This window comes from Macrosteles quadrilineatus, unplaced genomic scaffold (assembly GCF_028750875.1).
Source record: "Macrosteles quadrilineatus isolate MER2022 unplaced genomic scaffold, UCM_ALF_1.0 Scaffold_6__1_contigs__length_79288215, whole genome shotgun sequence".
In the NCBI taxonomy this organism is placed as follows: Eukaryota; Metazoa; Arthropoda; class Insecta; order Hemiptera; family Cicadellidae; genus Macrosteles; species Macrosteles quadrilineatus.
The window spans coordinates 34,800,427-34,944,605 of record NW_026542599.1 but is presented as its reverse complement, the minus strand read 5'-3'; the positions used below and the strand labels follow the sequence as shown (position 1 = coordinate 34,944,605).

Here is a 144,179-nt window from a genome sequence, read left to right as displayed (position 1 = left end):
GTGGACAGTTATTTATTTAACAGTAGAGAGTAGGTAACATGTTTAAAAGAATATAAGTTCAGACTAAGTGCCCCCATAAAAAATGAGTTAAGTATTTTTACTATTTAATTACGCGTAATGAACCCCCTCCGATATTGATTATTACGACGGAAGTACGAGTTGTGCATTATTTTAAAGCTTTTGTCTGCAAAATGTAAACATAACCAAATTGGTTTTGTTTACAAGAAGAAACTTGGTTTATAATGACAGTCGTAAAGAAGAGAACGGACAGTTCTACCCTTTAACTTAATTAAAATACGGTTAATGAATTATTATTATTTTTTTATATAAAAGTTGTTTGTGATCGAATTGTGTACCAAACAAGATGTATGATACCTTATATTAACTTACATGATTAATTACGTTTAGGTTATTTGAATCATACAGTTGTTTTAGGTTCATTCCGACTTTAACTAACTAATATCTTACCATACCATTGTCCATATAGTACTGTTAAGGTGTAATTACCTATAATTAGCATAAAATCAAACTCCGAGATTTAGGTTAGCAAAAACTGATAAGTGTTTGAAAAGCTTTTACTTACGTGTTATCCCCGTCGGCAGCCATCTTGGAATAAACACATCAGCCACTGCAGTCAGCTGACGCACCACCGAGCTCAAGATAAAATCTGTCTACAGTACTTTGGAATTCACCATCCTCCACCAATGGTTTGAATAAAAAAATGCTGTACGATTCTCAAAATAGCACTTTGCTTGTTATTGAAAATGCATGTATTTTTAGACAATATGAAAATCTACTAAGTTCATGAACCACTTGAGTAATGTAAGTTATATTTGCAAAAATAATTTAATGCTATAAATAACTTATCCCAATGAGTGCATTGCAGAGCAATAGATTATAAAGTTGGATTCTTTTTTTAAATAATCTCTTGAAATTTAGTCTGAATAAAATCCCTACCTGAGGCAGTTTCTAACTCATATTGTGTGAAAATAGAAATCCTAATTCAATACCCTGGTAGAGTTACAAAAACCTCTTCCAAAACCAAATGAGCTTTGAGTTTTAAGTTATCTTACAGTCTATAAAACAACTTAGAAATAAGTTAAGAGTTAAGGGGAAATAAAAATTCTTATATCATCTGAAATGCCATTTTATTTTTTTAACTTAGTAAAAACTTAAACAATTATACTAAATGCATTAAAACATGCACAAGTTTAAATACTTAGAAATCAGAACATGAAATTTTTCATATTTTACTCTGAAATTGTCAGTTTTGTAACAAATTACATTGTGTTTGTAAATTAATCATACTACATTTTCTTAAATAATATAAAATGCAAAAAACTGTTGCAATTAAGTTCAACACATGCGAGGTATACCTATATTATAATCTAAATCAAATGCAACAATCTAAAAGTTTGTAAAAATATGACTTGAATAGGCTACAAAGAAAAAAATGTATGTTGATATTAATTCAAGTAATTTCTGATAAAACCGCTTTTCCATAGGTAAGTTATTTAGCTATAGCCTATTTTTAACTTGTGTTGTTACAAACATAGTCAACAAACTGTTGTTAAATAAGTAAGTTACTGTTGTTTTGACCTTTACTTGTAATTAAGTTACTTCTCCAACCATTGACTAACCAACAACTTAACTTGTATTCCAATTTACATTTAGGCTACTTAAGTTATTTAAATGATGGAAAATCCAGATAATTCATTTGCAATAAGTTACGGTAAGTTTATAATAGGTAATAGGTAGGTACCACCTAACAGTAACTTATGCAGATAAAACACACAATTTTGAAAAACATTCTAAAAGCCAAATAAGTAGGTACCTACACTGACCTGATGGGTCAAGGGAATATGTTAAGTTCGCCAATAAGTTAACTTATAATTGGAGCAAAAGATACCAAGGAAATCAACTTATGAAAACACGATAGGCCTACTCTAAAACACAAGAAACCCTAATTCAATACACTGGTACAGTTACAAAAATGTCTTCCAAAACCAAAATGAGCTTTGAGTTTATTTAATACAGTCTATAAAAACAACTTAGGTTATCATCCACAGTAAGGACCCTATACAAATGCTAGGATGAAAACAATTCCCCATGAAAAACTAAGATTAATTTGTGACTAAAACTTATTTACAATGATGAAACATAAGTTTAATATGTTTATACACAATTATTAGGCTACCATGCCAAATATTAAAGGTTTCACTTCAGGAATAGAATGGACTTTTAGGACATCGTGAAATGTAATTTGATTTAAAAGTTAAGCTTACATAGGTAATGTACAAGTAAGGCCTCCTAAGGACCAATTGAGTAATTGTAGCTGATGTGCTCTGGTATTGTATGAACTGCTCAAAAAATAAATATACAAGTTACACAATGAAAATGAGACTACTGACTAGCCAAACTTTGGTTTAATTACCGTACTAAATTCATTTAAAATACAATTCAGCTAAATCCACAACTAAAAAAACATAGTGCAAGGCTTTACTGAATTTAATAACATTTTATTTGGGAAATAGCTGGTCGAATTGTTTTAATAAGTTTAAGTCCTATTAATTTTGAGAGTTTATTGATTTGAAGATTTGAGTCTAAGTTGAGGAATTAAGTTAAGATAGCCTAAATTGCAAGTTTGGTCTAAAATTCCACTTGCTTTAAGTTATGTAAGCTAATAATATTGAAACTAAAAACAGTTTGTAAGTTATGTATGTACCGGTAGGCTATAGGTTAAGTCATAACTTATTATCCTAAGTTATCTGAGATTTGTAAAAACTTATAATATTAAGCCTAACTTCAAAAGAATTAAACAAAAGGTTATTTATTAATCAAAAACATTGTTTGTAATGAACTAAAATACAGCAATATAAATCACTGAATGATTTGTAATCCACCAAACAGATGAAATATAAGTTACATATTCTGACAAATATTTAATGAGACGTGAAGGACATTAATTTATTAAGCGTAAAATTGCACTGGGTCTACACTGACTACCCTAGGGTCGATGATAAGTTACCCTCATATCCTGGCACAGCTCCACCCAGCTCCTTTGGCGACAGCAAACTCACTTGACTTCACCAAACTCGTATCACAATAACAACAACGAACAGCAAAACACTGGACTAAATTCGGTTGTTGCGTGTAGCAGGAATTCCAGCTGAGACTCCGTAGAGCAGACAGATCTGGAAATGTTGAGGAACTTCGGTTATCCGTCCTACGCCGTATCATTGTTGACACAGCTTCATAGGGCTCCTAGACGAATCGTCGTCAGAATCGTACATATACCTCTGTTTGGGCCAAAATCCGTGCTGAAGTCTACGGACCGCTTCCTTGATTAGGCTGCCGTCACGTATCAAGTCCTGTAGCAACTCGTATGGATCGTCCGATTCTGCACTTTTCGATTTCCTATTATAACACGAATGTACACTACACTTGGAAGACAACATGCAGGTTTTGCAATTGCTGTCCCCCCACCGACTAGGAATTTGGTAAGGTGAAGGTCTGGAAGTCCTTTGAGCGTGTTTAGATTTGTATCCCGTTAATCGCAGGTTTTCTTTCATTTCCGACACGAGTTCTTCCATGTCACGGGACAAGAAGTCTTGAGTAGTAGAAGCGTTTGCTGGAGATAACACACACGTTTCTTCGATGCTTGGCATTTTACGAAACAAAAACACACACGTCTTCACTCCACTGAAACTGGATATTGAATGGGTCAGACGACCAGACGGTCTGTTATTGTTTTGCTAACGTTCACGTGCTGCGCCCGCCAATTCCTTGCTGCGCGTCAAATAGTTCGCCAGACCGACACTTTTTGTAACCTTTTAGAAACGTTTAAATCCTAAAACCTATACATGAACAAGCGTTACAGCTTATTTGACAGTTGTTTATAAAACGTTTACTGAAAATTCTTCAGAGATTGATAAAGGTAAACAATATGTTTTGGAAGAAGACGCGGAGTGATATCTACTCAAGGTTACTCCACCCCGTAACATCACGACTGTGACGTCACCCTAGTGAACTGACTCGCCGTGTTGGAGTGGAGGGGAGACTGATCCACACTATACTAATGCAACATGTTTACATTTGTTTATCAGCCATTTTATCTCGTTCTAAATTTAACAACTACTGTAGTATTGCCAACACTATTACATTTCTCATAAACATTGTAAAACAAGATACTATAACGATTTGTTTGTGTTATTATGTTCATAAAAAAACGTTCGTTTTGCAATACTGTGCTAACTTTGACTAAAATACTACTTTATGAACACATTTTTTATTGATGAATCGATTTTTATTACCCAATCGTCCCAATTAAGGGCGAGATTGTATCCTCTAAATCTCGAATGTTTCCATAAAAACTGACTATTAAAAACTATTAGTAAAACTAGCGATCTATTAACATACCATACTCTTTACACAAGAAAGAACCAAAATTATGTACAGCCACAGCATACAAACAAGTAAACACTTACTATGACGCTGTACATAATAATTGAGTTACTATTGTGACATGTCATTGTATTGTGCAATGCTATGTTTCATTACGTCATCTTGTACTGTACTATTAGTTATAGTACAACTTGACTTACAAGTTATAGTGACGACAATCGAAAACCTCATGGCTGAAAGGCTGAGTGTATGACACAGCGATATGAAAAATTACTTAAGATAAAATTTATTCGGAAATTCGAACTTATTTTTACTATTGAAATGGATATAAAGTTTTATTTAATTTATTTATAGCTCAAGTAATATACAGACAGTATAGTTAAATTTAGGTTTCAGTGTAAGGAACCATCATTGAAGAGGTTCAACGAATAAAAATAATTTTATGGTTTTATTATCATGGTGATTTTATAGAACTATCGTATTTATTGACACCTTCAAGCTGATAATACTTTTTGCAGTACAGATCTGTATGAAGGTAGCTTGTATTTCAGTTGAGTAAGGAGTTAGTTCAAACATCACATTATCAATACGTGTACTGACTGATTTTCTCAAGATTTTACTGATAAAATACCTATTGAAATTTATTTTTACACCTAAAATTTAGTAATAATCATAACATAGATTATACAGTAATAACCCGAAATCAAGTCTAACAAATTCGCAATGCTTGCAAATATTTAAACCCAGATAGTTTGATAGTTAAAGCTAACAGAAAATACTAATTGCCCATTTTTGTTAACTTAGCCAAATGTGCAATTTTAACGAGAACGTTTTTAAAGAAACCTAATTTTTTAATTGATTTATTTATCTCCATACTTTATAAAACGTATGTACATACCTTAAAAGACTTAAAGAAAAAATTGTATTAATGTCGTCTTATGCTTAGTATTAAGGAAACTAGTTAACAGCCCGTGCTCCACCACGGGAATATTGTCAGCAATAAAAGACATAATAATTAACAAATACTGTTTATATTTGTATTTTATTTAGGTGCTGCTTAATTTTTTTACATTAAGTAGAACGGATAGTTGGCCAGTATAAACTACTTATGTTAATCAAACCGATATTTTAGTTAAACCAAATGAATGTTTTTTTTATTTTTTATTCAATCAAACCAATATTTTAGTTAAACCAAATGAATGTTTTTTTTTATTATTCAAGTTACATTTGAAAAATAAATAGTGCATGAACTGCGCAATGTTAATAACCTAATAAAGCTACGGTTTTCTTTCTTCATACGTCCAGTGCACTGTAGAGGTCTTGTTTTGTTTACAATTTGTTTCTTGTGTCTCAGCTATTTAAAAACTCGTTTAACCAAATAAAACTAAAGAATCATAAACAATAACTCTTACCCGAGTTATATAAACAAACTCTGTATGTATATTAGACCCTGACTATAATGATAATGAAACAGTTGATATTAGCATAGATAAAACATACTCCCTTAGTGTTGGTTAGTCTATGATATTAGTCAGTAAAAAAGGTACACACAGCTCATCACAATCCACTCTACACCCCTTGAGCAATAGTTATAATCTATCTCAACGTTCTACACCTATCCAACACTCATCATTATTTTTGGACGTCTTGAAGACGTTATTATCGATCGATTGATAATAGGATGAAAGAAATACCAAAAAGAATAACTATTTTTATAAACATTAATTATTGCGTTCTTTTTCACTCTCTTCAAACATATTGAAATGTTTGTTTAATTATTTTGTACAGTAATAAAATTAGTCTATCAATCGCGTGCAAAAGGGGTCATTCATTGCATGATTATTATACCTAGGGCTCTGGCATTTCCTAGGAAAATGCCGTGTTCACCTTGAAAGTCAGATTTGAAAATTCGTAAAAAATTGCATAGTAGCAAAGGTAAAATATTCATAAATCCGGAATTTTGTTAAATCTCCTATTATTCAATGCCTACAAGGCTATAAGGGGCTACAAGGCTGCATGTTAAACAAACTTGCTGTTGCTGTTAGCAAACTTAACTAGATGTATTTTAGGTTATGTTTATGTTTCTTTTTTGGACTAATGACTAGGTCTAATATTATTTTGCTTTATTAAAATTCCACAATGGATAATGCATTAATGCATTGATCCTCGATCTTTTTGATTAACTTAGTGGTTAAATATTTGTGTTGTTTCATTTAGGTCAAATAAGCGTGGTTTTAACAACTCTTTTAGAGCCTAGGCCTATTTTGTGTTTGTCAAATTTCAAAGTCAGTGGTGGTATAACCATAACCATTCTACTTCTTATACATTTCTTTTTCACAACCTATGAAAGCCAATCATGACTGGGCAAGGCAACAAACAGTGTTGGATCAAAAGTATTGAGGATGAAAATATTACTATTTTGTTAAAAGAGAATGAAGAGGTAATCCTAGGTAGGAGTCGAGAGACAAATATAAAATGTCATCAATGCTCCAAACAACAAGGTATAAAGCTAATTTAAGGGTTAGACTACCGTATTATTCGATTATTTCATTCCATATATCGTTTGTTTAGTTAGGTTAGGCTAACCTTACCTAACTAACCAAACAACAAATCCAATAATCAATATATCGATATATATTCTTATTCGGTTGTTTGTGCCAACAGATACGGTACGGAAGAAAATTAACTAGCAGACAACAGTGTTGTCTAACAACACAACAGTGTTGATATTGGTTTGTGGTTTAATAGTTTAGGGCCAAGGCGCTTTTCGTTATTGGATCAAACTTAATTAGGCCTAAGTAGGCTACTTTGTTTACGACTAAACATATGGACATTCAGTAGAACCTCTTTACTCCGAACCCCTGTAATCCGAACGTCCACTAATCCGAACGCCTCATTGCTGTACTATACACAGTACAGTAGTTCTTTATTGTAGCTTAAACTTATACTGTAGGCCTATTTATTGATATACGCACCGTAATTATTTCAATTGTAATGTACAATACTGTTTTTTCCCTTTGTTTACTACTGTATTAAATAATCACTGTATTTTACTTTATAAAGCATTTTTAACTTTTCCCTAGCTAAATGTTATGTAAAAACAACAATATGTTCTGTAATCTGAACTATTCAATAGTCTGAACTACCCCCGGTCCCAATTAGTTCGGATTAAAGAGGTTTTACTGTAGTTTGAAATAGTTCAATGCAGGACTTACTTCTTCCAGAGCAAAGCCGGAATTTATATATGTATTTAACATCTGTTTACTAAGTCTGTTTCATTAATAAGTACTTCCATTTCTTAGCAAGACTTAACAAAAAATTGTTTGTAGTTTTAGTTACAGTTCGGAATGATGAAGTAAATGTTACCCGTTACTTTACCATTTTATCATGTAATTTACAATGTGTATAAAAATTTCTCTGAAGTGTTGTTTCTGTTGTTTTGTTAACTTTCGTACTTTATATGCATTTAAAATTAAATGTTTAAGTTAAGTTACTTAAGTAAGATAAAGAACTGTGAGTGGCTGGAGGGAACACTAAACGTAACCGCTTGCATCACCCTCCCATTGGAACAGTTGACGGATGGAATAAGAGCGGCAGTAGGCCTACAGTACTAGACTGCTGTGGTGATACATCAAAACTCGCACAAATGAACGTTAAATGTTTACATTGGTTTGGCTTACAATGGCTTGACAATGCTAGAGTACACGTCGTACAGGTTGGTGTCAGGAAAGGCATGAAGCTTGCTACATAGGTCAGGTCTAAAAAGCTCACTTTACAGTAGGTGGTTGACATGTACTTGCGCTTAGAGGTGGTAATATTGGTTATCTCTTATGTACTGTAGGTGGGTACCTACAGTATATAAGGGATAACCAAAGCAGTATAGGAGCGAATCGATATTTAATTATTGTAGATTACTTAAATAAAGTTTTTACAACATAATATTTTTCATATTTTTATAACAGGCCTATGTCAACTAACTTTAGAGTTACTTTGATTAAGCTAGCTGTTCATGTTTGTGTTCTTTATTTCTTTTTACAATTTGAAGTTTTGCTCGGTTTTGAGCAACAGGTTATCTAGTAAGATATTAAATTGAAAGAATAACAAACAAATAAGTACAGCTGAGATATTTTCAACATTAGGTATATGGAAAGTTCCCTTTAGAAAGGAATTACGACCTTAAAGGGCAATTTATGAAATAATGGACAGTTTTGCACAAGGTTTCTCGTCATGAGGAACATTTTAAGTACCGTGTATGGTTTATGGGGGTGTGACTTTTACTTTTCTCAAAAGTTCATGGGTACCGATACTTTGAGATTTAAATATTGATTTCAGCTAATGGTGTAACTTTGGTAGGTGCAGATTGTTTATTTAAAGACTATTGTTTAAAGCATTTAACAAGAAAACTCATTGTTAAATTTGACGGGTTAAACTTTTGCTAGTCACATTTACAGGAAGTTAATTTTGACAGTATATTAATGATGTGACTAATTTAATCTCCTGAGCTACATCTGCAGTATGTGCCTAATGGTTACGGAGAAAATTCCAGAAAATTGTAAATTTAAAATTCCCATGATATTATTATGGATAATAAGTATATACACTGTTGTAGTTTGCTTGTTTATGAACATATTTTGATCAAATTTGGAAAATGTTTTAATTTTTTATTAACGATTAACATAAAAAAAAACACATTCACCCTCCCTGTAGCAGCAAACCTAAGTACTTGTTAAACTAACTCTAGTCTATTTAAATAGGGAATAATTGAGATATTTTTAAAGAGACATCTTAGTGTAAATCGATTCAGACAAATAGAAATTTGCTTAGTCTGCAGGTTTGCTGCGGTGGGGGTATTTTTTTACTGAACATCACTCCCAAATATGTTAAAGCGAGTTTTTATGGTTAGCGAGGTTTTCATTTTAGGTTTGTATAACTTAGATTATATTTTAAATTATATTAAATAGTAAACTATGGGGAGCGAGCTGGTGTGGTGGTTAGAGCGCGGAACTTCAGTCCTGATGTCCCGAGTTCAAATTCCACCAAATCACCAATAGATTCTATCTAAGCGATAGGCCTAATGCTGCAACCCCTAGGTCTTGCCTGAAGTAATGTGAAAAACAATCCCGGGCTCGTACCTAGTGTCCTAGGACAAAAAAAGTAAACTAGGCTATGAATTGGAAAAATTTCAAAACACAGTTTGTTGAGTACGTTATACTAAGAAATCTGAAACTAATTATAGAGATGATGGAAGCCATATCAATGTAGCTAGTGATAGTTAATCGTTCCCAAGGTTGATCAGTTTAAAAGTTATTGCCCAATTATTTTTCAAGTTTAGTTTGAGATAAAAGATTTTAAATTAACTAAGCAATATTGATATTGTGTAAAACTAGGTTTGAGGTAAAAAATTGGTTAAATTTAAGTTGTCATGAAGTTGTGAAATAAAGCTGGGCTAATTTTTACTTTTGATTAGTTAAAAAAAGTGTAAGTGTACTGTAAAAGTTCTTTTTTTTTCAGTGTCTCTACTAGCAGACTATAACAAAGAAACAGTGATTATAACCCATTTAGGCAAAAATGCTTCCTGTGCAAACGGAATCATATTGAAGAACGACAAACACGTTTTGAAACATGGTGAAACGTTTGAGTTTGTTGTAGGAAGATATCCATTCAAGGTAGAATTTGATCCTCCTAGTAAGAATGAAAATATGGGAAAACGGAAAAACGAGAGTGAACATTCTAATGATTGTGGCTCGGAATTGAAACGTTATTGCAAAGACAGAAAGATTGCCCCTGAAGCAACAATAAAATTGAAAATATCCCCTGAAGCAACTGCCCCTGTTTGCACATCCAATACTTGGGACAAAATTGAAGATGGAAAATTATATGTTTATACAAGTGTCGGGGTTACGAGCAGTAACAAGGTGAGTTGTCGATTAGTGATCTTGTAGTAAGTGACATAAGATTTCTTAGATTCAGGTGCTAGAATTGTTATGTGTATATTTGTAACTGTCTAAGCCACTTCATACAATTTTGCCACCTAGATTAAAGAGAAAATTTATTGTTTGGTTGTGTTGTATTGAACTGTTTTGTGAATTGTACTAGCAAAGATTATGGCAAATGTAATTCTAAAAATATCAAAAACCTTTTGAGCATGATATTCTTGTATTTAAAGGTAGGCAAACCAGACTTGGGCTAACCATAAAAAATGAGATGTAGAAGAATAGGGGCCAATAATTACATTTTTATGTTGGTACTAATGATCTAAATGTAAATTATCTTAACGTACGGTATAAAGATTAATTGCCTATTAATTTGTACACAATATTTGTAACTACTGTGAGATTGGTTACAGATTGCGGCCTATGACATGGACGGTACATTGATACTGACCAAATCAGGACGAGTGTTTCCGAAGGACAAAGACGACTGGAAAATTGCAAACAGTGCTGTGAAAACAAAGCTGACGAAACTTGTGGGTGATGGATTCAAAGTAGTGATTCTTACAAATCAAGCTGGTATTGGACGGGGTAAAACAAACTTGAACGAGTTTAAGAGTAAAATCAAGGAAGTTGTCGATGCTTTGGGAGTTCCGGTTCAGGTGTTTATTGCCACTTCAAACTCCATCTTCCGAAAGCCTGCCCCTGGTATGTGGAACTACCTTCAAGACAAGGTTGGTTTTTATTTAAATTTTCCTTTTGGGAAAATTAAGCAACTGTTAAACGCAAATATGTAAGTCACAATTTAACAACTGTGGATCCACAATTCTAGCTAGTCAGCTGTGAAACCAGCTGTCAAAACATTAATTTTTGCCCTCTTTGCAAATAGGCTTGATAAAGTCTGGTTAAACTTAACAAATAAATAAATTATCTGATTTCACAGCCATTTAGCGAGAGTATTCGACTACATTTTTTGCAGTAATAGAAAAGATAAAAGAACATTTAAAATGTAGATTGCATATTTTTTCTCATAAAATATAGGCTTATTTTTAAAGATCCAAGTTCTTATAGAAAATCATATTGTGAAGACTTTTTTGTGTTATGTTTTTGTTGGAAGTAAAAGGAGAGATGTTAATCTCCACAGAAAACAAATATATTTTAACGGTTCACTTCACCTTTAGAATTACTGAGTATGTATCTGATAAAAAAAAATTGTGTAACTTATACTCTTGTTTTCTGAACAAATTCTAAACACAAATATAAATATACCTTTTAAGATGTAAGAAAAATAATCATGTAAAATGTGAACATTTCAGAAGAATGATGGCATTACGATTTCAATGGACAAGTCTTTTTATGTGGGAGACGCAGCTGGTAGGATTGCAAACTGGGCTCCTGGCAAGAAAAAAGATTTTTCCTCCGCTGACCGACTGTTGGCGATCAATTTAAAGCTTTGCTTCCAAACTCCAGAAGAACACTTTTTGAAAGAACCTCCGGGAAAATTTCTTCTCCCAACTTTCAATCCTTCTGCACTTGGTGAAGATGTTCCTATTGTATCTGGAGATGGAAATGACGAAGACATCATCAGTAAAACTCAGGAGGTGAGTGGGTACAACACTGTAGTTTTGGTTATAGTTTTGGTTCTTGTTTTATATTGAGAATAATTAATTTACACTTGATAATTTTAATTTTTGTTTATGGTTTTATCTTTGGGTTCATCGTCCTCATCATCTATCATTCATTCACATCATTTTAGATGAATTCCTATCCTAACTTACTTGGTTTTACAGTCCATCATGATGCTACTGAGCCATGGACTTTTACATGTAGGTAATGTAGCCTACCTACTTATCAAAATATAGGTTATAGTACCGTAGTATATAGTAAATTAAGTATGACAATGGATGACCACTAACACTTTGTAAATCCAGAATCTGACCAAGCAACCATAACTGTCTTATATTCAGGAAAACACATGTATTCAGTAAAAAGATTATCGCAAACGGTAGCTTAGTGATAGTGTCTTGGGTTGATAAGCTGAATGTAGGCCTACTGAAGTAAATGGACTTCTTTTCTTTAGATCGACAAGGTTATTTTGGAGAAAAGACTCATGTTGGCAGTTGCCTCGATAACATTTTAATAATGTTGATGTTGCACTAAGATGTCCATTATGTTGCATCTATTTACATGGCCAATGTTGCAGAAGGTTGGGTTGGGTTAAATGATGACATATGTGCTGTAAATGAGGTCTATGAGTCAAAGACACTCTCACTAGCACATTTAACATTATGAAACCATCTGGCTACAATTTCTATATCCATTATTTTTGTCTATTCATATGTCCACTGCAGGTGGTTGTGATGGTCGGTTACCCGGGGTCAGGCAAGAGCTATTTTGTTCGACAACATCTGTTGAAGGCCGGCTACACCCACGTCAACCGAGACACACTGGGCTCGTGGCAGAAGTGTGTGCAAACCATGGAGACGGCCTTGTCAGCTGGACGATCAGTCGTTATAGACAACACCAACCCGGACAAAGAAAGTAGACAGAGGTACGATAACAAGGAATCTTTGTTACCATTTAGTGAACACACACACACACATTTAGTGATCTTTTTTTTTTGTTAGTGTTACCATTTTCTATCATATTTTTTTATTAAATCTTGGACTTGCCTTGGATAAGCGTAAGCGTGTGGGATGAGATAAATAATCATGATAGTGTATTGGAACAGAACTGATGGATAATGTAATAAAAGGAGGACATCAATTTAAATGTGTCACATTACTACATTTTAGCCTCTTTGCAGATAGCCACCCTTAGAGCCTTATTATATGCGTGGCCACTCGAGTGACTCACGTCTGGGAGAGCTCAAATGTCACTCTTAGCAGGCAAAGTTATCATATGAAGCTAATTAAGTGACATGACCTCAGTGGTGAGGTACGCAACAGTTGCCCCAACTGGCTAATCGAGTCGCGCACCCTCGCTAGGTGAGCCCGTGCGACTGCCGTGCCACCAGCAGGCTATGTTCTCATACTCTTTTATTATGTGCAGCCGTATTCGCTGGCCACAGCACGCACCCCACTTCCTGCCCTCGCTTCTGTCACGATTTATGTGTACTTGGAGCAAGTGCTGTCTTCTACACTGTAGTTAATATGTCCAAAAAAGAAATCACCGGAGTGGATTATTAAGATTATTGATGAACTAAATACTGAGGATTTTAAGGTCTTAACCTACTTTTGGTAACGGGTGGACTCTTAATTTTGATTCACCTACTTTTATGACGCTTTAGTAAAAGTATAAGAAATAGTTCTTCTTCTTCACTCGACAACGACATAATTGACACTGAGGAACTACTTTCAAGTCTCTATCAATTGATCAGACATCCAACCTCGCCACACCTTGTCACTACCCCTAGCCACACCTGCGTCTTCCCTAGTGACTGAATAGTTGCGGTCGGGAGCCATTGAATAGTCATTTATTCAGTCTTTAAACAATACATTATTGTTATTGACATCGTCATTATTATTGTAAAAAGATATAAGATGCAATACTTATAATTAAAAAATTTGACATGAAAATTCCAAAATATAGGCTGCCCTTAGTTTAACATTTAACAGGTTTAAAATAATTTTTAAAAAATAGGCAAACTTAAAAAACTTAAATTATGAATAATAGTGAATAATAGTGGGTCTTTCTTAAAAAGGCTAATGGTTTCCTGAGTCACCTCACATAATAAGGCTCTTAGAGCTGTTAGGAGCTACTACGTCTTCTGGTGAACTGTTTTGATAATGGCTGTCTGCAAATAGGATGGGAACATAATTACTTGGTAATAAGTTTCTGTCTGTGACTCAGTTGTACCCAGAACATGTTGGATTGATTCATTTTTAATCTCTTATTTCATAACTAAAATATTTACTAGTTTATCAGAAATTTTTTATTGAAATTCAACTAAGACCCCTATAATGTTCTATTTTTTTAACAAAAGAAGGTAAGTCTCAATCTAATTTTTAGAGACTTTAGCCTGAATTGTAATGTTCTAATTTCTAAATGATTAATGTGACTTTTTATGTTGTCCAGGTATATTCAGAGTAGCAAAGGGAAACCTGTCAGATGTTTTGTCATGACTACTTCCATCGAACACGTTAGGCACAATATCAGAGTAAGTGATTGATCTAGCTTGCGTAGCTTTGTCTACTCAGTTCAACCATTGACTATTGGATAAAGAAGTTGACATCCTACCTATATGGACAAGCCAATTTGTTACTAAAAAAGATTGTAGTTGTGTGAACCAGTCACAGAATGTGCAAGTGTCTAAAATTAGATTTTCTACCTTATTTTCTGTTTCTGACATAGTTGATGGGTTATAACAGTTGCTATAGCTCACCATAAGTCATTTCATTAGTTTGGCATTGTTAATAAGTCTGTGTATTCGATAGAAATTTAGTGATTTAGATCAGCGCAATTCATCGGTAGCTCCCATCAACTATGACAATTTTGATTAAGAAACTGGTGACATCTTTAACATGGGAATGGGATGTCTAGTTGTATTAATACTAATAGTCAAAAGGTATAACTGTACAAAGACTTTCTTAAGATATTTTCCAATTTTTTTGTTTAGTTTCAGATTGCTTATCATTATATTTTCAGCTACAAATGGGACTAAAACCAAAAAAATTAGAACTCAATTGCTACCTTGCCGGAAAAATATTAAAACTTAATATACAATTTAATGTGAATAGTTATTTTCAACTAAAAGACAATTTTTTAATACTTAAGACAAGTAGGCTACACTAAAACATCTAACTTTATTAACATGTATAAAAAAATCCAACTTTTAAAAGCTTTACTGCTTTATTTTTTGTTTTTTTTTTCTTTCAGTTTCGAGAGCTAACAGATCCTAAACATGTTCCTGTGAATGAGATGATTATCAATACTTACAAGTAAGTAAAATATTGATAGATAGGCCTACATATAATACTACAATTTCAACCAGGGGGAGCAATTCTGGCTAGTGGGACCTTAGTGTAGCATTCAAATCAATTACCGTACACAATGTTGATGCTTCATTGAAAAGATGTTTTGCCTTAATTCTTCAATTTTAGTTAATCCTCTTTACCTGTTGATTATCATATAAACCGTAATATACAAACGGTTGACTGCCATTCTTTAAATAAACATAACCCACTTCCTAAATTGGTTAAAATTGGTTTTATTCTTTATTTTGATGTTTAAACAAAATTTATTGAGAAATATACGTAGGTTTCCTTTTAGGAGATTTTATTTTATTTTGATGCTCAATCAAATTAATTGAGAAATAAAATAAAATTACTGAGGTGTGCTATTCTGTGTTTGTGTATTTTTGCGTTGTGATGAAAAGTATCGTTCATACCTCGTACCGAAAGTTATTAGGCCGGGCGCACACCTGATGCGGCACGGCGCGACGATTTGCCTTAAGGCGCCTTATGCGACTAGATTTATATTATTTTAAATGGGGGTGCCGCACACATCATCGGGCACGGCAAGGCAAGGCAAAACAGCGCCGTACGGCGCTTTGTTCTGCCTTTTCAATTTTCGTCTTTCGGGCAAAAGGCTTGAGGCAAAACGATGTGCGCATGCGCGAGGATCGACACCACGTTCAGCGCAGTGACAGCCCTTGTTAAAATCAGTGTGCACTTTCAACGATTAGTAATTATGATTTTTTTCCAGATCTGCTCTTAGTTCTGCAATGAATGGTTTCAAGTTCCTTTTTTGGTTGATGGGATGCACCCATGATCCTCTGTTAGGGGGATCATCCATTACATTCATTAGGTACCATCATTGACTATATAAACACAACAGTCAATGGTACCATATGGCAGGGATGGCAGCAGCCTCTTCTTCGCCTTCTGCATCAATTCTCACAAAATGTGTAGTACAAAGTGTCACAAAATGACAAAGAACCTCATAACACACAGTATCTCACTTTACTGAAACCATGGGATCGACCATGTGGGTGCTCAAGTCGCCTTGCCGTGCCGTGCCGTATGCATCTCAAATCTCCATCGGGCACGGCAAGGCGAGGCAAAGACGTCTCGCCTCGCCTTGCCGTGCCGTGCTGTATCAGGTGTGCGGCCGGCCTTATCCGGCGCTTGCTCTATTTTTCCCGTCCTCAAACCATTAAATTCAAATCATTAAATTAAACCGTAACAAAACACTAGCACACATAGTGAATAAATGGAGAACTATTGAGAGTGAGGGAAAGTAAATTAGAGCTTGGGAAACGACTAATTTCATTGATGTCAGCTGTTATCGAAAATTACTTTCGTTACAGAGTGATAATAAAGTATTTACACTACCAGTAGGCTACTTTGAGAAAAGTTTCCTTTCAAAAAGTTTTTTTTTAAACCCACAGCTGAGTAATTCCTCAAGAAATCTTTCCTCAAACGATAAACAATTTTGGAATTTCATTCCGAAAAAATTCACTTTCAATCCATTGCTTGAAAGTTTTCCATGTAGGCAAGCCTGATTTTATAACCACTCAATGGGTTTTCAGGAACAAGTTTGAAGCTCCCAGTTTAGATGAAGGTTTCACGCAGATCGTCCAAATCAACTTTGTTCCCACATTTTCCGACCCTCAACTGAAGAATCTGTATCAGATGTATTTGATGGAGAAATGACTATCAAATTCTGTGCACTCTCATCAAACGGAAGACTTGAAAAGTAAATTGTGATATCTAAGTTTGTGAAGTGCACTGTTGTTTGTATTGTATTTTGTATGTTGTTACGTAGAGTACATTTGACTGCGAATTTGTATTTTAGTTTTGTCTATAAAATCAATTCTCTCGACAGTAGTCGTATAGGTCGGATATCCCGAGGAGTCGGTTATGCCGAGTTTGGATATGAGGGGTTCTACTGTTCTACAGTAGTATCATTAATGGATAGACAGATGGCATCTGCGTCTGGTAACAATCTCGCATGGAATCAAAACAGCTGGCCTACCTTCATATTTGAAGAACAGCGCCTTAACCACTTGGCTACCCTTATAAATTTAATATCATTTGTTCCTTGTGGTTGAAAGATACAGAAATCAAATTACAAATACAGAACTGTGATGAGTTTGAGCCACTTGTAGTTCCTTGAATTAATTATTGTTGTTTTTGTGTTGTTAAAAAAATACATTTTATAGTTTGCTTTGTGGCGTTTGTTTTTTAACTACCCAGTTTTTTTTCAAGTTAAACCATCTACAGATAATTTCAACTTTTCCATTTGAAAAAGAACAAAATACAGCAATGTTACAGTATGAATTTTTGAAAGCCTAAACTCAAATGTGTATGAGAAGAGGTAGATTACTGTACCAAGAATTGGTTCTGATATAGAGGTTTCAACAATAAATACAAAATGTAAAGATTAAAAAATAAGTAAATCTGGCCTTAGGTCTAGGTCTTAGCCTACCTACGATAATATGTTATTTAATATTGGAGAAATTTACTAAAAGATACAAATACTCTTAATTACTCTTATAAATACTCTTAATTAAAAAAAATACAACATTCTAAAATAAAAGATACATGGTGATAAGTTATAAACTGCAAGTTTTAAAAGTTGATTAATATTTTTAAAGGGGCTTAGGAATCAAAGTATCAGTATAAGTCAAATGAAGGATCATTATCATGTAAATTGATTATCAACTCGTTAAAAGCTTACAGTTTTAAGTAATCTTCTGGGGGTTTTGTTCTTTCTAAATTGAGTAAATCAAAGATAAGAAAGACCTTGTAATAGAGCATTGTCAAGAGTTCCTTTTTGTAATATTGTGACTTAAATTACAGGTTATTTTGTCAACTCTCTTAATATGTGAGGTTACATAGCCAATTTAGCAAGTGAGTAAAATCTTTATCTAAAACATTTAGTAATTAGCTATTGTTGATTTACGCATCACTGATTGTTACTAGTAGGCCTACTGTACTAGGTATGTACTCCACACAGTTAAGTTTTAATGTTAAATATTTTATGTATGGATTTAATTTTGACAACGCACCTATTCTAAATGTTATGACATGTATGGAATGTTTTGTGCAAATTAAGTATGCCTATGTCTATGTCTACTGAACAAAAAGTTTCAGTAGGTACCACAAATTCTATGACCCATAATCATAGAATTTGTTTGTTTGTTTACTATTATGTGTGTATTTTTAACACCAATGGCACTTTTAACATTTTTTTTAGTGAAATGTTCAAAACTCTGACAATTTTACTATCTATCTTCGACCTTTTAGGTCTATTTATAATTTTTTTTTAATTGTTTAGATTGTTTCAAAGTCATAGGTATCCAGACCATTAATAATAACTTAATATTAACAAAAACTGGCAGTTGCCAACCCAGTTTTATAGGACAGATCCACCTGAACCTAAAATGTTAAAAAAGAAACATACTTTAAACAAAAGTACCTAGACAGGATTATATTTTATTCTAAAATGGTCAACAAAACCCATCTCTAGAGAAAATTTATGTCTTTAAGAAGATTTTCCTTGAATTATATTAGAAATCCCAACCTAGAGGGTAATAATTCATTAACCTGACATTCACCATAAATACTGTAAGTGGTATGTGTAGGCCTAAGCTCGCTCACTAGTTCAAAGGATATGAAGTTAAACGTTTACTATTACCATTACCATTCTAACCCAAAAACAGACTGGAGTCTAAGAGTCAGTGTATTTAGGTTCTTTGAGTCTAAACCTTCGCTGTATCATCGCGATGTTGATGCTGCAGAGTGGGGGAAATGATTTTCCCTCCACCTCCCCTCTTTACGGCATCCAAACAAGCCCGCGTTGTTTTACATACATAACATATGCTGCTTTTTCAAGTTTCAAGTTAAAGGTCAAAATAATAGTTAAAAAAAAGAAAATTAAAAAAAAATATATTTTTAGAATTTTAAAAAAAAATTTTCATTATAAAATTAAACTGTCATAAACCTAACCAACCAAACTTGCTAATGATATAAAAAAGATGTAAAAATCGAATGAAGGTTTACTAATCGAAAAAGTTGTTCTGTTCATAAAATAAAATTATAATTGCTTTAAATTCAATTTTATAATTTCTTAATTATAAAATTAAACTGTCATAACCTAAAAACTAACCAAACTTGCTGATAATGAAAAAAATCTAATGAAGGTTTACTAATAAAAAAAAAGTTATAAAACTATAATAGCTAAAATTTAATTTTATGTTTTAATTACAATATTAAACTGTCCTAACCTAACCAAACTAACCAAACTTGTTTATAATGCAAAAATCATGTACAAAAAGTTAGTGCCACCAATAGGATTCGAATTTGGTATCTTCAGTTTCTCAGCCCGGCATGTTATCCATTAGACCACCGAGGCCGATGGCTCCAAACCGTATCGTTACGGTAATGGTGTTCCCTCAGCCTACAGAATGCTCACATTTTGTCCGTATAAAAAAAGTGCAGCTGAAATAATAATTGTGCTTCCCCCACTCCGCAGTGCCAGAGGACAACATCGTGATATAGCGAAGCTTTATACTCCAATCTAAAACAGAACACAAAAATCAGTAAACATATGCAATGTTTACATCAGCTGGGATATTTACAACCGCTTATAGAAACACTTAGCATTACTTCCATTAGAAAATTACTGTATCTTTGACAGCATGTGGGGCAGAGCAGGGGTAATTTCAGACACTTCTGATATTCCTACCGTCCTTGGACCTTAAGCTTAAAAATGAATTCTCAACAGCCATGCTACCTTTTTCCTAGCTCGAGATATTTTGTGAGGACCAATTCGCTTACAGAATTAAATATATAGATTAGTCATATTAAGTATACAATAACTGTGACTATTCACATATAAATTATGGGATTGGAATAACTATGCCCATCAAACAGAATTAGGGAGGGTCTTTTCACCCAAACCAGAAATGATTAAATAGACACAAATGGACAAACACAAGACCAGGTAACCGCTTCAGGACTGGAGTAATTATTTTTCTTCTTGCGTCCTCTCTGAAACTGTAGTTTTCTATCTGCCTGCATCATCCTTTATAATTGACAATAATCCGTGATCGTGGCCCTATCGAAGTACATCTCCCGCTATCGCGATGACATGCTTAACGTTTCGTGCCATTGCAAAAAGACTGCATATCTCCCACTCCCATGACCACAAAGACATTGTCATCGTCTCCGGTGATTGTGGCAATATAAAATTACGACCTCCCACTGTCACTAAGACATCACCATTGCCTCTCCTGATCATGGCAATATGTTGACATTACCCCACGGTAGTGAGGACATCATCATCGTCTCCAGTGATCATGACAATATCTTGAGATTCCCTGCAGTCGCAAAAAAATCACCTGTTGTGATGACAGCAATAACATGACATTCCCCCACAATGGCAAAGATATCATCATTGTCTTCAGTGATCATGACAATATCTTGAGATTCCCTGCAGTCGCAAAAAAATCACCTGTTGTGATGACGGCAATATCATGACATTCCCCCACAATGGCAAAGATATCCTCATTGTCTTCAGTGATTGTGGCAATATCTTGAGATCCCCCCAAGTTTTTGGGTTTTAAGCTACTTATAAAAAAAAAAAAAAAACATTATACATCATCAATGGCAAATTGTAAAAAAATCCCTCTAAATATGTCAGTGGCGCAAGCTCAAGTGTGCCGCTGTCCCATCCTCTGCGGCTCACCCTTAGCCAAGGTCAAAGCTGATAAAGAGTTTTTGGTAATACAGATACGTTAATTCTTACTGAAGTATTCGATATCTGCATTTCTGTGATGATAACTATTACTGTACTTGGTAAAACAAATTTCAGGACCTTGAATCTGACAATGTATTCAGGTGGGCGAGAACCCGAACATAAAAGATTGGTACATAAAGCGGGCATTGCCAGATAGCTGTACACAACATTAGAGTTAAATGTTGAATGTTAGATGTTTACATGTTCCAGATAGACACCATGAGATGGCTTATAGTGTTATACACAGCTCAATATCTGCAGATTGTGTTGACTGCCAAGATTCTTGCTATTTGTACTGTAACATCTCGCAGTCACTCTATTTGGTGCTACAAATACATGTCTTTGTTAGCTGAGAGGGGTCACCAGGTTAGTAACTCGTATTTTCTACTCTAAACAATACTACAGTAAAAAGATAACTATACTTCACTTTAAACCAAGTTTGAGGTCTTTCAACCAAAAAGAAGGTCTGTGCTATGATGATTTAAGAAGCCTTTTTTAAGAAAGACCCACTGTCATTCATAGTTTAAGTTTGTATATTTTTAAACCTGTTAAATGTTAAACTGAAAACAGCCCATGATTTGGACTTTTTCATGTCTAATTCTATTAAATATATAAGTATTGCATCTTATATCTTTTTACAATAATAATGAGACGATGTCAATTACAATACTGTATTGTTTAAAAACTTATTAAATAACTATTCATTGATTAAAATTTTATTTTTATGGGGGTATTCAAGCACCAGTAAAGGGCCACGCGAGTACGCTAGTTGTCGAGTACAACGAACCATAGCTCAGTAGATAAGTTAACATATATAGTAAGTAGTAAGTATGTAGTAAGTTAGTTAGTTAACATTTAGGAATCTTGTGTTGTAGGCTATGATTTTTTCCTGTTCACCTTTAGTTCTCGACAATTTTACATAAGCTGAAGGGTTTTTGTATTTTACGCTTCCCTAGTAGCGGTTTCACCCACACTTTTTTCTGATTTGCTAATTTATACACTCAAAAGTGTATACCTATAAATTTAGCAAGAGAGAAATATTTTTTCAGAGCTTATTTAAAAGCTAACGCAAGTGCAGCAAAGTACATTTATAGGCTTACAATCTACATTTAAAAAAAGATGGCGAGCAGTTTTTAAACTAACGTGTACTTGCCCCATAGCAGAGGTCTCTGTTTAACAATTCCACCATCCATTTCAGATAACTGTTTTTGGAGTAGATAAACCCCATATTGAAATTCCAAATCTGAAAACTTTGGGGGGTACTGGACTGAATACCTCATCTCTCACCACGGAGCACCTCACTTGTACAGTCCAGCCAAAGACCTTCCTTGGTATCAGCTGTTGTTGTTGGATGTCATAGCTCTGGTGGCGGCTATTGTTATCATCACTGTCTGGCTGGTCAAGAAACTGGTGATGACGGTTATTGGACGACTCATTTCAAAAATAAAGAATAAATTGGATTAAAAGCTGTTTTAATTACCTTGGTTATGTTGAATGCAAACATTATTTTATAGGCTAAGTTAGTATTTTAGTAAGGAATTGTTTATTTTAGCTATCTTATCATAGTTTTTAATTATCACTTCACTTTACTAAGACTGTAAGGTACTTTGTGTACATTGATTGATCGAGTCTGTGCAGACTCCTCAGACTGCCCACATTTCCTACATGCTGGGTCGCCATTCGGGATTCTCAAGCAGTATTTAAGTGTATCTTCATCATCATCCCTTTGAGCTGTCTTTGTAGAACGTTGGATGCAACTGCAGGCAGTCGAAAAGGCAGATAGAACGGGATAAGAGTTTGAGCTTGCTTACCTTATGAAACTGAAGTCTTAACCATCTCCTCCTGTGCTCCTCTTGAGTCCAAAACTGACTCAGACTGACACTCATACCCACAAAAACATTCACTGAAAGGTTGTGATCTTAAGAGAGGTCACATTGTCCAGCTTATAAGCCACCTCGTCCCCTTTTGCCCCTGAGGTTCCAGGGACCCAAAACGTTGTCACCTGCCAGCACAGGTTCTATTGTGAGTTAGTCCCTTACTTCCTTGTACTTGAACTTGCAGAGCAGCCATAAACCTTCAGTGGAGTCTGAGAAAGTGGAGATATCATGTCCCTGGAGCTTTGCCTCAAGTTCTCCCTAGCACACTTCATGGACCATCTTAGCATAGAACACCACTGGATGCACTCCCACAGGGAAACAAAAGTCCATCACACCGAGTAATTCAGCCCCTATCATACCTCTCACAATTGAACCATCAGAGTATCATTCCAGGTCACTACGTGGAGTACTGTAGTAGGATTACCATCGGACATCCAATCCTCTCTGGATAGAAGAAAGATGATGAAAGGCTTGGCAAAGTAGAATATTATTGGCTTGAAGCCTGAGGTTATGTCAGAACAAAACCTACTTCTTACTAACTGAGTAATCCAAGAGTGGTCTCAGGTTCCTTCAATGCTCACCCAAAGTTGTTCACACTGGAGTCTATAGGCAGCCTTCCTTTCTGTGACCTGTTTACAGTGAACCAGCTAATCGTAGTCGTGGTATCTTTTAAGTTTTTAGGTTTGGTTAAATCCAAACATTGAACGAAATGGGAAACGCTGCGCCAGCTGAACGTAGTAGTAATATTTTTAAGTGTACACGTATTGGTATTGCATGCCTAACAAAAGTACACTGTTTTGTGTTGTTTGGTTAAAACTGGAGTGGAGTAAAAGTAAAATGAGTGCGGGGAAAGTGAAGTAAATGCAGCAATTAGCTTCTTACATACTATAATCAGTGCGGGGAAGCCCACTTTGTAAGGTAACTGTAGGAAAAAGTTATTACTTTCAAAAAAAGAATTCAGCTGACCAATAACCAATTCAAACAAATTTGATCTTACAGCAATGATTGATATTCAAGGGCGGCTCCAGAGGGCAGGCCCGATAGGCCAGGTAGGTCCGGGCCTACCTAAAATTTTGCTAGATATTTCAAAATTATAAAGAAATTTAATTAGCATATGTAAATAAAGGGAAAGCATTCAAACTTATTATTTTGAATTTAAATTTTAAAATTCCCCTCTCTTTGCGTGGTAGCCCTTTGTCATAAGAAAATGAATCATGAACATGTTGTCAGGCACTTTTTTCCTATACTGTAGTAGTAGTAGAATTTACTAATCGCACGCCTAAAATAAAAACAAATGGGAAGAAATTTCAATCACATATTTTATTCACAACAAGGGTTGAAAATAGAAAAGTCTATACATTTCATATTTTTGGTTGAGTTTTCAACCACTGAAGGACCTCTAGTACTACCAGTATTTAATTCACATGGTCCGCCTGGGCCAAAAACAGTTTTTTTGAGTTTTATCTTTGTTTAAGAGGAAGCCATTAGATTACCAAATAGAGAAATTGAGTTTTGAGCTAACTCTTCAAGTTGTTTAAGATCAGGATAAAATATTTAAAAAAATTGTATCATCTACATAGTATGTAAGTTTTACTAGTTTACAAACATTTAATTAAGACGACGACCATGAATTATTACAGTCTGATCTGAACACATTCTTCACACATTTTTTCCCACTGTCATTCTTGCACTATTGTAGCCACTGACTATACACTCTACATAAATAATTTATAAGTATAAAATTATTTGTAAGTAGTAGAGTAAACAAATTGACCAAAAATATAGTTAGTTATAATGATTATTCACTTCCATTATTAGCCTATTCTGTGTAAATGTTATTGCCAATATATCATGTTGACTATATGTCAGTCTCTGTATTGTATGGCTTTGTCAATGCTAATTTGTTTTATGACAGTTAAAAGATTATTATTATCTATATAATTAATGCGCCAACCCAACTTAGAAATTTATCATTTGTACCAAGGCCACACTAAAAAAACATTTTTTTAGTGTGTCCTTGGTTGTACTCCTCTGCCATTTCTTAACCGATTTTGACATTTACGACATTGGAAAGAGCGTGTAGTGTAGATGTGCAAAACTGACCTTAAGTTTTTGAAAAAAGTCCCTTGGGAAAAGTTTCCATGTTATCCACAAATATATGAAGAATATATTTGTTTACATTATGGTTAGCTGGATAATATAATTGCTTAGTATTTAAGTTACAATTTAAGGAAACGAGTGCTGCAAACATAACATATTACTGACTTGGTTGAAATGAAATATTTACTATTTGAATTTGGGTTTGCGTACATATTACAATGGAACGAAGTGAGAAAACCTGGACAATTTGATATATTCCACCAAATAAGCAAACTGAGTTTACACAGTACTGTATTTTTTGAGCAATCATTGGCAGAACCGAAGAAGGGCTATGAGTAAGAAACATTTGTGGAAAACACTAAAAAAACAAGTTCAGCTTTTGAAAAATGATAAAATATTTTCAAGAAATTTTGATCATAAATGTAACTGTTATGTACGCATGTGAGTATTTCCATTAGTTACATAATCTTTGAGATGACTCTTTTTGTATCACAGTCTTGTCTGAATATACCCTGCTTACTGTAATAGTTTTGATTTTTCAATTGTTTTATGTAGGCTACGATACCGCTATTTAAAAATTACATTTGTAAAACACTACCTATAAAAAATTGCTCACACAGTCATTCTTGTATTATTGTAGCCAATTGACTACACAGGGTGAAACAGACTCTGAATCAAACGTGCACATACTTTTATAGGAGTACCAGAAACACAAAATAAAATTATTCCCCCCTAAATCATATATACAAAGAATCCACGTACATCAATACACGAAAAATTCACAAAAATGGCCCCCATTTTGATTGAGATAATTGAGTTCTGTTTTCACCAAAATGTTGCTTTAGAGCAAGGCTTAGGCAATTCCTTAAAAAAAATTTTACAATGTATATAAAAGTTTACATAAAGAAATTTTGATATTCGAACCCGTGACCTTAATTTCTGGAATACCCTGTGCTTGGATCATGTTTTAAATATTTTAAATGAATTCTTCGTATGTGATTAAGGGGGGTATAATATTATTTCGCGATTCTAGGTGAAAATGTACAGGGTGAATCAGACCATCATGTATACTCAGTATATGCAGTCAATGTTGTAGCCCACAAACAAAAAGGCAATGATGGATTAGGTGTGGTTCTTTACAACATGGTAATGACCTTCTGTGGAAGGAGTTTTTCCAAGGTCAAAATTACAGCACTCATCTCCACACTCCATCCCAAGACAGCTGATTGAGGCAATAGCCTTATCTTCTGCTTCACCAGGCTTGTTGACAGTGAGTACCTATCTATATTTCTTGTGCTTTTACACAACACTTTTTACCTAGTGAAATAGTTTCACAATTTATAGTATGTTTGGTTTATTGGTGTTTGTCCTTTAACTGTGTTGTGTTGATTGCAAATGTGTTAATAGTGTATATTGTGAGTACCTATTCTATTGGTGGTTTTTATTCCATCAAATGATACTTGCCTTATGTTTTGACAGTACAGAGCCTATAATAAGCTGTTGGTTATAAATAATTATCTCTCAAACTTAGTGTTTAGTAGAGATATAGAACAAGAGTATTGTTGAAGATGAAAGTGTGAAATACTATAACATTATCTTTTCTATTCAAGATCAGAAATGTTATTTTGGTTAAATAATATCCATCCAATGCAACAACAGTTGACTATTTCTCAGATAAAATACCACAACATTTAAGAAAAAAAAAAGAATTCTGTGCAATAATTGTTACAGTGATTTCAGCTTTGGCTACAAATGAATTAACAAAATTACAGTTATTTTATTTGTGCTAGACTAATTAATAAAATATCTCATTTTATAGAGCTCTTTTGATCTTTTAAAATAAGGGGTGATTTGTTACATAAAAGGCTCATAATGTCTATAGGACCATGGCTGACACAAATAGACCTCACACTGTGTACAAATACAGTGTGTTCTCTATCATTAACACAGTTTTTTCATTTAATAAACGTTACTTTAACACCAGAAGTTATACACAATTGTAATGCACATCACTAGATTAAATATCATGGTAGTGTAGGAACTTATTTTACTCTTAAGAGTTCTTGAAGAATAGACAACTCATAAAACAATTAAAAATTACAAAGAAAATTTTTAATCGGGCAGTATACTAGATCTTTAAATTACAATAACTTTGTTATTTGAAAAAATATTTTGAGATGGTAAATAACTCTCCAGCGGCTGTTTAAAAATAACAAAATTAACATTCTTCTTACGGTGGGCAAATCCATGATGGTAGTTGGCTTCCATGGACTTGGAAATCATTCAAAACAACAAAGAAAATTTCTGACCTCATGCAAGATATTTAAAAAAAATTATAAAAACTTTGGTGTTTAAAAAACTATTTTTGGATGATAATTAACTCTTCAGCAGCTGTTTGAAATTATCCAAGATGGCCGCTAGCCTCTAAGGACTCTTAAAACATATAGTTTACTGTTTATGCTTGTAGAATACCTCAAGAAAGCTTAGCTCAGAAATAACTTTATTTTCATTGGATTGACAGATATTAAATTAGAAATTAAAATGTAGGGTTGTTTAATGATTCTGGAAAAAAATGTGGGTCGTATGTGGTGCTCGATTTGAGGTGGAAAGGAGTTCCGGTACCTCTCTTTTGGAAAGATAAAAATATTGGCTCAAATATGGTAACTAACCAGATTAAATAGGTTGCAGTTCCAGCCCCTCATATTTTACAAATCGAGCACTGGTCATATGGAGCTTGAAAGTGGTAATTTGTTCAAATGTTGGTACATCTGGGGGCTGAAAAACAAGCTCAACAAAAGTAAAAATTATCAATTATATCTAAAGAGTTATGCTTAAGAAGATGATTGTAATTTCATTCCAATATTTAAAAGTTTGTAATAAACTTGTTACATTGAAATAACATTTTAATTATTTTGAATTTTAGTTCCTGAAAAAAGTGATTTTCTTAGCCTGACAACTATACTTGTTGGATGTTTTACAATTTGTTTCCTTTGACCCGATAGGTTTGTGTACTTTATTATGGGGGGAATAAGGTACCTTCTGTGGCTGATTACGCTGGCCCACTGTGCTACAAGCGAAAGCGGCGACTACTTGGGGAACCACTGAGCTCATCACCAGGAGTTCCCTTGCGCCCAATAGCTCTTAATTTTGACTATTCGATTTGTTTACACATTCTTGGACGTGGGACTTTGGTAGCATGAAAAAGATTCATCGAATAGGGTTTAGGTTTGAAGTAATTAATGTAACATGTTGCAGACACCATGAAATGGCTGCTAGTTGTGCTAGGTACAGCTCAATGTCTACAGATTGCGTTGACTGCTAAGATTCTCGCTCTCTGTGCTGTGGCATCTCACAGCCATTCACTCTGGTGCTACAGATTCATGGCTGTATTAGCTGAGAGGGGTCACCAGGTTTGTAGCCAGAGGTTGATATTTAAAACTATACCATTTAATATTGTAAAATATTGTTGCATAGGAAATAATATTTTTTAAAGGGCTGCCTCACGGTTTGTTGTAGATTTATCCAAGCGTAATCTCATTCAATGTATTTGAGTGGTCCAATTATCAATACCACAAGGTCTTCAGTTGACCTCAGCATGTTTAAGTTCAGAGAGGTTTATTTTGAGCAATGAGAGCAAAATCTGGTAAATTTTAGATTTATGACTGTTTTATCAGGTTGGTACCGCATTTGGTCAATAGTAAAAAAAATCAAGTACATTATTTTCTTCAAAGGGTCTACATGGTTAGCACACATGTGGGATACTATTTAAAAACCATAGATCATATACTTCAGTTTAATTGCAAAAAATAGTTTATATAGGGCAGCTACCATTCTAGTCTAGCAAAGTATATATTGTATAGACAATAGACAATAGACAATAGACAAATAATCTTTATTTACACATTCATTAAGAATAGTAGTAGCGTTTCATTTTACATTTCAGCCATCTTCACAACAGTTGTATATGTAGGTCTGGCTTAAGGTTTTTTATATACAATTTGAAAGGAATATAAACAATTTATATCATGGAAAAAGATTCATTGATGGTGTTACCTGATATGCTGATATCCTTAAACATATAGTCAATGATAGATCATTCATTGATAGTGTATGAATTACAACATAAATGATTTAAAATTAGGGATACTGATTTAAAATCAATGAAATTAAATTAAGTTTACTTAAAACTGAGTTTTAAGTAAATTATTTAATTGATTTAATTAAGAACGTTTTAACAATGAAACAAGTACCTTATTCATTAGTCTTTAATAAGTTTATTTTCTTCGTTTCTTGTTTGCTTATAAAAAGCTGGCCTTATTAAACTACCATGTAGCCGCACTGAATTAAAACATAATTTTTCATTATCAAATGAAAACATGTTATGAGATTGAAACTTAATTTCTTGATTGAGTTTTGGAAGTTGTATTTTTGTAATAGTATAACATAACAAGAAAGTGAGTCCTTACATATTTGAGACCATGTTTGAAGTATGATATTTATCGAGCACTTTAAATGGTCGAGAACATGTATAGACCCACTTTCACTCGAGTTTTGAATGTTACTTTTCGCTACACTGCGAAAAGAATATTTATTTTCTTCACAAAACTCATAGAATTTTTTAGGTGATGTCTTCAATGGGTTTAGTTAGGTAATATCATTGACTATTGGATAAAGAAGTATTCATAGTTAAGTTATATATAACTAAGTTGTATTAATAGTCATTGGTAATATTTACTTTAGTTGTTGAAAATTAAAACCTTTGATATTGTTGACATTGGAAAATTTTTGGTTGTAAACAAAGTTACTTTCGGTAGTAAACAATAGACAGCTGTTGAAAATATGATGTTTTGCAGGTTGTAAACACATAACGAAAACAGCTCAACTCATAGTAGGGTAGTGAAAAAGACTATTTTCAATGATTTCAGATTACTGTGTTTGGAGTGGACCACCCAAAAATCACAATTCCAAACTTGAAGACATTCATAGCCGAAGATGTATACAAAGCATTTGAAGCATCACAAGACCTCAGTGATAGCTGGGCCTCATTATCTCCAGATTCAAAAATCGGATCCATGTACCTCTTTCAATCCTGGTTGGAAATCTCTACTAAACCAATTATGCGCTCTAAAGCTCTGAAAGACTTGATCAATGAGTACAGAGATTTTGAAAAGCCATTCGACCTGATCATACATGATGACGGGAGCGCTGAGGCTCTGTTAGGTCTTGTCCCATTGTTCGGTAATCCTCCACTGCTTCTTGCCACGACGTACGGAACACCTCAGTGGATGACGTCTCGACTCGGGAACTTCTTCAACCCAGCCTACGTACCTAACATGATCTCCGACTTTGATCAGCACATGACGTTTTGGGAAAGGTGTGAGAACACGTTTTACTACCTGTTTGTCGAATGGTTTGTCCGTACCAAGTTTGATCCGTTTCAAGAGAAAATGAAGCAGGAGGTGTTTGGGAAGAATCTCCCTCATGTGAGAGATATAGCCAAGAGAGCAAACGTTGTGATAGTGAATCACCATCCAGCTCTCAATGAGCCACGTCCGTTCCTGCCTGGTGTCATAGGCATTGCCGGACTGCACATCTCAGACCCTCAGCCACTGCCTAAGGTATGTGAACATGTTGATTGAGAATAGACAATCAATGAATCCTACAAGACAGTGTAGCACACTGAATTTTAATCATAGATTAATTCAGGGAGATTGTATCGTGATTGACTTGGATACTGAAGTAGACATTCCATCTATATACAGTAGACCTCATGCCTCATAGTTCTTGTTGTAGTGTTTCCGGACCAATTAATTATTGACAAATTAAAAGGTTAAATTATTACCATGGTCCAAGTTTATCCCACTGGGACACTCATTGAATGTGTACAAGTCCATGATTCTATTTTCAACACCCCCCCCCCCCCATTTTCTATTTAGCACACCCTGCTTGTAAATGGCTCAAATAAATAAACTAAGTTGGTTCTGTTCTATGATGTTCAATAGCATTAAAGTTACAAGGATTACCAACAGAGTGCAGCACTATTATTTTTTTTAATATTTGACAACAGCTAATTTCAAACCAAAAGGTGAGTGAGCGTAGCGAATGAACTTCAACCCGGAGGCGAGTTAGCGTAGCGAACGAGCTAACCTGAAGGCAAGTGAGCGCAGCGAACGAGCTCCAACCGTAAAGGTGAGTGAGTGTAGCGAACAAACTTCAACCAGGACGTGTGAGCGCAGCAAACGAGCTCCAACCTAAAGGTGAGTGAGCGTAGCGAACGAACTTCAACCAGGACGTGATTGAGCCATGCGAACGAGCTCACATATGAAGTTAAACGGGGCAAAGCCCGCGGGTACAGCTAGTCGATATAATATATAAAAGGCAAAGCCCTCACTGACTGACTGACTGACTCACTCATCACTAATTCTCCCACTTCCCACTTACCTAGAAGGCTGAAATTTGGTACACTGATTCTTTAGGCATTAAATAGGAAAACTAAGAGGTTTTTATTCTGATCGGACTCTCGGGCTCCGCCCCAGTGGTCTGGAGTTTCCCATGTTAACCTAATGAGTACTCATATTTAAATGGAATTAATGAATCTTAACAGCTGTTTCAATTAAACAAGTTGGTTCTGTTCTATGATGTTAAATAGCATTAAAGTTACAAGGATTACCAACAGAGTGCAGCACTATTATTTTTTTTAATATTTTACAACAGCTAATTTTAAACCAAAAGTGAGTAAGCGTAGCGAACGAACTTCAATCCGGAGGCGAGTTAGCGTAGCGAACGAGCTAACCTGAAGGCAAGTGAGCGCAGCGAACGAGCTCCAACCGTAAAGGTGAGTGAGCGTAGCGAACGAGCTCCTACCGCAAAGGTGAGTGAGCGTAGCAAACAAACTTCAACCAGGACGTGTGAGCGCAGCGAACGAGCTCCAACCTAAAGGTGAGTGAGCGTAGCGAACGAACTTCAACCAGGACGTGATTGAGCCATGTGAACAAGCTCACTTATGAAGTTAAACGGGGCGAAGCCCGCGGGTACAGCTAGTACACTAATAAATCCTTAATCAAAAATTGAAACCTATAACCAACCATCAATACATCAAGCTTACTCAATTGTTCTGAACATTTTTTCAAGGATATCCAAGAATTCATGGATGGAGCAGAAAATGGAGTTATCCTGATCTGTTTTGGAACTAACATTGATTCCACCTGGTTTTCTCAAGATTTTGAAACCCAAATTCTTCAAGCATTTGAAGGGTTGCCACAAAGAGTGTTGTGGAAGTGGGACAAAGAACTGAAAAATGTTCCTTCAAATGTGAAAATCAGCAAATGGCTGCCCCAAGGAGACATGTTAGGTAAATTAAGATTAATGAATGTTTGGTCAAAAATTAATTTAAAAAATGTTATATTCTTTGTATTAGGTACCTGAGTTAGAAATTAAAATATATGGTTGTTAAATGATTCTGAAAAATAATGTAGTATTTGCAAGTGGTAATTTTAAAAAATGTCAAAATCAACAGTGGTGGCTACTTGGGGCTACTGAGGTTACCGCTAGGGTTCCCTCATGCCCAAACAGCCTTCAGCTAGATCTAAGGACATAGAATTTGAATGAGAAATTTACAAGTAAATATGTACATTTATAGCAGTAATCATAATATACACATTATCTCAAGACTGTCAGAAAAGCAGAATCTATTTTGAAAAATTTGAAAATCTGGCTTTACCAGAAAATATCCGTCTTTTCCATATTTTCAGTTCACCCAAAGATGCGGTTGTTTATCACACACTGTGGACTTCTGAGTACACAGGAAGCAATCTTCCGCCAAGTTCCGATCCTAGCACTCCCAGTCTTTCTGGATCAGAGAGGCAATGCAGAAAAACTGGTGAGGCGCAATTTGACCAAGATCCTGGATGTGGGACAATTGACCGCTGAAGGCTTGAGAAATGGAATCAATGAGATTCTCTCCAATCCAATGTGAGTAGTGCACACTTTCATACCTTTTCCTCTACCAGGAAAACCACTTGAAAGCCAACTAGGCAGAAAGGATATAGTGATTGCCCTGCAACCAGAAATTTGACTAATTCATCCTGAAAAAAATTCTATAGCTTCTATAGCGTTTGGATTTTATGTCCTTCATGATATAGTTTTAAAAAATGGCCTTGGCTATAAAACCAGCTGATCTTAATAACATCTCATTCAGTACTCACCCTTTACCCATCTTGGCCTACAAATAAGCCCCAGGTGTGTCAGCTTTGTATAAATCTAATTCAGCATTCTTATATCAAAACAAGTTTGAATTTAGTTGATTAATTGAGGCAGATCTTGTCTCAAGGGGCGTCAGCCACGATTGGGCTTTTTGTATCCCTGATGAGTACCTCAGAGCTTGTTTGTTTTGTTACCCAAACTCCAGTTACTTGCTAAACAGCAACATTCATTCTATAAGCTCTTCTTAAGGCAGGTGTCTACCCCTTGCCATCAGTCAGTGATTCCTCTTACCTCATACTGTTTGAAGCACCAATACTAGAATAAAACCCGGTATGGATCATGACGTAGTTGGCCCGAATCCTATAATAGAATCAACATATGTGTTGGCAGTTCCATTTAAGCAATGTTATTTTCGGGCCAAAAACGTCATTTGTTTATGTTTATCATCCAATAGGCCTACCCCGGTTCTTTTCAAGTGTTTGTGGTTTTAAGGTTCACTAATGTAACAGCAATGCCAAAATAGATAAGTGATGAGAAATTTACTCAGATGTTTTGTGATGTGCAGGTACAAGCACAACATAGAGAAGCTGGGTAAGCTGTTTGTAGACTCTCCTCAGACAGCTGCACAACAGGCAGTGTACTGGACTGAATACCTCATCTCTCACCACGGAGCACCTCACTTGTACAGTCCAGCCAAAGACCTACCTTGGTATCAGCTGTTGTTGTTGGATGTCATAGCTCTTGTGGCGGCTATTGTTATCATCACTGTCTGGCTGGTCAAGAAACTGGTGATGCTGGTCATAGGACCACTGTTGGGAGGCAAAATAAAGAATAAGACTGATTGAAAATGGACAAAATATTACCTAGTGATTGGAGTGTAAAAAAAAAACTATTTTTCATCACTCCTCGTCGAAAGTAACTATTTTTGATAACAGCTGTCATCAATGAAAGTTGCTGTTTCCCAAGCTCTAATTTAGGGCGAGGGAAAATCGATCAGCTGATTTTCCCTTGCTCTCGATTAGTTCTGCCTTTACTCACTACGCACGCTAGTGTTTTGTTACGTTTTAATGATTTGAAACAGCTGTTTTTATTGTTGCACAATCTCTAAATCTATACAGAAACAAGCATTAGTTTGTTTTGCTGTGTTTTTAACATAGTGCATGTTTGAAATTGCTCAAATAATGTCTAAAATTACAGATTTGATGAGAACAGCTTAACTTATCACATTTCACCTGATAAATCACGGGAAGGATAAGAAGAGAAATGCAGAAAGCTTACTGGTACAAAGATACTGGTACAAATTACAAAATGTTAAGTTAATTAACGTAAGTGACGAAGTATTTTTAATACATTTATCTAGATAATCTACAATTATGAAACCATACACGTAAGTTGTGAAGTGTATTTTCAATGATAAAGAGTGGTCTAAACATATTTTAATACTACTGAAATTGTTATTCTGCATGTGTGTATTTTTGCGTCGTGATGAAAAGTATCGTTCATATCTCGGACTAGAGGTGGGGAACAAATAACGCAGCCGTTATTTAATAACGGTTATTGGACGATAACTGTTATCGGCAACAGCTGTTATCGAAAACTAGGAGTTATCGATAACCGTCTGCTCTGCTGTGCAATTGTTATTTTTAGTAACGGAGCGTTTGCCTATCGGTTTAAAATATTTTTATTTGTGTATTTTTGACATTAACTAACATTTTGTAGCAAATAAGATAACCACTTGGCTGTATATAATATCGGATTTGTTTAGTAATCTCATAAAAGTAATGGTTGTTGCCACTCAAGACTGTTGCTGTAGCGCAGCAAACACATACACGGCTGCCTAACAACTAGAGTTATTAAATAACTGCGTGGTGTGGCAGCAACGGTTATCCAATATGCACAGGCAGCCATACGGCTGATCGACAACTGGAGTTATTAAAATAACTGCGAGGCAGCGACAGTTATCCAGTAGGCAGTAGGCACAGGCAGCCATACGGCTGAACGACAACTGGAGTTATTAAAATAACTGCGAGGCAGCGACGAGCGACGGTAACCGTCTCTCAAACTGCCGCGTAACAACTGTGGCGCAGTAGATAGCCATACTGCTGATCGACAACTGGAGTTATCCAATAACTGCCTAGCGGCGACGGTTATCGGGCAGCCTGAGTTTCTTGCCAGTTGCCAGTACTGCTCAGCTCGGCTGAGAGTTATTTGATAACCGTTATTTTAAACAGTTATCGAAACGCAGCTGCTGGGCAAATAACAGCTGGGCATTTCTGACAGTTATCCCCACCTCTATCTCGGACCAAAAGCTTTTTTCCGACACTTGCTCCATTATTCCCGTTCTCGGCTTCGCCTCGTACGTGAAAATAACCCTCACCTGCTCGGCTTTGCCTCGCACGTGAAATTTGGTTTTCCTATGTTCGGCTTTTCCTCACACATTAAACTTGAAAGCGCGTCGGAAAATGCCACTTTCGGTCCTAGTAATGAAACATACTATTTTGCAACTAAATCATCATAATGCAGTTGGAACAGACAACTTTCAGTACCGGTACTTCTTTAGAACTTAGAGAGATTACGATAATAACTTATTTTTTTATAGTCCTTGTACAAAACAAAATCTATTCACCAACATTTTGGCCTAATGTAGTGTCATATTGAGGATGTCTTAATTTCTGCATAGTTGTATATAGGTCAATGATTTGATACATATAAAATCGCTTGATACAACAACTGGACAGAAGTCAAGTAACCTTGAAGATGACATTCTAAATTGATGCCAAAATGTGAATAGATAAATTTTATTGATTTTGGCATGATTGTCGCAAACAGAGAATGTTCAGTGTATGACCATGGAAGCACATAGCCTTGAAAAATAATTCCCTGAACAATATAGGATATCATTGACTTTTTTATACAAAAATAAGACATCCCATTATATATGAAGCAGCTGTAGCCAATTTTTAATTTAAATTTCTCTGGTCGTAGAGTAGTTTAGTTTTCAATAATTTCATTATGTACAGGTTCACAATACAAAACAAGAAGAGTGCTTTTGTTTATATTAATCGTCCTTTCAGTTTGGCTTGGTTAGAAGCACACTCTGCTTAATTTCATTTATGGACCAAAATATAAATATCATGCCTATTTCTCTCCACATTTTAATAATTGTTTTTATTAGGTCAAGTTGTAATCATTAGGCTATGTAAAATTAAAACTGTCTTAAATCAAATCATATTTCACTTTGCAAAATATATTCTTTTAATTCACAAGTCTTTGTTGACCTATATTTTATTGTGGCCTCCAATTTGTTTACCTCCAAGACCAAAAACATTAATACACACAGGATTTGTAGGAAAATAAGTACACAGCTTCCCAAGAAATAATAATTTTAATTTGAAATTTCTTCTGTACAATTTGGTCTTAAGCCTTAACCACCATACATTCAAACCGTTATTACATTTTTGCGTATTGAAAATACAGTAATTTTGCGATACGACCAGCTCGATCGAATATCCAAATCTATAACAAGAATAACTTTTCTATACGTACATCGAATAGTTGAAAATAGCGTTACAATAGTAGATTAGATATTTGATAATTTTGTTTTGAGGTCTGTCCTCGCTATAAGCTTAAGGTACATTGACACAGCTGAGTCCCGCGTCCCACTAAAACTGGAAAGCGCGACAGTCGTTAGTAACTCGCTTGACATCTATATCGGATTCCGTCTATACACTCTAGAGGGTTTGAAAATAATACGTAAATGATAAGATAGTTTATACACTATATACATACAAGCGTTGGAATGTTTGATCACTTGGGTGAGAACGGTGGGATGACCGTCGCTGCTACTGCTGCCGCTTGTTGAGACGCGAGCACGGCAGCTACAAGACAGAACACGATCAGACACGACCACACCACTGGACTCCACCTCTACCATCTATATAGACCAGCTGTAGCCAATTCTTCCATGCAAGAACATAGTTTAATGAGATATCACAGGGCGTACTATTGTAAAAAAGTCATTTCCTTGCTACTTATCTGAGAACAGAAAAAGAACTTCTGCAAAACAACTACCTACTACAAAAAAGAATTATTTCCAGTCTAAAATTTGGTATGTGATAGTTGATGTAGGGTACAATGTACTGTAGTTCAACTTGGCTTTGTTAGAAATTCAGTGTAGTCAACAGAAATCAGTTTGCATCAATGGCGACTTCACTACTAGAGTCTCAATTCAACAATGGCTACAGCTTCAAGACGGAATGACTAGTTCTATCAAAGCTCCTACATTGACCCTAAACAAGCAGGGAATTACACTTTCTGCCTGGTCCAATAATATATACTCCTAGATATGTAAGAGTATCTAGAATACTATCCTAGAGAGATGAGAGGATCCAGAGTATCAAAGTATCTAGTAGGTGAGAATATCTATTTTTTCATCTCATTTAAGCTATGTGTATTGCAAAATTGATGTTTAATAAAATTTTAACGTATTGGTTTCTTTATTTCTTTTAAATGTTATAATACATAAAAATAGCAAAAGCTGCTAGTTTTCCTTTTTATTTTTTTTTCTTCGTTGTTAAAAGACAGAACATACATTTGAAGATTAATGTTGTTTATGTTTTTACACATTGAAAAATTTGTTAAGGTTTGATTCTCAGTTAGGACAAAATGTTAAAAGTATGGATTCAAATTTATTAGCAGGCATAAAATAGTAGAGAGGTAGAGAGGTAGAGTCCAGAAGGAATAAAATACAATTTAAATTGGGAAGAATAAGTTAAATACTATTTAAATATTTCTGCTAATTTTTAATAAGTAAAACCGATTGATTTGAGGTTAAGAAGCACTTTTAAGTTTCCAATACATACAATACACTTAACACCAAATATAAAATTAAACATAAAATTACCAAATATGATAACTTTTACAATTGCCTACAACACTAAAAATTCAGCCTTTATTACCCATAATTTGTTAAGCGTGTGTTAAAGCCAATGTTATTTACACGAACTAGGCAAAGATGTAAATTCTGAAATTTTACTCATTGATTTAAGTCAGTCTGAGGAAAATTATGTAGTGAATATAAACAATAAAATATGTAGAGTGGTTGAAACTGATAAAAACTACACCACTGTTTCAACTAAAACGGTGTGCCAGATTTTCAAAATAAATAATTAAATACGTATAGTATAGCTGATGAAAAGTGACAATGTTTTCCTTCCAAAAAAGCATGAACTGAAATATTGAATAAGTAACCCACAAACTAGAACTAACAATAAGATTTTAATTTCTAATGTCCCTAAAGTATTCAATAACTTTTCCAGTACTTCCTGAAAAAAATTACAATTTTAACTAGAGAAACATGAAAAAATTAACAACAAAATATAACATCCATAAATATATAGAGTAATTTTTTTGTTAAATATTCACAAAAAAACAAATGTTCACTCTTTTAATTCAAAATATCTATGTACAACTTTACATAAAGTTACATAGTACATTTTACAAATTTTACACACAGAATTCGTTAAATGTACACATAATTACAAGACTATAAACACGAAAACAAATACACAAAAGACCCCCAACATTCAATGTGATAAATGAAAGAAACATTCGACAAAATTATAAACATAGGTTTAGGATGAGATCATTTTGGCATTCCATCTGTTTCAGTATAAAAAAAAACCACAGTGAACACAAAGAGGTGAGACAACGCATATGTACAATACACCTCTCGAAAATCCGCAGCCGTTAAATTTATCACAGACTCGCCTAACCTAGTTTTTTGCATCCTCAAGCACAAAGTAAACAAAACTACTTTTTTGGTAACAAAAAGCGATTTCAGGTGAATGAGGGGGTTCTGGCACCAATATGGCGTACGGTCAACGTCGCTACACTACCGTAGCAACACAAATGGACTAGGTAGCTCACAGCGGCTTACCTCCATACGGGGCCGGGTACTGGCCAGTCAGAATAGGGTAGCCCAATCCTACGTGTGTGTGGTGGTGCGTGTGGACGTGTCTCTGTGGAGGGGGCGATCGACTGTCCTTCCCGTCACGTTCCCGCTCCGACGAAGACTTCCCGGAGGACAAAGGCGTTGGCTGCGGCTGACTAGTTGAGGTGGGAGTCCCTTGAGGTCCAGGAACCGCTACGTTTTGCCTCTCCGCTGACGGAGACGCGCTAGCAGCAGTGGCTTTCGGCGTTGGCGATTTCAAAGCTCTTTCTTGTAGTTCGTGAATTTTGTGAGAAGTATAGTAGCTAGCGTGGTGCTGCAATAGGTCTAGAGCTTTAGTGCTGCCAGGCGGAGTCCTAGAGAGATCTTCCGGTGCATGATACCTCGGCATAGGCGGGTGAAGCTGAGGATGCATGTAAGGATTGTTGGAGTAAGGACTGGGCACTATCATTGGGTTGATGCCACGAGCGTACATCGAGTGGCTCGCCGGGTCAAATGGTATCGGCCCGTAGTGAGGTGATTGCATGTAACCTGGGTGGATGTAAGCGTAGGATGAGGTAGGAGGAGGTGGGGGGCCTTGAGTCTCCATCGTAGGTTTTACACCTTCCTGCTTCACTTTCTCTTCCTTTTTCTCTTCTGGAAGTTTCTCCTTGTGTTTAGGACTCGGCACCGGTACAGATTGTTTTGGTTGGGGCGGAGGCGTTGCTTTTAACTGAGGATTTTCAGTTTGCCCTGGATGTTCTTTTCTTCTGTCCTGAGAGTAGATGTAATACCTTCTCATTTCCTCCTGTTGAACCGCCTGGCCTTGTTGTTGAGGTCGGGAATACAAATAGGAAGGAGTCATTTGATTTTTCATCTCAATACTTTCTTTTAGAATTTGATGATTTTCATTAGCGTGTTTTTCTTTGGTTCCAGGTTCAGTTTTTATTTTATTCGGGTTCGGTACATGCAGTGTTGTTGAAACAGGTGGAAGGTTTTGTTTAACATTTTCACTAGGTCCAGGGCTTTTTTCTTCTTTTATTACTGGTGCTTTCTCTTCCGGGACTATCGGTACTGTGTAACTTGGATCTATGTTGTAAGGATATCCAGGCACATATGGATAGGAGTAGTAATGCTGAGGTAACATTTTCTGTTGAAACTCTCCACCAACGGCACCTCCTTCTTTCTTTTCTTTTTCCAATCCCGGCTTAGCTTCCAAACTCTTGTCATTGGTATTTTCCTTAGGTTTATTTTCTGTTGTCACTGACGGAACCAAGTAAGGAGGTTGTCCGTAGTAAGGATACATGTTGTAATGCTGGATCGAGTGAGGTGACTGGCCAGGATTCACTTCCACTTTCTTGTCTCCTGTTGTAGGTTTGTTCTTAGAACCATCTACCTGTGATTCTAATACCGGAGCTCCGTCATCTGAAATATCTGAATACGCAGGACTCTGCACATCTTCTCTTCCTCCAGTCTCAAGCCCGAGAGGTTGAGGATCTAAAATAGGATGCGGATGCGGACTTCCAGCCGGTGACTTTCTGCTCTTTTTCTTATGGTTAACAGGTTTGTCAGCTTTCTTCCCATCAGGCATCAAGACTGATGTGGGCTTTACTTTAAACTGGGGTACTTTAGTATTTTGTTGAGCCAGGGTCTGGGCTATTTGGACGACATGAGATGTGACACCTGGAGTCTGGGTCTGAGGGTTGATCACAAGTTGGATGGGTGCTTGGACAGTCGGCGCTGGTGACGGTTGTCTCGGCGATGTCGGCTGAATGTTATTGGTTTGAACTGGCCTTGTTATCGGTGCTGGCACTGTAGGAATCGTCAACAAAGCTTCTTCTTGAGTTCCAAACCTCAATACTCCCGGTTTGATAACCGATTTCTCTGGGCTCGTCGGTGTAGGTGGAGGTTCAATCTCTGGGGTCGGTGTTGGTGTAGAGGGTGGTTGCAAAGGGGAAGGTTCAGGAACTTCCATCGGAGTCGGTGTGGGAGTCTTAGGAGCCAATACTTCGGCTGGAGAGTTCTCCTCTTTCTTGATAAGAACCGGTGCCGGACTAGGAGCCTCTTCAGCCTCTGACATACTCCCAGTAGATTCCTTGGTCTCTTCATCATCTGCATTTCCGTGTGCATGACTCTGATGGTACTTGAGTCCATTGATGTGTTTGTACTTCTTGGAACAGTTTGGTTCTGGACACTCCAGCAGTACTGGAGATGGGGGAGGACTAGAGGATGATGAAGAAGGAGGTGTAGGTGTAGGTGTAGGTGTTGGTGTCGGGGGAGGTTTACTCTTTTTCGCAGGTGCCTCCTCCTCGGGTGCTTTGGGTTTTCTCTTTCCTGGTGTTGTGTCAGTTTTGGGAGGCGCAAACGGAGTAGGCGACCCTGGACCACTGGGATTTCTACGTCCCTTAGCTCCACCGTTGTTGTTACTTCGCAGTTTGCTGTGGACTGACGACCGAGTTTCTGTAAAGTTACTGAGGTCGTTGTTGTTTGTAGCTCCAGTTGCTTGTCGGCCTCTTTTCCCTCTCCCTTTTGGCGTTCTTGCATCCAAGTCGCTTGTGGGAGAATCACAGAACCTGAAAACATCAATGTTCAATGAGCTAGAAAACTAGTAGGACTAACTAGGCTAATCAAAATATATCTAATAAATCTGAAAACAAAAAGATGCCAAAACTATTTTTTGATAGTTTAATTAAAACTTAAAAACATTTGGAATCATATTTTGTACATTTACTCACTTAATATATTTTTTTATGCTTCTACTTATATGTTAAGGCAAATATGACATTTTGGTTTAGGCTACATGTGCAACTGAAAATTGGTCTAACCAATTTTACTATCTTGTTATAAAATTTAATTGAGTCTTTTCCTGGAAAGCATTAAATGACAAAGTGAGTGTTCACAGTCCCTAACAAAGTTTGTTATTTAAAATTGCATATTTAATATACAAATGACTATACGGTACAGCAGAGGTTAATCTGTTTGTTGGGTAATTAAACTGTAGTCAAACATACCTGGGGGGCGCCCAGTCGTGCCTTGTACAATCTAACAGAGTCCCAACGTAAGTCTTGCCTCTCCACGTAACATTCACTACCAATACTCCTACAAAACAAAGAATCTATCAGTTCAACAGGCCAATTACTGGACATAAACATACCGTACTTATCTTCCTCACTGATAGAAACAAATGTGGTTCAATTTTAAAATTGTAACTGAGAAAATCAAACACATTTAGAGGAAAGTGGTCCAAACCCAGATTTCTCTGAATATGCTGGAGATCAGAATTGTCCCTCTCACAACAAGTCCGAGACACTAGCCACTAGGCTGGCTAATGTAATCAAAATTGTTTAACGAGAATTCAAGACTGATAGGATTTATCTAGCGGTGGTTGTGTGAATGGAATGGGAATATGTGTTTGAAAAGTTATGAGAAATGTGTGAAATTTTGACTCAAAGTGACAGTTTCTTTTACTAGGTTTTTGTTACTAGAGAAGGATTTGTTTGGTCAAGAGTCAATCATTAGTTAGGTAAGGTTTGGTTAAACTGTAACTGAAGTCTGAGTAAACAGAATATTTCTCTAACATAAGTCAATCGTTACCTCTCATACTTTAACTCGTAGTAGGTTACGTTAGGCTAACTTACAAAGGTGCGTGTATAGGTAAAGATTCATCTACGTTACGTTTGAGTTGACAATTTGTCAAACAATTTTCAACTAGATAAGGTTATGCGAGGATTTTGTTGAGGGGTAAGAGTTAAGGTTAGTTAGTGTTATAAAACTATGTTAGGTTAGGGAAGAATTTGTTTATGTTAGGTTAGGTTACCTTCAGTCTCATGCCACACGATGCCCTCCAGTGTCACGCTGGTGCCAGGCTCGCAAGGTCCCAAACAGTCTGGTTCTGTAATGGTGGCAACACTGGTCCCCACGCACACGTCTACCGTCTCCTACACACACAGAGACAGCATTACAGTAGCTATATTAGCTTTGATCATGGATATTTAATAGCGAGATATCAAATTTAATATTTTTAACACATAATTACAATTAGAAACCAACTATATTCATTACCCATAAGACACAAGAGCAGACTGAGGTGCTTATTCTACGCTGAATTTGAGTAGGGCCGTTGTACAATAAAGTGATATGATCTGTTTGGTTCTATGACTAAGAATCATTTATTTTGCTTGAACCATTTAAGGCCTAATGAACAAGAACCGCTGGGATCAATTTTATATCACCTAAAACTAAATGAATTTTCAGAGGATCGAATCAACACATTTTGATTGTCAAGCAAGCACTACAACCAAAATATCTAAAGAATGCAACACCAAAGAATATTAAGATTTTTCTTATTATGGTAATAAAGTACTAATAATCTTTTGTGAAATGTTCAAATAAAAGATTCCCCGGATGCCATTTGTCATTCATTGGGCTATCAAGTAATGGATGGCTATGACAGAAGATATAGTATAAATACCAAGGTTGGTCCTTCCATATTACCTTAAAAACCATAAGGCCAATGACATAGGAACACAAAAACCTATACATTATTTCTTAGACACTGTGAGCAAACACTAGGGAATAAGGCATACCCCACCCATTCAAAAATAATCAGTTCAAAATTAAATAGCCTATTCCAATATCGATTCATCAGGCTTCTAAATTTTTATTTTTCCTCCTTCAACTAATTTGAGGTATACATGCACCATCTATATAATTAATACGCTACATGAAACTTTGTCGGTTGAACTCCTCCGCCATTTCTTAACCGATTTTATCCATTGACGTCTCATTGGAAAGAGGGGGTCGCATAGATTTGCAAACTGGCCTTACATTTTTTAAAAAGTCCCAGGGGCTTTTACAGTTCCCATGTTATCCTTATGAAGAACATAATTGTTTACATTTTGATTAGCTGTTAATTTAATTACTGTTATTTATTTTTTAATCCAATGAAACGCATTGGGTACATTTACTGATTTTGTTGAAATTAAATGTTTTCTATTTTAATTTACATTCGTACATATTACAATGTAAAAAATCAAGAAAGTCTGGACAATCTGATAATGACTGAAATTTGTATACGTACTGGCGACAATGGGGGGTACCATGCAGACATTGACGAAGACCAACATGGACAACCTAATGCGGCTATAAGTGGGAAACATTTTCTTAATACACTAAAAATCCCAGATCAGTTTTTGATAAATTATAAAATATATACAAGAAATGTTGATTATATGGAACTGTTAGGTACGTAATCAATGAGTTGAGTCTTTTAAACTCATCGGAAACAATGACTTTTATTAGTTTTTAAATAAGATATTTGTTTTTAAATAACTACTCTACTTCTTTTCAATTGCTCGATTTTGAGCAACAAATACACTAGTTTACATTATAGGCGGTTTACTTTACATAAATATCAATGGATCTCACTAGTAAATGAGGACTCCAGGAGTTCCATTTATGAATTTTAATTTCAAAAGCGATTGCTAGTACAACTCTAATAAACCCTTGTTTTCAAATATTCACACCCATTTTCCAATAAATCAACAAAATATCAAATGCAGCATTCAATACAAAGAATTAATTATAAAAGCAGCCAGCTCAGGGAGAATTTGCATCAATTTCCGGGTATTTCCATTTAATTAGCCTGAAAGAGAGAGAAATTGTGGGGGAAGTGTCGCCAGAGGTGTAAAGCCCCCCCCCCTACTTTACTCACCCCCATTTTCTCTTTACCGCAGTTATTGATCCCAACACCCCCTTCTCCCTGCACATAACACCACCCTTGCTGTCGGAAACATAAACAAGCACTTTGAACGCAAACCACGTCTATATACCTCACGTGCTTTGCTTGTCTTCAACCTCCTTTACTCAAATTGGATACAGTCTAACATCTAGCTGTCAAATAAAATCTAAAATTTAATTTTTGATATGTAATTTCAACAGTAAGTATTATTTGCACATGGAAAAATCTAGATGGAAGATTGAAAAGCTACCTACAACTTCTACAGTAGCTTTCAAAAACGGTTGAAGAAAACTATCACTAGATCGTTACCACAAATAAATTAAAGCTACCTACAACTTGTACAGTAGCTTTCAAAAACAGTTGAAGAAAACTATCACTAGATCGATACCACAAATAAATTAAAGCTACCTACAACTTGTACAGTAGCTTTCAAAAACGGTTGAAGAAAACTATCACTAGATCGATACCACAAATAAATTAAAGCTACCTACAACTTATACAGTAGCTTTCAAAAACGGTTGAAGAAAACTATCACTAGATCGATACCACAAATAAATTAAAGCTACCTACAACTTGTACAGTAGCTTTCAAAAACGGTTGAAGAAAACTATCACTAGATCGATACCACAAATAAATTAAAGCTACCTACAACTTATACAGTAGCTTTCAAAAACGGTTGAAGAAAACTATCACTAGATCGATACCACAAATAAATTAAATCTTAATATGTACGGGCAATGAGTCATATTATTCTTGTTTTAGAACAAGATACTAGAGATAATGTACATAACTTCAAATTATTTGTATATAAGATAATATTAATTATGAATCTGAATGGCACTTATAGCAGCAAAAAAGAGTTTGTTTTTTCAGCTTTCAAATTAAATATTTAATGACGATTGAAGACACAAACAACTTCCAACCCATGTGTTTTATAAAGAACTTTTATACTTCACTTCTAAATAAATTAAATCATCCAATTGTATGCAATTCTGTAACCTCAATGATCTAGAATTAGAAAATATACTTAACTTATTGGGAGAGGCACAATTATGTCAACCAAATACCCACTAAATGCCACCTACATAAAGTTTAATTTTGTCAAAACATTTGAACCATTAACCTGGATTGCAAAATTTGCCGATTCAAAATCGACTGCTTCTAAAGATGAACCCTTACGAAAATGTTAAATATTTTTTGCTGTGCATGTTTTTAGTACATTAGAGTATAGGCCTACAAATGCCTATTTTATAGATCCCCATATTTAGTGTATATAATATACACTAATACAGTAAATGTTATTACTAATTGCATTCAAAATATGAATATGAACAAAATTTTAAATACAGTACTAAACAATATTTTCAAAAGTAGGGACTGGACCTAAAACACTTTTGTGGGTGGTTAGTTTTTATCCTACAAAACACGAATGCAGAGATATTATTTAAATTTGTTTAATGCATGGGTACGGTAGGCCTAATATTTTCACACGTGAATTTACAATCCCATATCAAACGGACCTTGATGTAACCCATCTACTTGGAGATTTTGTAAGACCAATTACCCACATGATGTAGAAGGAAGTTAAGTAATTGCTCTACAAGCCTCACAGGTAATTAAACATTCCTCCTCACAACACCTACACTTATTACTCTCTCTCTCTCTCTCACACACAAAAAAAAAAATTTAACTACTTTATATCTTAATTTGTTTTCTCCAACTCCAACTATCAAAAGTCAGTTAAGTTTTACTCGTATTGATAATCATATTATTAACAATTAATAGGTAAAATATATTGAATGTTACAAAAGTGCACAACAAACAATAAAAGGAAATAAAAAGATGTTATTGCTGTTGCTAATCCATTGGAATATTTTTACGTTTAAGACACCCATCAACTATCAAGTTACCATAAATGGGTCGTATATGTTCGTTTTAAATGTTTACTTTCACGTGTATTAAATTAAACTATCTTCGTGTGAAGAAAGAAAACGTCCTTTGTACCGCCTGTACATGACTCCATGTAGGAGCGAGCTGAAACTAGTTGTGTCTGCAATAGCAGGCATTTAAACCTTTTTCAACACAAAAACAAATAAGTACAAAACTCAGGACTGCTAACTAAAGCGGGACTAGCATTGACCAGATTAGAATATCAGCATGTTTAGTATGCTGAGGATGTTTGGCAATCATCCAATTCTCAGATATGCTGATAGTCCCTACCCTACCTCAGGCCTAGTGTAATTAACACTGAATTAGACAAGAAAATTAACCAACTTTATCATTACCTATCAGTTTCCTATTGTAGCGTCCCCATCTCAATAATTGATAATTTATATCTTCATCTGGATCTACATAAAACTACAAAAATAATTTGGGATATAACTCAGCAACAACAAGGGAATACAAACAACAACAAACCAGGAGGGGGGGGGGTTATAATAAAGGAAAAAACAACTATTTACTGTTACAAATGCAATTTAACAAACTGTTTAACCTGTATAGCTTTGTTACTAACTAAAATCAGCTGTTTATTAAGTCACACAATCATTTATTAAAAAGTCCAAAGAACAAGGACAGCTTGGTCCAGTTTCTAACCATCAAGCTACTAACTCACTACTACTGGCTTGTTTATTCTCAGGATGAAATTTTTAAAAAGTTGGTTGGCTACCTCTATTGAGATTGCATTTACCCACGTATAAACGTACATGGGCCTCGGGCCTGTGCATGGAACCATTGACTATTGTTCAAAGGTGGAACATATACAACAAACCAACGAATAGGCCAGTACAGTACAAGTGCGTGAACTATTGATGAAATTTATAGACAGTTAACATATGGTTCGAACATGAGAAATCGCTGTTATTGCTGTTATGGATTAAAAGTCTATGTCGTTACCGACTGAACCATCATCTCACCAATGAACTAAAACCACTCCGCTATGCAGCTATTTAATTTTGGACTTGGTTGGGTTTGGAGAAGAAAATAACCACGAGGGTATGTAAGGCATAGGCTACATGAAATTCTTCATTAAAAAAACCCCTCTTGACTATGTATGTAGGCTAAAATTCTTTGTTAGGGTGTCTTACTCCTCATAAAGATGTAAAATTTCTGTGTGTTCTGTTGGGAATTAAGGTATTTCAACACACCTTAAGCTTCTAACAAACATGCGATAACCAACAACTGGTGGCAGTAACAGTCTATACTGTAATGTTCTTATCACTAATCCAGCTTTGCTACTAAGCTTGTTAGCACCTGCCTACGCCACGGGACTGAGTGGCTTAGCAATTAAGTATTTTTTTTCAGCTATACAGATCTAAGAATCATTCAAGAACTTCTTACTACGACCCATTAAAATTTATTTGTTCTGAAAAACTGACATCCTCAAGGTCACAAATAGTCAAGTTAGTGAGATTCAACTATACAATGGCTATGTGCAGGCTTTAGGTATTTTCATTTTGTAATTGTCACATTCAAAAGATGAATCAATAAGTTTATAAAAGCTGCACCAACCTTAAACCCTGTAAAACCCTCAACTAGTCATCTAGGTATCAACTAGTATCTATTGTGTACAAAGTACTGCAGAAAAAATGACTGGCAAAATATGAAACATTTTGAGGTGAAACTAACTTTCAACAACTATGAAACTTTTTTTCTGTAGGATGACCTTTAAAAGTGCTAGATTCTCAAACATCTAAAAGCAAAGTAGCAAAAATTTATAAGAACACAATCTTTTATGTAGCCTACTAGTATGAAATTAAAATACTTACAACCCCCGACCCCCTCTTGCATTATCAAATTTACTGCACAAATCTTGGCGGCACAAAGACAAAGAATTAATCTGAACTTGGCCTCATTATGAACTTTTGTTTAAAAACAGACCACAATCCCAGCGGTTAAAAACGTTGAAAGACCAACGCAGAGAAGATTATATGAATAAAAACGGTTATTTCAAGAAGGAGTTGACAAGGGGTGGGGGCCATGACAAGTTGTCTACAGAAAATGAGCCTAGCCAAGTGGCCTAATGCCAGCTGTAGCTACAGGATGAGATCAGCAAGATATTACTCAAGCAGTGAAACTGACAGCTTACTGTTGTCTATATTTCAAAACTGTTCAAACCGCCAGGCTTTGTTGTCTTTATAAACTTGACGCTTGTTTTATTAAACAGTTCATTATTAAACCATATACTATCCCACCGTTTATTAAAACAGTTCATTCTTAGTCTAAATGAAACAATAAAGTTAAGTTACTAAACATATTTTCTCCTTTTCATTTATTATAAACGTACTTCCTTACTTTTATAACTAGCCTATTGCATTTTATTAGCTTTTTAAATTGTAATAACTCTTAGTTTTAAGCCTATTTAATTTAAAATGTATTTTTTTATAAGCCAGACCTCATTAGTACCTACATTATTTATTTCAATTGGACAACTGCTCCACAGGTAAATATGTTGACTAGATCCTAAAAAACTGTTACTACAGTACTTGGGAATAAATCTTGATTCTTTATATCGAAACTGTACAAACCGTCAGCCCGTTGTACTTATATCAAAACTGCTCAGATCCACTTTGAGATAGGTACCCTCTGGCATCCAGTCATTTATTAATATAGCTTTACAACAAGACAACCGGTTACTCAATTTACATAAACTCTTAGAGACAGCATAGTCTGATGTCTGTATTTTAAGAATATGAGCAAGGTAAGAGTAGAATAAAGTGGATTGATCTGTGTAATTTGGACTCGACCAAGATCAGTTGTTGTCTGCTTCTGTAAGTCTAAATGCACACAACACTAAACAATCTCATACAACATTGACAGTTGAGTTGCGTGCCCAGAGATGGGTGGTTCGTAGATAACCAGTCCTAGTAATTATTTACCACACACAGTGGGCAGCCAAGTTCAAGGTCATGTTACATCACAAACTGGTCTCCAACATACAATGTAATCTGCAATCAGGGGCTTCAAAGGGGGACACAGTGAGCAGACTTGTGAGCTTGTTACTGTTTATAGAATTTCCTTGGCATTCTTGATGTGTTTTTAATGTTTACAACAAAGTAATTTTAAAATATGATTTTACAAGTAGACCTCCAAAAGGGTACCCGATAATTTAAGAACATAAATTTATATACAGTACAGTAAATTCCTGGTTAAATAAAAAAAGGGGAAACATTCAGTGAGTCAATGGTGTTAATTAATATGCTACAACAATCCAAAGATATTTAGACCTTCAACAGTCCTATATTATATTATTTTTAATTCGTCTACTGTCAATAATTGACAATCAAGCAAATAATAGATTTTTTTTATAATTATTAATTGACAACTGTTTTCTGAACCTCATCTAAATTACTGTATGACAGATGACTATCACCATCATCTACATTCCATAGGCCAAGCCAGGCTAAACTATACCCACGCCGCGGCAGACAGTCCCTACATTTAACAGGGTTCAGATCAAATGGATTTTATCATATAATAATTATTACAAAGCTTATTTTTGCCTTACCTTGCTGATATCCGAGGGTGCAGGACTGGGCTTGGGCTTCTTGGCAGGAACCGCCGGTGGAGATGCCGGTGCCGGTGCTGGGGCAGGTGCAGGTGGAGGTGCAGGAGGTGGTGGTGGTGCAGCTGACTGGGGCACCTTAGGCTCCTCCAATGTAGGTGGCGGGGGTAGTGCAGGCGGAGCCTGAGGTGTAGGTGGTGTCGCAGGGGCAGGGGAAGGTACAGGAGGTGGGTCACTAGGCGGGGGTCCGGGCCCTGACACTGTCACTGGGAACACCACTCTCTGCACGTTCGGTCTCACTACACCGTTCACCTCGTGTTTCTCCCTCGCTTTGTCCCTGCGGTGGCCGCTAGAGCCCCGCTTTACTCCCGCGTTCACACCCGCACTGTTCACACTTCCGTTACCATGTTTCTCACCGACACTTACACTGTTTCCGTTCTGTTGTTCGCCACTTTTCACTATTTCGTGCTTCACCTCGGAACTCTTGGTGCCCGGCTTGGTCCTCTTTATTTTCATCTTGAGCCCTTTGTCCACTGTGGCCGAGTGCTCTATTGATAACTTGCCCTTGTTTGGTGCAGGGGCCGACGACGCCATGGCTCCTGCTGCTCCGCTGTTGCTCTTCTCGTCCGTCTTCTCTATGTCGGCATCCAAGTCTATGATGAGGTCTCCGATGCCGATATCCCATTCATTGTCATCGTACTCGAAGTTGGTCTCTGCCTTGGCCGCCGTCCCCGCCCGCGGGTCTGCCACCTGCGGGACAGAGCTGCGGTAAAATACACAGCATTGAGTACAGACCTTAACATGTGTATCTTACAAAAATCTAGCAAAACTGACCTGCAGTAATTATTTTCTGTAACTAGAATTTTCCAGAATAAATTAGAGCCTCCAATGATTTCCCGTCATGACCAAGCAAGCTACTTTGAATATGACACCAGTACTGTGTTGTTTCATTCACTAGGCCTACTATATTCTACCCTGTTCCCACCCAACACTTACAAATAAATCATCACAAGTTTAAATCATATTCTGTGATTAGAATTCGGCAAGGAAGGGAAATGAAATCACCTGTTTAGGATGTATCTAGGCCTATACAAAAGTGTTTGGATGTAATCAAATTTGCATAAATGACTTGGGGTGTTTGTAGAAAAGACCATACAAGTTTGCATAATAAGGTCAGTAGCGAAAGTTAATCATGTTGCATCGAGTTGTGATTAAAGCTGAGGAAACTTTGCTTGCTTATCGATGTGTTTTAGACAAAGGAATAGTAAGCATTAGAGACGTCTTGTTTGGGATCAGTAATCTCTTGGTCAGTGGCACCGTGATCCTCATACAAATCGTCTTTAAGACTTTGACTTTGGTCCCTACCTCAAACAAATACGATAAAAACCTACACCAACACAAGCTCTGAACTTCCTCTAACACTTAAAGATTACTGGCCCATGTACACATATACCAATTCACGTTATAAGGGATTGGTGCCTTAAACCACAGAATTCGAATCATAGAACGAGGATTCATACTTAGCGACCTTGGCGTAGATTTGTTCTTCTATCCTTATTGGCTACTACAACGAGATTAATTGTCACGGAGACCTTAATTTACAGCTAATCCTCGTACAACTAAGTTTTTATCAATTTAAACAATTTTTCTACATTTAATACAAAGCCTGCTGTTCACTAACATTAAGAACAAGTAAAGACAACAAGTTTGTTCAACCCAAAAGTCAACAGCAGTTGACAGCTTATGTAGTTTTTGTGTAATTCTTGTCGACTGGCCAGCTGGCAACCCTCAGTGACTGTTCTACATAATGGAAATTGTTTAAACTGATAAAATTAAAAACTTATTTTGACCTATCAAATGCAATGATTTATTCAGCTCATTAACTCACATAAAATTAAAATTCAATAGTTGTGGTTTAATTTTTTTACTGAATATAACTCAGTATAATTGTAGTATTTCCTCACTTTGCCTCACATGCTTGTGCCACAAAGTTTACTTACCATTAAGCAGCTAAAACAAAAAATATATTTAATGGAAAAAAAGTACCGGTATTAGTGATTTATTTTAAAATTATTTTACAAAAGTATAAACACGTAACATACCCAAGTAATAAGTGTATAGCCTTCTATGATATGTCACACATACAAACATAACATGGATTTGCAAAGACAGAAATCCTCTTATCTAGACTAATAAGATCAAAACTGCAAGAATGACAACTTAGAAACTAATATTTACGTTGTTCCATCTGGCCGAAACACACAAATTTTGACAGAGGAAGGTCTCCCCCAGAAAGTCAAAAGTATTTGATTTTTCAATTTTTTCTCTGATGGATAGGTTTTGAAAAATTTAAGAAATTTAGATAAGTGAAGGCGATACTTTTGAATAGTTTGGGTCATATTAGGATTATGTAGTAGGCGACACTTTTGAATAGTTTGGGTCATATTAGGATTATGTAGTAGGCCATAAGTGTTGTTGGTTAGGCTAGAAAAGTTGTGGTATTTATGTTTAAGGATAGGCCAGGCGAGTTTATATTTTAGTTATGTATTCAATCTTAAGTAGATGTTTCATGTAGGTTAACGTTGAGGCAGATTAGGTTTGGTGGGAATATGCGAGCATAGGTATATTGTCTATATACTCCGTTCACAAAATTTAGGCGGAAGCGATTCCATCCCCTCCACTTTACCTTTTTAACTATGAACAACAACTGACAGCTGATCAGCTGATATATACATCAAACAAAAAATTGGTGGAGGAACACAGGGAACCTTCCCCTTAAACCGCCTAAATTCTGTGAAATATAAAAGGTTTAATTTACCTGTTGCGTCAATGATCCTTGTGTTATAAAATAACTACAGCTGTTTCGTGCTGCTAAGCGAGCACATCATCAGGTTGGAAGAACGTTAAACTAGTTTTCTTATCAGCGAATGAGGTCGTCAGCACATTTAGGACGACCTCATTCACCAATTTGAAAACTCATCATCAAAGGTTACGCACCTTGTGTTCGGACTACTTGGCCAAGTTTTTCATTGTAAATACTTAAATGTTGTTTCTTATGTGTTTTGTGTTATATGTCCTAAATGTGCTGACGACCTCATTTACTGATTAGAAAACTCATCATCTACCGGTTACACACCTCGTGTTCGGAGTACTTGGCCAAGTTTTTCACTCTAAATACTTAAGTTGTTTCATATGTGTTTCATGTTATGTGTCGTAAATGTACTGACGACCTCATTCACCGATGTGAAAACTGTAGTTTAACGTTTTTCCTACCGGATGATGTGCTCGCTTAGCAGCACGAAACAGCCAAACAGCTGTATTTTATAACACAAGAATCAATTGACACAACAGGTAAATTAAAAGCTTTTATATTTTGCATAATCTTGATCCAGAGGATAACCCATCATACATTTTGTGAAGGACTATGGTAATGTTTTGTGTTAAGTTAGTTTAACGATGGCTAACCTTGGTCCGGTGGCTGGTGTCCAGCGAGGTATCTCTCATTGGTCCAGCCATGAGGGAGCAGAGGTGGTAGCTGCGGGCCGCGCAGACCCCGGCCCACCCCCCACGACCATCTTATCTCCTGCAACATAACGAAACACATGTCCATCAATGTTGTTACCAGGTCTAACTTGACAGTAGGTACTACCTGCCACTATAGAGACTTAGACATCCCATCTACATGGACCAGCTGTAGCCAATTTATTATTCTTAAAAAGACCAGTCAAATTAGCCAGTCACAGATTGTGATAAGTGTATAAAACTATATATCCTACCTTTACTTTTACTGAGATAGTTCATGTGAAATAAAGGATCTTGGTTAAAAAGTCAGCAAATCAAACAGAAATTGGTAATTTACATCGGCACTATCTGTTGATGGCTCACTTCACTAAGTTTATGTTGTGTTTTTTTATGTCCACTTTGAATAATTGAAAACTGGCACAATTTTAACATGGGTCACGGGGATGGCATGTATGGTTCTATCAATAGTTAAAACTACTATTTGACTATAGAGACTAGAAGACATCTTTATCCCCGTGATGACGACACAGCTGCTCAGATTTAGAATGAAAATTATTGTACTGTAGTTGAATTCAACTAGTTGAGCCAACGTCTAGTCTGGGTAACCAAGTGCTTGATGTACACAAAAAAGCGTACCGGTAGGCTACACAAAATGTTGTCGCCAGAGTGTGATGATGTCAAATTACTGTACCGGTACTCATTGCGCCAACTATTAACCAAGCAAAAGCAAAAGGACAATATAGTTTATTATAAACATAGGCAAAAAGTCTTGTCATAGTGAGGAAAACGAAGGAAATGGGCTAAATAGAACTATCAAACTTTGTCAATGATCTTTCAACTACTAGATGTTCTTGGCAAGTTACAGCTATGAATCTTGATCGCTGATTTTGAAATCCTATGAAGGTACATCTGTGAGCTGTGGTATCTGCCACCCATTTCTAGAAATTGTGGAGTATAAGCTAACATTTCCCCAGAAGGAATAGGTTTTTGACAATAGCTATTTTTCTCGATTTCCTATACAATCGGATCCAACTCAAATTAAAAATCATGTAAAGTAAAATGGAGGTAATTTTGGAAGCCACTTTGTAGCTGCGCAAATCTCTCATCAATGAGTTAAATGCGCCTTCTGATGGTATTTTAGCAACAACAAAAAACTTCTTAAATCCACCATCTAGATAGATTTCTTGTTTTTTTCCTGAGAGCAAATGGCCTTGTCTACCAGTCATAGTCGCGGGACTTGTGCCTGGAATGGAAACAGCATGAAAAATTACACGCGACATAAGCCTCGATATGTGATAGCACTTGTTGTAATGGAGCTTTACTTAGATTGCATTTTAGAGTTTTTGATTGACATCGGTTGATCGATTGTCAGCCTAACTTATTTATATGTAAACTAGTTGAGAGATGGGCCTAATAAAGGGAAGTGTTTTCAAACTGACAACGCAACCAGCTTAACACAAGCCTGCAAATGATTTACATTTCATTGGGCTGAATGATAATAGTGTTCGCCTAACAATCAAAAGGCTGCCGGTTCAATCCTGAGAGGTCAGTAAGTTAGCTTTCTGATGGTTCGAAACTTGACCCAACAAGATCATTGGATGCATAATAAAATTGTCCTGGCTAATGAAACAGCTGATTTTAGTTAGTAACAAAGCTATACAGATAATCTCACAACATTTTACATTCATATTATTTGGGTTATGATACACATAGGTGGCATCCCCATCTTAATTAGTATTAAATAATATTTTAATTAATATAATTAATTATTAATAATAATGATATTAATGAATTATTATAATTAATTAGTATTAATAGTTTAACCCTATCAATCTGATATTCCAATGACTTATAGCCAAATAGAGATACAATATGAACTTTAACAAATAGCCTACAAAAATCTCTACGAAATTTGTACAGCGACACTTTCCAAACCACTAACTTAACTTAAATTTGGGCATAACAAACTAAATCTTTCCAGAATATTTATAAACTGATGACGATTGTTAAATATTTGAGTCCACAAAAAGGTATTGGAATAGTTTGGTGAACAAACAAGTAGCCTAAATGATAGCATGATAGCTTGAAGAGGCTGTTTATCTTATCAGAATGATGGGCTTCATTGTTGATTGTTCTCAAACAGCTGTTAAAGTGCTCCATAGTGTGACTTAGAAAAGAAATAACTTATCAAAGAAAAAGTGAAAACATCCTTGTAAAAAAAAATTTGTAGCCCCTACCTACCATGATGTAAAAACATCAAACATTGATAGAAAATCTTCCTGAACAACAGCTTAGAATACTAGAAAACCTCTAAGGTCTATAACTTTGTTGATTTTCACATTTCCCTGACATCGTCAGATTTAGGTTGGCCCAAATATTGTTAATCAATGTATGTTAAAATACCCCCGCCGCAGCAAACCTGCAGACTAAGCAAATTTCCATTAGCATGATTATTTACACTAAAATGCCTCATTAAAAATATCACATTTATTCCCTATTTAAATATAACTTAATTAGGCCTACTAATAATGCCTAGTTCAACGAGTAGGCTACTTAGGTTTGTTGCAACAGGGAGGGTAAAAAAGTGTGTTTTTTTGTTGTTGTAAAATGTTAATAGTTTGGTAAGAAATTAATGTATTTTCCAAATTCAATCAAAATATGTTCATAAAAACAAGCAAACTATAACAGTTGACTTATTCTCCATAAGAATAACATGGGAATTTTAAATTTACTATGTTTTGGAATTTTCTCCGTAACCATTAGGCGCACAATAACGCTTCAATATAGGCCTACTAAATTATTTTTTTAAGCTCTACAAAATGGTATGGGATGAAATTGTGAAATTTTGTGTTTTTTAGGGTCAGAAAGGGAAAACCTATTTTTACCACATAAAACCCACCATAAACCTCCGTTCCCATAGTCCGATCATGCTGGTTCGTGAACTCGTTTGAATAAATTTAGGTTTTTACCAAATTTCATCAAAATCGGGTCATTAAGTCACTGCTCGAGTTATTGTGCTAACGAACACATAACTTAAGTTACCCGTCATTTGAACGGTGTTTTTGACCTCTAGCACAGAAAACATACTACTAACTTATAACCCAGAATGCCAACCGCATGGTAAAAAGCATTAAGTGTTTTGAGAGAGCTTTGCCTGTCAATCGTAGGCAGCGCCACCAGCGTTGCTATGCTGAGTGCATGGCAACGCTGGTGGCGCTGCCTACGATTGACAGGCAAAGCTCTCTCAAAACACTTTAATGCTTTTTACCACGCGGTTGGCATTCTGGGTTGTAATATGTTTTCTGTGCCTCTAGGGACCTTAAAACGAAAAAGTAAATCGGTTCCGGGTCCAGGTCTTAGGCTACCATGAGTACATACTACGGTAATAGCCTATTCCCTATAGGCTACATGGGAAACTCGTTAAAACATACTTTCTTAAAGATAAAGGGGACACTTCCATATCTGTTGGCACTAATATCGAATGAGTACTTTTTATATCGAATGAGTACTTTTTATCGATATATCGATTAATCGATATATAACCTAACCTAACTAACCAAACTATCGAATGAGTACCAAATATCGATAAAAAGTACTCATTCGATATTAGTGCCAACAGATATAGAAGTCTGCCCAAGATAAACATTTGTGTCGGATCAGTTTTCTGTTTAAATTTTAGTGGTTAAAACCTAAACTTCACTTTCTTCAACTTTGAACTAGGCCTTACTTTAAGATGGACTGTGTAAGATCATTAGGCCTGGCCTAGTTCTTTAAAGGCCTACGCAATGTTTAATTGTGAGATAAAATGACAGACAAGACTATAACAACAAAGAGCAAAAATAACAAAAACTACCACAAATTTGAGATGACTGGTATAATTATTGAGGTTAAGTTTTGACTACACAGCCTTGAGTTGAGCCTAGCTTACACCAGAATAAGTAAACTTCCTTGTGGTTGTGGATATAATCGATGGTTTACCTTAACACACGTCGCCTTGTCCAACTGCGGTAGAAGAACAAACAATTCCACAATCATCAATGGCTGAATGGCAGTAAGCAGTATTGTATGCAGATGCAGAAAGCGTCAAAGTCAAAGGGAGTCGTGAGTCGTGTTTTGTTCCAAGCTACAGCAGCTACGGCCAGGATTCAGGAGCAGGAATGAGGGAAGAGGGAATGGAAACTGATTACTGAACACTGGAACCTGGAACACTGGAACAGTGGAACAACGTTGTCAGGCGGAAACAAGTGTTCGATTTACCGGAAACTCAACAATAAAACGGGAGCGGAGAGCAGAATAAGAACAAAAGAATCGCGCAGGGCGTGAAGTAGGAGAGCATTTTCATAACCATTGCAAAGCTATTGTCTTGTTTCTATGAAGAATTCTTGTTTTGGCAGACCTGTATATTTTTTTTCTTTTTAACACACACAAAACACCACAAAGTAACAGCAACAGCAGTCACGTCCATTATTTTCTGTGTTCTTTGGTCACACCACATCACAGCAGTCCTAACCTTTACAATTAACCAAGAAGTTTATTTTCTCATTGGGAGGCTTTAACGACCGTGGAAGTTTTACTTTCTTTTGGAAATAAGATATCTACTTATCAATCGTCCAAGTTTCAACTTTAGTGGTTCGATTGATTGTTGTTTCTATACACGTATGTGTAACGATGTTCACAATGGACAAAAGTCCAGATTGAATATATCAATGAATACAAAACAATATATCGATGGTATATAAACACAAATTGTATCGCCTCATCGCCTCGCACGAGTGTGTGTGTGCGTGCAGCACTGTAACCACATGATAGCTAGCTGCCTACCGACGCCGTAGTGGTAGTAATGACAGTAATTACCCTGCAATTACAGATCCCTCATACCTCATACGCTCATACCCACAGCAGACCTTCTGTTGTTTTAGACCACAACGAATTAAATGAATAAATGCTTGGGTAAATTGTTGGTTCTCCTATCTGTCTCATAGGTAAATGTTGCAATAGATCGAAACAGGCTTTTGATTTTGCAATAGGCGGACGAGGAGAGGAACACACTTCCACTATTCTATTTTCAAATTATACAACTATAGTAGCGTCGGCGTCACAGACTATGGAGTAAACATCACGTCTATAGTCTGTGGTGGCGTACCCACCTCAACGATTAATAAACTATAGTACAGTTCAACTATACAATATTCTACAACCAACGTCGAATGAACGCTCACGGTCGTTTTTTATTTTTTTTTCTAATTTTAATCAATGATGCCATGCCAAATGTTTGATAAAGTAGTACTGTAAGGAGAAATTGAAATATAAAAAATCTGTATTGCTCAACATATATATAATAAATTAAGTTGGCCTGGCAGTTCTGGTTCTATCTTTGAAATCTTCCAGTCTACGACAAAATACCACAAGAAAATGCCACGTTGTTTCTACAGAAAGAGAGAAAATCACCAAATGAACTCTGCGATCGCGATGTTGTAACCGGATAAAGAGAGAAGACCGGAAGTGGACTATCAGCTGATAGCAACTACTAGTACTTCCGGTACAACTGTTACAGTGCGCGCCCCGTTACTTTGTTCCTAGAGATCATGGAAACACTAAACACATGTTTCTTTCTCATGTCAAATCTTTTACACAACATATAGGGGCGGTTTGGGAGCTCGAGCCCAGCTAGTACGCGCCTAGTGTTGGACGCGCCTAACTTTAGTCCCCGGACCAGAAACCAGGCTTGGGAGCTCGCGCCTAAGTTGAAATGGTCGTAGATCAAGTATAGTCGCGCCTAAGTTGCAGCGCAGCTAGATGGACAGGGAATCGCGGGGAATTCAGGTTTTGACGTTGGCAACGGCCATTACAGAACCCATTACCGTTGACAACAACAAAAGATGAACACTTATTGAAGATGGATACAATTTTATCTTGGTATATGAATGGTGGCTAATTAGTAGACTATGATGTATGTTTCTGCATTGTACCATTGCAAAAATGTAGTTTTGTAAGATCGTTGTTTTACATCCCAATGACTGAAGAACCGTAATTGTTTATATTCTTTAATTAATTATTCTTTTAAGATCTACCTTTATTTTGACTTTACGATTTATAATTATTTAATCGGTTGTCCTTAAGTACTACTAGTTGTATTTTAATTACTACAAATTATAAATATGTACAGAGCAACATAGGATTAACATCGGAAACTCGGTTTCATGCAATAAAAAGCTTCAAAATGAAACATTAATTTCCCAGTATAATATAGGGGTATTGACAAAAAATAATAAAAAGTAATTGCGGAGGTTGTGTGAAGCCAAGGTAAATGTAAAAAAATCTTTTAATACAGTACTTAGAAAAGATTGTGGTCAATTTAAAATTTTTTTTTACATGAGACACTCTTTTATCTAATTTTCCTAGAGAAGTATCTATTACCGTAGGTAGCACTTGGTTCTGGGACCGATAAAATTTTCCATTTTGATGTCCCTAGAGGCCAAAAACACTGTTCGTTCAAAATTTTACATATGTATAGCATATATATAAATGTATTATATATACGTCCATAAAACTTGAGTAATTTTTGTCTGATTTTGATCAAATTTGGCATAAAAGTGTTAGGCTCGATTCTCCTTAACGAGTTCGCGAACCAGCATGATCAGACCATGGGAACCCGGAGTTGTATAGGATAAAAATAGTTGTTTCTCAATTTTAACCCCTATAACATAAATATTTGTCTTTAAAATATTTTAAAGAGTAATTTAAAGAGTAAAGAGTAAAGTGTGTTTTAAAGAGTATAAAAAACAAATTAATATCTTAAAATGTTTTGTACGGCTATTGGCTACAGAGACTATTGGTAAAATTATAAATTTTAAATTCCCATGTGATTCTTATGGAGAATAAGTTAACTGTTCTAGTGTGGTCGTTTATTGATATATTTTTATAAAACTTGGCAAATTTATTTATTTTTTATAATCCTGTTAATATTTTGTTAAAAAAAACACACTTTATTACCCTCCCTGTAGCAGCATACCTACACCGTATGGTGCTTGTTTAGGTGCTTGTTAAACCTAAAGTTATTTAAATAAATTTAATTGAAAGCTCTATTAGGTTATTTGGAAATTCGCTTAGTCTGCAGGTTTTCTGTGGCGGGTTATTGATATACTGTATATATTTTCTCATACTCCAAATAATCTAGGTACTGTACTCCATTTTGATTGTAACTAGCACTTGGTCAATGACACTGGACTGAGCTCTATCACAACGCAATTAAAAGATAACGATTATGACTGTGAGCTATTTGCAGTTTTTTATGTTTTGTTTACTATCTCTTCACTCTTTCGTAGGGGGTGAGTGGGGGGTATGCATGTGGTTGCTAATTATTTCCTTACTAATAAAATATTTATAATTAAGGTACGGGTGCTTATAGCCAAACTCTCAGTTGAAAGAAATTCTATTTAGGGTCCATATTTGTATTGCAGTTAGTAAAAACAAAAACCAAATAATCTTTCGTTAAATTTAGCTTTCTGCAAGATTTTCGTTTTATTTTGAACAACAGAAAACTAAAAAAAAGTTTTATCAAATTTACTTTGAGAGTAATGAAAATGTTCGGAATTTAATAACGAATTCCAATATAACATTCTTTTAGTTAATATGTAAACAATTAACTTGCTAATGAGCTAATACCGGCATGATGTCGACTTAGACCTGCCCCCTGGCAGGACTAAAGTTGGGGACTAAACTCACTGATTTTTATGACGAAAACATATCTCTTAGTCCCGAAAGTGGTCTCCCAAACCCACCGAGACTATCTCTTAGGCTGGCGCCTAGGTCTACTTGACTCCCAAACCAACAATATTTAGGCCGGGGCCACACGTGGCGGATTGTCCGCGCGGCTTATGATCGTACGATCATAAGCCGCGCGACGATGTCCCGGCCACACGGAGCGGATGAACCGCTTCCGGTTGAGGTTTCCCAGCCTACGTACTGAGATTCTAACATGGTTTAATTCACTCGTTCTCGTTGTAGTCATGGAAGAAACACGTATGTTAGTTTGTGCATTAGAAGAATGTGGTGAGCTAGAGCCTAAGGCAAACCGAAATCATTGGGTCCATCATTTCATAACCGATAAACCATTTGTGTTCCAAACCTTTTACGAGCACATGCGAAACCATAGTTCGGAGTTTTTTTTTTTTTTTTTTGTTACTATGGCATGTAGATAGCATCGTTTGACGAGCTACTTCAATTGCTTTGACCGCATATAACTAAGGAAGATATACTCATGAGAAATGTACAACATGAGAAATCCCACATTGTCTTTAACAAGTTCTATTGATTTGTCTGTATCAAACATTTTACACCTATAAACTGAAACGCACAAGCACAAACTAAAAAAAAACAACTACAAATGCTTGAAAATGAGCTCCAACCGCGCGGACAATCCGCATCGTGTGGCCACTCTCATAAGACTACGTGTGTCATCCCCTCCAACGCGGCTTATGATCGCGCGGACAATCCGCGACATGGCGCGGACAATCCGCCCAGGCGGCTTAGGATCGCCCCGTGTGGCCACTCTCATTTGAATCAATGTGTTGTCGGACCACGCGGATCATCCGCGTGGTCCGTCCGCGCGGATCATCCGCGTGGTCCGTCCGCGCGGATGATCCGCATCGTGTGGCCCCGGCCTTAGGCGCGAGATTATCCCTGCACAAGTTAGGCGCGCGCCTTACTGATCCCGAGCTCACAAACCCGTTTTCGAGGCGGCAGCCTAAAATACCGGAAATATCCGGATTTAGTCGCGGACTAGCGCTAATACCGAGCTCCCAAACCGCCCCATAGTAGCACATACCAAATTGAATCAACGAGTAGACCCCTATCAATGAATACATAAGGGTCATAAAGGAGGCTGTTATCAGCTCCCTACGAGGTGTAATTATTTCCTATTTGCGTAGGTATTGTACGCACCTGCGTTGTATAGCAAGAAAAAGAGCAATGACAAATTTCACACAGATATAAGTGAATAGTGGTGAATATCCACCGAAATTTAACACAAGTTCGACGAGTGAGGATGTACAAATTGACAAGTTTTAGGTCTATAGTAGATCCTACATTCAAATTTGTTTGAAATAACGAGTTTTCCGTCCTGGTATGACCACAGATAAAACCTAGTAAAAACCCTACAAAACTGACGATATTTCGGCTGCTAATGAGTGTCAGATTTTCCTCATGAAATCAAAATTTCCCCAATCAACGTCACGTTGGAAGTCCAATCAACCGTCAGATGTGGTTGATGTGGTTGTGGTAGCGTCAAGGTCCGCGTTTACTGGCGTTTCACCAACCACAACCATAACCATAAACGTGGTGATAACCGTTATCTAACTGGGGCGTTTCATTATCAGTGACTGAGTGAAGTCGACCGTTACCGAGTGATAAGAACTGTGAAATCTGCAGAACGCTGGAAGTGAAACGTCGTAAAACGTGGAATGTGCTTGCTAGAGTGAGCTGTGAGTAGTACAGCCGCTTTTATTATTGAATGTTGAAACCATGTTGAAACTAGGAACCTACAAGTGCTCTACATATAACCCTTTTTACTTAAACGTAACTGAGTATTCTTCGTAAATAATACTAGCATAAATTAATTCAGCCCTTCCTAGCTAATACAAGCATGTCGTCTTAAAATGAGTAGCACATGGAAAAGTAGTACAGTTATAAAGTAGGACTATATTAATAATTAGTCTTTCAAACACTGTACAATACGTTTCTGAACGAAATTGGAAACGCTGCACCAGCTGATCGTGTGGTAATATCTTTAACAGTGTTGCCAACCTATTTTCAAGCGTACTCGGATTACGTGCATGATAAAAACACGCTGTGTTTGGTTGGAATACTGGCGTGCGACAAAGTAAAAACTGTGCGACAAAGTAAAAAGTGTGCAGGTGCAAGGAAGCCCACTTTGTCACGTGACTGTAGGAAAGATTATTTTTACGCTATACGCTAACAATTCTATAATAAGTCCCTTCACCTATACATTCCTTCCGTTACTTTCCTGTTAAAGGGAACATTCATTATTATCGATGGTTTTTTTTCTCGATATATCGATATTAACAAATTGAAACATATCAGCTGACAACTACGATAAATATTGTTCAGTATCAACAAACAATAATAAAATGAAACTGTTCTAAAAAAATAACCTAACATAACTAACCAAACTTGCTGTAACATTTAAAAATTCCGTGTTTAACTTGCCTTTTCTGTTATCAAACGGTTACCTTAGAACAGTTTCATTTCTTAATCCATTTAATAGACTGTTTTAGCCTAAACAAGATCAGTTAGTTTGCTGTCAATTTGTAATGGATCGGAAAACAAAAATATCGATATATCGAAAAAATCATCGATAATAATGAATGTTCCCTTTAACAGGAAAGTACCTTCCTTCCTATACCAAGGTTATACCTTAGGATTAATAATATGGGCAAAATTAGATCGCGAAGTGCACTGAATGATGTGGGCCAATAGAGAGAGGAAACCTGATCGTGGACCATAGCATCTTACCTGACAACAACCGTCAGCAACCAAGAGAGATAATTTAATTTTGGTGTAAGCACTTACCGGGTGGGCTTGAATGAGCATTCAACTATTTTATTGTTTAATACAAAAATAACGACGAATCTACCATGTCGTAACACTTCGGCCCAAGTAACACTTCGGCCCAGTAACATTTCGGCCCGAAACCCTCAGATGTGGCCTACGGTCCAACTCTCTACCTGCCCACTAGTAACACTTCGTCCCAACAAAATATTTGACAGGTTAGGTTAGATTAGGTTAGGTTAGGTGAGGTTAGGTTAGGTTAGGTTAGGTAAGATTCCACCGATTTTCCGTCATGTGAGGTCAGAGGATGCAAGGGGTGACGGTTGGGCGACATTCCACCAGAGGGTGGTTGCAAAGTATACAGGTCATGTACCTCTTACTACCCGAACTGCGTTCCTCAACCCTTGTCAATTTTTCTTCGGGCCGAAATGTTACTCCATTAGCTTATTTAATCATCTGTAAAAGCGAGTGGGACGAAGTGATACTGTTTTTCTAAGAAATTTGAGTTTGGCCGAAATGTTACTGGGCCGAAGTGTTACTACATCGAATCTACATAGGTTGTCGTACACAAATATGGCCATATACTAACCAAGGGAGTATGTTTTATCTTTGATATGGCCAATAAAATTAATATTACATCGACATTTTATGATTGTAGCCACCTGAACAATTAGTTTTTAGAGTTAGCCCGTAATACTCCAACAATTCAATTGAGCACAATCCCAAAAAAATATGGATGTGAAGCTTATCAATGAACAAAAGAAGATTTGGATTTTACGGGGGGATAACACATGTGGATCAAAATCGACTGATTGATTGAATTGTGAAACGTCAAAATACTGTATTTGCATAGTGTACTTTGTGCAGGACAATTAAGAGGTTAAAGATACGTCCATGGTTTGACCATGGGAGTCAAAACGGCCCACTCTTCACAGCCGATAAGTGTGGAATGGAATCTTTGAATCATCCTCTTGATCCAAATATCCCACACAAGCTGCTAACTACGGACCGACTGTAGTGGAATGCCCACATATAGTAGTTACCACTTTATATAGCGGTGTTGGACATTTACACTAGATTCCCGGTAACCGAGAAACCGTTGACTGCTTTCTCTAGTTTTTCACGAAACGAGAGTTCCAAGTGGTAAATTAATGTGGATTATCTACACAGGTTAAACTCCGTTGTAAAAGTGTATCTTTACTTTTTTATGCATCCTATTAAATGTTTTAACTCTGTTATTGCTAATAATTTTGTTCATGATTGTGATGGAAATGTTTTTTAAGGTGTATTTTGAAAGGGTTAGTACTTAAATTTTATATCAGTGAATTTCAAAGGTTGTATGCTAAAAAGTGAATGCAAAATACCATAACATTCATTAAATAAAAAAAAACTATTGATACTTCCACTCTGATGGGCAAGTTTGTAAGTTAAAAAATGTTGTTTATATTTCAGTATGCAACGATCATTTGGTAGCTGTCCATTGCAGTCCAATCAAAATAATGCATTTCGGCAGCCACCAACAACTGTTCAATATTACAATGAATACATCTCGATACAAAATACGTCAAATGTAGGAGCATTATTTTTTATATCTAATTATTACAGATTTTCCCTGCGATGCACACGAGCTGATAAAAAAGGTTTTTAAAAAACATGCTTGCCTATTATTAATATATAGATTTCAATGAACAGGAACAGTTGCGTCCTTATAAAAAAGACTACTTAGTAATTACCCAAACTAACTTTACGATTTGCCTTTGAAGATGACATTAAGAGACAGACACTCCCGCCAAATTGTACAAAGTGGGACGTTTACGCGGGATATTAAATTTAGAACAGATGTTTTAGCAACGTTTAAGTCTGCAGTTGCAGTTGGTTTTGGCGCTAGTTCAAACGCCTCCAAAGATAGATACCGCATAACCACACGTCTCTTCCGACGAGGCTTGCTTTCCACAGATTACAGGTTCTAACTTTAACGCTAGCTTTCTAACTATAAGCATAGAGAGAATTGAACTAGGTCAATGTACTTGTAACAGTATGGCTAAACTTATGGCAATGGGTTAGATATGTCACATGACTAAACATTACCGTTCGGCGGACTGAAATTCATCGTATTGAGTTGTCTACGAAGTAGTCACTCCATTTCAAAGTCAACGTTATCGCCAATTTTAGAATGAAACGAATAAAAGGATAGTCGAATTGAGGTCTACGAGCCAACCCGAAAGAGCAGCGTATTGTAGATTTGTTGCATCTTTTGATCTCCATAAAAACTTTTAATCCGATGTTTAAATTAGATAGATATTTAGAGGTATGTGAAGCTGGCAGCGCAGCGCCCATATTTAAAATAAACTTCAAAATAACCTAAATCGTTTGTTTATCGTTTGTTTAGCTATTTTCGCCGTTTGTTTGGCCTTAGTTGCTTTAGAATTAGAAAAAAGTGGTCGCTGCTGGTGTGAAGCTAGCAGCGCCCATTGGTCATTTTGAGTTAAAAACCATTTAAATCGATTGTTTATCGTTTGTTTAGGTTTGTTTAGCTATTTTCGTCGTTTGTTTGGCCTTAGTTGCTTTAGAATTAGGAAAAAAGTGGTCGCTGCTGGTGTGAAGCTAGCAGCACCCACTTTATTTTTAGTTTTTAAAAGCAACTTAGGCCAAACAAACGTCAAAAATAGCTAAACAAACCTAAACAAACGATAAACAAACGATTTAGGTTGTTTTGAAATTTATTTTAAATATGGGAGCTGCCAGCTTCACATACCTGATATTTAGTTTTAAAAGTAGCACGATACAAAAGGCTCATTCTACTATATAATTTTAGCGAAAAATTAGCTACATTGTTAATGGTAATATGTATACATCGACTCCTTCACTTTGAGGCTACCCAACGATATTTTGAACTACATTATTACCAGTTAATTAGGTAATTCAAACTTGGTTGCCCGCTAACCATCAATAAATTGGCTGCAATATTGTGTGTCTAAGAAAGAAACAAGAAGCTAATAAACTAAAATATCTTGTCGAGAATGGTATTGATTTCGATTAAAAATTTCATTACGTGTTTACTGTATGTAGGCTAAATACACACCTCATTATAGTATCAAATAGACCTGTGATAGTATTATCCACATACGGTACTATAATTTGCTTGTTGGCATTACTGCAGCAGACAAAAAAGTTGATTGTCGCGACCTTTACCAAAGACCATAAACTCGGAGCGACCTCATTTAGAATGTAGGCAGCTAATAATTCCAGTCATTATGTAATAGTGGGCAAAGTTACAAAAATACGTCACAAAACCCTTATCGAGTCAGCTCGTTTGCGTGATTGCGTGAGTGCATTTTCACCTTTACTTATAATATCTGAGGATAACAATACATTTACAAGATCGAACAAAATAAAAACCAAATACAGTAATAGTTATTAGACTAATCATTTTGTCAACCACGATTAATCTAACAACGTCAGGTAACATTGGATCCAACAATTTTATTTATGGCCATCTTTTTTAGATATTCCCATTCTGTAATTTTTGTAGTGATTTCTATTGAGAATTTTGGAAATTTTGCCATCTTCTATCAGCAGTGTATAGTTTTTCTATGGGTGTAGCAAAGGCGTTAGTAGTCAATTTGTTCGTGGTCTAGCTGTCACACCAAGTTTCTCTAGACCATGTTCTTCTTGAGATACTAGGACGTTGCTCTATATTTTAGGCTCTTTTTTATAGCCAGGGACCATTTTGTACATCACTTCAGCTAGGTTTATAGGGTCATTTTCACATAGCGTTTGACGGGATTTGAACTCGGGACCTTGGGGACCAAAGTCACGCGTTTTACCGCTAGACCAGCTTGCCCTTAAATATGTTCGTTTTGCAATATAAACATGTGTGGGCTCAGTCCAATACATTTAAAGATGTTGATTTATAACCTATAAGTAATCTATATTCACCTATCTATCGTAGGTTTGGATATCACATATTTAATTTACTAGTACGTGCGGTGGCTGACGTTGAAATGAAGAGGCGTATAGTGTGACCCGGTCACTACCGTTGACCTCGTGTCGGGGTCATAGGTCAGAGACGTGTAGTACATGTGTCTCCACGCACACACAGGCATAGTTACACGATAACAGGCTACACGTGCGTGCATGTCCACTGTCATTATGTTGGTACTGTTGTTTGTCACCAGTAGTTGAATTTGTATCCAGATCAGGGACATCGATGTAAACAACTAAAAATTTCTAACATAATCGGAACAAAAAACAATATTCCTACCTACTAGAATTTAACTGGAGCCTGTCCTGTCTAGATTTTATAATAAAAATTGTACCTATCCTAATTGGACCTACTCTATATAGAGCATACCTTAAGTGAAATACTGTATACCCAAAAATAGAGCACACTCCATCTGAGATCTATCCTAAATACAGCATACCCTAACTGAGACCTACCCAAAACTGAAAATGTTCCATCATGAACCTACCCTAGAGACCATATCCTAACTGTAACCTATCCCAACAGCAACCTCCTAACTGGAACCTACGCTTACAAAAACCTATCCTAACTGCAGCCTATCTAATAAAACAGTCCACTATATATAGTTCATTGCCGGACCTTAAACACAAAACAACAAGCTTAGTCAATTCCAATAGAGCAAGTCACGGTAAATATCAAAAGTCAACAATTCAATGTACTGTACTTAAACTATTCAACTTTTGCTACGTACATTTAGCCTGCTTTGCATTTCTTTATTACCTGACGACGACTGAGACGAAATGACACGGCAACTCTGTATAACCGTGGTACAACAGTTAACATACGTTTTGCATAACTACTTCAAAGGTCACTGGAGCCTGGTTATAAACTACATATCTACCCTTGAGCGCGTATGGCTGGAACCGGTACACCTACTAGTGACTCACCTTTCCTACAATGTATATACCACCAGGTGCCTACTGTATACTGTATTACCTGCGACTATTGGTATACTGTATTTAGTACCTATACATCGAGTAGATATGTGGTAAAGTTGAAAGAATTACTTGGGGCAGTATGATTACTGCAACAAACGTGATGTAAAACATCTTTAATATTTGGAACGAATTATTAATTGTTGTTACTCATTAACCTAACAGTAACGCACGCCTAGGCGTGTATTTGAAGCTGAATATGAATTACCAGTTTGCACATCTACACACCTAGACGAACATTTTGGTATATAATATATGTGGTTAAATCTTAAAACAAAAAAGCCTAAGGGTGACGAGCACCAAATCAGTAAAATATACTACATTAGTAAGTGAAACTTCTGTAGTTAAAACACAAGAAGTATTCAACTACAGAAGTATTTTACTACTGGAGATTTGTTTGGAGAGCTCAAGTACAGGATGCTTCTTTAGTTGAAACTTCTGTAGTTTCTGTGAATACTCTGTTAGTTGTGCACATCGATATATAACTACTACGTAGTAGTTATATATCGATGGTTGTGCAGTCCCGCGCAGTACATAACCTCAAAATATAGAAATACTGCAATATTTATTTGTGTTTTGTGCAAATTAGTATTAAGCTTCAAGAGTTTTGTGTTGAAAATTGGCTTTTATTGTTAAAACCTGCGTGTTCAAATAGTTAACTTGTTTAATCATTTCATTTTCATTTAATTTTATCTTTTTAGCGAATTTCCCTATAGGAAAGTAGCTATTACCGTAGGTGGCACGGTAAGACCTAGACCCGGGACCGATTTACTTTTTCATTTTGATGTCCCCAGAGGCCAAAAACACCATTCGTTCAAATGTTCATATATGTATATATATATATATATATATATATATATATATATATATATATATATACGTCCGTGAACGCGATAACTTGAGTAATTTTTGTCCGATTTTGATGAAATTTGGTTTAAAGGTGTAAAGCGGGATAAACTTGAATGAGTTCGCGAACCAGAACGATCGGACCATGGGAACGGGGCTTTACGGGGGGTTTTATGGGGTAAAAATTGGTTTTTCTCACTTTTGACCCTCAAAACACAAAATTTCCCGATTTCTCTTTAGACCTTTTTAAAGAGCTTAAAAAAACAAATAATTTAGTATATAAAAGTATTTTTGTTCGATTATTAGTAACGGAGAAAATTTAAAAAATTTTAAATTTAAAATTCCCATGTTATTCTTATGGAGAATATTGTCAAATGTTGTAGTTTGCTTGTTTATGGATACATTTAATTTTGATGGAACTTGGCAAATTTATTTATTTTGTACTAAGCTATCAATATTTTACTCAAAAACACACTTTATTAGTTTCCTTGTAGCAGCAAACCTAGGTACTCGTTAAACCTAATGTTATTAAAATATATTTAACTAAAAATCAATTCAGACAAATGGAAATTCGCTTAGTCGGCAGGTTTGCTGCGGCGGGGGTATTTATATTTATTTTTATAATTTTGATTATAAAATTAATATTTCAATATTAATTTATAAATATGCGGAGAGAATAAATCCTTGTAAGGTCTAAAACAAAAAACGTAGGGCACATGCAATATCTAATTTACGATTATCTTCACAGATTGAATTATTATTAGCTATTTTTAACCTCAATTAGGAAATATAGATGTAAATCATGCATACACGATGGACTGTGTTAATTTATTTCTTTCAAATCGACAGCTACCCATCTTTATTATTATCTATTACATGCGCCCCACATTTTTCGTTTTAAATCTTACAAGTATTATTTATTCTCTCCATATATTTAAAATTATTTTCTACTTTTTAGGGCGTTTAAAAACGTGGTATTTTAAAAAAGTATTTCATGTATAAATTAGTTTCTCCTTTTTTTTTATTTTTGTTTTACTAATTAAACAATAATAGGTAATTAATATTTCAATAGGGTCTCTCTTATCACAAACCGTACTGCATTTGGTGCATTCAATAAATAGTCTATGTAGGCCTATTCAGCATAATCCATGGTTAACATAAAAATATAACCTACTGAAAACAATATACATGGTTAACCCTATTTAAAACGAAATCCTCCATAACTTACACCTACGAGGGGGTAGGAGTATATTTTAGCACAAATTTATCATTAACTTACTAGTTTAGTACACAACTATACACTGGTGCACACCAACCTTAAATTTTCACTGAAGAGTAATCTACAAAACTCCTGGAGTAAAACACTCCTGAAGTTAGAATACTAAAATAGTGTATGTAGCAAATGAAGTCACTATTTTCCTACTACTTTAGTTGTATACTATATTAGTTTGACTTTCTCCTGTTTGGTGCTCGTCACCCTTATTGTTCACAAAGTTTCATGTCGCGTATTAAATATATAGATGAGTCGTGTATAATTGAGAGTGATGTGTAGCTTTGTTACTGACTAAGATTAGCGTTCTCTATATTTATGATCAAGTTCTGTATATTTAAAATAACATCCAAATTATCACAACTACTGGAAACTGGGTCTAATTCTAAACCGTAAAAAATTTGATTTTTCAAACTGGCGATTTGTTGATTACCAGGCAAGCAGAATATTACTCAAGCTACTAAAGATGAAGTTGATTTTGACAAATAAAAGAAGAATACAGAAAACCATACAAAATATTTCAACTTGAACCATAATGTTAAAATCACACAGCCTATGAAGCACCTCAGTCCAAGATTATTGGTGTCGTGATCCGAAATCATTGTTAATGTTCAGAAAGATATTTTATATGTTCGTTATTGAGTAATTGAGAATAACACAAATATAAATCTAATTTACCGACCGATATCACATAGTATAACATCATCAACCAACGTTGTAATAAACATTACAGTGTATTTTGTGAGAAATGTAGCACAATAGATGCATAATTTTGTAAACACTTACGGTAAACGAAATATCTAATTAATGCGTTCCTTCTTACTCTTTTTTAGCTAGGAGTAAAATTATTTACTGTGGACAGTGCAAAAATAAATTTAAATGTAACATTTAATTAAAGCTACCCAAATAAAAACTGAGTCCTACCTCTAATAATTATATACAACTAAACATTCACAAGTTATTTTGACTCAACAGGGACTCGCGCAGAGGAATTATTTCGTCAACAAAGGAACAATAAAACATCCAATCCTTCCGAGATGGACCGATTCTGAGAACAGGTTGGCGTTTATCATCGAGCTATTAATTAGTGATGAACACTAACAGCTTCACGCTAAAGACAAAGGTTTGGACCGTTCCAAATACTTTACTTCACCAAAGGAGCAAAAGACACAGTAAATTAAAACGTTCGCGAACAAGTATGTTATACTGTACAAAAATAATCTGTCAGAAACCCACTTTAAACGGAAACTAATTCGCGAAATCCACCACATAAATCGTCCCTCCGCAGCGTTAGAAGACGCGTTGGATGGCTCGAGTCCAGATTTACTTGGAATCAATCCAGCAGTCCAAATGGACCAGATCTGGGTTAATCTGACACTTAGCGTCGGTCGGTGGCGAACGCAAACTGTAATTGGCTCAAAAAGTTCACAACTGCGATATATGTCCGGGGTTAGTGCGTTCCAACTATCCACCAAAAGCAAAACACTTCACAAAGATTTCAAAGGAAATTCTCTTTACTTTACAGCCATTGGCAACAGAGTGGAATAAGTAGTTTGGCAAAAGTTAAATCCATCTAAACTTATTGACTTCAGTAAATGTACAACTATCCAATGAGTGGGAAAACACATTACAAAATCGTTCGGGAAGAGTCTTCTAAGTAAATTTTATTCATTTTATCTATTAACAGATTAAATAGAATACAGTTCTATCCCAACCCCATTGGTAAGCCTGTTATTAAATTACATTAAGATTGCGCGTACTAAACTATCTGACAAATAGAACAAAACACATCACAAAGATCCTCGCTTCAGACGTCTTCTTTAGCAAATGCTCTTTGCAAAATAATCAGTAAATATAATAAGTAGTTTGAATCAAGCTAAATCCTCTGACAAGATTGAGCCTTAAGCCTCTTAATCAAGAAGCCGATTATGATATTGGTGCACAAACTTTACTGGTGAAAATACGGTTTACCAAAACTTCTCGTTCACTCGCATGTATATGTAATGCTCCTCAGTTTGCATATTAAAGAGAAAATGAGTAAGTAGATTGTTAAGAGGTTTAAATCCAGTCAATCCCATTGACAAGTTGGTGAGTAATTCTACTAATGACATTGAGATAATGATACATAACACTGAATACATCCGACAGCGTTACTGACTGGAAATAAAATCATGTATGTTGTCATTTCATTATGAATAATGAAAAGCAATCACATCTACTGACATGACTTATAGTATAATTATTACTAATTATAACTTAATTTGTCTTAAATTAACAAAGTAATGATCTAAATTCATGCTGTACTTACAAACAAGAAATGGTTATCCAAATAGGGCGGTACTGACCTGCAAAAATACAAACATTTTTAAAAATATTAAAATGTGCAATTGACACACATACGATATGAGAAGTATGTACATTATTGAACAATGTTAAAAACCTGATACTGTAATGTTACGTAGCTCCTCTCGCAATGCAATGTTAAAAATCTATGATACCCCAACAATGTCCCAAGATGAAAGCCACTCCAAACCACAGGTACAAATCGAACATTTTAGGTGTTTGGTGATATGTATGAAACTCACTATATTCGTCAACATATTGTCCAAGGAAGTAGAGGTTTGTATAATTTGGTGATATGTATAAAACTCGCTATATTCGTCAACCTATTTTCCAAGGAAGTAGAGGTTTGTATAATTTGGTGATATGTACGAAACTCACTATATTCGTCAACATATTGTCCAAGGAAGTAGAGGTTTGTATAATTTGGTGATATGTATGAAACTCACTATATTCGTCAACATATTGTCCAAGGAAGTAGAGGTTTGTATAATTTGGAGATATGTATCAAACTCACTGTATTCGTCAACATATTGTCCAAGGAAGTAGAGGTTTGTATAATTTGGGGATATGTATGAAACTCACTATATTCGTCAACATATTGTCCAAGGAAGTAGAGGTTTGTATAATTTGGTGATATGTATGAAACTCACTATGTTCGTCAACATATTGTCCAGGGAAGTAGAGGTTTGTATAATTTGGTGATATGTATGAAACTCACTATATTCGTCAACATATTGTCCAGGGAAGTAGAGGTTTGTATAATTTGGTGATATGTATGAAACTCACTATATTCGTCAACATATTGTCCAGGGAAGTAGAGGTTTGTATAATTTGGTGATATGTATGAAACTCACTATATTCGTCAACATATTGTCCAAGGAAGTAGAGGTTTGTATAATTTGGTGATATGTATGAAACTCACTATATTCGTCAACATATTGTCCAGGGAAGTAGAGGTTTGTATAATTTGGTGATATGTATGAAACTCACTATATTCGTCAACATATTGTCCAGGGAAGTAGAGGTTTGTATAATTTGGTGATATGTATGAAACTCACTATATTCGTCAACATATTGTCCAAGGAAGTAGAGGTTTGTATAATTTGGTGATATGTATGAAACTCACTATGTTCGTCAACATATTGTCCAGGGAAGTAGAGGTTTGTATAATTTGGTGATATGTATGAAACTCACTATATTCGTCAACATATTGTCCAAGGAAGTAGAGGTTTGTATCATTTGGTGATATGTATGAAACTCACTATATTCGTCAACATATTGTCCAGGGAAGTAGAGGTTTGTATAATTTGGTGATATGTATGAAACTCACTATATTCGTCAACATATTGTCCAAGGAAGTAGAGGTTTGTATAATTTGGTGATATGTATGAAACTCACTATATTCGTCAACATATTGTCCAGGGAAGTAGAGGTTTGTATAATTTGGTGATATGTATGAAACTCACTATATTCGTCAACATATTGTCCAAGGAAGTAGAGGTTTGTATAATTTGGGGATATGTATGAAACTCACTATATTCGTCAACATATTGTCCAAGGAAGTAGAGGTTTGTATAATTTGGTGATATGTATGAAACTCACTATGTTCGTCAACATATTGTCCAGGGAAGTAGAGGTTTGTATAATTTGGTGATATGTATGAAACTCACTATATTCGTCAACATATTGTCCAGGGAAGTAGAGGTTTCTATCATTTGGTGATATGTATGAAACTCACTATATTCGTCAACATATTGTCCAGGGAAGTAGAGGTTTGTATAATTTGGTGATATGTATGAAACTCACTATATTCGTCAACATATTGTCCAAGGAAGTAGAGGTTTGTATAATTTGGTGATATGTATGAAACTCACTATATTCGTCAACATATTGTCCAGGGAAGTAGAGGTTTGTATAATTTGGTGATATGTATGAAACTCACTATATTCGTCAACATATTGTCCAGGGAAGTAGAGGTTTGTATAATTTGGTGATATGTATGAAACTCACTATATTCGTCAACATATTGTCCAAGGAAGTAGAGGTTTGTATAATTTGGTGATATGTATGAAACTCACTATATTCGTCAACATATTGTCCAGGGAAGTAGAGGTTTGTATAATTTGGTGATATGTATGAAACTCACTATATTCGTCAACATATTGTCCAAGGAAGTAGAGGTTTGTATAATTTGGTGATATGTATGAAACTCACTATATTCGTCAACATATTGTCCAGGGAAGTAGAGGTTTGTATAATTTGGTGATATGTATGAAACTCACTATATTCGTCAACATATTGTCCAGGGAAGTAGAGGTTTGTATAATTTGGTGATATGTATGAAACTCACTATATTCGTCAACATATTGTCCAGGGAAGTAGAGGTTTGTATAATTTGGTGATATGTATGAAACTCACTATATTCGTCAACATATTGTCCAGGGAAGTAGAGGTTTGTATAATTTGGTGATATGTATGAAACTCACTATATTCGTCAACATATTGTCCAGGGAAGTAGAGGTTTGTATAATTTGGTGATATGTATAAAACTCACTATATTCGTCAACATATTGTCCAGGGAAGTAGAGGTTTGTATAATTTGGTGATATGTATGAAACTCACTATATTCGTCAACATATTGTCCAGGGAAGTAGAGGTTTGTATAATTTGGTGATATGTATGAAACTCGCTATATTCGTCAACATATTGTCCAGGGAAGTAGAGGTTTGTATAATTTGGTGATATGTATGAAACTCACTATATTCGTCAACATATTGTCCAGGGAAGTAGAGGTTTGTATAATTTGGTGATATGTATGAAACTCACTATATTCGTCAACATATTGTCCAGGGAAGTAGAGGTTTGTATAATTTGGTGATATGTATGAAACTCACTATATTCGTCAACATATTGTCCAGGGAAGTAGAGGTTTGTATAATTTGGTGATATGTATGAAACTCACTATATTCGTCAACATATTGTCCAGGGAAGTAGAGGTTTGTATAATTTGGTGATATGTATGAAACTCACTATATTCGTCTACATATTGTCCAGGGAAGTAGAGGTTTGTATAATTTGGTGATATGTATGAAACTCACTATATTCGTCAACATATTGTCCAGGGAAGTAGGACGGTGCTAGGTAGGTAGAGCTTTGAGATTTTTTCTGACACTAAGAAACGTTTCTAAATAAATTTCCGATAGGATTTCTAAACTACCGTATAGGCCTACAGAATACAGATTTTGCATCGACAATATTTTTTTTATAAATACTCAGTAAGTGTTCTAATTCGATTCGAAGCTAAATCGTTTCTGGGCCAAAGATGTAATTTGTCATTCGACAATCGATTAATCATGCGATCGAGTAAAATGGTCGATGTTAAATCCTAGGAACAAGACTAGGGCTTGGATCGTTCATAAAACGTTTAATATGTCAATAATATAGAAACTCAAACAGAAAGGTCAAATATTTCAGCTATAAAATTGCAAAATAGCTTAAATTCCGTTTTGAATATTTCAGAATGAAATTTGATCGTACGCGACACATGGACCTTTTATAATTCATCCACAATAATCAATATGAAAAATAACGCTCGCCCCAATTCAAGTCAACATCGGCAACCCCTCGGATTATGTAGTTAGCCTCCCCTCTTCCCCTGATACGTGAATACTACCCCATCCCTCTACGGCACAATTAAATATACAAACACCCACACACGGCCACTTCACGCACACACGCCACACGTGCTTGCATCGCGCACAGACTGACTACGGGGCGGAACTTATTGGTTTACGCTTTCAATCCAGGCAAAAATTACAATTTTCATTCATGTAGATTTTTGTTAAAAGTTCAAACATAAATTTGTAGATGGATTTGGTTTGCAAATATCATTACTGTACAATCGCTCTGTAAAATACAAGGGTTTGATGAACTTCAATGCCTTAACTTGATACACTATTTATTAAAACTCCAAAGGCTACTGTATGTCCATTCCAAAAGTACTTTTTAATAATAAAATCATTAATACATAACCGATTTTAAAATTGCGACAGAGTTTATTTTAAACTGCAATAAATCACATTACTATGAACAGTGGAACTTTCATATTCTTTCAAAACCAGTTTATTGCGTGCTTTAGTAACTAATCTTTGCGTTGCAACAATTAATCGATGTTCAACTAATACATCTAGTTTTACAAAACCTAACCTTTCTTTTGTAAGAGAGCGAAGTGTGTGAATTTCTTACGGTTTATTTCGCGTTAGAAGTTCGTAGGTAGCAGTTCAATCCTGAGAAAAGATAATTGCAATAATTTGACACAAATATTTCCTTAATTACAGTAAAAGCTTTTTAATAGATGGTCTTTATTGGTATTTGATTCAACATTCATCCTTCACTCAATTAAAGTACACAGCTGACAACTGCCTACCTCGTCAGTAAGAACAGTAAGCTATACGGTATACAGTAAGCCGCAGCGTCAACGATTGTAGATTTGCCGATACTTGCGTTCTCGTCTTTAGCAACCAAATGACAAAATTAGGCCTGCAGTGATGGTTGGCAAAATTGTTGCCAATCCGAACCTACCTTCTGGGAATTTAAATCCAAGTCTGGGCAAATGCGTACATGGAACATTGCCAACACATAATTAAAGAGGACAACTAGGGATTAGTGACACTTGACAAGTGGATTACACGTCTCTACCACAGAAAACATACTACTTTAGTATGTTTTCTGTGGTCTCTACAAAGATTTCAAGAGCGGAACACTGGGGACACAACATTCTAGACGGGAAAAGGTGCAAAAGACCCTCCGTTCTATTAATGACTAATAACATCATATGAAACTCGTTTCAATAATATTCTATGGTACTACACCGTCTCAGTAGTTCCTAATAATTCAGAGGGCAAAACTTCAAGCACTAAATGAATAATTTACATGACATAGTCCAATATGTCAACGCGGATTCACTATCTACTTCGAATGATGGCTCATACTGCATAGAGTTGTGTATGAAAACAAATGTCAAAGAGAACCAATGACAAATGAGTGTAACAGTCGTTCGTTATCAAATAAAACATTTACCATTGTATGGTTGTTTTAAATTGAGAAAGATCCATTTATTTATTAGATTAGGTGGTGATTTCATTGTTTAGATAACATACAAAATAGCTAGAAGCTGAGTGGTTATGCAATCTGAAGGTTACCGGTTCGATCCTGTGAAGTCAGTAGCTTTCTGATTATTCAAGATTGTAGGTCTACCTGTTGGGTTTCAATGAATTGGCCTAACCAATGTAACAGCTGATCTTAGTAACAAAGCTACACAAAGCATCACACAACATTCTAGCACTACAAAAAGCATGTCACTGTTTTTGTGAAGGCAGAAACAATAAAATTTCATTTAACCTAGTAAATGCGATTGTTTCAATCGGCATAGTTCAGTTTCATTCGAATACTTTATGACTTTTGTATTATTGAGTTTCAGCGATGGTTTCAGTTCAGTTAACCCATTTAATTTATCGTTAGCCATTGTTTTAACTTATTTTACCTGAAGAAACTTAGTTTAAAGTGTTGATTGAAGATAAGTAATCAATTGGAGACATTTGGTGATCGTTTTGGTTTCAGTCATGATTTACACATAATTTACACATAATTTTCATGCAGGACGAGACATATCAGTTGGTGACAATGAGAGATGCCAATGACTGTTGCGAAGCAGCGATCAAACAAAAGCTCGGTGAAAGCTTAAAGGTCGTCAACCGGAGTTGCGGCGTCAACCTCTCAATACAAACGTCTCATCAATAGACACCGAGCAACGCGGAAAGTTCCGTACTTAGGGAAAGTTCTCAACCAAACGTGTTAATAACGGTCGTAAAAAATATCCTTATTGACTCCAAAAATACACATCTACCTGGCTAAGACCACACAAGTCGACAAGTCGCTATCCTACCCATCCTGTTCCTGCACTGTTTATGTATATATTATTCAGTTTTGGTAAAATACGTAAATTATGCCGTTAAAATACAGTTTCATCGACATATCTTCTCTTCTGATGCAAAAGGAATCCGAAACCTCGTGTATTTTTCAAAAGTTGCGCGTAGTCTTCCATGTCTCATTAATTTTAAGTATAGTAAAAAACCTTCTACGTAAGTTCTAATAAGGCACAAATTTTACGCGTTCTCAAATTATGATCAGGGCATTGTGATGCAATTTCTGGCAAGGCTATCTCTTCTGCAGATTTGGAGGAAAAACGTAATTAACTATGAATAGTGATTGGATATTGTATTGTAATTTTCTAACTGAAAATTCAAAATTATATAAGTTAAAGTGATTATTGTTTTGATTTTTGAGCAATAATTCCAAGACCAATAATAGTTAACATGTTTTGACTTATCAAAACCAAGACTCTGTTGACAGGCTAACTGAAGTAGACGTCCCAATCTGGACCTAATATAGCCAGTTGAATGGACCACTGACAGAGTGTACTTTACAAATTGTATATTTCACCCTTGGGGGGTTTGCCACCATTTAGTTTACGTAAAAAAGACACTGCCTTTTACAATACTTTGTCAATTCAGTTTGGTTAGGTTAAAATTTTGGCTAATTCGACATGACTCGATAAATAACATCAGAACAATCAGGAATCTGGCCTAGTGTCATGTGAGTGGCTTAACTACATTTCAACTTGTGTCAATCTTTAGTCAACGATTATCACCACCAACCAGTGTTGATTTTCCACTATGTATAACTGTTGCTAGCCCATCCCCAGTTCAAGTGTCAGTCAGTATTATCGTCCCCTTCACTAATTGTGTGGTCGCAGCTGCTCCCCCTCCCCTTGGGTAATCAATCAGGGTAACACGCCGTCACATTGTCTGGAGAGGGGGAGAGGGGAGGGTAACAGTAGAACACGCAACAAGCAACAATACGTGTTAAATCAACCGGCGACACAAAGCTACAAGGACAAGCCCGACTACCGTCTGATCTGTGTAGTGTGTCGTTGCAGCAAACCTGCATACTGAGCGAGTTTGTAGAGCGAAGGGAGACATGTCATTGAGTTTTTATCGGAAAAGATAATTGGTAAAAGGAGTTTGCACTTTACCTATTGACTTTTACATACTTCCACCCCATCTGTGGGCCAACTGTATGGACCAACTGTCACCAATGTATTATACAATACCCCCGCCGCAGCAAACCTGCAGACTAAGCGAATTTCCATTCGATTTACACTGAAATGTCTACTTAAAAATATAACATTTATTCCCGATTTAAATAGAATTCGTTTAACAAGTACTTAGGTTTGCTGCATCAGGGAGGTAAAACTGTTTTTTTTTATGTTGATAGTTAGTAAGAAATAAAAACATTTTTCAAATTTGATCAAAATATGTTCATAAACAAGCAAACTACAACAATTTACTTATTCTCCATAAGAATAACATGGGAATTTTAAATTTACAATTTTTTGGAATTTTCTCCGTAACCATTAGGCGCATAATAACGCTTCAATATACTAAATTATTTGTTTTTTTAAGCTCTACAAAATGGTTTGGAAAGAAATTGCTAAATTTTATGTTATTTGGGTCAAAAATGCGAAAAACCTATTTTTACCCCATAAAACCCCCCGTAATCCCCCGTTCCCATGGTCCGATCATGCTGGATCGCGAACTCGTTCGAATAAACGTAGGTTTACACGTTTGTACCGAATTTCATCAAAATCGGATCATTTATGCTCGAGTTATCGTGCTAACGGACACACATATATATATATATATATAAATATATAAATATATAAATATATAAATATATAAATATATAAATATATATATATATATATGAATTTTAACGGATGGTGTTTTTGGTCTCTAGGGACCTCGAAACGAAAAAAAAATCGGTCCCGCGTCCAGGTCTTACCATGAGTACTACGGTAATAGCTTATTCCCTATATGGGAAATTCGCTAAAAAGACAAACGGTAGTTGAGTAGAGCCAGGATTTAGAATGGACCAGTGTAATTCAAAAATACATTATTCTTCATTTCTGAAATAGTTTATGCGGTATAAAAGATGGTATAGCTTGCAATAAGTCGTTCTATCAGTATAACTTGGTTAAAAAGTTGGCCTACTCAACATAAATCATATAGTTTATCCTCCATAAAGTAGTTTGGGAGAACTTACTGTGTAAAGATTTTTTAATACATGTGTAATCGATAGCGTATAATATAAAGTAACAATATTTTGTTTTCTGTAAGCCGGATTAGTCGACTATCTTAGAAGGAACCTCGATACATACAGCTCACTAGAACATCATGATCCGAAACAATATGCAACGAGTTTGAAGTGTTGGGCACTATCCTAAACTTATACTGAATACGTTTATTATTAAGTTACTTGCAACCTATAATCCTCGGTTACTTCTTGCGTTAAGACTTTCCGTCCAAACCTAACCTAACCTAACTTAACCTAACCTAACCTAACCTAACCTAACCTAACCTTACCTAACCTAACCCACGGGTTAAATTTTCATTAAATCTTCCATCCACGGGGCTTCGCAGCCGTGGATGCAATGACAGCTAACAACGCAGGCAGTGACGGGATTTAAGGGTCATTCAAGAATTCGGAGATGGCGGGACAGATTTGGGTTCGGAGATGGCGGAACGCGGAGATAGTGGGAGCACACGACTTGCATTGAACCACATTTATCTAATTATCTAGGGCCTAGTTATTTAAAATACCCAACACCAAAAAATCAAATCAGATACATGAGAAACTAGATTTTGAAGGCTCAAATTATAGTGTTAAGACGATAAAAATGAATATGTTTTGCATAAACACTTATTTAAGAACCAACAAACCTTCATTACATAATGAATTTTAAAATTCATTCCAAGTGCTATCGCTAACGGCTTGGGTTATCAGATTTACTATATACTTCTTAATTAACTGTCTTTGTACAAGATTAGAACTGAAGTTAATTCATTGAGCGGTGTCATTGACCTACAGTTGAAGGCTAGCTTGAAACAGTGCTACCAACACAATCAGCTGTGACTTGCACACTGTCAGTGTTGCCAACCTAGTGACAATAACACTGTAATTAGTCAAGGTTGGCAACAGTGGTGACAATAACCTGTCGGCTGGCCTTTCTCTTAGGAAAGAAACTTGGTGAAAAAACGTTGTATTTAAGATTAAAATACGGCAACATTTGTCTAATAACTAACAGAAAAGAAGGGTGAGATGTTTGAATTTCAGTCAACTAAACGGAACCAAACGATCAATGTGGATTTTTATTTTTAATCAAGGAAAGTTCTGGATGAAATATTTTTGTGTTGGCTTTTGGTGTTTCGAAGAACCAAGTTGTTACTGACGATAAATAATAAAATCATTCTGAATCAAGCAAGTTGCAAGTCAATAACAACAACAAAACAGTTAATTTCATTCTATATTGTCCCTTTGAGATAATATATTCAATTCATATTTGAGGTAAAATACGTTCAGTAGCGTCCCTATCTTACCATTAGCAAACCACCATTCTGGTATTTTATCATTTGATGGTAACAACACAATTAGTAAGTAATAATGACCTCTCTGTTTATATTTCATTATAGTAAACCGTTCCGTCTGTGTTCTGGAATGGTTCGAAATAGGAAAAATACACTGACTAGTGACTACACCCACAAAGACTTTCAATGCAGCTTTGGTTTTGATTTTTTCACGATAATTTTTTTTTAACTAGGCTATAATACTTAAATAAAATAAAATGTCCTCGTAGTTATTTGGAAATATAGAAATTTCGCCAGACACAGCAAAGGACTGGGTATTCAGTGTTGTAGTTTGTAAATTAAAATGCAAAATGCAAAAGAAGTAAATCAGTTAGTTACATTTTGTGAAAAAAAATGTTGGAACCAGGATGTATCAGATTCTGGAAAAAAATAATTTTTAGAGCAATTATTATCACGCGAATGATTGAGAATGAAGAAAGTTCTTTATTGGTACGCTCAAACATTTATCATACGCGTGAACTCAATCTATTACAGTAATAAAAAAATTACACTCAGAATATATGTAAAAAATGTTATCAATATCAAAAACATCTTATTGATTTACTCATGAAAAAACGTTTAACACGATCAACACAACCCTGGGACATTTAAAAACGTAACGTTTCGACATCCTTTTTCCACCCGAGGAATACATAAATACGATTAAAAACCTGTCTACGCTGCGATGGACCGGTCTTATGATAATGACCACATTTACCTTTCAAATCAGCTACATATTTGAGTACAACGTTTGGTAGCCTGTTTAGCTCCCATTACCAAAGGCCCTCGTAAAAGGTAACGGCAAGATTAAACTTCGTCGTTAACATCGGACTAGGCGTTTCACCTTGTGAACCACAAAGTATCACACCGGTGGTAATATTTAATACCCACGCCACAGCAAACCAGCAGACTAAACGAATTTCTATTTGATTGAATATTTTCGTTAAAATATATCTTAAACATATCAGAATAGTTATCTATTTAGGTAACAATATATTTTCTGACTTCATAAGTGTTAATAAAGATTAATTGGTTAAGTTAAGCTGAATTAAACTAAACAAAATACAGTAATACAAACAAATAATCACACCTGATTTTAATAAGGTAACAAATTGAAAGAATACAAATAAGTACAGCTGAGGTATTTTTAATATTAGGTAGCCTATATCGTAAGTTCCCTTTAGAAAAGAGTTAAGCCCTTAAAGGGTAATTTATGAAATAATGGATAGTTTTGCTCAAGGTTTCTCGTCATGACGAACATTTTAAGTATTTTTGGTTTATGTGATTTGTAGTTTTCAGTTTTCTGAAAAGTGCATGGGTACGTTGTGATTTATATAGGCTATAGTATGGATAGGCTATAGTTTTTTTTCTGCTACATAAAAGGACAAGTTTTTTCTTGAAATCTTTAATAGTACAGTACGAAATAAATCAATTGTGCTAACTAGATCAAAATACTGTATGTTCATAAATAGTAAACAACAACAGTTTTCTTAATTTCCATAAGAATATCATAGGCTAGGAATTTTAACTAACATTATTATTTTTTTATTTCCTCCTCAACCATAGGCGCATAACGTTTCAATATTACATTACGGACCTCAACACATCGGTTTCCTAATCCTGTAAAAAGGGCATTCTCCTACACTATGGTAATTGGTGTAGGTACATTAAACAATAATTTAAACAAACTACTTATTAAACAAAGAAATTACAGCAAGAGGAACATCATCACGCATGTTTTCTCTTTTCACAGCAAATAATTTGTGTTCTCGATCAAGCCTTTTAATTGTTTTAAATTCTTTATTTATATTTTTTGTATGACTCCTAATTTATGTACAATCATCTTAACCAATCTTTATTTTTAATATTCCATCTTATTTACGAAGGTGTGCTCACAATACTCAGTAATTAAAATAATAAGCGGGCTGCCTGTTATGGAAACAATAAACTTTATATTACTTGAAATGGGTTGTCGTTTACGTCGCGAAGGGTGGTTAAAACGTTAACGACGCTGTAAAACGTAAAACGACTGCGAACGCCGTAAAACGTGTCACTCATGCTCGGCCCCATTGTCCATCCCCCATTGTCCGTATAACGTACATGCTCATGCCTTTGGTCCTTGTAAAAGAAAAATAGATCAAACAAACTCCATTACAGACCTATCTTCCTTGATCGGTTCAAAACGATTTAATTAACAGCTACAGCATTTCTGTTTGGTTTATACAGTGGGCGTTTTAACTTTGCGAATATGGTAACTGTCTATTAGTTTGAGCTTGTCCTCTGACATTATAACCAAATAGTAAAGAAAAACTCGTAATATTCCCTAACAGAGAAACTTTTGTCAACACAGAACAATCAAACGCTATGTTATATGAAGCACAAAATACGTACAAAACAGATTTTGAGGATTAGAAGTTTTCCTGCACCATTCTATGCTAATAGTGGCACTAACTCACGATGCTCACGATCGACCATTCCTCAGGTTGTAAAGATAGCGTTTATAGATAAACTATATAAGCCTACTAATAATTACAATTCAACTTTCAAACATCCAATACACTATGTCCAATTTAGTGAAAATGTTTCACGATCCTAATTTAATGTGTTTCACCACTCGAAACAACCACCATGTACACTAAAACTTTTAAATCGTAAGTAACTACAGTAAATCCAACTACGACATCAGGCAATGCCCAATCACTCCACAACCCCCCCCCCCCCCCCTCAGACAGAAAACTTCAATAAAGCCAAGAGTTTCGGCGAAGATGAAAGTGTGTGTAAACCTTGAGGTGTTATCTTCGACAAGAAAACAGCATTAGCTGTCCCAACATCGGCTCTATACCTTGTGTAGACACAGACATAAGTACTGTATACACAGTGGGTAGACAGTGCGAGTGTCTATATTGAACGTTCTACATTAGATGGACAGTACACTTGTCTGGCATTATTCAAAGCTAAATATGAATAAAATATGAACATGGATTGAAGCTAAGCAGAAAATTCGGCGTTTTAACCAATAAAGAAAAGATCTCTCTTGTCAAAATACACTTTACGTATGATTATAGGAGTAAATGAGGCCTGGACCACAGATTCGCGGAATGTCTTGTTATGTATTCCCTTGTAATAAAACACCCCAAACTGATGATTAACAATCGCTGTACGGTGGTATTTTGGTAGAAAATTACAAAGAACCACTAAATGTTGATAGGTACGTGCCGGGTACTATACTTGTGAAAGGAACAGCTCTGTTGATCGCTGTGGCAATAAGCATTGAATATATAACCAATAAAATACTAGATTAAAACAACTTTTTTTTAATTTCGCAGGGGCAAAACATTCATAACAACCGTCATTTTAGAATTAGCAACTTACTTACATCTTTGTAATTTTACCTAGAACAAACTTGAGACACTGTTCAGCTTTGAAATCCTATGCTGCTCAGAATAAAATGTATAAAACGCATTCACTACGATGCGAGGTTTTATACAATTAAAATACCAACCGTCAACTACGGCAACTTAAAATATTGCAAAGCAAACTAATAAAAGGAAAATAAAACAGCCACTCAAAACACTTTAGGCAACAAACTTTCCCGCTTCACTCTCGCTGTGGATCGTTCTGAAAATAAAAAGTTTGCTAGGAAGATTAACAGCTGCCGAGTTTGGAGGCAAACTTGAACGCTATATCAAGTAACTTGGGCGCTTCGTGATAAAAACTCCCAAGTGTCGTTGAGATATCTGGTTAGCTGAATACATTATCTGTTAAGTGGCAGGGAAGGTATAAACATGAAATGGGCTGAAAAACATTCCAGAGAAGACCCGCACGTTTTTGTAACTTTGTTATTCAAGGTGAAGCAATGCTAATAAATGTCGAATTAATTATAAATAGCCTGTTTAAAATCTCCAGTTTGCCTTAGTATTTGTAAGGGTTTTAGTTAATTTTTCTTCATGTTATGTGTTTACAGAGAGTATTTGTTAGACAAGTGAGACAATGATAATAATGTAAATAAGACCAGAAATCCCAACTTGGTTTCGAGCCTCGATTAGCAGGCCTGCTTTTATATATGAACGTATCCATCAAAAATATGTTTGCATAGAGAATATGAACGTTTAACCATACATATTGTTAACATGTCGGTTGGTTATTAACTGGAATAAATTCATACATTCACTGCTGTTAAAAAACATCTAAATTCGAACTTAGTGAAAATCAAACAACAAATTATCATTTGAGCCTATTTGACATTGCTTATGGTACCTGACACAACCTTAGACGCCGTACCAAGCTTTTAAATAAAAATGTTGTAATTGTATTATCCATTAGGCCTATCTGCTTCATTGAAAAATATCAGGGGTTTCATTCATATAAGAGACATCCATTCCTAACAATGGTTCTTTGTTTTTCTGTCTGTCACGTTTCCAATAAATATCTACTGTAATCCTTGTTGCCTCACATTTACAAACCCTCACTGTCCATGAAAATCACACATTCCAAGAAGAATGTCCAATAGGAAGGCGTGTGTTTATCCTGAAACCTGCGTCTCAGACTTCCAAGAAACTCACAGCGCTGGATAAAAAACTTGTACCTGTCTACTTTTTACATCGAACGTCACATTCCGAAGCACTGACGTTCAATTAGTAAGGAAATTGGTGAGGAAATTGTCGCGCCCCGGCTGACTGACTATGCGATGCCAATAAATTGAAACTGTTCAAGTTACGTTTTGCGGATGTAGAAGGACATGCCTTTCATCGTAAACTGTCAATTTTTACATGTTAGAAAATAGGCCTACATCAAACGACTGAAGATTGTGGATCGGTGTGGTTGGTCAAACAATATGTGATCATTGGGCTGGCCCTACTAATGACCAATGCACAATTTAAGCTGTGTGAATATATCCAACTTACTATTGAAGGATAATATCTTTTATGTGAAGAAGTTATGTTCATTTGCCGAAAGCTGTCAGATGCTGATCGTTCATTTCTAAATAATTGTTTGCTTTCTATATTAACCAAGGAATTTCCCTGTGAATCGCATTGAGGTCCATCAAAATAATTTCAATAAATTGCAAAGTAAAATTTTAGTATAAAAAAAGCTTTAGCTCGTGAACGATACTACAATCAAGGGAGTACCGACGCACAGTACTCTGGATACTCGGTTTAGTGTACTAATAGTTTAAGAAAGTAAAAGGTAAATAACTTTGACATCCTTGATTTATAGCAAATTCACACTGTGATGAAATTATTTCTCGAAATATAGTAAGAAAACTTCAAAGAATACAGTATATGGAGGCATTATGAGAAAGAAAAAACAAATTAGTTAACTGTTGTATTGGAGGTGCAAGTGTTTGCAACTCTTGAAGGAAAGCTGTCAGCGCATAGGCACGGACTATAGAATACTGTAATGTCTGTAGCCGAAGGGAGATAAGGGTCCATGCGCCACCTTACATGAATGGTGTGGTTCATGGCGGTTTAATGGTGGATCACCTTTTACTGACCTAAATTAAAAATTTGAATGCCGCCCCGTATTATATAGACTCGATATCTGACGAGTTCAAGATTCTGACCTCATTTCCGGCCCCTGAGACAACTCGTCTGTAAAAAATCATCGCTCATAAAAATGATAATTAGTCACACCCAAACTCGTACATCTCTTCATTTAACAAACGGCGTCCCATAAAATGATTGCAATCGCCGACTTTTGTAGCTCGTATCACTGAAACATCAAAATACGTTTTTGATCATATCTTCACGGGGAAAGATGCTAATCTCCAACATATTATGTAATACGATCGACCTGTTAAAATGAAGTAAAATTAATATCCTCCTCTCTCAACTCATTAAATGCATTAGGTCTGGTAGGCTAGGCATGTGTTGTTATATTCAATTACCTACTGCACACGCTGGTCCGATTACCTCAGCAAGACACATCACATGTCTAGTTGCTAATTACAACTTCAAGCATCCGCCTACAGCACAGGACGACACGATCTAGATTAGATTGTACCAATTAAAGTAGACCAACCGAGCATATCGCACTGTAAACCCTACTTTGCCTGCGGTTAGTAGATGTGTGGTCGTGTGGATAAATGCATTTAATGATCATGAATCAACTAATTTTGATGAGGCTGTATCACTGACTGATCTTGCCTTTTGACTAACTTCTTGATTTTACCCATTTTCCTTCGGGCATTAGTATATGGAGAAAGTATTGTTTTCGTCAACATTGACGAGTTTGAGTGGATATACGTCTATATACGTTTGGGCCCCCTGAACTAAAAAAATGGTTTTTGTAGTGATGTCTGTATGTGTGGATGTGTAGAGCACACAGAGCTACAGAACACACTTGCCTTTTTTCATTGTTTTTTTTATTTTGATTTTTAATGGCGATTTCCCCATGAGAACCATTTAATAACGGAAAATTAGATTTTCTCGAAAATGGCCTGAACGATTTGATAGGGTAATGGATGCCCTATTAGGATTAAATTAAGACTCAGCTGTGCATGTTTTTTCGTTACGTCAATAGATGAACTCCGTTTTGGTATTGAGCACGAACTGGGCTATGCTAATTAAAAGCTGATTAACTGTTCTACGATTACGATTACAAAGCAGAACATAATTCTGCATATTTCAATCCAAATGAATCGTGTTCAGAATGGTATTAGTAAATTAGTATAGTTTTCCGAAATCACTTGATCAATAAAACTGTTTCATTGTAGATCGGGCGACCTTGGTTGTGTACCCAAGCACTTAAACCACTAAGCTATCAACCTCCGCAAATGCCCTAAGCGTAGCGACAAATGCATAGGCCTACCCTAATTAAATTGCATTGCCGCAAGATCAACTGTATCTCTGATCACACTATTCACTACCTTATCACGAATCACAGATCTAATCGTCTATCACGACCATACAAGGTAGTCCACGTATCCTGTTTGGTAGGTAGGAGATTAGCGGATTAGTCTTGTCGATCAGGTGATGAATATGCATCACTAGTCATTAACACCTACAGCTGATAAAGAGAAACATCTGTCCCCTCGGCTCTCCCTCCCCTCCCCTCATCAATCCGCCGCGAATGGACTCGTCCGTTTTTATCTCTCTCACTCCGGTCGCCCTCTCGGCGTAAATAAGGCGTAATGGGGCGTAATTTGTAACAGTTTGCTGCCGCCTCGCCGCGTAATATAATGGATTAATGCATACTCGCTGCCGGTGTTGAGTCGATATCGAGTTGATTGTAGGTAGTTTGAGTTGGAACAGCTGTTTAAATTTGATCCACGGCCATCTGGATTTATCGTGTACGGCTGGTTAGGAGAAAACGAGAAGACACAAATGCATTTCATTTCTACATTGTTAGCAATATGCACACTTGATTTAGATTTCTTTTTATGGATCCCATCAATGGGAAATTGCATCAAAATAAACTGACTTAGTTCCAACATCAATCAAGGACAAGTTCCTAAACTTGAATTAAAATAAGCCTCTCCGATAGGAAATTTTCGTTAAAAAATTAGCTAGAACAGGGCCAAAAATAAAATAGCCTAGCCAAAAAAGAATTGTATAACTCATTCTATGCGGGTGGAACTACCATACCATACTATGTAGTAAAGTTCACATAGCCTAGATCTTTTCGATCAACGGTAACGAAATCCGAAATTTGTAGTGTAGTTATTTCGGCCGAGAACATACAAATATGAAAACCCCTATTAAGCCTTGCATGTTTGTTTTACCAATGCGAACACCACAGATGTTTCACAAAGGGAATGTAACGCGTGGGTATCATTGTCAGACGAATATAACATCGTGATTACGACATCAACATTATCATCAGAGTAATGATGATATCAGCTTGCGATAATGCAGTGTCCGCCTTTCGCCTGGCGTCCATCATCCGTTGTAGATGTTGGAATACTTGGGTTCATCATTGATGATAGTCTTTAAAGGCACACGTAAATGTGTGCAAATTATTGCTTAGTTATGAAAATTAGGCTTAATAAACACTGTTATCGCAATAGTTTAATTAACTTATAGGAGTCACACTTACACAGGCCCTGATGACTTAGAACAATTGAGTTGCAATTACTGAAGAAGGGTTAGAAAGATAAATACTCCCAATGGCAAACGAGAGGAAAGGAAGGATTAATTGAGAGGGGTTGGGTTGTTATTGAAGTGGTTGTGGATGGGGGGGGAGTTTTATGGCCATCTACATTCAATATCACTCATATGGCTTCATTTTGGGGTTCAGATTAAATGCAGGCCTACTACTATAAACCAAAAGTGCATGTCAGGGTCTAAATATTAGGCCAGGGTCCCCCTGGAAAGAACTAAATAAACTTTAGGCGTACGGATACAACGATTACTCCGGATATTTAGTTTAACAAAAACTTGAAATATTGGTATAAATATTTCTTTAAAAAACGAATGTCTTGCGTTTCGGTTGGATAAGAGTTTGGTTTTGGTATCACAAAAACGTAGCTAGTTAATTTTAGGTCCAGCTTTTAGCGTAAGTTAGTAGGCTAAAGATAAACTAACTTACCATACTGTAAAAAACTCGTAATTAATAGGCATGTGCTAAGTGATTGTTTCACAATTAAACATCTTTATCGAGAGGTTGGTTTTGGTTCAAAAATTCAAAGAGAGGGGCTTCCCTTTGCCCCGGTCCAATATGGCTTCCCATCAACTAACTGTCGCCATTCGCAGCCAGCTAGTCGTCTTCATTTCATAACAAACTTGCTTTTTATCTCAGGTTTATTTTACTGGAACCATAAACTTTGAAAAACACACTAGAAAAATAAATAAATTAGGCCATGTCTTCTGTCCAAAATACACCAGATTTTTTCCTAAAAATAGGCTAACTTAGGTTAGGTAGGCCTAACTAAAATCCGAGTTATAAAAGCACAAGCCTTAGCTTAAGTACTATTCGAATTTAAATTAAGGATTTAAACGATAAGCTCAGATATTTTTTAAATTTACATTGATAGGTTAGCACTACTAACTAACGTTCGATTTGATTGTATTATAGTAAAGGTATTATGTTATAATATATAAGTAAATTTATAGTATTTTTATTTTACCTCCGTGTGCGAAATGTGCGCTGCTCCATCAACAGAAAAACACGTGATAATCCAAAATAACGGGCACGTATATCCTTTAGCACAACCAGTGGACACCGAAATCACAGAAACAAAATAACAAAAACGGTATTCCACTTCACAACACACACAGCACAGGCACGGAACACGGCACAACACTTCACTAGGTTATGTTCAATACGAACAGCTCTGCTCTGCTGTACTGTAGACTTTAAACTGGCCCGTGTGGGGCAGCAGCGTCGAGCAGTGGCGGCTCGACCTAGCAACAGCCAGTAGAGGAGCACCGCAACACAAAGGAACGCGGCGATGAGATCTTGCCGCTGCGTTCGGCGTTACTGTAGGGGAGAGGTTAAAAAAACTAGTCCCAAGTAAGCGAGTTGTAATACAGCTTTTCAGTTATTTGTCGTGCGCCCACAGTCTCCAAGCACCAGATTTATGTTAAAACCTACAGTAGAATTGTAGACTCCTGTAATGATCTGTTACCGAGGCGAAACGAATGTACAGTATTTGGAAACTCTCAATTTGGCACGACGAGACGTGGTTCATGGGCATGTTTATCTATTGGGATTTGTCAGTTTCCTTGAACGATTGAATACTGAGTAAAAGTTGGGTAATACTAGGTCTACATGTGACTCGATAATTTATTGATTTTATATATATCCCTGAGAATGAAACAATACACGACAAAAAACTAATAGTTTTTTTACAACATTACTTGGAATCAAGATTTTTCAGAATTTTTTTTTTATTTATTGACTCTTTGCAACGCCTTTCAAATATGCATACCTATGTCTACATGAATGCATTTTCTCCATGATCCTAGTAGAAACAAGTTACACATCCAAATGGCATGCGATGCAATTCTTCTTATGGTTTATATTCAATTCCGAATTCGTCAGTAACATAGTTCATCCTTATGCAAATGTACACACTATATTCAATGTCAGGAAAGAAATCGCGTCAATGTAACTAAACAGGTTCAATTAGTTTAGTGACACTTCAAACGGATTAAGATTCTTACCGGTGGAAAATCTCCTAAAAATAAAACGCCAGCCCAAAATATATCTTTCTTTATTTTTTAATTTTAGTACAGTGATATAAATGTATAGTCTGCAGAACTAGTATTTTCTTGATTTCTCGTAAATAAGGAAACGAGACAACCAACTCTACACGTTGCGAAACAGATTGTAAACAAAAATGCAACAATAGAAACAGCTGATCGAGTGATCGCTATACATTCCTATTTATATCCAGTGAAATGTAGAACGTTACAAAACCTATAATTCAACCTTGTTTGTAAACAGAATAGTTTAACTCGCACATATGTTTCATAAAGGGAACTTGTGCCCAAACAGTAAACGCAACTAGCTGAGAGAGGTATTACAGATCCAGTGAAATGTAGAACGTTACAAAACCTATAATTCAACCTTGTTTGTAAACAGAATAGTTTAACTCGCACATATGTTTCATAAAGGGAACTTGTGCCCAAACAGTAAACGTAACTAGCTGAGAGAGGTATTACAGATCCAGTGAAACGTAGAACGTTACAAAACCTATAATTCAACCTTGTTTGTAAACAGGATAGTTTAACTCGCACATATGTTTCATAAAGGGAACTTGTGCCCAAACAGTAAACGCAACTAGCTGAGAGAGGTATTACAGATCCAGTGAAATGTAGAACGTTACAAAACCTATAATTCAACCTTGTTTGTAAACAGAATAGTTTAACTCGCACATATGTTTCATAAAGGGAACTTGTGCCCAAACAGTAAACGCAACTAGCTGAGAGAGGTATTACAGATCCAGTGAAATGTAGAACGTTACAAAACCTATAATTCAACCTTGTTTGTAAACAGAATAGTTTTAAAGGGAACTTGTGCCCAACCAGTAAACGCAACTAGCTGAGAGAGGTATTACAGATAATACGCTTTACAACAGGCATGCATAATGGAGATCAGGTTAATATTCCAATTGTATTCAGTGCTGCCAGTGCCACAACGATTCGGTTGGTAGCACTGAATGAGTTACACCGGCTCGGTTGGTAGCAGTGCATGATTTACATCGGCGCAATTGCAACCATCTGATAAAGCCAGCTGATCGGTAAATTAATTTATGACGTAATTACGATTAATCTCGGTCGCTGATTGATAATTAGTCTAAGACCAGTAGCATAAAACTAGGCCTGACCTCGGCAAAATTAGTAACAAAGCAAAACCAACTGGAATGTGTTAGGCATGCTTCCCTTAACATTTTGTGAAAATTCCCAACTTTTCCCACTGTAGCAAAATCCGCCATCTTGGAAAATGGCGGACAATCTATAAACACTGCAAGGTTCCACTTAAAAACTTATTGTTCCCAAACCATTTCATCTAGAAAAGTGTAGTTAGTCTTAAATTATTCAGCATAATATTATCTACAAGAAAATATCATATTAAATAATAGTAATATGACTTTTAATAGTGAAAAAACAAATTAAATTTTAAAATATGTAAATAAAATTAGACATATTCTAACTTTTTTGGGTTTTCACCATTATTATTGAGTAAATGCAGATTTTACCTGCAACAAACATGTAGAGCCTTAAATTCCGCTTCATTTCCATATATAATATAACAATGTTTGAGCAATAGGCTATTGACGTAAACGGCGAGTGTCAAAGTACACTCTCATGTAACGCACCTGTGGGACCAAAATGTATATAGTGTGGTTGTATGGTTGTACAAAGTGGCAGAATACTTCAGTTCTGGCGGGGCAAGCTTTCGTTAGCTGTGACTTAAGATTAACCTGTTCATCTTTATTCTTTTCCTGGGAAAATAAACAGATCTTGAAAGTAAGAGATAAGAGAGAAAATAAATGGGTACTGCAGTTTAGTTATCATAGTTAAATAATAATTAATGAATAGTCCCTCCTTAAAAAAATCAATATGAGCCATAAACTAGAGTGTATTTAAAAAAAGGTATTTTTGTATTCCATAATTTTGTATTACAGATGAATTCAAGGAAACATCTTAAAATCCACTAATTTCAATTATACAAGAGTTATCATCTCCAATTAACAACACAGATATAAAAACACTTAACAACATAACAACTATAACAAAATTAACAACAATTAGTTGCTTAGTTGATCGATCAAAATAAAATACAACAAAAATTTTGTATCCATAGATACAACACACTTTTAAGAAAGAGATCTTACAATTATCATCAACTATAATAATTTCTTCATAAAACATTTAGAGGCTTAAACCAGCAATGCCTCCCATCATGGTTCCTGTTCTGACGGCGGTGTTTGGTGCGGCTGCGCAGTTCCTGTGGTTTTTGATTTTGGAGCAGGTATGGGGAGTAGATTGAGTTTTGAGAGTATTCGTTGCAAGTGTTGTATCCAATGGAAAAAAAACATGGTCAAAAAATGAACAACATTTTCTGAGTTTTGAAATCAAGGATGCATTATCCTTATCAAGTCAGATGAACAATTATATTGAACCTGAAGAAACGTTAACGACCGCCTCTTATCCAACTACTCCTCAAAGTTAGTCAAAGCTATTAGTCTTGGCGCGTGGAGTAGCAGGGAGTGTTTATTGGTAATTTCAAAAAACATCTGGCCTACAAAGCTCGAGGGTGGTTCAGCTCTTTATGGCTAGAAGAGGTGGACGGGGGATGGCTAGTAGTGAAGGAACCGCCCAGACAGATTGTTCTTACTGTACTGAGACATCCTTTGCAACATCTCCAACAACCATCAAAATGAACCCAGTTGTTCCTACAACTTCGATTAAGTCTAGCGTTCTGCTTGGCGTGGATGCCATGTGCAGTTATAAAAAGTAGTCCAGTGAAAGAAGTGTAAATAGTTCTACACACTACTATAAGAAGAAGGGGAATATCAGAAGGAAAAGAATCAGAATTCATAGCAATAGTCCAAGCATTAGTAGTAGTGATCTTTTTTTTAAGAAAATAAAAATCCAAGGCAAGATAATAACGTATTTTATTAAAACTAGAGTACCTGTTGCTCGAAATCAAGCAATTTTCAAGTACCTGTATTACAGGAGTTATTATTTTAAAACTATAACAGTCATAATTTTTTATGAGATTCAACTAAAAGCTTATGTAACCAATCGAAATACTTACACTGTTCATAACAGTTCGATATAACAAACATTTCTTGTAAATGTTGTATAATTTTTCGAAAGCTAGCCTTGATTTAGTGTTTTCTAGAAATGTTTCCTGACTCACCCATAGCCCCATATTGTTGTCCATGTTTATCTTCATCATTGATACTGTAGCTTACATGGTACCACCATTGTTACCAATATGTTTACAAAATGCAGTCTTTTTTTATATAGCATTAAAATTGTCCAAGTACTACCCGACTTCCTGCATTATCTGTCCGTCACAATTTTATTTACTTAGAATATAAAAAAAAATATTGCGGTGAAATATATCAAACTGCCTCGGTTTCTTGCCTTTTTCCATTATCATACGAACTCAAGCCCACATTCAAATGAGTAAATGTTTCATTTCAACTAAGTCAGTAAACGTGTGTACACAGGCGCGTTTCCTTCAATTGTAATTTTTAAAATATTAACAGCAGTTAAATTGTCCAGCTGAGCTTAATCTAATGTAAACAAATAATGATAATTTGGAAACTTTAAAAGCCACTGGGACGGAGCCCAGGCGATTTTTTCAACATGCAAGACCTTATGACATCTACTGAATGAGATCTTTCCAACGAGCCTTAAACCAAAAAAATCGGATGAGAAACCACTGAAAAGTTCTGCCGACAAAAATCCTGCTTGCCTATTTTATATATATATTTTACAAATTTGTATTGAATATTTAAATTTGTATTGTAAGAAAAAATGGATAGCAAAAATATAGGGTTACAAAAAGAAATAGTACACAAGCCGCACTAGCAGGTCATCTTCAGCAGGAAATTCCAGTTTTAAGTAAGTTGGCGGGGAACATGCAACTTGAGGTGGTAGCATAGTATAGAAGTCCCTGAACGTAAAACTGCCCAGACCCCAATTTTTAAGGACCTCGGTCGTCCGTAATGACGTCATCAAGATGGCGGCTGTAAAAGGATGCTGGGTCGCCGAAATTTGGCATACAAGTGCTTGAATACATTATCTCTGCCCAGGTTTGCAATGGTCGAGTTTGATTAAGACGTTTCAAAATGGCGGCCGTTAATAATTAAAATAATACAAATGTTTCGGTTTTTTTTTTGTTTTCAACTCCCTCCAGAGATCTGCATCAACCTATTGATTTTCCTTGCAATCACAGGTTGTGATGCCGTCTCTAAATTTCATGGAATTGGCAAAATACCCCCACCACAGCAAACCTGCAGACTTAAGTGAGTTTCTATTTGCCTGATTTGATTTTAAATTAAATCTATTTCAATAACATTAGACTTCGTGAGTACCTGGGTTTGCTGCTACAGGGAGAGTAATAAAGCAAGTTTTTTTTATTTATATAATAGTAGCAAAGTTTAAAATAAATACATTTGCCAAGTTTCATAAAAATATATTCATAAACAAGCAAACTACAACAGTTTATGTATTCTCCGTAAGAATAACATGGGAATAATTAAAAAAATTGAACTTTCTCCGTAACCTATAACCGTACAAATACACTTCAATATACTAAATTATTTTAGTTTTTTTTCAAGATCTTGGAATTGTTTAAAGATAAATTGGAGAATGTCATGTTTTGAGGTTTAAACATAAGAAACCTCAATTTTTAACCCTTAAATGCCGCCTAAAACCCCGTTCCCATGGTCCGATCACGTTGGTTCGCGAACTTGTTCGAAGAAACGTAGGTTTACACGTTTGTACAAATGTTATCAAAATCGGATAATTTTTCCTAACGGACACACATTTATACAAACAGCGTGTTCAAAAAGGGTAGGAACAAAATTTACAAATTGATCCCTTGTGCCAAAATAAGAAAAGCATAGTTTCGTTCAGATATCCACTGTTTTGTAATTTTTTATTAACATTTTTATCTTTGGATTATTTTGACTGAACTTTATGAAACTTGCTATGTTTGTAATGGTAGAATATGCCAATTTTAGGTAAAAAAATTACCTTGGTCCAATTCAAAAATTTAAAATGGCGTTCTTTTAATTTTTAAATAATAAATTATTGAAAATTTAAGATTTTATGAAAAAGTGTCAAGGACACTTCTGTTTAACATTTAAAATTCCCTATCAAACGATACCAAGTTCAAAATAATCTTAAGAGAAATGACTGATATATCACGATTTTTAGTTGTAAATATAGTCGGATTGAGGCTAAGCTAGCCAGGTGTTCTTCAATTTACAACTAAAAGTCTTAATATTTAAATTATTTTTATTCAATCGTTTTGAACTGGAAGTAGTTTGATAGGAAATTTAAATGCTAACCAAAAGTTTTCATTTAAAATGGCGTTCTTTTAATTTTTAAATAATAAATTATTGAAAATTGAAGATTTTATGAAAAGGTGTCAAGGACACTTCTGTTTAACATTTAAAATTCCCTATCAAACGATACCAAGTTCAAAATACTCTTAAGAGAAATGACTGATATATCACGATTTTTAGTTGTAAATATAGTCGGAAAATACTTTGTATACTGATGTATTTTTGTACAGGTATTGGTTACGGAGATAATTCAAAGAATTGTAAATTTAAAATTATTCTTACAGATAATAAATTAACTGTTTTAGTTTGCTTGGTTGGAGATATATTTTGATGAAACTAGGCAAATTTATTTATTTTAAACTAAGCTATTATTATATTAATAAAAACTCACTTTATAACTCTCCCTGTAGCAGCAAACCTAGGTACTCATGAAAACGAATGTTATTGAAATAGATTGAATTGAATATCAAAATAGGCAAATGGAACTCACTTGGTCTGCAGGTTTGCTGTGGTGGGGGAACCAATTCCATGAAAAGTAGAGACGGCATCACAACCTGTGATTGCAAGGAAAATTAATTGGTTGATGCAGATCTCTGGAGGGAGTTGAAAACACAAAAAACTGATACATTTGTATTATTTTAATTATTAACGGCCGCCATTTTGAAACGACTTAATCAAACTCGACCATTGACAGACAACCTGGGCTCAGATAATGTATTCAAGCACTTGTATGCCAAATTTCATTAAAATCGGTTCAGGCAATTGGAGGTTATAACCGATTCATAGCGACCCAGCATCCTTTTACAGTCGCCATCTTGATGACGTCATTATGGACGACCGAAGTCTTAAAAAATTGGGGTCTGGGCATTTTTACGTTCAGGGACTTCTATACTATGCTACCACCTCAAGTTGCATGTTCCCCGCCAGAACTGAAGTATTCTGCCACTTTATACAACCATACAACCACACTATATGCATTTTGGTCCCACAGATACGTTACATGAGAGTGTACTTTGACACTCGCCGTTTACGTCAATATTGCTCAAACATTGTTATATTATATATGGAAATGAAGCAGAATTTAAAGCTTTACATGTTTGTTGCAAGTAAAATCTGCATTTCCTCAATAATAATGGCGAAAACCCCCAAAAAGTAAGAATATGTCTTATTTTTTACATATTTTAAAGTTTAATTTGTTTTTTTTCACTATTAACAATCGTATTACTATTATTTAATATGGTATTTTCTTGTAGATAATATTATGCCGAAGAATCTAAGACTAATTAGACTTTTCTAGATGGAATGGTTTGGGAAAAATAAGTTTTTAATTGGAACCTTGCAGTGTTTTACAGATTGTCCGCCATTTTCCAAGATGGCGGATTTTGCTACAGTGGGAAAAGTTGGGAATTTTCACAAAATGTTAAGGGAAGCATGCCTAACACATTCCAGTTGGTTTTGCTTTGTTATTAATTTTGCCCAGGTAAAAGTCTAAAAGGCCTAGCCTAAATACAATATGTCTCTTAAAGTTTTCAAGTGGAAGAATGCATAATATTTTGTATGTGTGCATTTTACGATGTGATTTGTGTTAAAAGTTTGATCATTTCTGATCTACGACATATTTTGACTTTGATTGATAAGAACGTGATAAGACGCAAAATATAGAAAATAAACATCGTGTACTGAACTAAAAATAACAAATTTGCTTGCTTCCTTCGATTGTAAAACGTAGACGGCTGTTGGATAATTCATTTAAAAATCAAAACAGTAAAGACTTAGATGAAGTCTTAACTTTAATTAATTATAGGCCTACTGACAAAATTGGAAACTCAAATGTTGTACGGTATTATTTAAACCGTTGCTACGAAGCGGCAACAATCCATAGCTGTTTCAACTGCACAAAAGAATCCAAGACACAAGTTGTTAGTTATGAACATGTGTTTGTGTTAACCACGGTATAGGGTATCCGTTCTGTTTGTATTCCCCGCACGTTCATCAAGTAAATAATCATAAAACATGTTTATCCATGTATTTTCTTTGTTACGTAATTTTGTTTATGCAAATAAGCAATGTTATTTCACAAAGTGGTTGCGTGTTCAAAGAATTACATTTCAGCGATGATATTTCCAGTCCTTCAAACGCTGCAATTATTATTTTATATTATACACCGAAAGAATATATTTGCCTTTATTTCGACAGCTAAATCGTCACCAATTGAAACTACTGTATGAATTACCCGACGCAATTCATTTTAACGTAAACAATATAGGAAAATCATTTTGTTGATAATGCCCATCAAACAATATTTTTTCTTTCATGTGAAGTTATTAATTCCAAACCAGCACGTGTTAACATCTCCCTTTAATTGGCCAAATAATTGAGACGTACCGTTTGATTGTATGATAATTGAGGGTTTCACTGGAGACAGGAAAAAGGAAAACAGGGAATTAGTGGCGTAAACGACAAGACGGCGGTTTAGACAAGGATCAAATTGATTAATTGGGTCTGTTAGGTTGGCAGCGGACATTGTTTATACAGGGGCAAGGGGCGAACAGGCTTGCCAACCTACGACAAATAACGCCAACCTTTGGCAACTCGCTTCGTTGGCTGCATTCTTTGCACGTCCCCTCTATCTCTATCTCACTCACTCTCTCTCTCTCTCTCTCTCTCGCTCTCTTGTCTTTCTTCTCGGTTGAAGGCTGAGCTGAGAGGTTTGGAGGTTTCTTGTAACCACATTCCAGCTGCCAAATTTTCACAGAAGTGATGAGTACATTTTGTGGGTTTTATTTTGCCCAAGTGGAAACGTGATGTCATTGGCGTCTGGGGTGGTTTTTTGTATTCCTCGTAGCCAATGAAGGTCTGCTGATCAGGGCTATTATTTTGCATTCTATATTTGACGTACACTAACCACACAAAACCAATGAACAAAGCCCAACGATTTTCATAGCTTAACACCTTATAAAACATTATCACCGACATATTTCTAAAATACCAATAGCCATTGTAAGCAAAATCTCAGTAACTCATAACGAAATCTTTAACCAAAACCTCCATCCCCAAGTTTTGTATTATTCCAAATAACACAAAACCAATGAACAAAGCCCAACGATTTTCATAGCTTAACACCTTATAAAACATTATCACCGACATATTTCTAAAATACCAATAGCCATTGTAAGCAAAATCTCAGTAACTCATAACGAAATCTTTAACCAAAACCTCCATCCCCAAGTTTTGTATTATTCCAAATAACTCAATCCAACATACTACAAAAAAACTTTACCAAAACCAACAGTCAACAGTGATAGAACAAAACACATACCGTAGAATGGGGTGAATAGAAACAACAGGGTGAATAGAAACAAAACTTCAATGAATGATTCACATTTTTATAACTTTGTTATACATTGACTTTATAGAAGGGAATTATTTTCCCCCATTATAACCATATCCTATCTACCTGGGAAAAATTATTTCAGCATATTGGTATCACTGCTTTGGATGTTGGATGATGCGAAACAAAATTTGAAAATTTTGGCGAAAAACATTCTCTTCAAAACTTTCTCTCTAAGTATGAACCTATTACATGTATTTACGTTAATAACCATTTTTTATATTGTCTTAGGGATCTTAAAACCAAGTGGGTTAATAGATTAGCCTTAAAATAAACTATATTTTTTTACTTTATTTTTAATTTAGGTTATGTCATGATTTTGCAAAACCAGGGTGAATAGAAACACTTTTTTTTGGAACCAGTGGTGCAAATAATTAACAAAGGTTGACCTGAAAACCCCCAAAAAAGAAAAAATACCAGATATGAAGATGATTCCACATCAGTCACACTTCTCACTGGAAGAAAGTGACAAAGACGAACAATTTGATGAATAAGAACCAGCATACCTAGCTCAAGACATCAGTGAGCCTTCAAAGTTGTCCCTTCATGATCATGTAATTGTCAAAGTAATGGGGAAAAACAAAACTTGCTATCGTTTATATGTTGCAAAAGTTATTGAATTTGACGAGGAAGGATAAATAGGAAGATTCATCAAGAAAATTGCGCAAACCAAAAAGTTCTGAGAGACAGATTAAGAGGCCCTCTTCAAAGTCGATGACGTAGTACGTCGGCTTCCAACTCCCAAGCCGTGTACAACTTGTAGATTTAGGGGAGTGTTGTATTTTGAGGAAGATTTGTCTGATTTTACTCTTCATTTAGTTGGTTTCTATGTAAGATTTTGTTACTCTGATTTCACCCATTGTCATTTATGTTCTCCGATTTGTTTGGATAAGGGTTTATGAAAACGATGTTCTTATACTTTGTACTTATAAATAAATGTGTTAATTAACTTAAAATATTTTAATTTACAACAACCTAAGCTAACAAGCATTAATTTCATGTTTCTATTGCCCCTGGTAAGTGGGGAAAAGCAACAATCATCAATTTAACACAGTGTTTCTATTCACCCCAAAGTGCGGGGTGAATAGAAACAGCTATATTTTATTTTTTTTTCTGCTTAATGATTAAAAAGAAAAAAAAATTGATAACTGGTTTGAGTAGAGGAGTCCAAGACCGAAAATATGAGCTAGTTTTGAAAATTTAAAAATTAAAAATATCGTTTTTACAGAAGCTTAAAAGTCAAAAAGTGTTTCTATTCACCCCATTTTACGGTACAAATCATTCAGTAAATGTCGAAACAAAATAAACATCAATTGAAACGAGAAAAACACTACTGCTATTTATTTTGTAATCCAAATATCTTTGAGCGTTGTTGAACAATCATACTCTTATCACACAACTGATAAAACTTGTACAACAAGTGGCAATATAACAATGAAGCTCAACGGAGCTGTGATGATTACAATTACAAAACTTTAACCAATATCTAACAGGAAAGTCACTAATGACAAACTCTGAACCTTATAAACAATCTATAACACTATAATGTTTTAGCGAGTCGAGTTTACTGTACTCTGTTTAAACAATATGCTTGAGGCAAGATGGGGACCGTTTTGTAAACACCGAGGGGTCGCCAGTCACATGCTTTGAGGGCTGCAAATAGTCTGGAGTTTAGAGCTCCGGCTTCTAGGGGATAATCTGAGACTTCGCCCGTTATCAGCTTGGGTTTTCCGGGGCAAGAACCGAGAGACAGAGAGCAGCACCGGATAGGCATATCTCGGAATATCCATAACTGTCCAGGAAATTGTTTTCTTGCATCTTCTTCGGAGATTTTAGAAGTACAGTACTGTAGAAAGAATTTTAAGACCTTTTTTCAAATTCATCATATTTACTGAGGCATAAGCATCTCAAAATATCCTTATCGATCACAGAATTTTTTTTTCTTTTAGAAAGTCCATCGTTGTTTCTACTGTCGTATAGTTATTATTGTATGGTTACGAAATTAATTATTTAGCTATGTTATTGCGAAGAAGAATACACAAGTTCAGTGTGGTGAAATAGTAAGATATACTTTTCTATTCTGTGCTCTCTGGATATACTGTAATTTTATTTCCGACAAAACGTCATCATAGAGATTCTAGGGGTTTCGAATGGGTAACTCCGCAGTTGTTTGTTGATTTTTTTATAAAGAGACGATAAAAAAGAGTCAATAAATGAATTTAAACAAATTGTTTTTCGTCTAAGCATGAAATAAATAATACAATTTGATCCGTATTTTGTAATAAAACATACTGTATAAATGTGTACTAGCTGGAAAAAAACTTGTTTGGGGTATAATCATCCTCGTATTTGCATTGAAATAATAAAAATCCATCAACGAAAAGTGTATTTGTTTACCCCAAAAAAATATCGATATTCAATTCCATACGAGTTCCATTGAACCTATAAAGGGGTGCCTGAGGCAGCAATTAAAATTGAATTACCCAAATGGGTCTCAATTAGGGAAAGACCGGCCAAACTTCCAATCAAGTTTAAACTGCTGTAACATAATAAGACCATTAAAGTCGACCTTAACCGATATATTAAGATAAATGTTGCCGATAAGCTACACAGATAACTGTTATAGATTATCTTGCTATCAGCTGTTGTCATCGCAGGGGGAGGGGGATAGTAATCAGCTGAGCGAAAACTGGGTCCATTGTTGATTGGTGAAACGACCGGAAAATCGATTATCGCATGACGACGACAATCGAACCGATGGCTTGGAAGTGACGGCATTAGATCCATTCGATATACATCACTTTCAAGTGGGTTTTTTTATGCACGCTCACCTCTTAATTGCCCTTTTCGATCTTTGAGTAGTGATGATGTTGAGTAGTGATTATAGATGTCTTGTATGTGAAAGTAATTAGGAATTGATAGCGGTTAAATTCACTGGAAGGTTTAATCGAATGGAAACTTATTTAAATCGATTTTACGGTTCAGATGAAATAGAAGGCAGTTTTTAAGAAGATTGGATGATTAATGTACTATCAAGACACTACTTTGGCGTGATTATTATACTAATACTGTTTATCTATGAAGGCTACATAGTGGTTTTTAATGCGTCATACGGCCGGAATATACGCTTACATTTAGACAATGAAATATAAATACAAGTAGTACTGTAACTGTAGTACTGAATGTAGCAGTGTGTCGATAATCGGTCCGTTTATAGTTTAAGACATGTAAGTAGCCTATGTTTGCTATGGATTACCTACTAAACAGTTGTGGACTGTGATTCATGGGCAATATGAAAGGCCAAAGCTCTGTACATGCTTTATGTTTTCGTCACACAGAAATGTTTCTCATACAGCACACAGCAAGCCCTTTTTAAATCGGTAAGTCCACACCCAGATTGTGGTTGGTTGGTCCAAGACCGGATGTCTTCGCACCTCAGTGTCAGCTCGAGTAACCGGATGCCACAGCCACATACACCGGAAGTGGCAAATTCGCGCGTGATATCACCTTTCTACCCGTCTACCCTTCTCAACGGTTTAGTATGATCCTTGAGCTTCAAAACTAAACGACATTGATATGTGCGAAATATACTACGATGGAGACATTAATTTGTGAACTGTGCGTTTCATGATGGGTTTAAAACCCCATTTTATCGTCTTACTTCCCAAAATAGCAACATCCCAGCTCGTGAAATCCCACCAAACACTCATACAGTCCAGAAGTTTATCTATATTTGCACGTTTGTGTGAGAAGAAGACAGCAAACAGAGAGCACAGTGTTAAAACAATCACGAAATGTAAACAGCTGAGTTTGTTTTGGCGATGACGTCACCCAGATCTTGCTTCGTCACGTTGTTTGTGAGAGGTTCACCGTGTGTTTAGACTAGTAAAAATAGCTTAAAATTTACCTGTACCTAGAAGTAATTGTAATATAATTTCTGCCAATGGATTCTTATGTAAAAATGGCTGAAAAAAAACGATGGTGAAAAGTCTACCACTCTACGGAGGTGCGTTGGCCTTGTATGAAAGGTTTTTCAAAATGGCTACCGGAAATATTTATGTTTTTAGCCAATAAGTCCTAAATTATTACAGGTAGCTTAAATAAGTAAATGAGTAAATTTTCAAGAATTAAATTGCGCAACTTTTGGTATATAATAAGTTAAGTTAAGGTAAGAACTTACATTCTTACAAGAAAATAATGTTGCCAAACAATTTTAATAATTTATTGTAATTCAGGGAAATTTTGAGTCATGGATTTCAACTTGGCAACAATGATTGTTTTGTTCCAGCTGAGAGTTCTAATTATTGTTGTTGTTAATATTTCAACAAGTTTCTAGTTTAATACTTTCATGAGTTTCATGTTAACCCCCTTTAGTATTACGATTGTAAAATAGAAAAATGAATATCGAAACCTGTTTTATTTGTGAACAAATTATGCACGACAGTTGTGAGGTGTCATATCTCACTGAAAAAGGAATTGAAACAATACATCGACCTGTAAGGCAAGGAAAATAACTGAATTCCACGTAATTGTTGGACAAAAAGTTCATAAAAAATGTAGGGCGCAGTTTATTAATTTAAAGTCTCCATTCAAAAAGCAGGAGGATGATACCAGTTGTTCCCGTTCGACACATTTTAGTGAAACCTATTTTGATTTCAAAAGTAATTGTTTTTTGCGCACAGCTGAATCAGTGATGAAGCCTAACATACAAATAGAGGAAAAAAACTATTGGATTGAAGCTCGGACGCTAAACTTAAGAACATCAGTGCTATAAAAGTGCAGTGAACGTAATGATGAATGGGCTTACAAAGTCAAAATACGGTTTCTAAATGTGTTCGATTGGCCTGCCATGAAAGCATGTTATCAAAAACAATGTTTAGTAAACTTTCAAAATGGAAAATCTATACCACAACAATAGGAATATCTTTAATCTCGTTGCGGATTAATGTGGCTGCAGCTGAGGTCATATTTATTTGTTCTTTTTCAGTCTCATCTTTAGTTTTTGATTTATGATGCTCCTGCAACACATAAGAAGCTATACTTTTAAAAGTAACAACAATGTCCTTAGTTCCAACTGTGTCAATAAAGATTTCATTATCAAAATGGTATATGAGTTTCTGTTTCATATACTTATCTGAATAAGGTTAATACTCACAGGATGCAGAAAGAAATTCTTTCATTTTATGTTACTGATGGTTAATTGTTCTTCATTGTTTTCTCTCATGTACATTGCGACTTTTAAAATGCTTCGTGGCGTACTTCATCTTCTGGACAGAGCTTTAGGAACGTCAATGTTGTTGTGGTATAGATTTTCCATTTTGAAAGTTTACTAAACATTGTTTTTGATAACATGCTTTCATAGCAGGCAAATCGAACACATTTAGAAACCGTATTTTGACTTTGACAGCCCATTCATCTTTACATTCGTTGCACTTTTCTAGCACTGATGTTCTTAAGTTTAGCGTCCGAGCTTCAATCCATTCGCTTTTTCCTCTATTTGTATGTTAGGCTTAATTCAGCTGTGCACAAAAAACAATTACTTTTGAAATCAAAATAGGTTTCACTAAAATGTGTCGAACGGGAACAACTGATATCATCCTCCTGCTTTCTGAATGGAGAATTTAAATTAATAAACTGCGCCCTACATTTTTTATGAACTTTTTGTCCAACAATTACGTGGAATTCAGTTATTTTCCTTGCCTTACAGGTCGATGTATTGCTTCAATTCCTTTTTCAGGGATATATGACACCTCACAACTGTCGTGTATAATTTGTTCACAAATAAAACAGGTTTCGATATTCATTTTTCTATTTTACAACGGTCATACTAAGGGGGATTAACATGAAACTCATGAAAGTAAACTAGAAACATGTTGAAATATTAACAACAACAATTAGAACTCTCAGCTGGAACAAACTAATCATTGTTGCCAAGTTTAAATCCATAACTCAAAATTTCCCTGAATTACAGTAAATTATTAAAATTGTTTGACAACATTATTTTCTTGTAAGAATGTAAGTTCTTACCTTAACTTAACTTATTATATACCAAAAGTTGCGCAATTTAATTCTTGAAAATTTACTCATTTACTTATTTAAGCTACCTGTAATAATTTAGGACTTATTGGCTAAAAACATAAATATTTCCGGTAGCCATTTTGAAAAACCTTTCATACAAGGCCAACGCACCTCCGTAGAGTGGTAGACTTTTCACCATCGTTTTTTTCAGCCATTTTTACATAAGAATCCATTGACAGAAATTATATTACAATTACTTCTAGGTTAACCAACAATTTTACTAGTCTAGTTTAGTGGTTAGTAAATACCATGAACTTAAACAACCATGGCATAGAGCTGACTAACAACTCAGTAATACTGTACCATTAAAACATTTAATTGAATTCTGTTCCGTTTCAATGTCAAAATAACTCAATTCCACAAAAGTGGAACAAAGCTGGATTTAAAAAAGTTATATCAAAGAATGTTGTTAACTTTCGATACTACAAGACGACTTATCATCCTATACGCAAATATTGAAAAATCCGAAACTGGGTTCATGTTTGTCACGACAAGTTACTTTTGGCAGCACTGATTTCTACTTAAAGCATAGATTGAAAGGATTAGAGTATCTATACTCCTTTTATGTATGCTAAAAGTGCTTCGCTTTAGATACAATTTTCAACCAGTCTTTTGTCATTTTTTGTAATAATAGGGGAAAAGCTGTAGTTCACAAGCAAATGTTTCATTAACTTAGAACCTGGCTAAATTACAGAGAATGATATCAACACACACCCTTTAAATATAAGGACTCGAAATGTCTTGGCCTTGATTGGATAGCGATGCTGAAGGGATAATAAATTCCAAATAGATAATTATGTTATGGGCTGGCTGATTTCTGTGGTTGTAGGGAAAGACTTTGGAATTCGAGAGGCTAAAAATATATATCTGTAACAAAATTTATTTATTTCATAATTTAACCCCTAATTAAAAAAAGATTCTAATTGAAAATTCGCATATTCCACACTAGGTACGAAATAGATTTCCAAAGCATACCGTGACGAAATAAATCATTTACAGACCTTGGATATTTTATAACAAATGTTAATTCTGACTACGCTGACGTTTTAGCGAATTTCCCATCTTTTTATTCACCCTGTATAGGGAATAAGCTATTTGAGCTATGCATACGGTTTATAACAATGTAACATTCTGGTTCACATTAGTTCAACAGTTTCATTTGTGGAGCACAATAATGGCAAACAACGTTCAAACAGCGAGTAATAAACATGTACTTAGCTTCAATGGGCGACTGTTTGAACACCAACTGGGGAAACAGTGTATTGTGTTCGATCGATTATACTGTTTGAATATACCTGTTGATCCTAATTTTATTTATATTCATTTAATAAAACATCCAATCAAATGGAAATTTGCTGAGTCTGCAGGTTTGCTGTGGCGGAGTTGTTTTACTCATAAGATAAAGTTAAATTTTAAGATTTTATAGTATCACACTATTTAACTCAATGAGATGAATTATCCTAAACTTTGAAAGTAAGCGTCAATTCCCATGTGTTCCACCTATTTTTGATAAATAGAAAAAAACTAAATATACTTAATCATAAATATCTAAAAAACCGTTGGGTTTGAAGAAAGATGATAAATACAAAAAATGTGTATTTTTAGATGGACTACATTTTGTATATTTAGCTTTTTCCTGTATCTCTAATAATAAAGTCACTATAGCGAAAATACAGAAATATGCCGCCATTTTCCAATATGGCGTCCGTAGCACAGCTTCAATTTTAGGGGACTTTTAGTATGTTCAAAAGGAAGGTATACCCAACATCTGTACCAAATTCCCCGGTTGTGCTAATTTCTTTTTTGGTCAAAACATATTTTTATTGTACTATAGTAATGGGAAGCACATAAGAATTGCTATGGTCATAGTAATTAATTACAAACCAGTGTGCATTTAAAATACTAAAATAATGGAAAGGACACGAGAAAGCTACTGGAAGACGAAATATAAATCATTTTACAACAAAGGAAATTACACACAAAACGTTGTGTACAAGCAAAATCTACACCAATTACCCATTGTGTCCATTATTTTACCGTAACATTTGAAAGAATTATTTAAATAAGCTATTGTAAAAACAACTTAGTAAAAAAAATAGGTCAAATCAACGTCGACTCTTCATTATACCCAACTATCCATTTTTACCTGTGATTGCACATTATGCAGAACCGTTGTCGGAGACGAGGCGAAGTTTACATTTCATTTCAGTCGACGACTTGTTAATTAAAAGTCAACTTTAATTATTCCAGTTTCGCGTAAACACATCGGCCTCTGTCACTGGTTAACTGCTTAATTGGTTAATTGGTTAATTGGTTAGTATCCTTTTATCTATCTACTTTACCTTACATGTCTCCGTTAATTTAGCGATAACTTTATGTGGTGTACAAATCTCGTGTTTTTCTCACATATATTCTCTAGGCTAATGTCATATAATTTCCATTTGCATGATACAACTTACTTTATGAAGATTAAAAAGTAAGTGAAGCAAAGAAGGATGTTCTTGACCATGAAAAGTATGTCTCTAGTAAAGAAGTAAGTTTTTTTGTAAGCTATTAACTCAATAGTTATTTTTTTACTTTGGGTGAGTTGGCGGCTCGGACTGTTTACCAAGACAGTAAACAAGTAAACCAAAACAGTAAAGTCTTGGGTTCGCACCCCGATTCAGCAACTGAAGCTCGAGCTGAGGTAGAGCGCACCATTAAAATTCATCGGTTATCAACGTACATACATACATACATACATACATTTACAGTTCATTCTTGTACTGCACCGATCACCCCTTGCTTTGCTTACGTTCAACGCAATGTTTTGGACCAATTTAATGGTTAGAATATTAATTAATACAATTTTCATCAACCTCACAAAAGTCTTATGTTTATGACGATTTTCCTTGATGTAGATTATAGGCCTTCTGCGGCGTTTGATGGGTTAATGTTTATGAAGATTTTCCTTGATGTAGCTTATACTGCGGTGTTTGATGGGTTGATTAGAGCGAAAGGGGTGTCAGTGGATTTTTTAAGGTTTTATGTACTATCATTGAATTTTCTAAAACAACTCTCTGAGCTTACGACGCCTACGAATACATCTCTTTCACCTACTTGTTCAGTCTTAATCTTTACATCACACCATACTTGTGTTAATGTGATAGTCTCGCACCACGCTGGTATGTAGCATGCTGCACCGTGGAGGTCTCTGTTATCAACAAGCCGCTTTATCAAATGACCTTGACCTTCCCCCACCACTGGGGTCTGACTTGCCTTGGACCGGTTACTAAACAAAAGAACGTTGGCCCGAGTCTAGTCAATATACTATATAATGAGACTCTACACTACTCAGTAAAGTAGAGAGTAGAGTAGTAGTATACTAGTATGCTACACACAGTTGACAATTTGCATCTATAATCGATTTAGTTGAAAGCTATCAAATCTGAAGTCAATTTTCGGTCTCGGAAGCCATTTTTCATTATGGTATCAATAAATGATGTCATCTATCATCAATGTTTGGAGCATTCCCTTACAAAAGTAGAAAATCACAAACATAATTCTTATAGTATATATCAATTTTGTTTTTGTTATACTAGGATTAAATAACCTTGTTTTTGTTGTCTGTGTTCTTGATTAGGTATGTTTGTCAACCCATGCACTTCGCCAGCATGTATAGAATAACTTGAAGTGGTTGAAAAGCTTGAAGAGGTCGATACTTCATTGTGCTTTTCAAAATTTTCTAGCAAGTTTATAGACCATAGCGTTGGTGATAAGAAGACCCTCTAAAGATGGCACACAAGCTATCGAAATGCATATTGTGACGTTATCGATACATGAGTCACTCAAACATCTACACAACAACACATCCCCAACAGCAAAGGTAGTCTAATATGTCTAACTGTTTGTAAAATTTGAGTCTGTTAGCTATGCTCAGTCATGGATATACAGGATCACACTCATCTAAAACAAAAACCGAATACTCTAAAGAATTAATGAGTTCAGAGGCGCCACGCATTAATTTGATTCGCCACAGGAGCGTAAAGAGCCTCATTGCCCAGGGCTACCAACCGCGGGGAATTATAACAATTAAAACATAACTTTACCGTAATTTTACAACCACTTGGTACAATTAGGAATACTTATTACACTGCTAGAGTATACTATGATCTTTTTTACAACCACTTGGTACAATTAGGAACACTTATTACACTGCTAGAGTATACTGTGATCTTTTTTACAACCACTTGGTACAATTAGGAACACTTATTACACTGCTAGAGTATACTATGATCTTTTTTACAACCACTTGGTACAATTAGGAACACTTATTACACTGCTAGAGTATACTATGATCTTTTTTACAACCACTTGGTACAATTAGGAACACTTATTACACTGCTAGAGTATACTATGATCTTTTTTACAACCACTTGGTACAATTAGGAACACTTATTACACTACTAGAGTATACTATGATCTTTTTTACAACCACTTGGTACAATTAGGAACACTTATTACACTGCTAGAGTATACTATGATCTTTTTTACAACCACTTGGTACAATTAGGAACACTTATTACACTGCTAGAGTATACTATGATCTTCGTAAACTAGCAATATCCACCGTCCAAAATGTGCTGTTGATTAAAAAAAAATAATTGTATTATTAAAACGTAAAGTTTCTTTCGAGCTTAAGTTTGACGAAGAGTCGAAGTCGAGATAAGAAGAGAAGGTGAGCGGTTACGAGATACTTGTGTCTAGTGAGATGATCCAAATACATAATTGAACATTCGGGAACAACTGTTCATACTAATGAACAGCTACCAAGCAATTCCAGAGGGAAACCATTTTTGTTATTTATATAATTGAGTATTTATTGCAAACCCGTATTACTAACGTTAAATAATTTAAATTAATATTTAACTATAGTATGATTTTTTTACCGCACCTAGAATTCCAAATTCAATAACAAACATTTAAACAGAAAATAGTGTTTTCCCTTAAAGATTGACATAAAACATAAAGTAATACATATAAAAAATTCTTTTAATCATGGAAACCATCTTTATTAAAACCAACTTAAGACTTTTCTTACCTTCCTCTAAAGTTTCCCTGGTTAATCAAAATCTTGTAAAGATAAAAAATTAATCAAACCCCTTGTAATCACAAACTTGTTTTTCTCCCCGATCAAACAAAACAAACGACAGACATCCGTTTGCGCAGGTGGCGGCTGAAAAACACCCTTACCCCAAGGGTTGAAATCCGAGCCGTATCCCACCCCTTTAATAGCCAGTTGTAGGCTGTTGTTATGGAAATGGATAAGTCAAGAGCTGCTACCGGGATGTGAGAAATAAATACTAAACCAGCAGAACCATCTGTCGTAGGTGAAGATAGTGGTGTGTGGGGTGGTGTTGGGGGGGGGGGGGTGATCGGTAAACTATGAGGAACACCCCCACTTATGGTGATTCAAATGGTGCAAGTTGTGATGGTAAAGGTAAACAATAGATTCTTGAATTAATTGTTGTACTGTTGATCGAGGTCGTCCGACCCAATAGGAAATCGAACAACGAAATAGATCACCATATTAATATTTTGATGCGCTACACATTTTATATTTAAGTTTCAATTATTTTAAAATTGTGAAAGAAGTATTTTATTATATTCTGTATAGAAGCGCAAACAAGCAAAATGCTAATCAAGAAGTTGTATGCATTGTATACATGAAAATGGTCTCTTGAATAAAAAAAAAAAACTGTTAAATAAACTAAAATACGTTACTTATTAGAAACAGTTCTTTTTAACATCGATGGTTTGAACTAGTGATAAAAATATTTAAGTAACATGGTATTCAGATCAATAAACGAAAAATCCAATCATTCGAGACGAGTAAAGCAGGTAATATTAACCTGATAAACAATTTTGACCCCATAGACTTTATTATGTTCGAAACCACAATTGAAAATGTAATTAAAAAACTTCTGTCAAATTGTCATTATCAACTCGCATATCTATCAAAACCTTTTATAGCTAATACATATTCAACTTTCAACCGAACTATAACATGTAACGCGAACACAAAACTGCTCTGATAACTCCGTATCAATTAGCGCATTTTATCGCAAACTGTTTAAGCCTGGTAATTGAATATTGTTATCAGGCAATATCGGTATTCGCTATCAACGAGCGTGTAGCACAACAGGTGCGAGAGAGAGCGATGGCACTGATATGGGTAATTACTTGTGTATGAGAGAGATAGCGGTAGAGTAAACAGCTGACACAATGTGCTTCAATGATTAATTATTGGGAATTATCATTGTTGTGGTTCGTTATACAATTAAAACATTGTTGGTAAAAATAACGTGTAATAAAGAATGGAGTTCGTAAGATGAATTAAAAACGTTAACAATGTCTTGGTTTTGCAATATTGGACGGACACGAGGAAATTCAGAAAACACAATCTTTGCTAATTTGTGTAACTTGAAATGAAGTAAAGGATAAATCTATTTGGAATGTAAGGAAAATGACCACAGACTGGGCTAAAATACATCGTGGCAATCTAAAAAGCATTGTTTAAATTTCATAATATGAATTTTCTTGTGGTAGAATAATCTTCCTTGTAATTTTTTGAGTTTCCCTGCTAACTATACGATTATATAATAGATAAATAACTATATAGAAGTTATTTTTTACATTTCATCTAGTTAATTGCAAGGTTTTGCAATATATTCAGTAACTATTCGATAGGGTTAAAGTGTTAAAGCAAGTAAACAAATAATAAATGTTATAAGGTTTTTTCAATAGCTGTATTTATCTATTTACAAAATGAAACATAAAACCGCCATACGCTCGGTTTTATGATTTTAATCAAGAAACATAATTGTGAATTTTAATTTTACAATGCATAAACACCACAACTGCAATTGGTGTTTTTGGTTCTAACACACTTAACCTTTTGTACCAATTAATCAGCTGTTTACATTATTGTTACCAAACATTATTTCCCCTAAGACGTAAGCTAACAAGAAACAGTTTGAGGACACAGGGTGCGCCACCGCAGTCTATTATTGTCGAATGTCTTGGCAGTTACGTCAGATACTTTATCATCTTGGGGCTGAGCGCCGAAGGGGATTATACAGGGGGATGCTCCCCCCTCAATGTCGTCACCCCGTAGGCTTATCACGGCAGAGTGAACTTTGTTTACACGCACCCCCCCCCTCCCTCCCCACCAACCCAGCCCAGACTGCAAATTGAGTTTGATAACAAATCATTTTCGTGCTGCCTTAATTAACTGCGAGTCTCCTTTTAGGAAAATTTCCTTCAGTTAGTTAATGTGTTAAATAAGCTTAGAAATTTATGTATTCTTAAAATAGTTTGAAATGTATTTTTTATCGTACAACGAACATTTCACTTAACAGTTTATGGACGCATTTATACCTTCTAAAAGAGTTTTCTTTTAGTTTAAATTTATTGGATAGTATTTATAATTCATTACATATAATATACATAATTGAGAAGGACGATGTTCTACATGTTTTGTTCTTTGAATATCAATATTAAAATACAAAATACTAGCCGACCCGTGCGAAGCATTCGCACTCAATCCTTGCCAAACACTACTTATTGAGGTACACAACATAGTTAATTCTGCGTAGTAAGTGTATTGTTGATTAAGCTATGGGTTCTTACTTCAGGAATATATGTGGGCTTACATTTTAGATACTGTTTCAAAATATAATGTTAGGCTACGATCACTTTGGACGCACGCTTGTGCAAGTATTTTGGTGGTGCACGCGTGCGCAAGCTTGTCTGAACGGCGATGTGCTCAAACTGAATGCAAGTGAATTATTATAAACAGGTCAGTCAAAATGGCCATGTGAGATGACGAGGACATTGTTTTAGTGGTATTTTGAAGTTTAATTAGATGAGCAAGATATTAGGAACGAGTGGGTGATTGAGTAGTTTGTGGACTGAGAAGAAGATGGGGAGTATGCACGAATCTTCAACGACTTGCTAAGCAGCCTGAAAAGTTTTTCTGGTACTTCAGAAATACGCCAGAGACTTTCTATTGCATATTACATATACTGGACATAATAACACCTACAATAAACAGGCAATAAAAATGTTCAGGCAAGAATTTAAATATCTAAGTACAGCACGTCACTTCCACTCGACCCAATGTACAGGAATCAACTGAACTTTGAATTGAGATCCTGCTACTTGCGTAAGCTTGCAACTACGAAACAAATATTTTTCGTATATCGGAGTGTGAGCAAGCTTGCGCTAGCGTGCACTTGCTGGTGGCGGACAATGTGAGCGGCAATGGCCAATTTACCGATTGTTTCTGTTGATCTCAGTCAGATTTTTATACGATTTTTGTTTTGATGGCTATGTTTTTGCATAGTTTTCACTGAAAAACGAACCCTTGACAAAGCCACACAAAATAAATATGTAAAAAACAGAGTAAGCTTAGAAATTTATGTATTCTTAAAATAGTTTGAAATGCATTTTTTCTATCGTAGACTACAACAATCATTTCACTTATCAGTTTATGGACGCATTTATACCTCCTAAAAGAGTTTTCTTTTAGTTTAAATTTATTGGATGATATTTATAGTTCATTACATATAATATACATAATTGCGAATTACGATATTCTACATGTTTTGTTCTTTGAATATCAATATTAAAATATAAAATACTAGCCGACCAGTGCGAAGCATTCGCACTGAATCCTTGCCAAATACTACTTATTGAGGTACACAACATAGTTAATTCTGCGTAGTAAGTGCATCGTTGATTAGACTATGGGTTCACTTCAGGAATATGTGTGGGTTTATATTTTAGATAGTTAACCTTTTCAAAATATAATGTTAGGCTACGCTAACATTAGACGCAGGCTTGCGCAAGTATTGGTGGTGCACGCGTGCGCAAGCTTGTCTGAACAGCAATGTGCTCAAACTGAATGCAAGTGAATTATTATAAACAGGTCAGTCAAAATGGTCATGTCAGATGAGGACATTGTTTTAGTGGTATTTTGAAGTTTTAGCGAATTTCCCCTATAGGGAATAAGCTATTACCGTAGTACTCATGGTAAGACCTGGACCCGGGACCGATTTTTTTTTTCGTTTTGAGGTCCCTAGAGACCAAAAACACCATCCGTTCAAATTCATATATATGTGTGTCCGTTAGCGCGATAACTCGAGCAAAAATCATCCGATTTTGATGAAATTTGGTAAAAACGTGTAAACCTACGTTTATTCGAACGAGTTCGCGAACCAGCATGATCGGACTATGGGAACAGGGGTTTATGGGGGGTTTTATGGGGTAAAAATTGGTTTTTCCCATTTTTTACCCTAAAAACTTAAAATTTAGCAATTTCTTTCCAAACGATTTTGTAGAGCTTAAAAAAACAAATAATTTAGTATATTGAAGCGTTAATATGCGCCTAATCCCTAATGGTTACGGAGAAAATTCCAAAAATCTGTAAATTTAAAATTCTCATGTTATTCTTATGGAAAAAAAGTAAACTGTTGTAGTTTGCTTGTTTATGAAAATATTTTGATCAAATTTGGAAAATGCATTAATTTCATACTAAACTATTACATTTTACAAAAAAAAAACACCTTTTTACCTTCCCTGTTGCAGCAAACCTAAGTAGGTTCTCGTTAAACTAATGTTAATTTAAATAGGGAATAAATGTGATATTTTTAAGGAGACATTTTAGTGAAAATCCAATCAGGTAAATGGAAATTCGCTTAGTCTACAGGTTTGCTGCGGCGAGGGTATTTATTATTGGATGATCAAGATATTAGGAATGGGTAGGTGATTGAGTAGTTAGTGAACTGAGAAAATTTGATTGCCTGTTTATTGTAGGTGTTGTTTCGTCCAGTATGTAATAGAAAGTCTCTAGCGTCATTCTGAAGTACCAGAAAAACTTGTCAGGTTGTCTTAGCAAGTCGTTGAAGATTCGTGCACACTCCCCATCTTCTCAGTCACTGATACAACAGAACGTTCTACGTCCCTTGCTTGGTAAAGAACCGAATCAAAACTGATATAAACCGTTTCCTGTCAGTAAGAAATTCGATACAAAATAACTATTCATTGAAACTTGAAGTAAAGAAAAGATAGATAAGAGGTGATGTTTGAAGATGGAATTCAAATATCAAAATGAAGGCTTTGTCGTAAATAAACAAATATGAAAGCTAAAGAATCCATGCAGTACTTACTTTTGAGTTGAAATTCTTTTGACTTCTCCGAGGTTACCCATTTATCGTAGAGAACACAGACTAAGTAAGTTGGTCGTCACGAATGAAGTAAAAGCAAAACACTTAGATATGAGAAATAAATATTTGTTTGTTTTGATTAATTTAATTCACATGTTTCAGCTGATCTAATAACGTAAATAAACATTTCAAGTTTAAATTACTTGCAGAATGATAGATCTTTTTTACGAAAAACTACTGAAAAACGAGTGATTTGTATACTTTCCTAGCTTAGTGGGTAAAAAAAGCTTTAAAATGACACCTTATTGATGAAAATCGGTGAAGAATTAAAGGAAGTTGTGGTCTACCGACAAAAGAGGCACTTCAGAAATTATAATATACTAGGGAACCCGTATGCAACATTACATAGTTAGTTGTATTCTTATGATTGGCATCCTAACAACCTTAAATCTTCACGATAGTCTGTTAAACATGGTGTTTGTAATCGTCGATAATCATATTTAGGTAAGTTAGCACAAAACTTAAACATTATTTAAAAAATACTAAAAGATTGGATTTCAATTCGGCTTCAATGGTAGGCACGTCAGCACAAATCTTAACATTATTCGAGAAAAATGAGCTCAAAGATTTGATTTTAATTAGTTTCCAAATGTAGGTACGTCAGCACAAACCTATAACATTATTTGAAAAACTACGCTAAAATATTTGATATGAATAACAATGGTTTTGCATTTAGTAACCGTTCAACAATATTACAGTGAGCAATCACATATCGATACTGTAATTAAGTTTGGAGCGATTTTTTTATTACAAATTAGTAATTATTTTACTCTTGGCTAATCAAACATAATATTTATAAACAACCTAAAAGTTCTCTCTGATCCCAAAGGGATTTCCCAGCCACTTACTGGTTAAGGATTTTTTACCCTTGACTAAACAAATCTTGGATATTTTTCAAACCCGGGGGTTGTCACTGATTCCCTAATAAATCGCTTGTACGTCAGTGATGAATTAGACGACATTGCAGTGTAGGGGTGAAGGGGGGGGGAGAGAGAGAGACTCCCCTCAGAGCTGCAGGCGACAAATTTCCGCCCTAACTGACAATATCCTCTTCCTTGATATTTTGGTTCTGCGCCAAACGTCCGCGGGCTGGAAAAGATCCAGGATTCGTTTCGTAGCTGGAAGAAATCTAGAGCATTTGGTTTAATAGGAAATAGTTTGAATGCATATAGACTACTTAACCTCCTCCTTACCTTAATCGACCTGAATTTGAAACAGCAATTCAGTAATACTGTATTGGGTGAATAAAATAATCGGGAAAACTCGTGCATTTAAAAAACAGTAATAGGGTGATTTCATATAGTTAACTAATTAAAGCTTCAGAGCATGTGGACTAAACTTAATTTTATTACACAGGAATAAAATATAAAATGACGTTAGTACGTATATAAATTGCTCTTGTACATTTTGTTCATGTTTTTTAAAACAATATTTGATTTTAGTAAAGGTTTACTGAATTGATTGGCTATACTGGTGTAAAAACTCATACAGTATAGTCAATGAATGTGCAATGAAAATTATGTTTACACTTACATTACCTTTTACTACTTTTTTACTACTAATTTTTAACCTTTATACTACTGTATTTACTACTTTATATTTTACTATTTAAGACCAAGACCAGCTATTGCCTTAACCAGAGTAATTTTAAAACACTTAAATTATCACCAATATTAAAAAAATCTCTAATAACTAAGTGATATTACATTGACCGGGTGGATCGAGACCTGCCGCTTTGCTTTAGATCATCCAACCAAGTAAAAGGAGTTGATTCATTGCCTTGAACTATTTCCAACTTTTAATTACCCCTCGGCTAAAATAAACCCAATTTTACTTTTTAACCCCTCGGCTAAAATAAACCCAATTTTACTTTTTAATTACTTACTTTTTTTCTAGCAAAGCCACAAGGATTGTATAGCATCACAAGCTCGCCCAGTACAAGAACGAGAACCAAGAGATGGGATGCTGGAGTGGCTGGAGTCTGTAGTCTCCAGTCAGACCACATTCCAGCGAAGCTCCAGCTCCAGAGAGACCGGCGCGGCGTGGCGGGAACACATCTGTCGATCAGCTGATAACAACAGCTGATTGCTGATATACGTCAAAACACCTGGTTGTACACTGAGAGACGTACGTTGAAAAAAGTGGAACTTCTAGTGATTCCGAAAGAAATACGAAGCTATACGAGTCTTCAAGCTGTACGCCAATCTTCAAGGCGTCTTCAAGGCTTAATTCACCATGCAAAAATATGGATCTAGTGGGAATTTTTATGTTGGCGACACAAGGAAATGGTAGCCATTATAAAAATTGTAATTAACATATTTATCTGTTAAAAAAATGGGGAAGCATCTCATTTTAGAGGAAATTCCATACCCTCTGAGATGCTAGTGGGTAACTTGTTTATTCTGTATATTTTGTACTTAGATTTCTGATTTTTGAATAACAGATTTTACGCTCTAGTTTGTTCAAATCCAACCAATTTTTATTTGTTCTGTTAGATCGTAGCATCAAACGACTTTTAGAATATAAAAGCCGGTTACAGTATGAGTTTGATTTATATAAAATTTGTATTGCTTTTCATGATTCGAACTATTTCAACATAACATGAACTTGAGTGGGTATCATCAAAACATAATTTCATCTTAAGTGACCCTCTTGAAACTAAGCTCTGGAATATTTTCTGTATTGTCATTTTTAATTATACCATATAGGCATGTTTAGAATAAATTGGCAATTACTGAATAACTGACTGTTTTCTGATTTCTTCTGTAAACAACGCTCTCCGATGGATCTGATAAGCTTTAAACAACTTTACTGGTAATATAGATTTGATATAAACAATATTTGCACTTATACCTTATCTAAATAATGCCATCATACAAAAGAATTTAAAAACTACACAATTTATCACAAACTAATATTTTTTGAAAAAAAAAAATCCAAAGAAATTCAAAGTCCACAGAAAATCTTACTTTCTATCGTTCCAGTGAGCTGAAAATGTAATTGACAATAGGAATTAGGAATAAACTACCAGAGAAATGCACGTCAAAAAGAATAAAGAGGCCAATACGAAATCTGAATTACAAACACTGTGGTACAGATTTAAGCTATATCGTAACTATTCATTCTTTTGTAAAATAACCTTACTATAAATTCACACCCAGCAAATATTTCAACAAATGAGGGTACAAAACAATTTTGTGGTCCACACAAAAAGGAAAATATGAGAACCGGAAGGAAAACATTTATGAATTATAAATGGTAGCCCAAGGGACAAGAGTTAAAAAACTCCCCATAAAAGGGAGGGTTGGGGGGACTGCGTTGTATTGGTATTTGGGGGGGGGGGGGGGGTTGTCAATATAGGATATACGAAGCGGCCTCTGAGGGGAAATAAAGAAATTGTTTCTTTCTCGTCCAATTTTGAACTTTGTTTTGTGTGCGATATATACAAGATGAGCCCAGTAGAGAAGATAAATATTATTACAACGGCAACGCGATTATTATGCTTTTACATATTTTGAATTAAGTTCCCAGTTTTAAAAGTGTTTATTTTACACATTAAAACAACGCAACAGTCATATTTTCAACTTTGATAGGTTGGTAAAACGTAATTTATGTATGATGTTGAATAATAGTACTAATTATATCATACTAATACTAATAAAAGCATTAAATTTACTAGTTGGGTATATTAAACTGTTTCCTAGTATCTTTGTACTTTAGATACCACTGTGCAAGTTAACAGTTACCATTCACCACTAAAAATGTTTCTGGATTGCCTACCTTTGTCTCAACCACGCTAATCTAGCAAATACTGTAACCTAAAAAACCTCACAGAATCCTCTTCAGTCTTTATGGGAACTTGATTAAAAACCCATAAAACTTTAATGACCGCATTAAAATTCACCATGAGACCAGACTTGGGACTTTGTAATTTCACACGGAATAAATAACAGCGATAAGGCGGCGTAGTACGTAATGGGAATTTGTAATCATTAAAGAGAAGCTGTGATTATATTCCGCTCACGGCGTGGCGTCTGGCGACCTTGAAAGAGAGACGACGGGAAGAGAGGGAAGAGGAGGGGTAAGATAACCCGGCGGGAAGTGAGGCGCTCGACCGAGAAGAAAGGAAGTTTTAATTGGTAAAGTTGGCGGCATTTGTTCCGATGTCAATTATTTGTGTCAGATGTTCATCTGGCGCAATCAGCTGACAAATTACGTCACTGTGATGATGGACTGTGGTGGTCTAACGTCGGCCACATACAACTGATGAAGAGACGAACTTTCAACTATTTTTGGACAGAGCTGAGTGGTTTAAATATTAAAATGCTCATCTTCGCACCAGAATTTTTATTGTATAGACTTTCCGATTGAGGTGGTATTTTAAAGCTAACCCAGTGCAACTGCGAATGGTAATTGACTAGACAAATTCCTAAGGGCCTCACCTGACCACCTTGAGTTTTGATTATTACCAGAGAGATCCATTTCAAAGATCCAGTGTTAGTGTTGATGACAAACTTTCATTATAACGGTTTTTGTATTGTTATCTAACTGCTGATCATACAGTAAAATATTTAAATCAGATTGTAAACTAGAAACAGACGAAACAGTTAATGAAAATGTTGTTTACAAAGAAAACTTTTTTACAATTGCAGCCTGATTAAGGCACGTTTATCACTCTTCGGTATTTATGGTGTAGATCTTAGAAAAGTAAACGGGTATTGCATTCTTAAGTTTTGAACCATTAAAATGCGCGATATGAGCATGGTTTTACATTGTCTATGTGTCAGGACGATAACTCAAGAAAACTAATCGAATTTTTATGAAATGTTGTACATACAAACATGTAAACCTACAAGTTATTAGAACGAGTTCGCAAACTAGCATGATCGGACTATGGGAACGGGGATTTCTGAGGGGCTTTATGGAATAAAAACTGTGTTTCCCCAGATCTCGAAAAAACTTAAATAATTTAGTATATATTGGACACTCTAATACAACCATCATCAGACCTAATGTCATTCGCCAATTGGGTCTGATGATTATTGGAATGTCCAATTGAAATTGATCATCAACTTACCACCTTTCATATGTAATATGTCTTGTGAGTCAACATAACAAGCGTAATAAACCATTTCAAATGTTATGAGACGTATTTCCATATACTTTCAGTAAACTCAATAACACCTACATTGCTGATCAATAGGCTATTTCAATACAGTTTATTTTATTTTAGCGTAAACTTCACAGTGGCCGCTTACTTTTTGGTTGTAATTGTTAATAGTTAAATTTAGAGGAGTTGCTGTTGTAAATTTTGTTTAACTAGGGTCAAAAAATTCTTTATTGTAAGTAACACAAATCTCTTCACATGGGCCGCAATGAACTAATCCTTAATTCTTCATCTAATCCATAAGGATAATGTATCTTTAAGGCAGCATGTTAACCGTGTAATCCATTAAATAATTTCCCGCGGTTTTCTCCCTCGCTTATCGCAGCTCTACATTAATCCCTCGTATCTCATCCAAGTCTGCCAACTCGAGAGCCGAAAGCGCTCAAGATGGAGTTTCTTTCAAAATTAATTTTCTCGGAACTTTTTATTACACTCCCTTTGAAACTCTCGTTGGCGCCGTGAACGTTGAGACGAGAAATTGTCGTTTGGAAAGTTTAAATTATAATTAAGAAACTTAAGATTTTCATACTTCAAATCTTAATACTCTAAATAACGTGTTTATGACATTTTATCATGGTGGATTAATTGCTTTATTATTTTTGTTTTCATTTGCTTGTTTACATTTTGTTTGTAGTTTGTATTCCTTATTATCGCATGCTTATCATGCTGTTCTTTGTTTGAATTTCGTCTTTGGGCATGCAGTATCAAAAATATCAAGAATATGTAAACTCATATCAGTCTAGAAGCGATTACAGATATAAACCTCATTGAGGTATATTATTTAGGCCCTATAAACAAGTAAAAGAGAAAACAGTAATGTTTCTTCATAAAATCAAGTAAGGCTTTAAACTAGAATTCGGTATGCGACTTGCTTATACCACTTATCTAATACCTTTTTAAAACTATACCCACTATTTTAAATTTGCAATTCCCTAAAACAAGGTGGTTGGAAATGTAGTTCTTGAAATATGCCATAACATGTATGGATTGTTGTGATAAAGTACTGTATATTCCTCTGAGTATAATTTCTCAGTGTATTTTGTAGTAGATTGATGTTCTTCAAGGCTTCCTAATTTGGCGGGAGATGTAAGTTTGGCGGTAGATTTAATTTGATTTCCATGTTCCATATACCTTAGGACATTGACACTGACAAGGTAGCCAACTGATTCGATAATTTATGCCGTCTCACTGCACTACGAGGCGTCTTACTTTGGCGGGAGATACAACATTTTGGCGGGAGATTTAATTTGGCTCCAACTCAACAAGACACTGTCATGTTTGTTAATTGGAAGTAAGACGTACAAAAAGAGAGAGACGGAGAACCAATTGGTGGTCTCTTACAATTAGGATTGTGACCAATTAAACCAATTAAATCAAACATTACTCATTGTGGAGAGTATTTTAATGTTATAGGATTTGCTAATTATAAAAGGATTAGTGTTTAATAAGTTACAATATGGGGCCATTGTTATTACTGTCCAATTAGTGGATTATAACAATTGTTCATGTTCGGTTTGTTACAATATGGGGCCATTGTTATTACTGTCCAATTAGTGGATTATAACAATTGTTCATGTTCGGTTTATCGATTGTGCTATGTTAGCACTGAATTTAATTTGTGAACCGAGGAATACAAATGTCTTTCTTTTTAATTTGCGTATCAGTTTTGGGATGGTTTTGAAAGATGATAATAACTTTATAATCTTTTACCCATCATAATACATACGATATATTGTCTTTCAGATGCCTAAATTCTTGACCAAAATTTGCTCCCTCTAATTTTAAATGAATAAATATTCTAAATATACTTCATTTTCAAACTTTCAAAATAGGTAGGCCCTGGTTCCAGATGGCATTTTAAAATTGGCTAATAAAAACAACCTACAATTAGCTTCTGAGGGTTTGTTTGGGTAAACACAAACGTACTGCTTGTGTGTGCTATGTTTATGTGCTTACTTATCTTCTTTGTCTTTAGAAAACCGATAAAATGACAGAAATATAAAACATTTACAAATTAAACAAACAAAAATAATCCACCAAATAAATCCAGCCACTAATTACATTTCCCGCCAAAACAAACCCTCCAAATGAGCTGTAAACAACCCCGTGATGGTCTCACGGTTTGTTTGTTTATGCATTTAAAAGCACTGCTACGCTGCGACAGGCGAAACACAATTAATTGGCTAAACAAAGGGAAAAATCCAATCGGAATTGCAATCAAGCGGTCGGGGGTGAGTTTGTGTCGGGTGCAGTTTGAGGGGGGTGAAGGGGGGATATGGGGGGTTCGCCCCCTATAGGGTGTGGCTGGTCGATACCCTGTCATCTGTCTGTCTGTATCCCATCTGCTGATAACAGTTTGTCATCTAAACACTTTGCACCTATTATTAGTTCATAACACCACCCTTAGCTAGTTGTAATGGATTCGTGTATTCACGTACTAAAGTTGAAGAGTGTTGAATTTATCTTGAATATTTAGAGCGTGGAAATTAAAATTATTAGAATTTACGTGTGAACATTTTTAAGCGTATTTTGGGGTAGAAAATCAATTCAAAAATGTATTTTCAGTATTAAGCCTTTGGCAATTTTCTATGACCGTTTAATCCAAGGGAACGGTCCATACCCTGGTCTTGTTAATATACATAACACTATGCCACTAATTATAACACTATATTCACATTTTATTCAGTCAAGTTCACGTATTGATTTAATAGTACACGTCTAAAACGCCTAGAGGCTTATTAACCAAGTATTGCAAAAGCCTACGGTAAAAAAATATGTACAATAATTAGACTCTACCTACCTATGAGTGCATTGTATCTATCACACCATGACCACACAACCACCCACAAAAGGTCTAGAAAGCATTCGATTTCTTCACTTAGCGAGACTGTTTTGTATTGTTGACAACAAAGGTTTGCCGACCATCTGTCTCGGATTATATACAGTTCATCAGCTGATTTAACACTGATCAGCTGATATAATCTCAACAGCTGATAGCTCGGGGCAGACACCGCATTAACAATTATAATCGACGATGTTCATCTCTCGTTCATCTGGCAACAGCTAAACGTATCAAAGATTAAATCATGAATTTATAACGTGAATTTGATGGGCGAGCGTTAAAATCTATTTCACGTTCGTCTTTTATGCATGTTTTATGTGTGATAAATAACCTTACTTAAACCGATAACAATGCAAAATTGTAATAGTTGACTATTTAATGGTTTATTTCATGGAATTCCACAAACTGGATGTTGTCATCTGAAACACAATGCTCATTAAACAAACTGTATACTAAAAGTGGGTCGCGTAACACAGAATAACTGAATGAGGATAAAACAATGTTAATAAACATGTAAAAAAAGTTTCGTGCCTACGGATATAAATATCTTTGTTTTGGTACATGATTTAGTAAATTATTGTACTAAAATCTTTCGTCACTAATATAATAGAATTTCCCCTGTAAGTAGTGTTTTTTTGGACAAATTGTGGGGGAAACATACGCACTTAAAATAAACCAGCGTAAATTAACAAATTACTACACTTAGTTTTTAATTTTTACACAACTTTTGATAATACATATGTTCAAATGATCTTTCATATTATTTGGTTAGGTTAAACCATATTAAAAAAAAAATTACAATTGAAGTTGAGTATTGTTAAATAAACTGTTGGAAAACTAGAAACTAATGCGCACTTAAAATAACCCAGCGCATCAAGTATAGAATGACTTTAGATTACAAATGACCCATTATGAAGATAAGCAAGATAGCCTTCGACGCTCGTGATCTCTGATGTTATCATAAAGGCCGGTATCCACAGTGCGAGGCAGCTCGCTGCGAATGCCTCGTTGCGAATGCTCGGCTTTGCCTCGGACTGTGGATACCGGGGTTGCTCACTGCGAGCACCTGTGCGGCGCTCGCGTCGCACAATGTGAGGTGAGCCGTGTACTTGTCGGTCTCAGAGCAGTGCTCAAAGGTGCCTCACCCCGAGCTATGCGTTAAGTGGATACCTGCACTGTCTGCCTCGCACCGTACCAGACTGTTCTCAGCAAACCATTCCACGCGAAACTGTCATCATGGATACTCATGATAGAATAAGAGATTAGTGAAGTGTTACGAAAGTAAACGTTTGCTTTGGGACTCTAAACACCGAGAGTATTATAATAAGTTTAAGAGAGAAGACTTGTGGCGCGAAATATCGCAGTCAATGAATGTTCCGGTGAAAGATCTGAAAAAGAATATTACGTCTCTGTTGGGGTCTTACCGACGTAAAAGGTCGAGGCTATAGTAATCAAGAATCTCAGATTACTATCTCAGAGTATAAGAATTTAAGAATCTCAGAATCTCAGAATCCCAGAATATAAGAATCTCAGAGTAACAGCTAATCTTTCCTTGGTCGTAATAGCACTTCGCTTGTAGGTATCGCATTTTTTCACGGCAGGCTCTATCAATGTAATTAAATGTTCAAAATCTTCCTTGGACATTCGCAAGAAATTTGTCACGTCTTCTTCGAACCTCACGTCTTCTAGGAGTCTGTTCCCATATTCAAACCGATTTCGATAAATCTTTTTGACCCACCAACGATGTTTACGTCGCTTTTTCTGTTGCTTTTTATTAATAATTGTTGCCATCACAATAAAAGCAGCAGCAGAAACTTGCACTTTTCTATGGAAAAACACCATTGTACCGACTGTCTTACGAATACGGGTGGCTCGCGCCATGTTCGCGTGCTCGCAGTGAGCATTCGTGGTTACAAACTAGCTGCCAGCTAAAGAGCTCACCCTGAGGCAGATGGCACGAGGCATTCGCAGCGAGCAGCCTCGCACTGTGGATACCCGGCTTAAAACATCCGACGATCAGAGAAATACAACATACATCTTTCATGGTTTCATCATGAGTTGAAGCGTCAAAAAGAGTTGATTTTGTAGTTGTAGCTTTATCACGTAAAAGCACGTAAATCGAGTAGGGATTTAGTTTTTGAGCTAAGCTTTTAGTTTCCTTCAATGAATATTGATATTGCTGTAAATAAGGGGAAATAATAACATAATTGTTCTGTGAACATGTGAATTGAAAATAAACTATGTAATATTTTTAAATATACTTTGTGGTTACAAAAATTATTATTTTTGTAAGAAAATAACTTGCATGTTGTTTTGCTTGTTATACTGAGTTTATGTACATGTAAAGGAGCGTTGACACTAACATGTGTAACATAGTTAAAAAACTCGTAGATTAGTGAAATTAAACGAAAAATATCAATTTTGTATAGCTAAAAATACTTGGCTTATAATAGAATAATTTTTTTCATAATCCGCAAACAATTGAAAACAAACAACGTTGAACAAACAATGAATTAATCATGTAAATTAAAATAAAGAAAAAACCATTACCATTAAAAATATTACAGTAATACAATTCGCTTTAAAGAATCCCGTCACAAATTTTAATTAATGAAAAATAGCCTTTTTAAAAAACTCACACTCATTCAAACATTAATCTCTCTCTCATTAGTAAAAATAAAACCCAACAGTGACTGCAATATCTACAACAAATATTTCTAGTTGATTTTAAATTTGTTATTACAAAGGTAACCAAAACTCCACATATTGTACACGTATCTATTGTACTTAGAGGAAAACACTACATCGGTAGGTTCAATTGATAACTTATATTTACAAACAAACAAGCTTGTTTGCGTTCGTGATATCAAAATGTACGTTCAAAGGTCTCACAGAGTGCACTGTAATGTTTTAATATTTAGAGAATATTTTGGATATAATTTATCGTCTCGTGGGACTAGTCAAGATAGATTTTTTATTTGTACAAGATAAACCTTGTACAAATGAAGGAAAAATAGCACACTAAATTAAATCAAATGAATGTTATGAATATACCTAGGAAGGGTTCTTATTTCCCATTTTAGTACCTTAATCCCTTCATTTAATGTTTTTCATGTTCAGCTTACGAGGATAATTCAGTAATTTGTTTCCATGGAAACAGAAATAGAGCGATTAATTATTTACGTGTATTGGTTTGTTGAGCATACTGTAATAACATTAACATTTACTCTGATATAATTTCGAAAACTAATACATTTTATTCTCTAACACATGTTGGATAATTTTCTCAAATGTTTTATACGGTAGGTTTAAAGAACAGCATTCTTATTCTCTGTGTTCTTACTCCGTTGCAAACCACAGCAAACACATAATAAAGAGATAGCAAACATTTGTCTTTTTATTCTGTGACGGTACGATAAAATGAAAAATTCAATAATGCATTGTATTTCTTTTGAAAATACCAACCTGATAAAACTAAATGTAATTAAATTTTACGTTTTCAATGTATGTGAATAGGCCATTGTAATTTTTTAAAACTATTTTACAAACGAAACTAAATTCCCATATAATACTGTATATTTCTTAAATACATAAATTTTATTGTTTCATCACGTAATATTCATAATATAAACAACAAAATTCATATATCTTTTGTATTCTTAATCATCGTGATGGTTTACGCATTTCATATCCCGAGATTATTAAAAATTGGCAAAGTGAACTTTAAAATTTTAACTTAACTTAACTGATTTTTCAAATTTTAATTTAGCGTTACTTCTCATTGCAAACGCTTACCCAGACAATACGTCAGAAGTAATGAAGCTAAGTGAGATTACTTTTTTAATAAAACCTCCACAAGAGGGTAGAGTTTTTCGCGTTTATATTAAATACCAGTCAAGATCAGGAGAGGGATTATGCATTTTTTACCTTCTGAAGCATAAAATAGCGACCCTCTCGAGTAAACTAGTCCAATTAGAGGAGGAAGGGCTCAGTTCACCCTCAAATGACTTTGCATATCCAACCCCTCGCCACAACCCTTCTATGCCTCGCGTTGAGCGAGACGTGGCTTTTAATCACACGGTTGGCAAAAATGAGTGATTACCGAATATTTTCAAACGGTGGAAAGATAATATTCTGCAGGGAGGAATTGTTGATTAATAAGGGAAACCCGTTTTTGGGGAGAAGTTAAAATGGGATGTATTTAACACTTTGGGGTTATACAAACTAAAAAATATTGTTTGTTCCTGTTTATGTTTATCTGACAAAATCTAGGCTCAAGGGATGATTTTTGTCAATTAAGAATTTAATACGTATTTTGTTAGTGTAAAAGTTTAGAGTGAAGTTCATTCTTTCACTCAAATGACGGATTGGCCAATCTCAAACTTTTACTAGAAGATATTCCATTCAATATTCCATCTCCAGGGATAGAATAATTCCAAGTCCTTTATACGACTTGGAATAATGCTGTCCCTCCTCGATCAGGGAACCTTGTTTCTTGGTAGGAAACGTTTTAAAAATATTTCACGCACAAAAATGTACACATGGATAATTAAAACGTTACCGTTGGAAAAACGAACTACTAGCTTGTGTATCGACACCAATTCCCAATAATACCTCAGTGTGTCTGTCTGTACTTGAGATGTCTACTATCAGTTAATTCCAGTAATTTACTCTGGCATAAGCACAGCCAGACACTAGTATTGATTTATGATATTGGTGAATTCCCAATTAGATGTTTAAAAAGTTACCGAATGGACAGTTAAAATTTAAATATACTAATTCTGAAATGCAGAATGGTTTTTATTAGTAAGATAGTTTTTGTTCCCCCCTATTTTTTCCTCTGTCTAGAACGTTTTCTGAAGTTTTTTGTGCTTTGCGTGTCAAGCACAATTCACAAAAACAACCCAAGAACGTTAATGGTAGCCTTGCCAACTTTTTCTCATCCGCAGTAATCACTGGTGTTACTAATACAAGAAAAATGACATTCGATTTAATATCGAATCCAAAAATTGTGTAAATTAAAATAACGTAATTGTGAGATATACCATATGAAGATTGTAGAATAATTGTTTATCTTTATAATCAAAGCTTTGTCAATTAATTAATATTTCTTTTCTGATCAAAATACTACTAGTGGTACTATATCAGTTATAGTACAAGTTTGCCGTAATTACTACAAATCTCATCATTAAAGATTACAAGAAAATTACTATTCTCCGCTGTTTTATTTAATTAATCGCAATAGAAGTCAAGAATAGATTTAGATGTTACTTTAAAATTCGGATCCTATATTTATTTTACGAAAAGTATTATCTACGAGAAAAAAAAATAGAAAACTCGTATTAAAATAAAGGACACTATTCCTAATGATAAAGATTGCACTAAAACCATACCAAACAATAAAAATTAAGACAAGTTGTATGATAATTTGTTTACAAATGTTAGAGTTTCAAATGTAAATGAGTGGAACAATTCATGTATGTATTGCATGTTGTTTCGATGTTTACATGCATGTTGCATCGATTGTTTACACAATCGAAGTACGTAATATCGGAATAAAATGTTCTAGATGAACCAAAATATGACAAAACGTTCTGTACAATACCCCTATATCGGTACCAGCGACCACAGAGTTAAAAGTTTTATCGGTAAAGTAATCGTAAAATGTGCGTTTCCTTGAAATACTGACACGACTGGCGGAGGTTCTTCGGATCTATTTTATTGCGCTGGAAGCAGAAATATCAGTTTTACAGCTTGTTTATGACTAGTTTATTCCAGAAATAAACCCAGTCAGTTAGAACTATTTCCCCTGTAAAGAGCGAAGATATTACTTCACTCAGGGTAAAATACATTACAACCGTACAAATTTGGTTTAAATGGTTCAGTTATGTAACGTCCAGATCAAACAATCATAGGAAACAATTTCAACAAATTATTTCCTTAGCAGTATATTTCATCACTAGGGCCCAAAATGACTCTTTTCGACCCGAGCTCAAGTGCTACGTTCAAAGCTGAGGTCGGAAAATGAGCGAGGGTTGAAAAGACACTTTTTGCCCGTGTTATTAACTATATTTTTGCCATATTGCATCATTATTTGAACAAAATATGTTACAAAACTGGAATAGCTTTAATTTAAAGATAACCTCTCAAAACGAGTTCTAGCTTGTTTTCAATTTAATTTGCCAATTGTAACAAACAGCTGTTTAGTAAGTGATTCAATCGTTTCGTCTCCTACGATTGTGTTAGTGTACATTATACTATTGATAAGGCAACAATTAACTACAATTGATTAAACAATCGATACGTGCAGTTGTTTATAATCGAAATTTACAACAGCTGATTTTTACTCCCTAGGGGCTAAAATCGATTTTTACTCCCTATACCCCTACTACTTTAGACCCACAACGCATGCATTAAAAACGGCTTTTTTGCTGCAGTATGACGAAAATAAATTTAAGGTGATCTACTGGATCATTAAACACAATCAAATAACATTATTTTTCAGCAATGCGAATTTATGGTCTATAGTATGATATTTTTGTTAATTAATTAGGTGATTTGGTATAAAATATGATTAAACAAATGCTTATTAATTCAAGCATATCCGTTATACATTTTTACTATGTTGCATACGTGTTTAAAACGTAACGAAACAATCTATGTTTCATAATGAACTAACAAAATACCATTAACAGTAAATAATCTGTAATTTTTTTGTAACTTTATTTGTACCATGCTTTTTACGGATATCTTAACGTAGATCGTAAATATATTAAAATGTGGTATAAATTGTGATATTTAATAATTATAAAGTACTAACGTATACTAAACGCTGCAATCATATGTGTTATTGATTTATAAACAATTCAGTTGAAATCGCGTCAACCCCACGCTTCACCTACCAATAATATTACACCCATTCTCTTCCACCCCGAAATTGTCAGATCGACAACATGCATTAGATGAGTTCAAACAAAATTATCAGATCCAATTATGCATTGCAGGTTACAATTGACTTACAATATGAACTAAACGTTGAGAGAAAACGCTTCATAATAATAAGTGATAACAATAATTAGTCACAGTTACAAAAAGAGGTATTGGAATTTTTTAAATTGTTTATTTGGCCAAATTAAACTCTTATATATTTTGTGTGTGTTTTATCGATTACTAGCAGAGGACCCGTCCTTCGTCCGGGGTTGATGTATGTTTAAATGGTGCTTTTTGAAATCTGACATGAAAAAAAGAGTAAAATAAGATTAAATTCCAATAAATGTACCTATCAAAAACTTTTAACTTACTAATTAGATAAAAACCATTTTCAAATAAAAAACTTAAAGCTTTTACTTACTTATAAATGATAAAATCAAACATAGACAACCAATAATTTACAAAATCTGGTTAATATTACGGGTTGAATTAAATGAAACATGTGATCTTGTTTCTAAAAAGCATTGGTCACTAATCTCAATAAAAATATCAAAAATATCTCATTATATACTATGTGAACAAACAAAAACATTAACACTCTTACTACTAAAACAAACAGAAACATACATAGCCATACTATTTATAACTCCTACTATTCATGCACCAAAGGCAAGTGCATATAAAACTTAGTTTTTTATTGTTGTTTTAAATTGAAATATTTGTATATCAGCTTAGAATTAGGAAATTTAACATCATTCAAACAATGTTTATCTCAAGGGTCGGTTAAGTTAAGAATAACTTGGTTGAAAATATACATGTAATGACCAATTTCGTAAAATATTATTAATTATTAGAATAGAATGTGAAATCTACAGGAAGTGTCAACAGATAGGTAGTTGCTACCTCTGGATTAGAAAACATCATAACTAATCTATGGGTAGTAATATGAAATTATGATTTTAAAATGTGTGAAAAGGCAAATGGTGTGAACAATATTTCTCTCAAAATGGCAAAAATGTACAATTAATTGTCTCCTTGAGAAAATAATTTTAATTTTTAAGGTGTGTGTGCCCTACTCTAAACACATTTTAAGTGTTCAACAATGTTAAAATGATTCAAGTAAATGTGACTTTATAATTTCACTATTTTTTACACCAAAACCTTTCAATACAATCATTCACATTAGCGAAATTTTAAATAATTAATTAGGGTTAGATACAGCAACAGATATACAATCTCACTTATTTCAAAAACCAATAATCAATGATCCATCAAAAATATAAGAATAAATAAACAGCCACATTATTGTAGAGAATATTATATGCCTATTTATAAACCAGCTGTGGAATTGTGAATTAATGTGGTTTGACAGTTCAGCTTGTTTACATTAGGGTGGCATAGCAAATTGCAAACATTGTATGTGTTCTCATGGCAGCCATGGAGACCAATCAATATTTACTTTTAAAATTCTCATCTTAGAACTTTTAAAGCCAATGGGGCAAAGCCCACGGTCAGTATCGAAGTGTGAATAGTCCTCTAATGGTCCTTATTATGGTAGCTGTATTTTTGTAAAATGTAAGCCCAGTCAGTTTAGTAGTGTATGCGCCTATTAGTAATACACATACAGACAGACACCACTAGATTTTTATATAATAGTATAGATATTAGGCTATAAAATTAATTGTTGTTGATTATTACCCTACCGAATTAGGTAAAATCCCTTAAATTGAAAAGTTATACTTTCCAACGGTAACCTATCATTGGCTAGATATGTGCCACTAGTGGCTAGAAATGGTGGTAGACTAAAAATTATATTTTATTTATACATCTTAAGTTAAATAATTGAACTGCTGTATACGTATACACATTGGGATATGAGTAGGCTCGCAGCATTATTATGTGTCATTTGTACATCGCATGTCCAGTAAAACGTTTGTACAGTTAAAGACTGGATCGCATGTTTCGTTAAAGCATAAGTCGTTTATAATCTTACATCCAAAAACCTTTTATTACCTTAATATCATGTATAGTAATATAAAGCTAACTTGAGAATTAAAAACACAGAAATACATCTTCAAGATGAAAAGAGTCACTTTACGGTAAAAATGTATCAAAGTTCTAAACCCGATTTAGAAAGCTTTGACGGGAAATTTGTCAACCTCACCGTGACACCAAACAAATCGCCGATTTATCTTCAAAGGTTATATTTCACAAAAATGATTTGATATTTTCAAAGCTGAGTGTAAACAGTGATTATATTCGCAACATTTGTGATGCTCGAAGTGAACTAGTTAACATCATTGTCGTCGGAGTAAGCCATTAATAAACATGAACGATGAATAGTAAAGAGACTATTAATGAAACCGTCTAACCGATCATTAACTCATCCGATTTAACGATTCGTCGACTCAGAGAAGTAAGTGGCAATTGAGCGAAGTAATTGCTTTTATGTCTTTCAAATAAACTGTTATACGTAAATGGGATTTCAATTCAGTCGATTAATTATTGAGTAAGTATTGAGTACTACTGTAATTTGTAAGCTTTTTATTTACAGAAGAAAATGTTTCAATTATAACTATTAGTTTTTATTTCGTTTAAGCTCGTATAGTTGTATTTAAATCATAGTATCGCTTTGAATAAATTTAATGAAATGTATAGCAATGTGTAATCTACTGATTGCTTGATTTATTAATTCGTAATACTGTATTTCACCACACTGTGATGTTTTTAACTTTTTTACATACGTTAATTGGTGGAAAGTTACGTTTTGCTGGCCATGCCAGCTGTCATCGTCATTTGGGGACGGAGCAGGTTTTTACATCCCTAGGACCGCAAAATCAGCTGTCCGCTTACTTACTTAAAACATGAATGCATTTTAAATACACAATCAGTATCCATAACCTTGCAATAGAATTGTTTTATTGTCATCGTTGCATAGCAACTATTTATTATTATTTTTTGCTGATTCCTCAAATTATTTCTTTACATAACATTACATTTGTAGTTGTGTTGACTGTTAGTGTACATTATTATTCTGGTGAATAGTAATAGGGTGTAGTGTGGTGAAAAATAGCGTTAGTACCACGGGCCGAAATGGTTTTGCAGCTCTCGATCGTTTTAAGTGCTCGACTTCGACTCGAACTTAAAAACTATCTCGAGCCGGCAAAACCTCATTTTCGGCCCTAGGTACGAAATATACTATTTTACAAAGACTATAGTTGGATGAGTGTTTAAGATCACGCTTTTTGGTTTCGAAAGTTGCCCATGCTGTTCCTGATTATTGTGTTTGTTTGTTTATTAATCCTTACTGAAGAAACAGTTGATCTTATTCATAATGTAACCAGCTGTTTTATCTTTAACGATAATAGTTCAATTATAATCAACCTGGGCTTCATGGAAACCCTAATTTGAGTATAAATGTATAGTGATTTTTTTATCCATACGTTATATACAAGTGATTGTAGACCTAATAAGAAAAGTCGAGCAAACTACGTTTTTCAGATGACTAACCGATGAGTAACATTCACTTGAGGTTGCATTATTTACGGATCGCATGAGTAACAACAGTTTCACAATAATCTGGGGGTCGGTTATCGTTATAACAGGAGTTAGGGAAAACTGCGCCCTCACTTGGGGTAAACTTTTAAATATTTACTTAGTTAAACACACATTAAAGAACAAAATATTTAAATACTCTGTTGTAAATGAGTCATTATATTCTAAACGAGTTTGGTAAAAAATATAATGTGTTTCTTAAAAAAAATAACAACACTATCATTAGGGAGTGCTAAACTGTAGCCACAAATGAGGATAATCAGTGAAAAAAACAAGGAACATTGCCCGATGGTTAAGGACAGCTGAGCACAGTTTAGAACCATGGACATCAATCACCACTCAGACCCAGCAATAAATTGTTTATGGAGAAAATAAAAATTGGTGATTATTTAATTAAAACTTAATTATATTTTGTAGTATTTTAAGAATTTTTTTATTCAAAACTGATGTACGGTATTGATAATCCTGCATCACATTGCATGGAAAGGACAATGAGATGCTATGTTCGCTTCAATAGTCATATTTTCAGTTTATTGTTGTACATTGTATTACCGTATCAATAGCTCCATATTGATGTAATGTAATTGTGCATGATAAAATAGTAATTTAATACTTTAACACATAATACAGGGATGTGAATAGAGTATATAACTTTATTCAATATGTGTTCTTTCATGAGATAGGCCTACTAAGCTCACTTCAATAATGAATTATTGTCAACTTATTGTTGTCAATAACGTATATTAGGTACATTGTATAGGCCTACCGTATTGAATAGCTTCATTTTAATATTGTTGTAATATAATTTCAATATTTTTCAGTTTTAATATGGCAACTCATAATTGAGGGGTGTGTATATTTAACTTGATTCCTGCATATATTTTCTCAATTTTTCTTTTTTGCATCGAATATGGCCAAGCAATAAATATTACCGTTTTTCTATAAAAACATTTTAATAACATAATTTTACTTTTTTAAATTTAACAAACGCAATCCTTCTCATTTCATTCCTAAACTTGACTATACAGTAATTGTATCAAATACAAGTTAAATTTTAAGGACCATTTATCTTTCTATAACAATTCATCGACGATCAATATAAATCATTGTATCAAGGTTTTTCATGAATAATCAACGAATCACTATGCTAAAGATGATAGATGAAAAAAACAAACAGTTTTAAACTTATTAAATACCGCGTAGTATACTATTTTATGCAATAATAAATAGTTTGATAATGCTGTACACTAAATGCACACCTAGTAAGGTTTAATAAATGTTAAACAAGAAAGGAAATGATTGTGAACTATTTCACATGTACACACAATTTTATTCATATTCGAAAGGAAAATGCAACCGCACAAAGGTAACAAATTCGTGTCATGTAATACGCAAAACACATTTTTTGTATTATCCGTTATGCACAAAACACAACCATCAAGATAAGAGCGCCGTTTCGCCACATGTAAATACTTCCCTACATGTGAGGTTTATTGCATCTAACTGGTTGAAACTTTGCAAAGCAGACAAACGAAAACACACTGTGTTTACTGTACATCAGCAATGAATATCATCAGTCAATTGAAGTGGCCAGTTCGAGTGTGACAGATGTTAATGCGCATTTTATTTTCGATTCTTTAAGTTGTGAAGTATTTAACTTGGTCTTTAGTTGTCATTGACAAGAGAAAACACTTTATCGTCTTTATTTAATGTTTCATTAAATGTTTGATATGTGTTGTGAATATCATGAGTTGACAGATAATCAAGAGTAGATTATCTTAGATTATAATTCTATAATGCACTTACTACTATTATAAAGGGCAATATTATATACAATCTTTTTGATCTTAATACATTTTACCGTCTAAATTCTCAGATTAACATAATTAACTTCATGCATTCCAGTTTCGGCTTAGTGCTATTATTTTGTAACCAGTAGGATGTACAAAAGTAAATCGTAACTAGTGTTAAAGTCTTGTAATTTAAAATTTCGTAAAAACTATTGTTAAGTATTACATTTCTCTAATTTGTTCATGTAATTGTAAGATATTTTAAACAAAACCATGCAGATTTGACAAGTTTAATAGTAGATCTGAAAAGGATAACGAAGATATATAAACATACCCCCGCCGCAGCAAACCTGCAGACTAAGCGAATTTCCATTTGCCTGATTGGATTTAGACTAAAATGTCTCCTTAAAAATATCACATTTATTCCCTATTTAAATAGAATCAGTTTAACACATACTAAGGTTTGCTGCAACAGGGAGGGTAAAAGTGTTTTTTATGTAAAATGTTAACAGTTAGTAAGAAATAAAAACATTTTCCAAATTTGGGCAAAATATGTTAATAAACAAGCACACTACAACGGTTTACTTATTCTCCATAAGAATAACATGGGAATTTTAAATTAACAATTTTTTGGAATTTTCTCCGTAACCGTTAGGCGCATTATAACGCTTCAATATACTAAATTATTTGTTTTTTTAAGCTCTATAAAATAGTTTGGAAAGAAATTTCAAAATGTTATGTTTTTTGGGTCAAAAATAGGAAAAACCCATTTTTACCCCATAAAAGCCCCCATAAACCCCTGTCCCCATGGTCCGATCATGCTGGTTCGCGAACTCGTTCGAATAAACGTAGGTTTACACGTTTGTACCAAATTTCATCAAAATCGGATCATTTTTGCTCGAGTTATCGCGCTAACGGACACACACACATATATATATATATATATATATATATAAATATATATATATATATAAATATATATATAAATATATATATATATGAATTTGAACGGATGGTGTTTTTGGCCTCTAGGGACCTCAAAACGAAAAAAAAATCGGTCCGGGGTCCAGGTCTTACCATGAGTACTACGGTAATAGCTTATTCCCTATATGGGAAATTCGCTAAAATGGTATAAAACAATGTCTATGTCATTATTTTATAAGAAGGGAAATGTTCATTTACAGTAATAATCCAACTCAGTCCTACACTACCTAAAGTAGATATTTCTGACTATTACATTTTTTTGACTAGTGCCTACGAAATATTTTTGTTTACCATTATCGTTTTGAATTATTATTTTTTTTTTTTACTATCCACGGATAGTTCCATATTAAACCACACAGACGAGGTTGACAAGACCTTGAATTATAGTGATTGTGATACAACGATTCACCTCTGTGCCCTGTAACACTCACTGCTTACATTTAGAGCGGAGTTGAACGCTTCAATAATAAATGAAGCCATGAATAATGAACACTGGAATGAGTGCAACTGATGTCCTTGGCATCTCTATACGAGAATTTGTATTTCTTTGTGTTCTTTTGACTATAGTGGAATTAGACTCAGTCATTGTTAGATCAAATCAATTGTTTTAATGTAAAATTAGTAATACACATTTTGCATTAGCCAAGTCAATACAAAATAACTTATACAATATTCAAGATTTTTTATTCCAACATACTTTAAAAAAAACAATGTTACAAATAGAAAGTACTGTATTACAAAGTTATCAATGTTGCCAATAATGAATACTTATTCATTATTCTAATATTTGCCTTAATTAAACTTTCAAAACATTTAGGGGACTGTAGGAACTCTTCGATGCTGTAATACTTGGAAATTTTGGTATTCGCAGTTTTTTTTTCTTCTGGAAGATTGGTTCTAACTTAAGAGATAGTCAAATCAAATCAAATTATTCTTTAATCATTTAAGTACAATTGTACAGGAATAGAGTCAGATCTTACAAAATAAAATGTTTTACATTGAACTAAAAATAACTGGAAATAATAGTAAAACAATAGTGGAAGGGAGGTAAACAGTGTTATGCCATTGTATTGTTTGTATAGATAGTGTCCTTGTTTGTGAAAAAAAATATTTTTTGTTATAGGGTCAAAAATTAATTAATTTCGCCATGACTATAGACATTCAATAGAAACGTGAAAATGAGAACTTTTGTTCTAAGAATGCCAAAGATTTAAGAATGTAAAAGGATGGGAAAGTCAGAATTGTTAAATTAAAAAGTACTCTCTGAAGTACAGACGCTTTCGCATAATATTCGAGGATTTACTTCTGTGGACTACGTTTACTTGTATTTCATTGTTTTTACTTACGGTTGAATTCTGTATATTAACTATAGTGGAATTAATGTTACTGTCAGCATGGGTAGTCTTGTTTGAGTTTACGAGACCTCGATACAAACTTATGCCTCCGTGGGATGTTAGTTTACCTATTTCAAATAAATAACAATGTCAAATCTGAGCGCCTTCCGTACCTATGAACGTCATTCATGACACAATCAATTATGCAACAGCCGTCCCCGTAATCCATTTGCAGATGTGACTGACGCAAATCGATGTTTAGTTACAATTGAATAACGGGTCTAAATAAATACAATTTAACTCAAATAGGGTCAGTGTGGATTGTACTAAATATTTATGAAGATTATCTTATGGTAAAATTTGAATTTGTTATTTATTTACTTTTGTATTTTTAAAACAGAGGTAATGTTACAAGAGGTTCAGAAGACTACTTCCACTATTTTTAGTAAATTTATCGTAGAGTTATACCTTTAAAGCACGTTTTTAGAATAAGATTTAGGTCTTGCTGGCCTATTTTATTTTGACGTAGAAAATTAATTATATCATAGTGTTACGCAATAAAACACTTTTTATTGTAAACATTTTGTAGGGTTAGCCATGTGCGTTTAATATTCAAGAACATCTAGGCAACTATCCGTTATCAAAACATGTTACAAATTTAGAAAATATAGAGTTTCAGTTTAATATCTTTCAACATGGCATGTATGGTAGACCATCACTAACAGTAATATACGTCTTAATGACGATAAACTTTCGATGTTTTCATGTGTGTTTCGAGCAATGAGAGAATCGCATGTTTGAGGTTCGTTAAGAACGCAAAAGCTTACGATAAGCGTTCGTGACATACAATACAACCTACATGCGGTTAGGAGCTGTGCTAGAGAAAAACAAGCATTTGGTCATAATTGTTATGGAAAGTAAATAAAAGAAACGTCTTATAACACTTAAAACATATATTTATGGTTATACTGTTACTCGCAAGACGGTAAATATACATAAAAGATGGTAAGTGGGGATCGATTTCGATTGGACACTCCAATCATCATCAGACCCAATAGGCGAATGACGAATATAAAAGATTTTAGGATGTTGAGATAATGAGATGAAGATTCAGTATGTATTTACAGTACACACACACGCGCGCGCGCGTAAATAAAAGTACTGTACAGAATATAAGTCAAACTAATAAATCATGTTTATTAAGACTATAAAATTACCATAACATATACAGTGCAACGAAGAAGAGGTTCATATTTTTGAATGTACTGTACATACTAAAGGTGTCGAGTATGCATTAGACTCAAAACTTAATGTTCGAAATTTGCAAAATAGGTTTACTATCATGATCATAACTTTGGCTGTAAAAACTAATTAATTTAATTTACAACTTACTACCACCCTATCTATTTAGTTACTATAATTTTATTTACTAATGTCATAGATTAAACATACTCCCTTAGTATGTTGATAATTGAGAACTGGTAAAAGAGAATTCATTTGAAATGGTTTTGCAAAATTACTTAAACGAATACACATCATTATTTGATAATCAGCCATTTTGTATTGCTTAGTTGGAATCTGCTGTAGTGGGACTTGGGAGAGTTATTACATGTAGCGGGTTCGATGCGTCTGGTACATCTATCTATCTATATATATATACTTATTTAATACGTAAGCAGGATTTTTGTGACAATTACTCCTCCGAAACTACTGAACCAATTGACATGTTCTTGGTGTCATTGGAAAGAGCGTAACGTGAAGTTGTGCAGGAAACTTTCTTTTTAGGTAAATAATTAGAGAGTGAGGCCCTGGGGCCCTTTAAAGTTTCGTATTTCTCTATAAGATTAACATGGGAAACAAACATTGTTTTGAAACTCCAGCTGTTCTCAGAAATTAAATGTTAATAATTGGTCTCCATGGAAGCATGAGAAAATTCACAATGTTTACATTTGCTTTGCCATTTAAATGTAAACAACCAGAACTGTCAAATGCCTATTTCACAATTTCAGACAGCTGATCCAAAAAAATGAAAACTATGTGGCAGGTTTGGTATATTTCATCTTAATCTTAATGGTAGATTATTTATTATAAATCTATTTCAATGATTTTGAAACCGATTTTTCCCGTTGCGAAGCAAAAATTAATAATGAGAAATAGAACATTTGTTAATTGTAAACAGTCAATGTGTAAATTATCTATGTTGTATTAAAATGTGTATAGTTTTGGATGTTGGTTTGTGTTTATAAGTTATTAGTTATTGAATTTTTATTTTAAGGATTTGGTATGAGTAAGCCTATGATAAATAACACCATTTCAGGGTTCTGCCAGTTTTTGCCTAACTCTGTCCTGTAGAGTTTAAAGTAGCCTACACCTTATTGTCTACAAATTGGCTAAATAACTTAGGTACGGTACTTTATTTTTTCGTTGACTTAAATTGTAAGCTTACCTTTTCCCGTCCATGGACAGTTTGATTGTTAAAAATTAACCCTTTAAACTGGAATAAGACTGTTATGTAAATTGTGAGTATTTCCATTAGTTAATAATCTTTTAGTTGACTCTTTTAAAATCATCGGAAATTATGACTGTTATTAGTTTTTAAACAAGTTATTTGTTTATAAATAACTCCTGTACTTCTTTGCAATTGCCCGATTTCGAGCAACATGTACACTAGTTTATAAACAACTTCAACCTCATCGTGGGACCATAATGAACCAGCTTTACTTATGTTTCATTAAATTGTAATATAATTGAATGGAGATATGTTGTACCGCCAGGGATGTCACATGAAATTAAATAATAATCTTGTTCGGCCCCTAGATACATTGTAAGTAGATATAATATGATGGTTTTACCTCACTTTCGGCGTTTTAGAGGCACTTTTAGGGCACTTTTTATAGG

The 144,179-nt window shown here is 35.0% G+C and overlaps 4 protein-coding genes across 7 annotated transcripts in view; 2 read left to right on the top strand and 2 right to left on the bottom strand.

Annotated features, from left to right (window-relative positions):
• The window catches only part of LOC128996892 (xaa-Pro dipeptidase), a 275,430-nt gene extending 274,789 nt beyond the window's left edge, over positions 1–641 (bottom strand). Inside the window, exon 1 of the mRNA XM_054422419.1 lies at positions 584–641. Coding sequence (XP_054278394.1) covers positions 584–606 — 23 coding nt within the window. The 5' untranslated portion in view covers positions 607–641. The remainder of the gene's footprint in view (positions 1–583) is intronic.
• Positions 642–6,524: 5,883 nt separating this feature from the next.
• Positions 6,525–22,546, top strand: LOC128996374 (uncharacterized protein F21D5.5). 3 transcript variants are annotated; one of them, XR_008491044.1, is made up of 10 exons: positions 6,525–6,905; positions 9,916–10,319; positions 10,751–11,068; positions 11,651–11,935; positions 12,686–12,885; positions 14,412–14,493; positions 15,213–15,274; positions 16,867–17,033; positions 21,291–21,446; positions 22,279–22,546. XR_008491044.1 is itself a non-coding variant. In XM_054421671.1 (9 exons), the coding sequence occupies exons 1-8, from the start codon at positions 6,761–6,763 to the stop codon at positions 16,988–16,990; spliced, it is 1,620 nt and encodes a 539-aa protein (XP_054277646.1). In that variant the 5' UTR covers positions 6,525–6,760; the 3' UTR covers positions 16,991–17,033; positions 18,140–18,276. The 3 variants fall into 3 exon arrangements, 2 of the variants coding, with proteins under 2 accessions (XP_054277646.1, XP_054277645.1); XM_054421671.1 differs by lacking the exons at positions 21,291–21,446; positions 22,279–22,546 and adding an exon at positions 18,140–18,276; XM_054421670.1 differs by lacking the exons at positions 21,291–21,446; positions 22,279–22,546 and having other exon boundaries at positions 6,526–6,905; positions 16,867–17,505.
• Positions 22,547–26,271: 3,725 nt separating this feature from the next.
• On the top strand, positions 26,272–34,530 carry LOC128996375 (UDP-glycosyltransferase UGT5-like). 2 transcript variants are annotated; one of them, XM_054421673.1, is made up of 6 exons: positions 26,272–26,327; positions 28,313–28,467; positions 29,983–30,675; positions 32,189–32,408; positions 32,809–33,028; positions 33,825–34,530. In XM_054421673.1, exons 2-6 carry the CDS (start codon positions 28,318–28,320, stop codon positions 34,102–34,104), a joined length of 1,563 nt encoding a protein of 520 aa, XP_054277648.1. In that variant the 5' UTR covers positions 26,272–26,327; positions 28,313–28,317; the 3' UTR covers positions 34,105–34,530. The 2 variants fall into 2 exon arrangements, with proteins under 2 accessions (XP_054277648.1, XP_054277647.1); XM_054421672.1 differs by lacking the exon at positions 26,272–26,327 and adding an exon at positions 26,372–26,472.
• Positions 34,531–36,625: 2,095 nt separating this feature from the next.
• LOC128996175 (zinc finger protein 608-like) lies at positions 36,626–92,748 on the bottom strand. The gene is made up of 7 exons (XM_054421312.1): positions 92,532–92,748; positions 53,897–54,014; positions 50,435–51,181; positions 43,006–43,126; positions 42,200–42,287; positions 39,198–41,761; positions 36,626–37,137 (listed from the first exon to the last, which is right to left on the bottom strand). Exons 2-7 carry the CDS (start codon positions 53,945–53,947, stop codon positions 37,067–37,069), a joined length of 3,642 nt encoding a protein of 1,213 aa, XP_054277287.1. The 5' UTR covers positions 53,948–54,014; positions 92,532–92,748; the 3' UTR covers positions 36,626–37,066.
• Positions 92,749–144,179: the final 51,431 nt, after the last annotated feature.

Excerpts from the sequence above, each read along its gene's own strand:
- LOC128996374 (XM_054421671.1), top strand. The coding sequence starts at position 6,761 with ATGACTGGGCAAGGCAACAAACAGTGTTGGATCAAAAGTATTGAGGAT. Across the intron at positions 11,069-11,650 it reads GGAACTACCTTCAAGACAAG|AAGAATGATGGCATTACGAT; the intron begins GTTGGTTTTTAT and ends TGAACATTTCAG. Across the intron at positions 12,886-14,411 it reads GACAAAGAAAGTAGACAGAG|GTATATTCAGAGTAGCAAAG; the intron begins GTACGATAACAA and ends TATGTTGTCCAG.
- LOC128996175 (XM_054421312.1), bottom strand. The coding sequence starts at position 53,947 with ATGGCTGGACCAATGAGAGATACCTCGCTGGACACCAGCCACCGGACC. Across the intron at positions 42,288-43,005 it reads CGTGTGGCATGAGACTGAAG|GAGTATTGGTAGTGAATGTT; the intron begins GTAACCTAACCT and ends TTTGTTTTGTAG. Across the intron at positions 37,138-39,197 it reads GTACCCGGCCCCGTATGGAG|CTGCCGTGCTCGCGTCTCAA; the intron begins GTAAGCCGCTGT and ends TCTGTCTTGTAG.
- LOC128996375 (XM_054421673.1), top strand. The coding sequence starts at position 28,318 with ATGAAATGGCTGCTAGTTGTGCTAGGTACAGCTCAATGTCTACAGATT. Across the intron at positions 30,676-32,188 it reads ACCCTCAGCCACTGCCTAAG|GATATCCAAGAATTCATGGA; the intron begins GTATGTGAACAT and ends CATTTTTTCAAG. Across the intron at positions 32,409-32,808 it reads GCCCCAAGGAGACATGTTAG|TTCACCCAAAGATGCGGTTG; the intron begins GTAAATTAAGAT and ends CCATATTTTCAG.